The 124,827-nt window shown below is 36.4% G+C and overlaps 1 protein-coding gene and 1 pseudogene across 1 annotated transcript; both read left to right on the top strand.

The window, feature by feature from the left end:
* The first annotated feature begins 26,325 nt into the window (after positions 1-26,325).
* On the top strand, positions 26,326-26,486 carry LOC123838105 (U2 spliceosomal RNA; annotated as a pseudogene).
* Positions 26,487-53,342: 26,856 nt separating this feature from the next.
* OPRM1 (opioid receptor mu 1) lies at positions 53,343-121,677 on the top strand. The gene is given in 6 exon segments (XM_045865783.1): positions 53,343-53,375; positions 53,377-53,481; positions 53,577-54,019; positions 102,290-102,642; positions 103,358-103,878; positions 121,639-121,677. Coding segments are annotated over 6 exon segments (1,494 nt in total).
* The last annotated feature ends 3,150 nt before the right edge of the window (positions 121,678-124,827 follow it).

Below are 124,827 nucleotides of genomic sequence, written 5' to 3' on the forward strand. Positions count from 1 at the left end.
TTCTGATACTCTATATAAGTAACTAGATAAGCTTCTTTTTATAATTATGTCATTCAGAGTTCTATAATTCCCCAATTTTATTTACCTTCTAAGAAGTTTTACTGTATAAATATTACCCTAAATATAGAGATGATTTATATTTATACCAGATAATTTCACATGGATTGCTTTTTTCCTAAGCAAGTGATACTTCTCCTCAAATAAAGGTTGGCAAATGGTTCAAAAGAATCTTATGTCACAGATTCACATAAAAATATGAGTTTGTCAGTCTTTAGGAATTGTCATATTAGGAGTTCTTCAGAAGAATTGGAGAGGGCCTTAAAAATAATTCACAACTGAACAATGAATAGCAGGGAGTTTGTGATGTCCTTAGCTTCGACTAGGACTGCACTCCAAACTGTCCATCACTGATGGATGAATGGATAGATAGATAGGTGATGATGATAGATAGATAGATGATAGATAGATAGATGATAGATAGATAGATGATAGATAATAGATAGATGATAGATGATGATAGATAGATGATAGATGATAGATAGATGATAGATATAGATAGATATAGATAGATAGATAGATTGATAGATAGATTGATAGATAGATAGAGCAAGCTATTTTAAGGCTCTAATTTAATCCATAAAATGGGTAAGAGCAATAATTTAAAGTTGGTAGAGATGTTTCTGCAGTCAGATTTTTATTCATTCTGAAGTGGGTAACACTGAAAGAAACAGTGAATTAGAATTTCATGTATTCTTGGGAACTGTGCCTCTTTTACCCATGAGACTTGGCTTTCCTTAAATGCTTTGTCAACTTAATTTCACTATAAATCCTGACATGGTATGAGTTTTCCTACAGCAGAAATTGGTTAATAAAATAAATCACTGACATTTCCTTGAAATTTAATTCTCTGTGTGTCAACTTTTATCATAACTGTACTGAAACCTCTGATGTTGCTCAGCATTGTGTAAAACAATTACATATCATTATCCCCGGCAACTGGAAATCTTGCTGTCCAAACTTTGGAGCTAAATAATTTTGGACAAATGCTTGATAAATGTTTTACTATTCAAAATTCTCCCATTTATTCTGAAATCCAGGATGCAAATGGGTTTGAATATCAACATATCCCCTTTATATCTGATGCTACTATTGAGAGAGTCTCATTAACGACACTCAGGAATTAGACTTGACTATTAAGATATATAGATATGGATATGGATATAGATAGATATCTACAAACAAATAAATGTAAATATCTCTGTGTTGATGGACATCACAAGGTACCCCAGTGATGCATTCAGAAAGACTAGAGAAAAAAGAAATTACGAAATCTCCATCATAGTGAAGGTCAAGCTCAACATATCCTGAAGGCAGTTAGGATATAGCAAGCACAATTCCAATAACTATCCGGTTCCCATAGCACATAAAAATTCATTGAAATGATCAGCAATTTCAGTAACTTAATAATCATTGGAATAATCCATTCTAATATTTTTAAAGTGATAGATGCCTTTTATTCTTAATTATTTTTGTAAAAAATATTTTGTAAAAATATGCATTCACGTTTGTCTCCCATCACAAACATTCCCTGGGCTAACTTTTCCTCCCCATTTTAACTGAGAAAATTGCTCTTTATATCTCACTGTTAATGTAATGTTTGGAAACTGGTCAAAGCAAATCATTAAAATTTCTTTCATAGACCTGAAGATGATATATATTATCTAATGCAAAAGATGTTTTACCAAGGTAAAGGGTAAATTTAATTAAATTAAATTAAATTAAATTAAATTTTAATTAAATTAAATTTAATTAAAAAGGCAACCTTTAAATAGTAACCAAGGAGGCTGCAATGTCGTATATAAAGCAACACTCACAGAAAGAAACAGAGGTTATTCAGAAGTAATTTATTAGGTTTCAGACAGTTGGGATTTCTTAAGCTAAACTAATGCTATTGATTCCTAAATTTATTGCATTGTAACAGAAAATGTTATGTATGCTATGAGTGCTCTAGAATATACTAAGGCTTTCTTTGAGACCTAGTACTTGATTGATTTTCTTGGGAATGTTCTGTGTGTGGTAAAAATGAATGTATATTATCTTTCTTGGATGCAGATTCTTTCTATATCTTTAAGATCTGTTCTATAAATCATTTTTAAATTCTCCATATCTCGTACTTTTTGATATTTACTTATTTCTCCTGTGATTGGAGCTTACAATCAATCTATAAACATAGAAACAAATTCAAAAATGTGAAATTAAGTGGAAGACAAAGTTTCAAATGTAAAACCGACTTCCAGCTCCAGCCATGATGGAGTAATTTACCCAATACCCTCTAAAAACAAAATACATAAGTCACCCATTTTCAGGCATTGAACAGCAGGCACTGAAGACCTGTGATGCTTGAAAGAAAGGAAATACAGAAATGATCTCAACATTCATCTTTGCTGCCCACCTGATGGCAATTGTCAAGCTGTGGCCCAGGCAAGTAGAGTCCAAAGAGGGAGGATCAGCCTCACAGAGGGGAAGAAACAGAAATCAGGTTCCAAGGAGGCTGGGGTGACTGGAATTAAAGTAGGAACTCCCCAGAAGAGCTGATTAAGAAATACCCATATTTGCAATTTTGGCCACAGACTAAGCTGTTCATACCAAAGGCAAGACTGCAAGGCAGGCAAAGAACAGATCCTGGGGGTTGTTAGCCGAATGAGATTCAGGAGATCACAGAGGCTGTAGCCCTGACCATCCAAAGTGAAGAGAAAGCACTGAATACCTGGCTTTTCTATGAGACTTCAAAAAGTCCTCTCCTTAAAAGTAGGGCTAATTTGGAGAGCAAAAAACAACGTTGGGTAAAAATTGATGCAGATCACTTAATACTGAAATCTCAAGGCTGAAAAAATGAATTCTTTGGGTATCTGTGCAAAAATATCAAGTGACTGTTATAATGATATCATAAGAATCAGGCTGGCTTTATATTTCTGCCCAGGTGCATTCAGTCCTGGAAATGAGGCAAAGATTGCTCAACCTCAGCACTGCTGATATTGTGGGTCAGGTATTTGTTATGGAAGAGCCGCCCCATGCCTCTACCTACAAGATTCCATAGTACACTGACCTATACCCAAAAATGACTCCAGATGCCTTATGTCTTTGCCATGGTCTGAATGTATGTGTCCTTCCAAAATTCATGTGTTTAAATCCTAACCTCCAATGTGACAGTATTAGGAGGTGATCAGGTCATGAGGTTGGAGCCCTCATGATGGGGATTAATGCCTTCATAAAAGAAACCCCAAAATATTCCCTTGCCCCCTTCCATATGTGAAGGCACAGTGAGAAAGTGCCCTCTATGAACCAGAAAACAGGTCCTCCTCAGACACCAAATTTGTCAGTGTCTTGATCTTATACTCCCCAGCTTCCAGAACTGGGGTTGAGAACTGTAGCCGTGAAGCTACCCAATTTAAGATATTTTGTTATAGCAGCCTGAATGGACTAAGACAATCCCTGTGGTAGAGGCTGGGGTCAAAATTGTCCTCTAGCTCAGAACTACTAAGCTAGAGTAACAAAGTACAGAAGGAAAGTATGACTAAGAGTCCTCTACTAGGATGACATACAATCCAAAAAAATGAAAGAAACCTAGGGAGTCATTCTTGAGTAACTTGAGTCATTCTTAAAAACAGAACTCAACAATAGAATGCAGGTAACCAAGGGATAGGAGGACATATCATAGTCAAGTCTGATGGCTTATGATTATTGACTGTATTCTAATAATAAGGAATGAATCTAAGCAACCACAGGATATATGATCACAGAAGATAAAAGCTATAAATTGGGAGAAACTAAAATAACATTTTAATAAGTAAAAATTGTGAGATAGTAACAGAAAAAAAACTGACAAATGTATGTAATTTCCTCATATTTCTTGAAGGAAATTCAACAGTCACTTCCTCTAATGGATAAATCAAGGATGAATGGTGTAAGCCAATGAGATAAACTTATTAAAAGAGAAGAAATAAAATCTGTTAAAGGAAGAGGGCAGAAGTACAATTGTGTTGATTTTCTCATCTTTCAAAATAGGACATTAATAAAGATGCACCTACAGTGGTTATACAAAAAGATCAGGTTAGGTGTTATAGATACAAAGATATCCAATAGAAGAGTAAAAACAGACAATGAACCTTAAAAACATAGTCACATACCAACTCACACATTCCACAGAAAACAAAATAGAAAAAAAAAGGAAATCCAACTAGCAAAAAAAAAAAAAAAAGAAAAAATAGTGTAGGAAACACTCTAAACAGAAAATAAGGTGAGATTTAAAACCTAATACTAATTATCCCAGTTTTATCAGGAATTTGAAATGGAGGATAAACTCACCTATTGAAACAAAGATCCATACCTGATAGCATAAACTAAAACAAGCTATGCATTTTTTACAAGTGACACAATTAAAACCAAGTGTCTCAGATTACAGTTAAAGGGTAAAACGTTAAGTCAAGCAAGTAATAACCAAAAGAATATGAAATTTTAACAATAATAATAAGGTTGAATTTTTGGTAGTTAGGTAATAAGTAGATATATATATATATATATATATATATATATAAGAAATAAAAATGGGTTTGTTCTCTGAAATAAAAAGTTTCAAACATTAAAATAAATAATAATAATAGCAATAATAATGTTGAATTCACAGCAGGTAATGTTACATAAATCAAAGAGGGACACTGCATTTATAAATTAATAAAGATAGGGAGATTTGACATATCTACAATACCGAGTCTTTCTTTTTTTTATTATGTTAATCACCATACATTACATTAGTTTTTGATGTAGTGTTCCATGATTCATTGTTTTCATATAACACCCAGTGCTCCATGCAGAATGTGCCCTCTTTAATACCCATCACCAGGCTAACCCATTGCCCCCACCCCGTTCCCCTCTAGAACCCTCAGTTTGTGTTTCTCAGAGTCCATAGTCTCTCACTGAGACTGAGTCTTTCTTAAAACACAAGATGTCATAAAAATATTTAAACTTCTTTTAGCATTCTTAGAAGAGTGTTTATCTTTTTTGTATTAGTAATAAGAAAACTGGATTTTTTAATTACATAAACCTTTTGGTACAGCAATCCAACCTTGGATTCTGTCTTATAGAAATCAATCTCTGTTATGTAAGGATTTGTATGTAACTTTGTCTACCACGGATGGGTTAAATACTGCAAGTCAAATGCACGTGTGTCCACAAGTGGATGGCTGCATAAATTATGATATATCCAACTAGAAGCTACAAGGAACTACTAAAAACAATGAGTTGTGGAAAATCTATCAGGGGCTGCCCTTTAAGCTGCAGATTTACATATAGTAGATAGCTCTTAAACGCACACACAACCCAATACCCATATTCTATACATGTTTGTTTCTGTTTGATTAATCATAGAGCAACTTGTGGAATATATAGACCAACTGTTAATAGCGCCTATTTCGGAGCGCCTGGGTGGCTCAGTCATTAAGCGTCTGCCTTCGGCTCAGGTCATGATCCCAGGGTCCTGGGATCGAGCCCCACATCGGGCTCCCTGCTCGGCAGAAAGCCTGTTTCTCCCTCTCCCACTCCCCCTGCTTGTGTTCCCTCTCTCGCTGTCTCTCTCTCTGTCAAATAAATAAATAAAATCTTTAAAAAAAAAAAATAGTGCCTATTTCTGGTAGAGAGATTTTACAGGTTTGGTAAAAATATTTCAATTTTTTTTGAAAGAATCTCTTAATTCTTTGGGGTTTTTTTGTATAAACAGAGTATTACTTTGGTAATTTAAAATATAAAGTCTTAAAGATCTCAAAAAGCAAATGAAGAAAAAACTGTTCCCTATTAGTGCGAACATAGAGACACATAGTGTTATTCGAGATCAGGAAGTGGTAACTTGCTGCTGCAGTTCTGTGTGGGTGTTTCTCTGTCTTCCAGGTTAGGTTGGGCAAATCTTGTATGTGAAGACCCAGATTGTAAACACCTTATGCTTGGCAAGCCATATGGAGTGTGTCATAACTACTCAACTCTGTGGTCTGAAAGCAACCAGAGGTTCCAAGTAAACAAATGACAGTGGCCATGTTCTAGTCCACTTTTTGGTGGACACCAAAAGCTAAATTTCATATTTTTTATGCACCACAAAATATTCTTCTTTTGATATTTTTTCTACTATTTAAAAATGTAAAGATCATCCTTAACTCATGGGCTGCCCCCCAGATGAGCTCTAGATCATAGTTCCAACCCTTGTAGGGAGTGTAAGTGGAAGCGGAAATCTACCTACGGGAATTGGGCCTGGTTGCCCAAGCCAACGCCTCTGGGACCCAGGGGAGCTGGTACAGAACTTACCAAGATTGGAGGTTATCCCTTCTACATGATATCTCCCCGTGTTCTTTCTGGATGAAATGCACTTGATTACTTTATCAGCTCTAATTCTATACTTAGTCTCATTGTTTGCCAGAAAAAAAAAAACAAAAAGCTCCCATCTTAAGAGAGAGAAATGCATTAGGCTATGCTATCTCTCACTGTGTGGAATTGTGAAAATGACTTTCTCCAAGCAACTACACCCAGAAAATGGAAGTTGTAATGGGTTAGAAGAGAGGAGGGAAGCCCCCTTTTAGATAATAGACCACCCCTGAGAAAGGCTGTGTGGGCTGTAGGGTGAGCGCTGCCTGCAAGGAGAGACAGTGGTACAGGGCGAGAGAGGTGGTGTGATCACCTGGCTGTAGAAGCAAATGAGATAAAACAACATGTCCAATTGTTTGCCTCAGACCGCATCCTAATTTTACCAGTAAGAGTGAAACTGAAGAAAACAAAGGTATTTGAGTGAAGGAAAGGTAAAAGGCAAAAATCATTTCCATTTTATTCAAATTTATGCCAAGGAATTACACATATGTCTCTCAGTCAGAGAACAAAACAGTGCATCATGCATTAAGAATGTGGGGCAGTCAGTTATGACTTAGAGGTGAACCAGGATTTCATAGAGTGGGAATGTTGGAGAATTTCAAATAAATTTAAGGAAGAATGTGTTAATGTTAACGAAGAATGCTTGTTTTTTGCAAAACTACTTAAAGCCCGAAACATTTTCATATGCCTTGTTAACTTCCTAAGGGAGCTAGAGTGTACCTTACTTCAAGATATATTTGAAAACAAGATGTGTGTGTGTGTGTGTGTGTGTGTGTATAAAACCTCTCAGGATTAATCCTCACAAAACACATTTTAGAAACTATTACTTTAGTTATAACCTTCTATGACAAAATTTGCCCTAAGACAATAAAAAATCACCATGTACACACTAAGTAACGTAGAAAGAGAAACAAAATGTAAAACATATACGGCGGTGCTGGTTGGCTCAGTAGGTAGAGTGTGCAACTCCTGATTTCAGTGTCATGAGTTCAAGCTCCACGTGGGGCAGAGAGATTAATTTAAAAAAATAACAATAAAATATGCATTTATGTGCACTTGTATGCATTTAACCAAACTGCCTTCTTGTGGCACAAACTGTGGGAGATATTCACATAAACATGTTCTTAAAAGCAAAGGCTTCAAGTTATCAGAGATTTCACATTTTAAAAGTTTGTTTACTCTTAATAGTTCAGAATGTACTTTCTAATAGAAACTAACAAAAACAGTGGCTTAGTTTCCCAGCCAACTTTACTATTTTTTTAAATAAAGGTGAAATAAAATTACTGATGATACAGTAAAACAGTTTTTAAAAAAATTGTTAACCAGTCATTAAATAAAACAGAAATGTAGAGATTTTTAAAACAGTATTATAAACATAGTATATTAAATTTAATGCTTCTGAAAAAAGTGAAAAGAGATATAATAGTTTAAGAAAATTATAAATGAAATTTTTGAAATATATACTCTCAGGTTATTTTGTTTGCCTACACACATATTTATCAGAGATTTTGCCTTAATAATAGTCCCTTTAACTCTTTTTATTTAAATATTACAAACACACAGGAAACATATACAGAACAAATATTAATCTCAGTGAATTATCACAAGGTGAACATCCTGGCAACCACCACTCCAGAGAAGATGTAATATCATACCCCAAGCCCCCTGAGTTACCTCACAGTCACTACCTGTATCTTCTCCCCACATATAACATGATCCTGACTTTTAACAAAATGGCTACTTTTGCAAGCTTTTGAAATTTATGCAAAGGAAAAATACAGTACCTCTTCTTCTAGATATGGCTTCTTTGAGTCAATATTATGTTTATGATATTTATCTGTGTAATTATGTCTTGCTGTCACTTGTTTTCCTTTATGGATGAATGGTTACCACGATATTAATATGCCATCATTTAACTATCTATTCTACTTTTGTGTTCAGGTTTTGGCTCTTTTACGTGGATTTCTGGTTGTAGAAATCAGAGCAGTGAAATAGCTGAGTCGTTGGGACAAAGTACACTCAAATTTAGTGGATAATGCCTCAGTTTTGCAAAGTGGTTATTCCCATTCACATTTCTGTCAGCATTTCCATTGCTTCGTATCCTCATCGACACTTGGTACTGTCAGTGTGTTGAATTTAGCCATTCTGATATATGTGTCATTATGTTTTAATTTACATTTCTGTAATCACCTTTTTCTATATTTATTGAACACTGTGTATCCTCTTTTCTGTCCAAGACGCTTGCCTGTAATCTTACTAGGTCACCTATCTCTTTTTATGTTCTTTGAATAATTCTTAATATGGTTTGGAAATAAGCCCCATTCATTTTTCAATCTATTTTTTATTTAATATTTTGGTGAGTTTGGCAGGGTAAGCTAGGCTTATGCTAAGGGATAAGGAATAACCTTCATGATCAGTGGACTCACACATAAATGTTAAGATTTGCTTCAGGTCATTGGATTTGGGGACAGCTACTTTACTCCACATAGTTCTACCATTTTAAATGTTGCTAGTTGCCACGGCAGGAAAAAAGAAAGAAAAAAGTTCACATCAAAAGTGATATATGTCATTTTTGTTCACATGACAACATGTAGTTCTAGTCAATTGTTTATACCTAACCTTGAGAAAGATGGGAAGTGCATTCTACCAAATGCCCAGGAATATTGGTGAGAACTAGTAATGTCTACCATGCCTGGACATTTTCCCTTATCAATAATATAAGTTTAATTTTTCTTTTCATTCCAGTTTGAGTTTATACCATACTTTAGTTAAGTACTCCCCCAGATTATTCACACCATGACACACAAGAAAAATCATATTTCTGTGGTAAGACGGGGTGAATACCAGAGATTTGGTCATACTGGTGACATCTATATGGTTTTTGGTGAAAAAAAATTGTTACTTTTTTATATTAGTTAATAATTAGAAAAACAATGTGTTCAGTCATGTATCACATGATGAATTTCTATAAAACATTCAAATTACAGCTTTTCAAAAATGTAACTGAGAAATTTGAACTGTTTCTGTAAACATGTCTTTTTAATATCAGATCTTGTTCTTGAGATGCTAAGATGAAGCTCCTGGTCAAGGCTTTTACATGAGGATATAGTCAAGTTTTTTATGTGATTATCAATAAAATTTTATTCACAGTAAGTTTGCAGAAAAAATAAAATTACCATAGTGGAAATTATATGTGAAGATTCCAATAGCTCTTCTTTTTCTTTCACTGTCAAATTAATTTTGAAATTGATTATGGAAATGGGGATGAATTTTGAAACCCAATTCAACATTGTCAACTCAACTATTTCAAATTACTGATGTAGGTTTTTTATAGAATATCCATGCATTGTTAGAACAATATTCTTAGCTAGCATAAACATCATAAAAGGGATATATCAACCACAAAAGGATAAAAGTATCTGATAATATGTAAAAACAGAAATTCAGAGATTGGGGCAAGTGCACCCACCAAGAGCCCCTGCCTACCTCCATACATCAACCTAGGGCTGCATGCATGAATCCCTGGGTGCTGGAGACACCACCCCTCCTCACAGCATACAAACCCCTTGTTCCTGATGGGCAACAGCATACTCTACAGCTGACAGCTAAAGAAGTTGTCAAGGTGGTTGACACTGACCAGTGTGTGGCAATGAAGTCCTTCGTGCCCATCAGCTGCAGAAAACTTGGGTGTATCACAGTCCTGTTCCGAAGAGCTCTGGGGGAGCTCCTCGCTAAGGCAGAGGCACCTAGCAGGGAGATGTGTTTGGCTAAGCTCCATATTGCTGGGCTCTCTGCCTCTTTTCACAATATTCTGGGCACTAATTAACTAGACGCAAACAGGAGGTCATAATGACATTCGCTCAATTTAACACAAGAGAAAACTGGGGCACAGAAAGATCAAATGTCTTATGCACAGTGACACAGACTGCTAAGTGGGGAATTAGGATTTGAAACCAGGGAATTTGCTCCATAGTTGCCACTCCCAGCATTAGAGATAGACGTTGATTTTCCCAAGGCGAAACAAAAATGGCACAATTGCAAAGTATGGATATGTTGTGTTGATATTAGCCATCTCCAGTGTGTGACCTATTGATCTGCAGATCAGAAACACCTGCAGATTTGCAGTAAAATAATGGCTTTTTGCAATTCATCATGACTCTGGCTTTTCCTTACTTAACAAAATGAGCCTAGAACTAGTTTGCCTGCAAGTTTAACATGTTAGAATGCAGGATGAAAACTGATGATTATAGTTGAAATTTGTACAGTACTTTGAAAATTTTCAGTGTTTTAATATGGTATTAATAATATCAATAAAATTGTGGGTTTTTTCAGGTGAAACAAGTAGAATTGCCAGAATTGATCATACATTAAATTAGAGCTTAAGTAGGTACATTATTTAGGATCACAATTTCCCTATTCTCTTGTAACAATACAAAAAGTTGTACACTGAGGAAATCACAAATTACTTAAAGTAACACCAATCTGAAGATTATTATTCAAGCATACTCTCAGTTTATTGTCTTATACAAAATTTGACTAGCTAATAGGACTATTACTGTAGAATTCTATAAAGAATATAATTGCCAAAAAAAAGAATGTAATTACATTATCATAGCTAGACGGACAGATTTAAATTAGTAAAAATAAATCTGGTTAACTTTTCTGACACCTCGATCTTTAGAAATCAGAAAATTCACATGGCATTACCTTTCAAACTGCAACATATTTAATGACATTTTAATTTTAATTGAAAACCCCAAAACTGGAGTGCCAGGGTGTCTCAGTCGGTTGAGCATCCGACTCTTGGTTTCGGCTCAGATCATGATCTCAGGGTCTTGATATCAAGCCTCAAGTTGGGCTCCCATGCTCAGCAGGGAGTCTACTTGATATTCTCTCTCTCCTCTCCCTCCTCCCCTCCTCCCCCCCCATTCATTCTCTCTCTCTCTCTCTAAAATAAATAAATCTAAAAAAAAAAAAACAAAACTAAGAGAATATTACATAAGCTAAGCATAGATTGAACTTCAACAAGTTCTAGCAACAAAGTATATTACAAATGATATTCTTGCCTTGTCCAATTTGTTCATTTTTGATATGATTTAGCTGGATGAATTGCAATGTGAAGGAAATAGAAAACAGTTTAGGTTATTTTGTTGTGTTTTCTGGGAGGTTATTTTATTCTTTTGGACTTCAGGTGCATAGAATTGGAGCCATTAGTCAGTTTGTGGCATGCCCTAGTGCTTGTTTCTTGTATTTTTCTTTTTAAATGTATTTCCAAGTGCTTTAATTTTCCTTCGTTTTATCCCTTGGTATATCATCCCTAATATCATCTCACCTTCCTCCAACCCATCATGTCACCGTAAATTATGTGAACACAATTTATAGAATGGTTTGGGGTTATTCACCTCTTTGTTTTGCTTCAAAATTTTCATTGAAAATACTTCTGACTCCTCCATCTTGCTTCCTGTAGATAGAGAAGTTTGGGTTTGTTTTTTTTTTTCACTGTGGCAAAGTATTCCATCAAAGTATTCGGACGCCTGGGCCCCGAAAGCTGGCAGCGGCAGTGGGTGTGCCCGGCCTTGGAAGAGTTGGGGGGGGGAGAGGGTGTGCAGGGCCCACAAAGGTCTTACCTTCCCAAAGTCTTACCTTCCCAGTCTCTGCTGATGGTCACTCTGATTTTACTAGCAATGTTGGACAATTGCTTCATTGATATATACAGTGTTTTTTCTCAGAAGTACATCTCAAGAAACAGAGTTAATGGGTGGTGACATATGTATATACACAAATCCACTACAGATTGTTCTGCAGAATAGTTAAACCTATTTAAATTTCAGAAGCAGGAAGAGATTTAGTTTTCCACACTGATATCTGACTTTAGTTTTGATGGCAAAAGATTTGCATGTCATTATTGCTTTTTAATTTGATAATTTTCCTCGCTACTGAGATTGAATAACTTTTACCTTTTAGGTATTCATGTTTCTTTCTGTGAATGTAATTGACCTATTACATCTTTTCTTGGCTAACTAGAGATTTTCCTATCTTATTCTGTCTAAACTGAAAGAATTTATTATATATTTAAGATTTCTTATAAATGTTAAGAATGCTTTTTAGTTGTATGTTGTATCAGAATCATCTCCAAACCTGTAACCTGTCTGTTAATTTCGTCCATGCTATTTGCATAACAGAAATCTTTCCTTCTGTTATATTCAAAACCCACAAATTTTGTCTCTATGTTTTATTTTTTATTTTATTTTTCAATGTTTTGTCGCAGTCAAGGATCTATAAAGGGCCCAGATTTTGAGTGTACAGCTTGACAAATATTTATGAACTTCTATATATGTATAAACCCTTGTAAATGCCACTTAAATCAAGATATAAAAATTTCTAGCATCCCAGAAGCTTCCCTTGTGTCTTTTCCCAGCCAAAACCCACTCTTTACCCCATCCCCCACACCCAGACAGCAACCTCTCTACAACCAGACATTAGTTTTGTTTGTTCTTCAACTTCATATAAATGGAATCACAGGTTATGTACTCTTTTTTTTTTTTAAGATTTTATTTATTTATTTGAGAGAGAGCACATGAGGCGGGGAGGGTCAAAGGGAGAAGCAGACTCCCCGCCGAGCAGGGAGCCCGATGCGGGACTCGATCCCGGGACTCCAGGATCATGACCTGAGCCGAAGGCAGTCACCCAACCGACTGAGCCACCCAGGCGCCCCACAGGTTATGTACTCTTGTCTAGTTTTCTTCACTCAGTATTATGACAGTGAGATTTATGCCTGTGGTTGCAGGTAGCAATGGTTCTAGTTTGTAGCATGTGGTTCTTCATTGAATAAATATAGCATATCGTATCTTTCCATTCTACTATTGATAGGCATTTGGGTTGTTTCCAGTTTGGGACTGTTACGAATAAGCTGTTACATTTTGTACAAAGAATTTCACAAACATATTTTATACATATGTCTTTGAGTGCGTATATGTACTCATCTCTCTTGAATGAATTTATATAACACACATGTAAGTATATATAAAATGTCTGGGTCCAGGGTTGTGTGTATATTTATTAGGAATAGTTATTTAGTTTATCAAGTGATTGCGCCAATTTACACTCCAAATTGCTCTACAGTTCTAATTGCACCAAAATCTTTGCCAAGATTTTGTATTGTTGGTCTGCTTAATTATAGGCATTCTCATGAGTGTGTAGCAGAATCACATTTGGGCTTGTTCTCTTTTTTCTCAATATTTAACTTCATTTCTCTGGCTTTTTTATCAATTGTTTAGAGGAGAACATGGCCTGGAGTACCACAATACTAAAGTTATTGCCTATAGACTATCAGTGTGGATGAATGTTCTGCTCCAGAACATTATTTAAGAACATTTTCTAACCACATATAATAATCTTTGTCAACTTTATTTTTAGCATTTCTGTGTATGTAAAATTGCTTCATTTTAATGTATTAGATGGTGAATTATATTACCAGATTTCCCAGTGCTGAAACTTCATTATATAACTAGAATAAAAATGCAGTTTATTATGCTGTTAATGTGTTGTTCCATTCTGTTTGCTTAGAGTTCTGTTTGCTTAGAATGTTTGTATACTTATCCATATGTGATCTTGGCTTCCTGATCTACTTTAATGCACTGTATTTTGGGGGCATTAATATGAACGCTATGCTTGCCACATAGCATAAATTGGAAATTGTTTCTGTTTCTATCCTCTGGGACTGGTCAAATAATACTGATGAGATCTCATTCCAAGCAAGGTAGAATTGCCTCTCTGTAGCTTGGGGCTTTTTTTCAGGAAGTAACACTGTGACAAGCAATCCCCATTTTCTTCTGTGGCATTTGGCTTATGTTTTCTTAAAGGCATGAAGTAAATTGGCCGAAAGCATGGACTCTGGTGCCAAAGCCCATGGTTTAGAATCTTGGTTTCTATCCCTTACAAGCTGTGTGACCTTAGGCAAATCTCTTGTCTTTCTGTGCCTCCATGGCTTCATTGCAGAATAGGAATGATAAAAGTTCTGATAGTGCCTACCTCATAAGGTTGTTGTAAAGATTAAAATAACTAGGTATGTAAAACTCTTAGAACAGTGTGTGGCACAAAATAAATAACATTTTGTTCTATTATTTCAACACTTCTAGGGGCAATTTGAGCAATTTACATGCTTGTAGAAAATGTATTTCATCAAATTAAAATGCATAGTATGGATAGAAACATTTCTTTTCCATCCTTAATTTTTTTTATCTTTTATTATTTCCTCATTATCATTTTTATTCTCTTTTCTTTGATTGGTTTTGCTAACAGGTTTGTGGTCTTGTTTTTTTTCCCCAAAGAACCAGCACAAGATTTATTCATTATCTCTAATGATTTTTTTTTATTTATTATATCCTGCTTTTATTTTTATTTGCTTCTTCCTTTGGTTTCTTTAGGTTAATTTTATTTTTTCTAAGTTCTTATGTTGACTGCTTAATCTTTCCCTTTCATTTTTCTTGATTATTTAGTTATAGTTATTTTATTCCATTTATATGTCAAAGATTCAGATATATTATTATATCTGAATATTTTCTTTATTTTTCATTTTCAGATATTTTGCAATTTTGGTGTAAATATTTTTATTTGGTTTTTATCTGAAGTTTTTATCTGTTGATTTTATTTTTCTACTCTTTCAATTTCCTTTTAAAAAGTATTGCCTTATTCTCCAGGTCTCTTGTGAATAAATTAATTTTTACTGAATTTGATCAGAAAGTGTTCAAACGTCATCTCCCACTCTGTAACTTACTTTTTACTTTTTCTAGTGATGTCTTTTCATGAACAGAGTTCTTAAATTTAATTTAGGGAAATTTGTCAAATGATTTACTTATTATTATCACTTTATAAATTTTTTTTTATTTTTACTACTCAAAGTTCATACAGGTTCAGCTTACATTTTCTCCAAAGTTTTCATTTTGCTTTTTACATTTAATACCTTAATCTACTGAAATCCATTTTTGTATATGATTTGAGATCTAATTTCAGTTTTCCTCATTTCCAGTCTATTTTCACAACACTGTCTATTCAATTTTCCCTCTTCTACAATCCTACACTTCATACCTATTGTGTTCATATGATTTGTCAGCTTATCTCTCATTAAGTCAAATGCCACACATACCTAACTACTGTATCTTTATAAAGGTTTTGTGGTCAGTAGGGCAATTTCCTATAACTATCTTTAGAAATAGCTTGTCAAATTTCATTCACATATTCTATTGAAATTTTAACCCCATTAAATTTTTTTTATTAACACATCATGTATTATTTGTTTCAGGGGTACAGGTCTGTGATTCATCGGTCTTACACAATTCACAGCGCTCACCATAGTACATACCCTCACCAATGTCCATCACTCAGCCATCCCATCCCTCCTACCCCCCTTCACTTCAGCAAACCTCAGTTTGTCTCCTGAGATTAAGAGTCCCTTATGGTTTGTCTCCGTCTCTTGTTTCATTTTTCCCTCCCTTCCCCTATGATCCTCTACCTTGTTTCTCAAATTCTACATATCAGTGATACCATATAATAATTGTCTTTCTCCGATTGACTTATCTCGCTTAGCATAATACCCATTGAATTGAAATTTTGATGTGAATTGTATCCAACTGATAGATCAACTTGGGAAAAATCAATATTGTTTTAACCTAAGCCACAATACATTTCTCCATTTATTTTCTTGACAACATTACAGAAACGGTTACATTTTTTTTCCATACAGGACTCATATATCCTTTGCTAGACTTAAATCTAAGTGATTTATATATAAGTTTCAAATGGCATTTTATTTTACCAACTTAATTTCTGGTGTATAGAAATGCAATGAATTTTTATACATTGACATTATATTCAGCTATGTTAATGAAATCTCTTATTTCTTCTAACAATTTGAAAGTGTAACTTTTGAGTTTTATATATAATAAAACATCTGTGAATAATTACATTTTTGTTTATTCCTTTTTAATCTTCATGTTTTTTATTTTATTTTCTTGTCTTACAGTAGTAATAGTAATCTTGTATTATTCTTGTATTATTCCTAAAACAATTTTTAAAGTACTTTACCGTTCAAAATGTTTGCTTTCGGTTTATGTCAGAAGTCTTTTGTCAGATAAAGGAAGCCTTACTTTCTATTTTGATAAGAATTTTTATCATGAGTGGATGTTGAATTTCATCAAAGGTTTTTCATACATGTATTAATATGGTCACATGTCTTTTTCCTTTTAATATGTTAATATGGTAGAAGATATTTCTGGACACTTATGCCTTCTTGGGATAAATTCAGCTTGTCATGATATGTTCTTTTTTTATATATTTAAATTTTTATAAATCTTTTAAAAGATTTTTTTAAAGAGTGAACAAGCAGGAGGAGCAGCAGAAGGAGAGGGAGAAGGAGGCTCCCCGCTGAGCAGGGAGCCCGATGCGGGGCTCAATCCCAGGACCATGGGATCATGACCTGAGCCCAAGGCAGATGCTTAACTGACTGAGCCACCCAGGTGCCCCTCTGTTACAGATTTTATTCACAAAAATTTGTTTAGGAATTTTGCATCTTTATTGAGTGAGATAGGCTTAAAATTTTGTCTGATGTGGACATCAAGTTTCTATTGAATTTATTGTATAAATTAGGAGTTCTCTCTTTTTCTGTTCTTTTAGAGTCATTTGTATAAGATTGCAATACTCTATTCCTTAAGAACTTATTAGAATCATTTTGGCTTTCGGCTCCGGGAGGCAAAGGTGCAACTTTCTTCGGTCATCCCGAATCCGGGTTCATCCGACACCAGCCACCTCCGCCATGCCACCTAAGTTCGACCCCAACGAGATCAGTCATGTACCTGAGGTGCACCGGTGGCCAAGTAGGTGCCACGTCTGCCCCGGCCCCGAAGATCGGCCCGCTGGGTCTGTCTCCAAAAAGGGTTGGTGATGACATCGCCAAGGTAACCGGTGATTGGAAGGGTCTAAGAATTACAGTGAAAGTGATCATTCAGAACAAACAGGCCCAGATTGAAGTGGTATCTCTGCCTCTGCCCTGATTATCAAAGCCCTCAAGGAACCACCAAGAGACAGAAAGAAGCAGAAAAACATTAAGCACAGTGGAAATACCACTTTTGATGAGATTGTCAATATTGCCCCACAGATGCGACAGCGATCTTTTAGCCAGAGAACTCTCTGGAACCATTAAAGAAATCCTGGGGACTGCCCAGTCTGTGGGCTGTAATGTTGATGGCCGCCACCCTCATGACATCATAGATGACATCAACAGTGGTGCAGTGGAATGCCCAGCTAGTGAACTACAAAGGAAAATGTTTCAATAAAGGATCATTTGACAACCAAAAAAAAAAAAGAATTTATTAGAATCAGCTTGGAAATCTATCTAGCTTAAGTGTTACCCTTGGGGAAAACAAAATTTTAACTAGAGTTAATTTCATGTATTCAGGATTTTTATTTATTTTTAATAAATTACAGTAAAGTATATTTCTGCCCATTTTACCCACCTAATCTTATTTTATTTGCCCAATATTTCTCTTGCTAAAATTTTACAAATATTTGTTAATTTTTTTTTCCAAAGAACTAACTTTAGGTTGAGATTCCTTATGTCTTTGGTTTCTATTTTATTTTCTACTCTAACGTTTTTATATCGTTCTTCCACCTTTTAAAAATTTTGCTCTGATATATAGATATGAAAATTATATATATATAATATATATACACATTTAAGTTCTACTCTGAGCAAATTTTAATTATACAGTACAATATTATCAACTATTCTCACTATGTTACACATTCAATCCTCAGACCTTATTCATCTTATAGTGGAAAGTTGTTCTGTTCTTTTTCTAACTTCTTAGGTTGGCTGCTTAACTTAAAATTTTTAACCTCTGTGTGACTTGTTTTTTCACCGATGGTTTTTAAAATTTTTTCTCTTCACCTTTTGTTTTCTGCAGTTTCACCACAAATTATGTAAGCATAAATTTCTTAGTGTTTATCCAGATTGGGGGATGTTTCACTTTCTTAAAAATCTATGGATTTGTTACTTTATTTTATAAAATTCTCAGACATTATCTCTTCAAGTAGTTTCTTTGCTCCATTTTTTTCTGTCCTCTTTTTCCTGGAAGTCCACTTAAAATAGTTTAAACCTTTTCATTCTTTCCTCCCTATATCCTAAACTTTCTCACATTTTTTCATCTCTTTTTCTTTCTGGGATGCATTCTACTTAATTACTTCAAGCAATACCTTCCAGTGCATTCATTCTGTGCTATGTTTAATCTGCATCCTTTGAGTTACATCAATCAACACTTTCTATTTCTAAAAGTTTTATTTGCTTCTCTTTCAGATTGGTCAGTTTTTTTCTAGTGTTTTGTTTGTTTGTTTGTTTTCATGCCACAGTTCATTTTTTTAAACATTTCATCTATAGCTATGTTGTCTTTTCTGTTTTGGGGCTACTTACTCCAGGAGAGCCTATCTGAATTCTCCTGTTGTGACAGTTCAATAATTTCTGGAGTCACAGTTTTTTCTGTCAGTGGTCAGGAGATGGTTTACAGCTGACTCAGAGCATCGAGTGTTGCAAATGAATAGTCAATTGCCAGACTACAACTTTTTCTCTCCCTATTGACTTTTGTAAGATTTTTGTATCTTTAGAGTCAATAAATGTTATCAGAATATGTTTAGACACTTTCATTTTTTCATCATTTCTACGAGGAATTTGATTAGTCCTTTCAATCTATAGATTCAACTCTATGCTTAACTCAGAGATCTTTTTTCTCTTTTTAAGCAGTACATATCCTTTATCTGTTCTTTTCTTTCCTTTTTAAATTATTCACGTGTTAGATTCCTGGACCTATCAACCAAATCTTTCATCTTTTCCTCATAATTGTTATCTCCTTGTCGTTACTCTGAATTTTGAGATAATTTATGCCCTTTAACTTTAAAGGCTTTTAATTCAGGCTTTGACAGTGACAATATGTTCCTTCAACTCCTCTTTAAATGGATTTATTTGGGTTAGTTTCTTACTCCAAAAACATTCTTCTGTGTAATACATTTATATCTCCTTAAAAGCTCGTTCGGGGGAGTCCCCCAAATTTTTCATCTGCCTATAAAATCAAGTCTACTATATCAAATGTCCTATTTGTCTTCACTGATAATCATTTTTACAGCTATTGGATCCCCTCAGATGAGATGAATTATTCTTTCCCCAGGCATCACAGATGGTGAAAAGCAAATGGCTGTACTATAGAACTTGGTGTGCTTCCTGCCAGTGTACCTGGAAGAACCTCCCTTCTCCTCAGAATCTTGAACTCTCCTGGCCTCAAGGACAGAACTGACTGATTCCTCCCTCAGCTCCTTCTGACTCTCTGGGTGATCGGGAAACTAAGCGCCCTGATGGTAAGTGCTGCTCAGTCTGCTACTTTCCAAAGATCTGCCAGAACTCCAGGCAAAGGGTCAAAAACTCTGCAGATCTGCCTGCATGAGAGCTCAAGAGCAGTTGCCTACAGGCCTATCGCTGCCGAATTTTTGCATTCTTTTCAACCACTTTGTTCCTCATTTAGCTTTTATGGGAAAGAGAGGAATATTTTGAGAACTGAACTTATTCAACCACCTAAATGGTATTTTTCCCCCCAGAAACAGGTTAGTTGTTATTGTTATTGTTGTTCTTTCTCTATCAAAGATTTCCCATGGCCCTCAGAATTAGAATCATTTTAATGTCTCTGTCCTCTGCATACTGCTTCTCTGAGCACCTCAAGCGAGGGTTATTACAATTGCCACCATTTAGTAGTTGTGGCCCTTATGGTTTTCTTTAAATTAAATCAGTTTGGTTCTCCAAATCTCTTAGATTTCTATTTATTTCCTGTGGCAGAGAGAATAGAATTAGAACCACACTCCCCATGTCTTCTGAAAAGAAGACACATATAAGAAAGAAAAAATATTTTCCCTTGCTACAAACATCATCTTGGATCTAAACTAGCAGTTGTTTGTTCTGAGAGGCTTTGTCCTATGTCTCTGAACTCTAAGCACCCTGGAATACGTCTCCCTGCCAATGAAAGCTTTTTTATTGCTGTCACATCATGCCTGAGTTCCTCACCCATGTCCAACATCAATAGATCAGAAAAATACCCAAAAGTACATCAATTTTATATATCAGTTAGGGAAAAGGTGAAACAGTCCATGACAATTAAATGCAAGTCAATATCATGTGGCTTTTTTTCATAGATAAGGAACTGCAAACCAGGGGTCTTTAACACTTCTTAATTCAGCAATAGTTATAATTCTAACAGTTATCATTCTGATTCCCAGTATTTATGTTGAGAGCCCAGAATATCCTATTCTATTATATCTTTGCAAAGACAAGCATCCTCGGGCACCCCCTAGGCTTTTCCCTCTAGTGCATGGGAAGCGTACACACTCTCAGCTATCTCACCCTGGAGCCTTTACAATAACTGATGTATGGCCATACCTTGCTACCCCAATTTATTATATGCCCAAATAACTTCTTGCCATGCTTTGGTCTGAGTTTAACCTCAGCCTGTGAATGCTCACCAGTCTCATTTCCAAAAGTTCAATTATTTGGACTAGGTAGTTTCTCTAGAAACATAGAGCTGGGAAAATTCTGGGTGCTATCACTCTTACTTCAAAAGCTAATTCTCATTCCACAGAATGAAACATTTATCCCCTAGGGGAGCTAAGGAAGCTAAAGAGCGTGTTTAAATCATCTGCCTATTATCACTTCCAAATGCTTCCACTGCTTATTCCATTAGATAATTCAGTGACTCAAAGCCAGATGTTTTTATCCCCAAGTGAAAAGTCCTACATTTGGTCTAAAATTACAAATATACTGCAATGCAGAAAATGACATTCTGAAATTGGCTGAAGGGTTTTATTTAACATCAGAACACTTAGAGCATTTCTGAACAAGCACCAAAAATTTATCTTTTATAAATGTATTCTCTGTATTATTATGTGTTTCATGACATATCAATATTTACCCTCTGGTCAGTAAGACTTTGTTTTCATACAGGTCTGGTTTTACCTAAGTTATGGCTTAAAAATAGATTGCCATGATTTTTCTTTTTTGGTGCTGAGGAAGACAAATCACATTTCCCTCTTACTTTTCCATGGGTTCCATCACTAATACCCCCTCCTTGTTCCCTCTACAATGTTGGAAAGTTCTTTTTTTTTTTAATACAGTGATTGCTCTCTTTTTAAAATTTAGACAGGCTCTGATACCGTTTGTTTTTTTTTTTTACTTACCACTTGAATAATTGAATGATTATTTTCTAAAAATCAATGAGATATATATATATAAACATATATAAAATATACATATATATATTTCACCAGTCCCTGCCTCCCTCCTTCCTTCCCTCTCTCTCTCTCTCTCTATATATATATATATACACACATATATAATCTCCAGGCTTTTCTGGACACCACTAATCTATGGAATTCAGGAGTTTAAGATATTCCTGTAGTTCTGTGGTTCCTTGTTGATAAATATTATGTAGAAAGTATAAATAAGTATATGCCAGAAAAAAAAAGAACACCTTTGTTGATGGATGATGAAAATCTTAGCAGAGAATGCTGGAGCAGCAAAACAGAATGACATCACACTGACAGTAATTCATAGTTAGCCAAAAAACAAGGAACCACCCTGAGGCCAGCTGAATGGCTTCAAAAGCTCAGAAGATGCAGAACAAATACATTTTCTACCTCCAGAATGGAATTACATCCTTTGAAATAACTCTGCCATGCGGTGTTGCTAAAACTTTCACAATGACAAGCAAAGGCACATCAGCAGCCTGCCTGTACAGAGTCCAATAAAGTGTCCTGACCAATAACACACCTATCCTGAATTTGTGGTGATTTGCTCAGCCTGCATGCATAAGCTCTATATGACAAGCTAAATTCAGAACAATTTCAGCAATCACTTTTGGACAAAACAGCAGAATATATAACAACAGGGCAGAGGGTCAGGATCAGATCATTCTTCTGTGGAGAAACAGAAACTCAGCATTTCTAATATGCTTCCAGATATCTACAGCATTTACTCTACTGAGATGACTATTTCACAATATTTTATTTCTCCCCAAAACACCAACTTTTCCCTAAAACATCATTCTAGCAGGAAAATCAGAAGTGCTCAACAGACAACTTCCTCATCCTGTTTCACCAAGTCCACCAAAATCAAACATCTGTTCTTTTACACACGCTCCTGGTATCTATCCAACTACTTAATGACAGTTCTACTTATGTCTAGTAGTTATACTAATAGTGATATTTAAAAGCTAAACTTCTATTTGCCCTTCTTAAATAGAGTTTTCTCTAAATTTTTCTCACCCCAGTTGCTCCAGTCAGTAAACATAAAATATCTTGATTCTTCTCTTTATCTCACACCCACCAGCAGCCCATCAACAAATCCTGTTATCTCTGACTTCAATTTCTTCTTATCTCCTGAAATGTTAGTTCAAAGCCACATCATTTCTCACCTGGACAACTGATTAACCCTCTAACTATTTTGGCTGCTTCTTTTTTGCCTTTCCACATCCACGTTGATTATCTATTGTGTAACAAACTTTCTCAAAGCATAGTGACTTGAAAACAATAGGGTTATTGCTTTTCATGATTCTATTTGTTGACTGGACTCAGCTGAGCAATTATTTGGTGGATCTCAGTTGATGTCATTAACACAGTAGTAGTTGCATAGTGGTTAGGATACTGAAAAACCTGGGTCGGTCTCTCTCTCTCTCTCTCTCTCTCTCTCTCTCTCTCCCCCTCCCCACGTTGTAGTCTCAGGGCTTGTCCTCTCCATGTGATCTCTCCAGTACTGTAACCAGGCTTCTTCCATGGTAGCCAAAGGCTCCTAACATAAGGGAAAGCCCTCTTAAAACCTAGACCTGGAATTGGTATAGCATCACTTCTGTAACATTTTATTGGTTAACATAAGTCAAAGGCCAACCCAGATACATTGTGCTGGAAAGGACTATACACACACACACATCCACACACACACACGCACACACACATTTTATAAATAAACTATTTGTTCTGCTTCTCTAGAGAACCCTGACTAATACAATGATGCATATTTTGCATATAGGGCATCCTTTTAGCTTTAATATGCTTTCCTATTATTAATGTCTCTTTTATTGATTTCTTTTAGCTAGTTTCATTTCAATATAACTTGGTAAGGAGAAAAGCAGTTCTTGACAACCACAAGCCAGTCTGGCACTCATAGTCAGGCCATGGTGTTCTCCTATGGAACATAATTTAAGAGAACATCAATACCAGAGAAGTCCAATCTGTGATTCTATGGATCAAAACAAAGACAAGACCATAATCATGTCTGAATACAGACAAAATATTAACATTGTCCAAATCACAAAAATGTCTGCACATCCCCATATCCTGGCTGATAGGAATGACTACAATTTTAACCTTCGTCTACTCTTCTCTCTCTGTTGATAAGATGTACTAAGACAGAATTACCTCCACTCTCTGACCGCATCCAATCCAGAACAAAGTCTGCTTCCTCAAACCTCTTCAAAATTGATAAACCAAGCTCAAATCTTATTTTACAAAGTTGTTTCTAAAACTCTCTTACTGAAATGACTCACAGTTCTTGATGGCACAGATTTACCCTTGCTGAAACAAGCAATAAATCCAAGTTGCTCAACTACAGTTATATTTCTGATGGTCTTTGACTCAAAAGCAGTGGCAATCTTAACTTACTGTATGTGTCATCAGGGGCCTTAAATGATTTCTTGGTCAAATCAAGGTGGCATGGAATACTTAAACAACAGGAACATAAAATGTGAAATTTTACAAGACCAATAATAGTTTTGTATTCTAAATAATTCTTAGTGCCACACTGAGTGATTTCAATGTTTATTTTAGTATCTTATGGTTGCAAACCAATACTGAATATCAAAAGCACTCGGCAAATTGCTGTCTGGAAGTTATTAAATTAATCCCAAGTAGCTATATTGTTTCCTTTTCCTGAAGAAAACTGTAGGCTTGTAATCATTATAATTCTAGGTCCTGTGAGTATTGTGTAGCAATCAAACACTTATTAACTGCCACTGTTAATGCAGCCATCAAAAAAAATGTAGAATGTATAAATTTCAATTCAATTTAGGAGATAATGGAATGACATAGTTAAAAACTCAAATCACGAACAAAAAACAAAAGAGAGAGAGAGAGAGAAGAAAAAGGCCAAACATATTGAGGCACAGAAAAGAAACATAAAAAGAAAACAGAAAACAGAACATTTTTAAATTCAAATGTATTTATTTTTTGTTATGTTAATCACCATACATTACATCATTAGTTTTTGATGTAGTGTTCCATGATTCATTGTTTGCATATAACACCCAGTGCTCCATTTAGTACGTGCCCTTTTTAATACCCATCACCAGTATTTAAAAAAAAAAGTAAAGTTCTCCTGCTGGCCAAAAGGAGTCATAGAGACTTAACTAACTCTCCCATTGAAACGATCAAAAACAGAATGAGATATATAAAGCAAAAACCTTCAAGATATTGGGCAATGGCAACAAAGGACAGTGATCCCTGAGAAAGATAAATGATGTAAACCCCACAATTGCTCCAACTTACTGTCTTGAAAGAGGTCCCAGTCCACTGCCGTAGGAAGGGGAAACACTGACAGAGAATGTGAGTTGTGAGATAGAGATAATAGTCCAAACAGCTAGATGTCATCAAGCAGGATCCTGGAAAGAAAAGGGCTGCACAGAAAAAGGACCCTGACATCTGCAGAAGATCCCTCTTGAGTATTCAACATAGCACTGAATAGTGCAGGTATGTGAAGAAGGTATGCAAGGCTGAGGAAGATCCACCCACAAGGATTAGAGGGCCCATTTCTACCAGCCAAATGGAAAAACATCCTATTTTATGAGGCATTGGGTAGAATATTCAGAAGGTCCTCTAATCTACTAGTCAAAAAACCCACAAAGGTACATGGGTCGGGACAGGAAATGATCTTAGCGCAATTTTAGTTATCTTCTCAAAAATCAGCCTTTGTTTTTACTAATTTTCTCTATTGTTTTTCCGTTTTCTGTTTCATTGATCTCTTTTCTGACCTGTATTATTTCCTTTCTTTGGCTTGCTTTGGGATTAATTTATTCTTCTTTTTCTAATATTCTGAAGTGCAAGCTGAGGTCATTGATTTGAGACCCTATTTTTTCCTCGTATGAGATGTTAGCACTATCAATGTCCCTTAAGTATTGCTGTATCTGCATCACACAAATTCTAACAAGTTGTGTTTTCATTTTTATTCACTTCAAAATACATTTTAATTTCCCTTTGAATTCTTTGTCCTATGGGTTACTTAGAAGATCTCTAAGAATCCAAAAATATTTCTCTTTATTATTGCTTTCTAATTTAATTCCACCATGCTCAGAGAACATATGTTCTATGACTTGAATCTTTGAAAATTTATTGAGACTCATTTTATGTTCTAGAACATGGTCTACCTTGTTAAATGTTCTATGTGTAATTAGAAGATAATGCATTCCCCCCCTTTTGTGGGGGCGGATGTTCTATAAATGTCAGTTAGTTCAAATTGGTCACAAGTATTATTCAAGTTCTCTATATCCTTACTGATTTTCTGTCTACTTGTTTTATTAATATTAAGAGTAAATGATGACAGGATGCCTGGGTGGCTCACTCAGTTAAGCATCTGCCTTCGGCTCAGGTCATGATCCCAGGGTCCTGGGATGGAGCCCCACATCTGGCTCCCTGCTCCAGGTTGAGCCTGCTTCTCCCTCTGCCCCTCCCCCTGCACGTGCATGCTCTTGCATTCTCTCTCTCAAATAAATGAATAAAATCTTTTCTTAAAAAAAAGTAGATGATAAACTAACTATAATTGTGGGCTTGTCTATTTTTCTTTGCAATTCCAACACTTCTTGGCCTTTTGGGTAAGATCAAGTGTAGTATCTGTTCTTATTAGTTTATTTTTCTTTGCAGTTCCTTCATGTTTGTCAGTTTTGGCTTGAGACTCCACTATTAAATGCATAAATAATTAGGATTATTAAGACTTCTTCATGAATTGACCCCTTTATCATCATGAAATGGCTCCCTTTATTGCTGGTAATATTTATTCTGAAATCTACTTTTTGTGATATTAATGTAGCAACCCCAGATTTCTTTTGATTACTGTTATCATGGTATATTTTCCCATCATTTTCTTTTAAATTTATTTACCACTTTTTTACATATTTCTTTATACTTTTCCTTATTCTCCTTATTTGGAGATTCCATTGTTCAAACTTTTTCTACAGCTCTCTGATATTATCTTCATTTTTGTTCATTCTTTACCTCTCTCTATTTCAATATGAATATTCTTTATTGCTATATCTGCCAGTCCACTGATTTCTTTCCTCTGCAATATCTAACCTACTGTTAAACTCATCCAGTGTATTTATCATCTTAGACATTATTTTTTTCACCTTGAGTAGTTTAATAAGGGGATATATACATTTTTCCCCAGCTTCTTGAAGAGGTGTATTATGATTACAAACACTGTTTTAACATCCTTATCTACTAATCCTGTCATGTGCATCATTTGGTTGTTTCAGTTTTAATTTTTAGTTTTACTGCTCATTAAGGATTATATTTTCCTGCTTCTTTGCCACACCTGGTAATAATTTCTATTATTTGCCAATATTATGACTTTTACCTTGTATGTCGGATGCTATTGTATTTCTATAAATATTCTTTACCTTTATTCTGGGACAGAGGTAAGTTTTTTTAGTATGATCCTTTCAGGTCTTGCTTTTAAACTTTGCTAGGCAAGACCAAAGCAGTATTTAGTCTATGATGAATTTTTCCCACTACTGCAATAAAAGTCTTTTGAGGACTTTTTTTGATATCCCATCAATTAAGAGGTTTTTTACTCTGGCTGGTGGAACTATTCTCAGCCCTAGTTCAAGTACTGTTTTCTCTAATCCTTTTAGGTGGTTCTTTCTTTGGTCTCAGTTCCCTCACATACATGTACTTATCAGTATACACTTATGATAAGAAGACTTGAGAAAGAACTCTACAGGTCTCTCTAAATGCAGCTGTATCTTCTCTAGTACTGTCCCCTGTCAACTCAAACCATGTTGGCCTCCATGGACTCAAGCCCTCTCTTCTCCTGCTGAAGGAGACCAGCAGGTTCTATCTGGGTTTTTATCTCCCTGTATTATAGCCATAAAACTTTCTTCAGGCAAGAATTTGGGACAATGTTCAAGTTCACCTTGTTTGTTTCCTATTTCCCAGGCATCACTGCCCTTTGTTGTCTGATGTCCAATATCTTAAAGACCACTTTCATAGATATTTCATATATTTTTACTTATTTAAGAGGTTAAGTCTAGTTCCTTTCATTGCATTTCCACTGGAAAGAAAAGTCCCAGAATTGAAGATTTAAATTTACAAAGTACTGATCCAAATAAAAGTAGACACCAAGTTTAATATAGTATACCCTCATTCTTCCCAAGGATATAATTATTGGTAAAAGAAAATGGATGATTACTAAGAATGGTAAGAACTGAAATTACCTTAATATTTTTCATTTCATACACAATAAAGGGAAGAAGAAAGATTTTTTCCATAAAGACATCTGATGCTGCCTCAACTTTTATTTTCTCAACTGCTATGATCTATTAATTTTCCCATCAGCTACTTCCAAGGAAGAACATTTCACCAAATTCAGCGACTGGCTAGCTGTCATTCAGTGTGGACACTGTTTTTTTTGTTTTGTTTTGTTGTTTTTTTGTTTTGTTTTTGCTTTGTTGCATTGAGAACAATGCAGAGAATCACTCTGGGAATAATCTGGAAAGACTATGAATAGTGCTCAGTTGTGTTTCCCTTTTACTGCTGCTTTTATGGACTTTATATTGTAGTTGGGTTGAAGTTCATAGAAGTTTTAATAAATGTAAACCCAGGGAACTCATAAACCAGGTCCCAAACTCTACAACTATAATTGTTCTTTATTTTGCTCTGCTCTAAGGAATGCTGACACACACCCATTTCTCAAAGAAATTTTCCTCTCTATCTAACTTATGTGTTTATTTAGGAAATTTTTTTATTATGTTATGTTAATCACCATACATTACATCATTAGCTTTTGATGTAGTGTTCCATGATTCATTGTTTGCGTGTAACACCCAGTGCTCCATTCAGTATGTGCCCTCTTTAATACCCATCACCAGGCTAACCCATCCCCCCACCCCCCTCCCCTCTAGAACCCTCAGTTTGTTTCTCAGAGCCATAGTCTCTCATGGTCATCTCCCCCACCGATTTCCCCCCCCTTCATTTCTCCCAAAATGTTTATTGAATGGCTACTACATCAAAACACTGTGAGATACTAAGGTTATAATATCTGAAACAAAAAAAAAAACAGTATTTTTACTAGCAAAGTATATAATCTAGTGAAGAAATGGATAACACAAGTAAACAAGTAAGTATTTAAACAAAAGTTGAATTAGGTGAGGTGAAGGAAATTAACAAGCAACTATGCGGCAGAAGTTAAAAAATGATCTATTTTTATGATATAGAAAATTCCTAAGAGAGTAAGTTATAAAACAACCCACCGAATGAAAACAATCAATCACAGGAACAGCACAAAAGAGAGTGGGCATAGAGATATGCTTGTGCTGAAATATTAAGAAAGGAAAGAAGAACTTAATGTGTTCAAAGATATGAAATAAAGCCACTGTGGTTGAAGTATAGCAAAGGAGAGAGTGGAACCAAATGAGGTTGAAAGAGAAGCAGAAGCCGTACCATACAGGGTCCTACATGCAATAGTCACTGAAGAATTTAAAGCACGGGGACAGCAGAATCATCCTTATGTTTCTGAAAGACCACTCTAACTTCCATATGTATAATCGATCAGAGGAAGGTAAGACTGGAAAAGAAAATAGCAAGTAGGAGACTAATGCAGGAGTCCAGATAAGAATGATAGTGAAATACACTGAGGTGGTGGAGATGCAGTGAGTGAGCGACTATATACTTGAACAGGGAGTTTGTGTATGGATAGGCACAGAGGTGGGGGACAAGTTTCTGGTTTGAGCAACTAAGTTAACAACAATGTCCTTCGCTGAGATGGTAAAAGACTAAATGAGGAAAAGGTTTGGAGGTGAAAGCAATTCAACTTGGGGCACATGAAGTTTGGAATGCTCAGGAGTCATCAAAACAAAGATGTTAAGTAACCAGCTGAATAAATAATTTATGGGAGGAATTTGAAATGGAAATATTATTTTGGTAGTTGTTAAAATTTAGATTATATATATATATATATATATATATATATATATATATTTATATATTTAGATTATATTTAAAGGCATGGAACTGGATAAACTCACCTAAGGAAAGAACGTAATTAGGGGAACCTAGGACTGACCTTAAGTGTGATAGTTAATATTATATGTCAACTTGACTGGATCACATTGAGAAAGATATTGTGAGTAGGTTGTGGAGATACATGTGTCAATTAGTTCTAAAACTCAATAGCAGGGGCGCCTGGGTGGCTCAGTCGTTAAGCGTCTGCCTTCAGCTTAGATCAAAAAACTCAATAACACTCTTGTGAAGAACAGTTTTGGTGAAGCATTAGAAGTGAGAGCCAGATTTAAAAGGTTAAAAAGAGGTAGGAAGTCAAGAAGTAGAGACTGCATGTATGACTAATAACTTGGAAAAATGATTTTGAAAGAAGTCAGTGATAAATAGAGGGAAACATGGAGTCAAGAGATTTGTATATATATACATATATATGTTTCCTCACTTTCCTCACTAAAATAGACCCTGAATATTTGCCATGGTACCAATTTGAAGCATATATAAATAAATTAGGGAAAGAAATCAAAGTTACCTAGCATCATCAAGGAAGAAAACTGCATAGTCATTCACAGTCCTGTAAGATATGTGGAAATCCATTCTATCAATATTTGTGCAAACCAACCTATTGCAAAAACCCATTAGTATCAACACAATTTTACGAAACAACTGTCTAATCAAAAATAATCATTTTTCTATCTAACAAAAAGAAATGGTTTCTGATGCAAATTCTTGTAAAATTGCAGTAAGTCATGTGACATGTTACTATGAAAGTTCTTTCTCTGACTATGCAAAACTAAGCATTACCATTAAAAAAAAAAGCACTAAGCACAACCAGAACAAAGACAGAGGGTTTGACCTCAGATTTAACTTCCAGGTGTGATTTTCCTGTAATTTTACTGCAAAAGAGCCAAACTCACAGGATATTTTCAGCAAATAAGAGAATTCTTTAGTTCTTCTCCCGGCAAGATATGGAGGGAAGAAAAGTAAATATAAACATAGGTGAAGGAATGAGAACATCTAGTTGCAAGGAAACAGTCAAGAAACTAGTCTTATTATTTACTATGAAAAATACAAAGTTTAAGTGAAGGGACTATTTTTTAATTTAACAGTTTCCACCCAAGTAAGGACTCCAAGCATATTCGATTTGTTCTTACTGAACACAATGAGGTTGACCTTATTATTTTAATTTTACAGATAAGGAAACTAAGGTTTATGGAAGTTAAATATCTTATCCAAGGACACACAACTGATAACTACCAGAGCCACGGTGTAAACGCAGCTTGTCCAACTCCAGAGCCAATGGTTCCAAAGACGTAGCATGGTGATCAGCAGTAGAGGAAAATAGGACCGTAGGCTGGGAACCTGGCTGCCTCCGTTTGACACCTAACTAACCCCATATTAACTCTGTGAACTTGGGCAGTTTGTTTCTTCTACTCCATCTCAGTTTTCTCATTTATAAAAGGGAGACAATATTTACTTCATAGGATTATTATGAGACTTAAATGAATTAAATAGGACTTGGACCATGGATTTTAATAAATGATAGGCATTAATATAGCGGCAGTTCTTTGGTAAAGTTACCCTTTTAATGGAGATCCTAGTGACTCCAGTGAGCAAAGATGCTTCCCAATCAAATCACCCTAAACCACCTTTAATCTTATATCAGAACACAGACCAACTAGAATTTTAATTTCAAAATACAGATAATATTGTCTTTGTCTCATCATTGCTTATGTATTTGCTTGTTGTTCAAGCTCTCCCCACCCTAGCGCCCTAATAAGTTTGTTTGTCTGAGAAGTACAGCAACTAAATCTATCAGCACCAAAGCTGGGAAGTCTTCCAGGATCATTTGGAGAGTACTCCACAGAGCTTAGGGAAGTGTGATCTGTCACAATATTGTAAGCTTGTACTAAGTCTGCATTCTAAAAACTCAATGGGAAAAGTGAAAGCAAACAAGATGGAGCAGCTGGGTCGGAAGTGCTTCTCCATTCAGTGTGCAGTAATGATTTTGCCTGCATTAATTGCCTCTTTCTTTTATGAACAGGAGAATTCAGTCAAGTAGATGTGGCAGAACAGAGTTGCTCTAAGATAACAGAAAAGGACTCCTATCTTTTATATAATTGCGGCCCCTTGTTCTTGTGTTTGTTAGATGCAATAAATGTTATTCTATGAGAAGGACCAGCTCTTGCATCCCATCAAAATCTTTCCCGGAAACCTAGAGCATAGAACTCTGATATCCTCTCATATTGTGGCAGAAAAGCAGCAGTACAAGGCACATTACCGAAATAACATGGTACAAGGGAGACAGGGCTGATTTGTTTTGTTGTAGAACCTTTTCTACTGAATTTGCTGGAAAAGCAGAGTAAGGGCTACTTAAGAGTCATCTTTTGAATATTATGCTTTCTGCCTTGTCCCTGTGATGGAAGAGCAGACAAATGAGGGACAACAAACACAAAAAGAGTAATTAACAATTTTGAGAGTTAAATGAAAAGGCATGTATGTGTGTATATCTGTGTTTTTCCAGAATGGCTATGGAATAAGTAATATTTATGCCGAAGTATGGTTTTATACAAGTCATTTTAGAGTTCCTGTGATTACTTCCTAGTTTTATTATACATCTAGAAGCTTGGAAAACAGAGGGAAATCTAGGGCTCCTAACTATGTAATTAAATATTTTTAAAAATCAGCTAGAAGCAGAAGAGAAGAGATGAAAACTTCAACAGATGAAAAGTTTCACAGAAGTGTTGTTTTTCAATGTAAATATAAACTACCTCATGACTGTAGGCTTATCTGTGTGCATATCTTTGTGCATTCACACATGGTCACACACAAAAAGGATTTAAGGGCAAGCAATTTGAATTGAAATAATACGTATGTCTCAATTATCTGGATGCTACAAGAAAAAGTAAAAAATTTTCTGACCACAATAAATTTTCCATTTCAATCATGTGTAGACTATTTTAGAACATTTAAGACATTTTTCTTTAAAAAAAAATCTTTGGCAGCTGTTGGAATGGAGAACAAAATAGGTCCCATTTATTTCTTTCACAGATTGACTCCTAATACAGATGGTGCTATTAAAATTATGTTACAGCAGGGACGCCTGGGTGGCTCAGTCATTAAGCATCTGCCTTCCGCTCGGGTCATGATCCCAGGGTCCTGGGATCGAGCCCCGCATCGGGCTCCCTGCCCCACAGGAAGCGTGCTTCTCCCTCTCCCACTCCCCCTGCTTGTGTTCCCTCTCTCGCTGTGTCTCTCTCTGTCAAATAAATAAATAAATAAAATCTTTAAAAAAAATTATGTTACAGCAATGTTTGAAGAGAAGTGGGATTTAAATTCAAATATGAGAATAAAAGTCCATTCAGAACCAAAAAGAGTTACACTTCGAGAGTCAAGATGAGATGACTTTCCGAGTAACTTAAGCAATACTTTATCCACAAAATAATTTATTGCATTTCCATTTCCAAATGTAAAAACTTAAATATCACCTTGAATTTTTTTCCTTGTGTCATGAAATCTCTGTCTTAAAGACTCAGATGAAAGAGAGAAATAATTACATCTTTAGCACTTAATGTGATGGGATCAATTCAATAATACCAATGCAACTGAGTATTTATAATCATTGCTTCAGCAAATGACAATAAGCTAAATAATAAAAATATAACAAGATAAAATTTTCATAAGGATGGTTTTGAATATTTCACAAATTTCTGAAATAATCACAAGTAAAACTCAACAGAAATAAACATTTATCTTCTAAGTGCTATCATGATGGGAACGTTCCATAACACATATTACTGAATTTTACTACTCAGAGAGGAGAAGCAGTAGGTAGATCGTCAGGCTTTGGTCTAGATTATCAATGGCTACATCTCTTTTCTTCCTCTAAGAGGAGCTGGGTAAACTTAAGATGAAAATACAAATTTGTGGAGTTCCCACTATTGGCAGAACAGTGGCATTTATGATGACAGTTGATTTCCAGAGCTGTTCTTGAGTCTCATACCTCCAAAGGGTTAAAGTGACAAGTAATGTCACATTCTAACACCTGAGAGCCTAGCTTAGAGTGTACATTAAAATCAGAATTTGGGTCAAGATTGGTCTATGTTTTCAATTACATTTCAATCAATTAAAAACATTTTTTCTAACTTTAAACTTATTAATTCTCAACAATGTTCAAAAATTTAAAAGGCTGAGGGCACCTGAGTGACTCAGTCAGTTAAGTGTCTGCCTTTGGCTCAAGTCATGATCCCAGGGGCTCCTTGCTCAGCAGGGGGTCTGCTTCTCCCTCTCCCTCTCTGCCTGCCGCTCCCCCCTGCTTATGCTCTCCCTCTCTCTCTCTGTCAAATAAATAAATAAAACCTTTTAAAAATATTTAAAAGTCTCAATGAAATATTTTCCAAAAATAAATGAAATATGAGAGAATTTGCTTAGTAATATTTATTGCTCACTATCCTTAATCAGTTAGGCTTGCAAAAGAGAGGAGGAGAATTTCAAGTGGGTGTTAAACTTGAGCCCCAAACATTTTGATTTCCTGCCTTTTTAAGTCAGCCAATAATCCAGAGAATTCAAGAACAATGAAAATGGTTATGTGTAAAGGACCAACCAGTTGCAGACAGGACATTTTCAAAGAATAATGTAATCGGAGGGGGAGACGAACCATGAGAGACTATGGACTCTGAGAAACAAACTGAGGGTTCTAGAGGGGAGGGGGGTGGAGGGATGAGTTAGCCTGGTGATGGGTATTAAAGAGGGCACGTATTGAATGGAACACTGGGTGTTACACGCAAACAATGAATCATGGAACACTACATCAAAAACTAATGATGTAATGTACGGTGATTAACATAACAATAAAAAATAAATTGATTTAAAAAAACAAAGAATAATGTACAAAATTCTAAGAGCTAAAGGCAGCTTTATGCATTTAATTTAAATCACCAGTATAAGCATTTGTGAGAAAATAATCAGTTTAGGAAACTCTATTAGCAATGCATTCAAGTGCCTGAAATAATCAATGCATGTTAGCAAAACTTATGGAAATAATTTGTGAACTTATTCGTCTAACAAATGTTTATGGAGAATCTACTCATGCCAGAAAAAATCCCTATCTTCATGGAAGTAATATTGAATGGTAGAAAACAATAAACACAAAAATAACATATAATCAGTTGATCCTTGAAAAAATGGGTTTGAACTGCATGAATCCACTTATGCACAGATTTTTTCAATAAATACAGTAAATTAAAATTGTAATAAAATTATAAATGTATTTTCTCTTCCTTGAGATTTTCTTAATAACATTTTCTTTTCTCTAGTTTACTTTATTGTAAGAATATTATACTTTATTGTAACAATGTATAATACATACACCATACAAAATATGTGTTAATAAACTGTTTATGTTATCAGGAAGGCTTCCAACCCAAGAGTAGGCTGTTGGTAATTAAGTTTTGGTGGTATCAAAGCTATATGTAGAATTTCAACTGTGTGGGTGTGAGCACCTCTAACCTTGTCATTGTTTAAGGGTCCACTGTAATTGGTTGGATAAGTGGTAAGTGCTAAATAAAAGTCAGTGCTATGAAGTAAAATAAAGTGGCAATGATGTGTCTACTAGATAACGATTACTAAAAAGTTGTGACATTCAGCAGTAAGTTTTTATTGCACATGTGTCAACTATGTTGATCTCAGCTGTGATTGGCAGACTCTAGGATGGTCAAGGTCAATCTTGACCAAGGTGATTGGGGCAACTCAGCTCTAATTCATGTTTCTCAACCTCCAGCAGGCTAATCTGAGCAGGTTCTCAGGGCCCTATAAAAGGTGAGGGAGAACATATGGAAACAGCCAAGGCTTCCTAAGACTTAGTGAAACTGGCACTCTGTCACTTCTAATTCATTCTACTGGCCACAGAAAGTCATACTGCTGAACCTAGACTCAAAGAACAGTGTATATCACCCCACCCACTGGGAAAAAGAACTGGAGAGTTAATAGTAAAGGCTATAGACACAGGGAGGGGAAAAAATGGAGTCAATACATCAACCACAGTGTATAGCCTACTCGAAAAGAGTAATCAGGAAAGGGGTTGTTAATCTACTTGATCCAATTGATTAGATAGCTTAAAGAGGCAAAAGGGTGAGCCACTGGGATATGCAGGAGAAATAAGTGCAAAGAGCATGAGGCAATACAGAGGAAATGAGGGGACAGAAGTAGAAGATGAGGTTACACAGGTGGTGGAAGGACGTGAATTGAGGCGCGGATCTTATAAGGCCTTGTAAGCCCTTGAAAGTATGTTTATTTTATTTTAAGTAAGAGGAAAAGCCATTTGAAGATTATGAGATGAGGCGAAACAAACTCTATGTTTAAGGGAACTACAAATGGCAAAATGCTGGGCAAGTTAAAAATTGCCATGAAAACTGAAAAATTGAGAGCCATAGAGAAATATGTACCTACAGACAATAAATGGAATGGGTAAAGTCTACATATGGAAAAATATACAAACTATATACAGTAGTCCCCCATTACCCACAGGGCTTATGTTCTAAGATCCTCAGTGGATGCCTGAAACCACAGATAGTACTGAATCTTATATATACTATATTTTTTCCTATACATACATACATACCTATGGTAAAGTTTATTGCATAAATTAGGCACAGTACAAGATTAACAACAGCTAATAATAAAATAGAACAATTATATTAATATACTGCAATAAAAGTTATGTGAATGTGATTTCTCTCTCTCAAAATATCTTACTGTACTGTACTCACCCTCTTCTTCTTGTGATGATAGGAGAGGACAATATGCCCACATGATGAGATGAAGTGAAGGGGATGACATAGGTGTTGTGAGGTAGCATTAGGTTACTACTGACCTTCTGACAATATCTCAGAAGGAGAATCACCTGCTTCCAGACCTTGGTTGACCACAGTAATAAGAGAAACTGCGAATAAGGGGGGACGACTGTATATAATACCTTAAAGGAAATCTAATGGCTATTCAAAGTAAGGTGATTTACAACTTGCTTATGCTAAATTTGGAATATAGCCCAACTATAGTCTTCAGTATGGGCTATGGCCTTGGATTTATTACCTAGCGGCTCACTGAGCACAGATAGTCTTTATGTAGTATATGTATTTCTGAAAAGTTTTCTGGGGCTTTGAATTTTAAACTGAAGTAATTTCCCAATGGTTATTATTTAAAATATGCAACCCCATGCAAAAATTAATTGAAATCCCCTAAAATAAAACATTTACCATAAATAATAAAGTAGCAGGTATAAAAAGTTAACATACAAAAAGCGATACATATATATATATGTAACCAAATAGAATATATAATGGAAAAAAACACACTTGCATCAGCTAAAAATAATAACAATAATATAAGATACCTAAGCCAAATTTTAACAAAAAATATCTGCACCTCTATGATGAAGTCTTTAAAACACTCTTACATGACACAAAAGTAAAAGTAAACAAATGAAAAAATAGACCATGTACTTAAGAAGAATCAACATTATAAATAGGTCAGTTTTCCCTAAGGTAATTTAGAAATTTAATACAATACCACTTGAAAATCATCAGGCTTTTTTTCTTTTCCAGAACCGGACAAGTTAACTATAAATTTCATTTGAAAAAACGAACAAGCAAAAATATTGAAACAGAAGTGGGGAAGTGGCTAGTCCTATCATAATTAAAATACACTGTAAAGCTTCATAACAGTGTGGAAACTGTTGCATTAAAAAGACAGAGAGACTAATGGAATGGAATAAACATTCAGAATAAACCCAGTTACATATACACGCATAAAATATAGAATACAATAAAGAGGTGGCATCTCAGGTCTGAGGAGAAACACGAATTGTTTAGTAAATGGAATTATGATAACCAGATAGTCATATAAAAAAAGATAAAAATTAAATCCATTCCTTACATCATAAATGACAATAAATTCCAAAACCACCAAAAAGGAGACATAAAAATAAAACATCATAGTTCTAGAAGTCAGCATGATTAAATTAATCTATAATCTGGGAAACTTTGCCTACCTATTGCTCAAATTCCAGAATACAGGGAAACATGGATAAATTTGAATACATAAAATAAAAAGATATATTTTGTATGGCAAAAGACACTCTAAGCAAATAACAAAGACAAATGAAAAACTGGGAAAAAATACTAACTGAAGTGTTAATATCCCTGATATATAATATATAAAGCTACCACTTCCAGGGTGTTTTGACAATCAAATCAGACAATTAAAATGGAATTGCTATGCTGTGTCCTTTGCCATCTACCCATTCAAACCATTTAGTCAAATAAGTCAGCTGCTCAATCAATCACTGAAACAGTACATATTTATGATCACACACATGTGAAAAGCACTGAACTATGTGGAATGATTTAGCTGTTCATGGCACTGCCCAAGGAAATCACACAAAGATTTAATAGTGTCTTCTGACTTTTGTTTAACATTTGCCTGCTAACACCCACATGTAAACTTGGATGAGATTTTTTCATAAATAACACATCCCTGGGTTCAGAGTTCTTTCTCATTTTCCATTTTCCCCCAGCAATTCCCTTTCTTGTCTCTTCTATTTGTGCTCATCAAAAATATGGGAGTCTAAAACTTATTATCATTCTGGGAAATAATAAAAGTAGACTAAGGTCACTTATTGCCCCAGGAGAAAACATTAGATTTCTCTTTGAGGCTCACTATCATTCTCTTACCCACACCTCAAGCCCAGGAATGAGTACTCAAGTCCTGAAAATACTACTATGCTTAGACCTATGATAATCTTTCTTTTTGTGTTTCATACATCCTTGGAAGAAGAGACCATTTTCTATTTGGGTGTAAAATCCCCCCTCCTGGGATTCATCATTAAGCTGTTTTCCCCGGCACTCTATTCCCACCCTGTTAATATCTCTTTCCTCTTTCTGAACACAGAATTTCTCCCCCACAAAATTTTTTCATTCTATTACCACTTTTCTTTTCTTTTCTTTTCTTTTATTATGTTATGTTAATCACCATACATTACATCATTAGTTTTTGATGTAGCGTTGCCATTTTTCTAACAATATGACCATCTCATTTGGTCCAGCTTATAGATTTCCCTCCTCTTTGTACAGGTCTCTATATCCCTTCCATGGGCCTCCACTGAGCTCAAATATAAATTCGTACATTAAAAAGTTCCCCTTTTATGCTTTGATCTTTCCTTAAAATATTTAGTATACATAAGACTGACACTGTCTAAGGTAATATACATGCAACATGACAGCAAATTAAATATTTTTTAAAAAACTAAGCACTTTAGGGTGCCTGGGTGGCTCAGTTGGTTAAGCGACTGCCTTCGGCTCAGGTCATGATCCTGGAGTCCCTGGATCGAGTCCCGCATAAGGCTCCCTGCTCAGCAGGGAGTCTGCTTCTCTCTCTGACCCTCCCCCCTCTCATGTGCTCTCTCTCATTCTCTCTCTCTCAAATAAATAAATAAAATCTTTAAAAAATAAAAATAAAAAATAAAAAAATAAAAACTAAGCACTTTAGAACATAAATGAAAGTACTTTTTCATATGGTCATTTTATAAGATTATATTTCTAGAAAGCTTCCTATTTCAAGAACTAATCTTGAAATAGCCTTCAAAAAATGTATAAACCAAATGTTTTAAAAATCCATCTCCATACTCTAAGGCTGACTATCTTATCATTTTAAACCAAAAATAAAATGATAGAAGCAGAAAACATAAACTTAAAAAAAAACTTAAAAAAAAAAAAAGAAAACATAAACTTGGCTCTAAATGAATTTTTTATTATGTTACAAAATCAATCTTAACCTCAAAGAAAGAAGATTATAACATTTGCGGCTATTTTAAAGGATACATTAGTAATTATAAAGAAGCACAGTTCCAGGTAAGATTTTCTATCCAAATGAGATGGACTATCATTGATAATTCTTAAGGCTCCTATCAGGGAAAGTTTGAAAAGACAAATTCCCATTTATATTTATATTCAGGAATATTCCCTTAAACATTCAGAGTATACCTGACATATTGTACGCTTCTCAGAGTTTCTTCATGCTATCCAGGCGTGCATTTACACTTAAGAAGGTATATTAGGGAGTGTAAATCTTGGTTTTTGCTCTTGAGGTTCTTTAAACTTGTTTAAGGAAATAAATTGATATAGGTACTTTGGAGACACTAGGATTTTAGAAATTTTCACTATACGGAGGAAAATTATAAAAATTCAAAATAGGATTATGTCTGGTTCCTTTAAGAATTAAAAATTTTAATAGGAGTGTACTATCAAGTATGAGCTTGGAAGTGTTAGTTTGCCTGAATCAAAAATCTTACTGTCTGCCTGGACTCTTTCAAGAGAAATGTGGTGAAATTATAAGCTAAAAATAAAAGGAAAATAGTGTGAATCAAAGAGATGTACTCAGCTTTCCCCTCACAAATTTGTTTTTAGTAAAGAAAATTCTGGGATATTTTCCTCACAGGACTTGGGAAGTACAGGGAGATTGGACAAGAGGTTTGGGTGATAGACATTGCCGTACCTCAAATTCTGTGCAATCTATTCATGGAAAGGGAGGAAAATTATATGAAGATCAGAAGAATCCAGAGTTAAAAATAACTTTTAAAATGTATGTATTGCTTTCATTGTTCCTGTAGAAAAGGGATCACAGAAAAGACAAAAAAAGGGGGGGGGATTATATTAACATATCTCTCTGTACCTGCAAATGGACACAGGTGAAGGCTAGAACATGTAATCCAAGGTAATGGTCAGAAATTACAGCTGCAAAGAATCCAAGTGTTACCTAATGGTGAGTTATCATAGAAGTTTATCTTAACTTTATATTAAAAACAATAAGAAAAAAAAGAAATTAAGAAAAATCTATGATAGTTTAATCCCATCAAAAGCTCTGTGACAATTTATGTCTCTTTAAATCCTATTTCAAAAACACAGTCCCTTAATGTTAATGTAAAAATATTGGCATTTAGTCAATTTTACATTGTTGTTTTACTAAAGGTCCTTAAGAGGGAAATGACCAATCAGTTGTCGGGCACAAATGCATTAAGTTCTGAGATACTCTACTCCGTATGTCTAGAATTCATCTAACCATTGGGTCTTCACCACTTTCCTGCCAATCAGTTGTTACAAGATGTTTACTGAAGATTTGTTGTATTCCATCACTGTGCCAGTCTACATGGTCAAATGGGGCCAAAATAGTGCCTTACAGTCGGTCAACAAATACTTATTAAACACCTCCTGTGTGCCAGAGAAGAAAACGATGAAAATACAGAGACAAGAAAGAGTATGGCAAGTACAAGGAACTATAAGTTGTTCAGTATTCACAGGGAGCAAAGTACAGTGAGTACCCCAGAGATGAAGCTAAAAGAGTTTATCCTGAGGGATCGTATACAACAGGAAATTCAACTTCATCCTGTCAGTAATGGGATGCCAGCAAACAAGATCAGTAGCAGCAGAGTCAGATTTCCATTTTTAACATCTTCTTTTTGCAACATTGCATAAAGTGAATGCATAGAGACAAAGAGAGAACATTTAAGAATTTACTATTTAACTCTACGGGAATAATAAAAGCCTGAATTAGAAGACTGATAGCAAGAATGAGAGGAAATTTAACAGGTAGAATCAGAAATCACGGTAACTGAATAAGGGGATAAAAAGAGAGTGGGAGCAGTCTATGAGTTTATTTAACAAATATTTATATCATCTTTACATGTGCCAAAGACTCTTGTAAGTGCTTTTATTAACAACAACTCAAGTAATACCCATAAAAGCCATATTGGGAACTCAATTTTATAGATGGAAACACTGGCTATTAGCAGTTTAAGTACATTATCCACAGTTGCATGGCTTGTTCGTGGTTAAAATGGGATTTTACCAATGAATGGGACACCAGAGTTCACACTCCTAACCACTACATGCTGCCCATCTAGAAATGCTAGGATGGCTGCCAGGTTCCTCAGCTGGGAGACTCAGGGGATGGTGACATGATTAAGAGAAGGATGTTTGGATTGGATTGTGAAAATACTTTGGGCATATGGCATTTCCAGTATCCATGAGTTGTTCAAGTGGAAATGTCTACCAAACATTAGAATCTGAAACCTTAGATAAAGGTCAGAGCTGGAGATGTAAATTGACTGGGTCCATCAGCATAGAGGTTAAAATCAAGAGTGATTTGATATTACTTTAGAAAAACATGTTGAGAAGGTTAGTAGAGGAAATGCTGAAAAACATCAACATTGAAGGAGCAAGTAAAGGAGGAAGGAACAATTAAAATAAATGAAAAGGATGTGATGTGATGAGCATTGGGTGCTGCACACAACTGATGACTTGTTGAACACTACATGTGAAACTAGTGCTGTACTATGTGTTGGCTAATTGAATTAATAAAATTAAAATAAATTAAATTAATGAAAAGGTATGATCAGAGTGATAGGATAATCAAGAAACAGAGTTGAGGAGAGACACTAAAGAGTATCAGGAAGAAAAATCCTATAAGACTGAAAATGCCAGTAGGTTAGCATTAAAGTTAAATGAAGACCAGATTTTTAAGTGTGGAGGAGTAAATGAGGCTGCGAGAAAAGAGAGGAAAGACTAAGGGCAGAGCTTGGGTTAGAGATAAAAACATGAATAAAGTCCCATTTTAATGAGAATGGAATGGCCTGATTTTATTAACACAAAAGTAAAAGAGTCTTTTGTACAAAGGCAGATGTGTAATGATTTGAATGCAGATTTAACACGCTAGGAAAAAGCTGCCACCATCACTTTCTATGTGATCTGTGGACCATGGAAGTGCAAGGAGGGGAAAAATGGGGAAATGAATTAATAAAAAGGAAACATAAGAGTAGTGTGTAGATAAGAATACAGATTAATGAAGTTGGTTTAGGTGAATCATTAAAGGCTGTGGTACAAAAGAATGATTTGCTCAAGGAATGATTTTAGGAAGATTTATATAGCACTGACACATATGTCCCGTAGATTGATAGGAAACAAAAGCAGAAAACAGGAAATATTTATAAAAGTCTAAACCAGGCCAGAGGAGCAAGATGGTGGAAGAGTAGGAGAACTGGATTTCGTCTGGTCCCAGGAATTCAGCTAGATAGGGATCAAACCATTCTGAACACCTACGAACTCAACAGGAGATCGAAGAAAAGAATAGCAGCAACTCTCTGAACAGAAAAGCGACCACTTTCTGGAAGGTAGGACATGCGGAGAAGTGAATCCAAGGTGATATTTGGGAAGATAGACCCCAGTGGGGAGAGAGCCTCCATCAGCCACTAGTGGCAAGTGATAGAGCAGTGGAGCACAAAATCAGAACTTTTAGAAGTCGGCTCCGCTGAGGGATGGCGCTCCAGTGGCCAAGAAGGGGGTGGAACCCTCACTGACACAGTGTGGTCTCAGGACCCTCAGGGTCACAGAAAGAACTGGGGTGACTGAGTGCAGCAGAACTCCCAGGTATTGGAGCGGGGAAGCCGGCTGCAGAGACAGAGCCCAAGAGCGGGCTCTCAGGTCAGGGTTGCCATAAACCGTGATCCCCAGCACAGTCGGGCCACTGCTCCTCCAGCAGGGACCCAACAAGCAGCAGATCCGGTGAGACTCCCCTTTCTCCCCAGGGAGGAGTGGCATGGGAATGCACTGCAGGGATCTGCTAGGTTTGGAGACTCCACATGGGGTCATGTGCCAGAGATAGAAACGCTTGGTCACAGGCTGGGTGAGCACAGAGTGTGGTCAGAGACCGGGGAGAGGGGAGTGATTGACTGCTTTTCTCTGGGGCCCCGAGTTCTTGGCTCCTCTGGGGCGGAGATTGGGAGGCTGCCATTTTCACTCTCATCCTCCAAAGATGTATGGAAAGCTTGCAGGCAACAAAACTCCCAAGAGCAAACCCCAGCAGATTGCTTAGCCCTGACCGGGCAAGGGCTGGGCAATTCCGCCCATGGCAAAGACATTTGGGAACCACAGCAACAGGCCCCTCCCCCAGATGATCAGCAAGAACAGCCAGCCAAGACCAAGTTTACCGATCAATGAGAATGGCAGAACTCCAGGGCTAGGGGAATACAGCACATAGAATTCATGGCTTTTTTCCCCCTGATTCTTTAGTCTTTCAAAGTTAATTTTTTTAAATTTCTTTTTTTCTTCTTCTTTCTTTATTTTGAATTTTTCTTTTTCCCTTTTTCAATCAATATCTTATCAAGCCCTTTTTTAAAAATATTTTTTATTTTTCATTTTTAGAGTCATATTCTACCCCTTCATAGTAGTTAATCTTATTTTTGGTATATATATAAGTTGTCCTCTCTTTAAAATTTTGGGATATAGTTTCTTCTAACAGACCAAAATATACCCTAAATCTCTAGCGTATGGCTTTGTTCTAGTCTCCTGCCTGATCACATTTTCTCCCCCACCATTTTTTTAATTCCTCTTCTTTCTTTTTTCAAACAACTTCTTATTTTATCAATTCTTTCTATAAAATCTTTTATAATTTTCATCTTTAGAGTCGTATTTACCCTTATTTTTGTACATATATAAGTTTTTCTTTCTTGAAAATTTTGGGATGCACTTTCTTCTAACAGACCAAATTACACCCAAATCTAGTGTGTGGACTGATCTATGCACCAGCCTGATCGTATTTGATCATATTCTTTTTTTTTTTCTTTTTCTTTTTCTTTTTCTTTTTTTTTTTCTTTTGTCTTTCTTTCCCTTTCTTTTCCCCCAGTTTCAGGTCTCTTCTGATTTGTTTAGTGTGTAGTTTTCTGGGGCCATTGTTACCATGTTAGCATTTTGTTCTCTCATTCATCTATTCTCCTCTGGACAAAATGACAAGACGGAAAAAATCACCTCAAAAAAAAGAACAAGAGGCAGTACCAACTGCCAAGGACCTAATCAATACCAACATTAGTAAGATGTTGGAACTAGAGTTCAGAATGACGATTTTAAGGATACTAGCTGGGCTTGAAAGAAGCACAGAAGATATTAGAGAAACCCTCTCTGGAGAAATAAAAGAACTAAAATCTAACCAAGTCAAAATCAAAAAGGTTATTAATGAGGTGCAATCAAAAATGGAGGCTCTAGCTGCTAGGATAAATGAGGCAGAAGAGAGAATTAGTGACATAGAAGATCAAATGATGGAAAATAAAGAAGCTGAGAAAAAGAGAGATAAACAACTACTGGATCACGAGGGCAGAATTCGAGAGATAAGTGATACCATAAGATAAAACAATATTAGAATAATTGGGATTCCAGAAGAAGAAGAAAGAGAGAGAGGGGCAGAAGCTATTGGAGCAAATTATAGCAGAGAACTTCCCTAATTTGGGGAAGGAAACAGACATCAAATTCCAGGAGGCACAGAGAACCCCCGTCAAAATCAATAAAAACAGGTCAACACCCCGACATCTAATAGTAAAACTTATGAGTCTCAGAGGCAAAGAGAAAATCCAGAAAGCAGCTCGGGAGAAGGGATCTGTAACCTACAATGGTAGAAACATTAGATTGGCAGCAGACCTATCCACAGAGACCTGGCAGGCCAGAAAGGACTGGCAGGATATACTCAGAGCACTAAATGAGAAAAATAGGCAGCCAAGAATACTATATCCAGCTAGGCAGTCACTGAAAATAGAAGGAGAGATAAAAAGCTTCCAGCACAAACAAAAACTAAAGGAATTTGCAAACACGAAACCAGCCCTACAAGAAATATTGAAGGGGGTCCTCTAAGCAAAGAGAGCCTAAAAGCAACATAGACCAGAAAGGGACACAGACAATATACATAACAGTCACCGTACAGGCAAAACAATGGCACTAAATTCATATCTTTCAATAGTTACCCTGAATGTAAATGGCCTAAATTTCCAAATCAAAAGACACAGGCTATCAGACTGGATTAAAAAACAAGACCCATCGATATGCTGTCTGCAAGAGACTCATTTTAGACCCAAAGACACGCCCAGATTGAAAGTGAGGGGGTGGAAAACCATTTACTGTGCTAACAGACACCAAAAGAAAGCTGGGGTGCCAATCCTTATATCAGACAAATTAGATTTTAAACCAAGACTATGATAAGAGATAAGGAAGGACACTATATCATACTTAAAGGGTCTATCCAACAAGAAGATCTAACAATTGTAAATATCTATGCCCCTAACATGGGAGCAGCCAATTATATAAGCCAATTAATAACAAAAGCAAAGAAAAACATCAACAATACAATAATAGTAGAGGACTTTAACACCCCCTCACTGAAATGGACAGATCATCTAAGCAAAAGATCAACAAGGAAATAAAGACTTGAAATGGACCAAATGAACTTCACAGATATGTTCAGAACATTCCATCCAAAAGCAACAGAATACACATTCTTCTCTAGTGCCCATGGAACATTCACCAGAATAGATCACATCCTAGGTCACAAATCAGGTCTCAACCAGTACCAAAAGATTGGGATCATTCCCTGCCTATTTTCAGACCACAATGCCTTGAAACTAGAACTCAATCACAAAAGGAAAGTTGGAAATAACTCAAATACATGGAGGCTAAAGAGCATCCTACTGAAGAATGAATGGGTCAACCAGGAAATTAAAGAAGAATTTTAAAAAATTCATGGAAACCAATGCAAATGAAAACACAACTGTTCAAAATCTTTGGGATGTAGCAAAGGCAGTCCTAAGACGAAAGTATATAACAATACAAGCCTTTCTCAAGAAACAAGAAAGGTCTCAAATACACAACTTAACCCTACACCTAAAGGAGCTGGAGAAAGAAGAGCAAATAAAGCCTAAACCAAGCAGGAGAAGAGAAATAATAAAAATCAGAGCAGAAATCAATGAAATAGAAACCAAAAGAACAGTAGAACAGATCAACGAAACTAGGAGCTGGTTCTTTGAAAGAATTAATAAGATTGGTAAACCCCTGGCCAGACTTATCAAAAAGAAAAGAGAAATAACCCAAATAGATAAAATCATGAATGAAAGCGGAGAGATCACAACCAACACCAAAGAAATACAAACAATCATAAGAACATATTATGAGCAACTCTATGCCAGCAAATTAGATAATCTGGAAGAAATGGATTCATTCCTAGAGATGTATCAACTACCAAAACTGCACCAGGAAGAAATAGAAAAGCTAAACAGACCTATAACCGCTAAGGAAATTGAAGCAGTCATCAAAAATCTCCCAAAAACAAGGCCCAGGGCCAGATGGCTTCCCAGGGGAATTCTACCAAACATTTCAAGAAGAATTAATACCTATTCTTCTGAAACTGTTCCAAAAAATAGAAATGGAAGGAAAACTTCCAAACTCGTTTTATGAGGCCACCATTACCTTGATCCCCAAACCTGACAAAGACACCATCGAAAAGGAGAATTACAGACCAATATCCCTGATGAACATGGATGCAAAAATTCTTACGAAGATACTAGCTAATAGGATCCAAAAGTACATTAAAAGGATTATTCACCACGACCAAGTGGGATTTATGCCTGGGCTGCAAGGTTGGTTCAATCCACAAATCAATCAATGTGATACAATACATTAATAAAAGAAAGAACAAGAACCATATGATCCTCTCAATAAATGCAGAAAAAGCATTTGACAAAGTACAGCATCCTTTCTTGATCAAAACTCTTCAGAGTATAGGGATAGAGGATTAATACCTCAATATCATAAAAGCCATCTATGAGAAACCCACAGTGAATATCATTCTCAATGGGGAAAAACTGAGAGCTTTCCCCCTAAGGTCAGAACACAGCAGGGATGTCCACGATCACCACTGCTATTCAACATAATATTAGAAGTCCTAGCCACAGCACTCAGACAACAAAAAGAAATAAAAGACATCTGAATCAGCAAAGAAGTCAAACTCTCCCTCTCTGCAGATGATATGATACTTAATGTGGAATACCCAAAAGATTGCACCCCGAAACTGCTAGAACTCATACAGGAATTCAGTCAAGCGGCAGGATATAAAATCAATCCACAGAAATCAGTGGCATTCCTATACACCAACAACAAGACAGAAGAAAGAGAAATTAAGGAGTCAATTCCATTTATAATTGCACCCAAAACTATAAGATACCTAGGAATAAATCTAACCAAAGAGGCAAAGAATCTGTACTCAGAAAACTATAAAATACTCATGAAAGAAATTGAGGAAGACACAAAGAAATGGAAAAACATTCCATGCTCATGGATTGGAAAAACAAATATTGTGAAGATGTCAATGCTACCTAGACAAATCTACACATTTAATGCAATCCGTATCAAAATACCATCAAATTTTTTCAAAGAAATGGAACAAATATTCCTAAAATTTGTATGGAACTAGAAAAGACCCCGAATAGCCAGAGGAATGTTGAAAAAGAAAAGCAAAGCTGGTGGCATCACAATTCCAGACTTCAAGCTCTATTATAAAGCTGTCATTATCAAGACAGTATGGTACTGGCACAAAAACAGACACATAGATCAGTGGAACAGAATAGAGAGCCCAGAAATGGACCCTCAACTCTATGGTCAACTCATCTTCGACAAAGCAGGAAAGAATGTCCAATGGAAAAAAGACAGTCTCTTCAACAAATGGTGTTGGGGAAAATGGACAGCCACATGCAGAAGAATGAAACTGGACCATTTCCTTACACCACACACAAAAATAGACTCCAAATGGTTGAAAGACCTTAATGTGAGACAGGAGTCCATCAAAATCCTAAAGGAGAACACAGGTAACAATCTCTTCGACCTCAGCCTCAGCAACTTCTTCCTAGAAACATCACCAAAGGAAGGGAAATAAGGGCAAAAATGAACTATTGGGACTTCATCAAGATAGAAAGCTTTTGCACAGCAAAAGAAACAGTCAACAAAACCAAAACACAACCGACAGAATGGGAGAAGATATTTGCAAATGACATATCAGATAAAGGGCTAGTATCCAAAATCTATAAAGAACTTATCAAACTCAACACCCAAAGAACAAATGATCCAATCAAGAAATGGTCTAAAGACATGAACAGCCATTTTTCCAAAGACATCCAAATGGCCAACAGACACATGAAAAAGTGCTCAACATCACTCGGCATCAGGGAAATCCAAATCAAAACCTAATGAGATACCACCTCACACCAGTCAGAATGGCTAAAATTAACAAGTCAGGAAACGACAGATGTTGGCGGGGATGCAGAGAAAGGGGAACCCTCCTACACTGTTGGTGGGAATGCAAGCTGGTACAGCCACTCTGGAAAACAGTATGGAGGTTCTTCAAAAAGTTGAAAATAGATCTGCCCTATGACCCAGCAATTGCACTACTGGATATTTACCCCAAAGATACAAATGTAATGATCTGAAGGGGTATGTGCACCCCGATGTTTATAGCAGCAATGTTCACAATAGCCAAACTGTGGAAAGAGCCAAGATGTCCATCGACAGATGAATGGATAAAGAAGAGGTGGTATATATATACAATGGAATATTATGCAGCCATCAAAAGGAATGAAATCTTGCCATTTGCAATTTCGTGGATGGAGCTGGAGGGTATTATGCTGAGTGAAATAATTCAATCAGAGGAAGACATGTATCATATGATCTCACTATTATGAGGAATTCTTAATCTCAGGAAACAAACTGAGGGTTGCTGGAGTGGTGGGGGGTGGGAGGGATGGGGTGGCTGGGTGATAGACATTGGGGAGGGTATGTGCTATGGTGAGTGCTGTGAATTTTGTAAGACTGTTGAATCACAGACCTGTACCTCTGAAACAAATAATACATTATATGTTAAAAAAAAAAGAAAGAAGATAGTAGGAAGGGAGAAATGAATGGGGGAAATTGGTGAGGGAGACGAACCATGAGAGACTATGGATCTGAGAAACAAACTGAGGGTTCTAGAGGGGAACTGGGTGGGGGCAATGGGTTAGCCTCGTGATGGGTATTAAAGAGGGCACGTACTGAATGGAGCACTGGGTGTTATACACAAACAATGAATCATGGAACACTACATCAAAAACTAATGATGTAATGTATGGTGATTAACATAACATAATAAAATAAATAAATAAAACATTAAAAAAAAGTCTAAACCAGTGGTTCTGAAAGTGTCTAGGTATTCCTGGGGTCTCTAAGACTCTTTCAAGGGAGCCATGAGGTCAAACTGTTTTTATAATTTAAAAAAAAAAGAAAGTTTCATAGCTTTTTCACAGTGTTGAAATTTGCATTAATAGTACAAAAAATGATGGGTTGAAACTCCTAGGACCTTGTCACTGTATTTTTCACAAACACTTTCACAGAAAAGAAGAAAAAATTTTCACTTTTAAAACATCATTAAAGGATCAGTGAAAATAGTTAACTTTATTAAATCTTGACCCTTTAGGGCACCTGGGTGGCTCCATTGGTTAAGCATCTACCTTCGGCTCAGGTCATGATCCCAGGGTCCTGGGGTGGAGCCCCACTTCCGGCTCCCTGCTCGTTCTCTCTCAAATAAATAAATAGACTCTTTTAAAAATAAAAATAAAAAATAAATCTTGACCACTGAATATATGTCTTTTTGATATTTTGAATAATAAAATGGAAAGTACACATAAAGCACTTCTGCTGCATACCAGAGTAGGATGGTTGTCTCCAGGAAAAGCATTTCTGTGATGTGGGGGTGAACCAAACTTTTCCATGGACTACTATTATACTTAAAATATGACTGAAAGATAAACTACGTGTATTCAGAATTGTATGTTTGGCAAATATTTTCCTAAAAATGAAGGAAATGAGCCTGTCACTTTAAGGAAAACTGAAGATATTTCTTACCAATGATAAAATCCAGTCTTCCAAGAAAAATTGGAAAAACAGAAAAATTTGTCTTCCATTGCAGCTTGAAACATCCCAGTATCTGAGGAAATTTCCTATAATACCAGTGGTGACATTAACAAATGTGATTTTTATTTATATTATATAGTGGACTGTTTCAGCTTTTGGAAAATTGACATAATCCAGTAAACCAACATTTTCCAAATGATCAATCCATGATTTACAAAATCATGCATGAGTAGCAGATTCATTCAAAATGGAAGATAAACCAATGGATTTTAATGTAACAGAACTCATGAAAAAAAATCACTACCTCAATTTCCACAATGCAACTAACCTTTAAGTAACTAGCATTTGTTAAGTTTGGGTTTAGTATCAAAGAAAAACATCACAATTATCTGCAAAGGCCACTGAAATACTCTTCCCCTTTCTAACCACGTATTTGTGTAAGGCTATATTTTCTTCATATCTTTCAACCAAACAACATATTGCAACTGACTGAATGAAGAAGCAGATATGAGAATCCAAATATCTTCTTCTCAAACAGACATTAAAAATAAACCCATAACATAAAACAATGCCACTCTTCTCACTAAATATTTTCTTACTTTGGAAAATACAGTGTTTTTTTCACTAAAAAAAATGTTTACCTATAATAAGTTTACTTTTGTTATTTTAAATGAATTGATAAATGCTTTTAAACTTTTTGTTTTCATTTTTAATGTTATAAATTGTGATAAAGTATAACCTACATAAACCAAAGTTTCTATGAATCATCAATAATTTTTAAATATGTAGTCTTGAGACCAAAAAATCTGACAACTTTTTGTCTAAATATAAAGTGATACAAGACTATAATAGAGTAATGGCAATCCTCTATAACTGGAAATTGAAGAGAAAGACTATAAGAAACAGCCAAAAGAAACTAATATTTAACTTGTAGAAGAGACTACTTAGTTATTTTCAAATATATGTAATGGAGGAATAATAAGCTATCATTTATTAAATAACTACTATTGTATACCTCATTTAATCCTGCTAACACAACTATGAGGTATTATTAACATTTTTTTGCTGATAAGAAAACTGTCACTCAGTGAGATAAAGTAACATATTCAAACTCACACAGCTAAAAAGTTATAAATCCAAAATTCACAAAATGATTTGAGCCCAAGACCAGGGCTTATTACATTGTGCTTATTTGTCTTTCACACGAAGTAAGCTTAAACTGGTTCTATTTGTCCTCAAGAGACTAAATAATGCCAGACAGATTTCAGCTCAGTGTGTGTGAATTGATATATTAGTTCATGGCAAGGTATTTTTACTAGTCCTTAGGAGATCTCTATGAACTTTTATTGCTAAAACTATACCCTTTAGTGTAAAAGGATAAAAATAATACTCAAAATTGGCAAAGTAACCTATGATTAATGGAGTTTACCTATGAGTAATCTGTTTTCAAGAAAATGGTAAAAATCATATTGGAATTAAGTGTTCTTTTTTTTTTTTAAAGATTTTATTTATTTATTTGAGACAGAGAGAATGAGAGACAGAGAGCATGAGAGGGAGGAGGGTCAGAGGGAGAAGCAGACTCCCTGCCGAGCAGGGAGCCCGATGCGGGACCCGATGCGGGACCCGATGCGGGACCCGATGCGGGACCCGATGCGGGACCCGATGCGGGACCCGATCCCAGGACTCCAGGATCATGACCTGAGCCAAAGGCAGTCGCTTAACCAACTGAGCCACCCAGGCGCCCAGAAATTAAGTGTTCTTTCCAAGCTCCCTAACCTACTCCTCTCCCTGTTCCCCAAGAGTATTGCTTTCTACAACCAATTGGGGATATCTAATACCAATGCATATTGTTAAAAGATATATACATACACAAATAGACTTACAGTTATGAGATTTACTTCAGAATTAGTGTTAACTTACCGAGAAAACAAACAAATAAACAACAACAGAAACATCTTATCCCTGGTTGATTTACAAATTTATTTCTAAAATAGAAGTATTTGGGGTCTTAGAAATTATGTATTAAATTTTAAAATGTATCAATATTTCTCAACCTTGTGTGGGCCACTCCAGTTCCAGATGTTTATGAAATTCCTCCTGGAATCTCTACACTAGAAAACAGACTACAATAATGCAAATGTTTGATTTTGACCACCTTCTACTGAGAAGCACATGTCCATGTAGGAAGTCCGGCAATAAAAGGGATAATAAATAATTCTAAACTGATCTTTGAGATTTAGATGTGGAGGATCACCATTATCCTTCGTTGGCTGTCCTGGATGCCACAACCACCTGATTTCTGTAAACCAGTTCTTATGCCTCCTCCCCACCAAGATAGAAATCAGATGTAACTAGAACTTCTACTTTAAGACAAATTAGGGGAATATGGAGTGAAATGAATAGGTTTCCTACACAAAAGTTTGTTTCTCACTTCTTTTTCAGAGAAAGGACCACTTTTGTTTCAGACAGGTTTAAAGGGTTGAAAATTCTCATTTAGCGATGTAAAAAACACGGTTACTTTTGTGTGGACGTGCAGGCAAGGCGGACTAAAGAAAAGGAGTTTGTGTACCCTGTCCTGAATGATTTCAGCAGACTTGAGGGCTGGAAGAACGTTGGGGTGTAAGGATTGTCCGGGTTGCACCAGGCCAATGTCTTTCCTTTCATATTATACAGAGAAAACGGCGCTGGGAATATAGATTGATGTCAGCCCCCTTTCTTATGCTTTACTGCTGCCGAGAACTAACTCTGTCTCCCCCGCCCCTTCCCTCCAACTCCTTTCCCCAATCTGCCCCTCCTTAGATGTGTTTGCACGGACGAGTGCCGAATGGGGAGACAGACCAACTCGTTGGATCGCTTTGCGCAAAATCCACCCCTTCTCTCTCCTCCCTCCCCTCCAGCCTCCGGATCCCGCACAGCCCTCCCTCCCCTTCCCACAGCAGTGTGGGTTTGAGGATGTGTCTCTACTACTAAGGCGGAAGGGGGCTACAAGCAGTGGATAATGTCAGATGCCCAGCTCTCCCCTTCTACCTAAAGCTCCTCTCTGGCTGCACCAGGGTTAGTCTGTGTAAGAAATAGCAGGAACTGTGGCAGCAGCGAGAAGAAGCGGCTGAGACGCGTGGAACCTGAAAAAGTCTGGGTGCTCGGGTTTACCTCATAGCGAGGTCCCAGCCAGCCGTCAGCACCATGGACAGCAGCACCGTCCCCACCAACGCCAGCAATTGCACTGATCCCTATACGCACTCTTCAAGTTGCTCCCCAGCACCTAGCCCCGGTTCCTGGGTCAACTTCTCCCACCTAGATGGCAACCTGTCCGACCCATGCGGTCCGAACCGCACCGAGCTGGGCGGGAGCGACAGCTCGTGCCCTCCGACCGGCAGTCCTTCCATGATCACGGCCATCACCATCATGGCCCTCTACTCCATCGTGTGTGTGGTGGGTCTCTTCGGAAACTTCCTGGTCATGTATGTGATTGTCAGGTAAGGAAGGCGTCAGGGCTCCCACCAGAAACTTCAGCAGCTAATAGGGGCATAAAGGGACAACTGACCCCCCAGGAAGTGTTTGGCGGGAGGATGAGAGAAGGGAAGTAAACAAGGGAGAATAAGGGGGCGACGGTGATAGAGTGGTTATTGTGAGTGCAAAAATCCACTTTTCTCTTTTTCCCTCCGCTGTTAAAAAAAGAATCAAAAATTTCAGAAACAGAGAAGTTGCATTGGTAGAAGATGTAAAGCTCTGGGAGGGGAAAAAAAATGCTCTTAGAGTTCACTTACACTGAGCCAAGAGGGCTCTTGGGCACAGAATCCCACAGTCCCTTTCACAGGAGCTGTGGAAACAGTAATTTGTGAATAAGGAAGAGGAATTTTAGTTAGATTTCCTGGTGAGGGGGTCAATCCCCTTCTCAATTCTTTTCAGACATGAACCTTGGCAACTTTCCTACCCCTGCTGGTTTCCATGTACTTTACTGTACCATGCCACCCCCCCCCCATTTGCTTGTCACACTTGTCCTTACCCCACCGTTCTTCCATCCTGAGGCCACACTCAGTGAGAAAGTTTTTCTGGGGTCTCTCTACAGTAAATAGTGTTGTTTTGTAGTAACAAATGTGACAGTTGTGTTGCTTGGACCATTTTGCAGTTGGCAGCTGCCAGATCTGCTAGGAGAGTCACAAACTGAATTGGGAATAGATGATGTGGTTTAGGAGAAATACAGGGCATGACTGTTTTCGAAATCCTCTGAAAGTGGAAGCCAATTAGAAGTGACCAAAAGCAGCATAATTCTGGAGTATAAACCATTATATAGGAAGTTACAGTGGTTGTTCTGGGAGGAAAAACTGCCTTTATCAGTGATATTATTTCAAAAGAGTTTGTGGCCCATTTTCTGTTTACCTAGATGTTCCAGGTTTATTTGGCAGAGTGTGCAAGCTTTCAATATTAACTATGTTAGTGTTGGTGTGCATATTCAAATCCTACATGCTAATAATGGGATTCTGTATATTCATTTTTGCTAAAGTAGATAAATATTTTAACACTTTAAAATAGTTTCTAATTTGGGATTTTCTTCCTACTCAGGGTTTATGTACGTAGTGAACATGGCATTTTCATACTTAGTTATAATATTTACTTCATCTACTCAGCAAGTACTGCAGGTTTTAATGGAGTTCCTTAATCATTTAACGATCATTTTTCCTATTATGCTTTCATGATCAAGGTCTGCGAGTTGCTTGTAACTGATTACTTCTTGTATGTCTGATCTCCTTAATTAATGATTGTTAAAGAATAAAACTAATTTCTCTAATCTTTTGATGAGGAATAAGATAAGTAGTGTCTCTGAGAAAAGAGCACCATCTATTGAGAAGAAGGCTAACAACAGAAGGGAAAGTACAGGAAGGAAATCAATGGAAGAATTTATTTTTGAAAACATTTACCGTGTATAATCTAATACAAAGACTCATATCAAAGATAAAAGCCGAGTCTCACTTACAGTTATAATAAAAATCATTATTAAAGTTCTGCCTTATGAAGAGAAAATATGTTTCTCATTCGTCCTAAGAAAATTCATAGAATCAAAGCTGATAGGGCTAGAAGGGAACCTAGAGTTTACCTATGCCAGATGAGTAAACTGAGGCACAGAAAATAGTGATTTCTTCAAGGAGAGATAGTTCTTTAGTTCAATAATACTGTATTAGTTCAATATAATATCTATTTTAGCCAATACATTTTTCTTATTAGAGTAGCAAATCATGATTTAATTCAACTAAAATATTGACAGAGTAGATTCAATTAGCTGTAATAATGTGGAAATAATAAAGTACCCCAAATTTATGTCTGGAATCCTGGAGAATAAAGGATTCTACCTTTACCTCTACAATACCAAAGTGTCTGGAAATCCTGCTGTCTGAAACATAATCCTTTATTCCCTTTTATTGCTTCTCTTGGTATTGTCCTTCCTTATTTTTCTCCCCTCTAGCTTATGCTTTTCTATAAAGAGAGAGCCAATAAAGCAGCAACTGGCTGTGAAATAAGAAGATTGGTCTTATTTCAGTGTTTAAGAGATTGCTGGTTGATTGAGTTTGTTTTAAAGGCATTACTTCTGACCTCTTGATGACTTGGAGAAGGATAGTGACATTGCATCTTAGTGAGAACATGATATTATGCTTTATTTCTCTGTACTGAAATTTCGAACAAAATGCAGTATGATTTGAAAGGTTACCCCAAACATCCATCTATGACAAGTTGGGTGTTTAATTCCATAGTCAGGTAACCCTCTGAGAATATGACTGCAAAACAGAAAAATGGACAGTTCAGTGACCAATGAAGTAATGAAGAAAGCATTTGGGGATTGAAGAAAATATGTTTATTTAGCTTAGAATATTTAACTGGACTGTCCAGGCTATGGTGTTTTCACTACAAAATGATAGTTCAGAGATATTATTGCCCCTGTTAAAAAGATGACTATAATGCTACATCTATTAAATTATTGAGGTGAAGTGCTCACTTCCTGCTATTATTTAAAATTCAACAAATACTTTTGAATGGTAAAGTGCAGTTAATGGTCAAGTTACACTCTTCTATCCAGATTAAGGTGATATTTATTAGAACGTTTTAATACATCAAATGAATTATGAGTCTCAGATGACTATAGCAACCAAACCAACAACAAAGGTAAGTGGTAATACAGATGCCATGATTAATACTTTTTCTGCTCTGTGTCTCAACTCCATCATCATTATACCTTCAACAACAACATTATTAAATAGTATAACTTAAGAAGGATTCTTACACAGTGCTGTTCTAAGGAACATAAGGGAGGAAAAGAGATACCATCATATGATCCAAAGATTTAAAATCCAGATGTTAAATGATAAAAATGTTATAACTATTCACCAAATGAAAACTTTTTCAGTTTTAAAGAATATAATATTTGCAAGATAATAATATTATAAAAATTACCACAGAGTCTAAAGAATATGGAGATAAAACATTATAAAATGTGGCAATTATTTAAAATGGGATGATACTTTACTATTGTCAAGAATGTTTTCTAGGGGCACTTGACTGTCTTAATCAATAGAGCACACAACTCTTAATCTTGGGGTTGTGAGTGCAAGCCCCACGTTAAGTGTGGAGATTACTTAAAAATCAAACCTTTAAGAGAAAAAGAATGTGTTTTTTTTTAATTAACCAAAATAGTACACAAAGTTATAGCCACCAGGAATGTTTCACTTTCTGAGAACACTTGACCCAAATATAGAATTAACCATAAATATAAAAACTGATATTGCCCCACATATATTTATCTTGTGAGATTTTCTTCCAAAGATTTGTCCTTATAGTCATGAATATGGCCTTTGCACACACTGTTTAAAAAAGTAGAGGGTTGGAAACCGTTAGATCTTTATGAGCTGTGTAAACCATCCTTCCAATAAATTACCAATGAAGAGTGTCAAATGATATTGCCTTCATTTTTCAGATTATTTCTTAATTTGACTAGATGAATTCTCAATGTGTCTAGTTATCAGAGCAGAGCACTTAAATATATGCAAGATTTTATTGTCATTTTTCTTTCACTAAAAGGTATTTCTCATTTTAAAACACTTGTTCTATATACTAAATATTTGATTTAGGTTTAAGCTGCAAAGTGATCAGTCATGCCTGCTTGGAACAGAACTACAAGCTTTTTTACTTCATATATAAGTTGCTGGGAAAATAAGGAATAACAATATTTTATCTAAGGTTATATATATTTATGTATATATATATATATACACAAATACATATATACATATGAATTAATTTCAATGCATATGTCCCTGAATATGATCACTAGTAATTTTTATAAAATAAAAAAGAAAGTTGTTTATTTAGAAAGCTCATATACAAACAAAGCTCATTTTCTTGTTTTTTTAAACTATAAAATATCCTAGCTAGAAGACGGATTTAAAGGGAAAAAAAATCCTGCTAAATAAAATCTGTCCTTTACATAATGGTTTATATGAAAACCTAAGAATTTAATTGTATTCCTTTCACTTCACAATGGAGAGCTTCTAGTATCATCTATTACAATTTCAACTTTAACTGCTATGTCCCATACAGATGCTAATTCTGTCAGAACAGTCTTCTTCAGTGTGCCCCAGAAAATAAAAGTTGCTTTTCATTTCCTCAATTGTAAGCTGTGTCTGTCATTCACATAGTGTTATCACTCCTTTCTCTCCTTTCTTTCTTGAAACAATGAGCTATCTTATATTTTATGAAATATTTCCAACATAAAGGAATGTATAGAGAGTAATAGAAGATTCTTCACCTTTAAAAATTATATATAATTATACAGCACCTGGGTGGCTCAGCCTTTAAGCATCTGCATTCCGCTCAGGTCATGATCCCAGGGTCCTGGGATCAAGCCCTGCATCGGGCTCCCTGCTCCATGGGAAGCCTGCTTCTCCCTCTTCCACTCCCCCTGCTTGTGTACTCTCTTGCTGTGTCTCTGTCAAATAAATAAATAAAATCTTTAAAAAAATTTTAAAAATAAAATTATATATAATTATAATTATATATACTTCTAGTAATATATGTTATATATTATACATAATAATATCCATTATTTATATAATTATATAATATATAATACATAATTATATATAATTATATGTTATGTAATACATAATTATATATATACAAAATAATGTGTAATTTATAAATTATATTATATATATAATATATATATAAGAAGTTTCCTCTCATCTCCTATTATACTGTCTCCCCAGAGACTATTACTATTATAAATTTGGTGGTTATTATTCATGCATATTTTTAAACTTTTATTTCTGATGCCTGTTTCCACAAACAAAATATAATCTTTTAAACATGTTCTTTGAACTTTACATATTAAACATTTATATTTTACATTAATGTTAATTTAGACATAATTTCACTATTTTCCCAGAGTTGTTCTAGTTCCAGCAGATCAATGATAGAAACAAGATGTCAAAGAACTAGCCCTCCTTAATACTTTTAACTTATCTCTAAATCTGTGTTAAAAATTATTGTAAAGATTTCGGGAAAATTTTCTGGCAACTACTACAGTAAGTAAATCTGTTCATAAATAAAACCTAGGTATAATTTCTCTACTTCTAAGAAGGAAATAAAAATAATTGGTTTCTGACTACTTCAAAATGTCATTCAAGTGATAAATGTTAACAATACTTACTTCAGGATTTTGAATATCTTAGAGAACTTTTTACACATAAAAGTTGAAAATGTTACTTCTTCTAGTATTCTACTTTAGGTATTAATTGAAATAAAATTATTTTGGTCAGCAGGAACAGATAAACTGGTTTCCATAAATAATGTAAAACAATGTGACATTTTAAAATATATTAATGATAAATACCAAGAATAAATGTGTGAAATTTTAAAATATGAGAATTTCATATCTTTAACCTTCATAAAATTTAATGTATATGAACTAAAATAATGATTTATGACAGTAGTCTCCAAACTTGTTTATAGACATAGACACTTACTTCAAGAACTCTTAAGCCAATATATGAGAGATCAAATGAGCTATTCAGGATTAATCACATGCTGGGGCCAGAGAGTACTGCTCAACTGCCATCCCCATCCTACTCTCCATTGCTATCCCCAAGGCACTTTCATGGAATTTCTAGAGCTCCCTCAGGCAATATTGTAAAACAATGGTTTTCATATTGTTTCAGACCTTTGTTGTACCTCACCTCTCATCCTGCAGCTCATCTTTTACTTCAGTGATTGGTATGACAGTCAGTTTTGCCCGTATATAACTTGTTAACTCTCCACCCTAGCTATATCTACATCCCTTGCCTATGGCCCTGGAAGTTCTCTGATTCCACCACACTCTACAGAAACCATCCTGGTACTAACAGATCAGAAAGTATGAGGAAGTTGCGACCCCATGAAACAACCGTTGACTGGGGAAATGAGAGACTGTGCACAAATGGTCCCCTAAGCTTCCTTCTACACTTAGGTACACGGTTCTAAGGAGCAGACCACAAGGCACATTAGAAGTTGTGGTCCACATTGTGTCTATTTCAAGAACATTCTTTTCCTTCTTTCTTTCCTTCATTCTTTTCACTCTTTCCTTCTTTTCCTTCCTTCCTACTCCCCCACCTCTGTTCCCACTTCTATTCCCTACAATTGCTTTCCAAAATGATTCACCTTCACATCAATTCTTGTTATTTTATAATTGGCTACAACGTGTTGGCACAGTAAAATCTGACTAATAAACAGGGCTTTACATATTCACAGAGCATAGGTTTTTCTTAATAATTAAAAGTTCTTAAGAAAAATTTGAATAAGTAAACCAAATTAGAACAATGAAGAGAGTTCATGAGTGAAGCTTTTCCTTTTATTTGTTTTCCTGCCTCAAGATTCAGGAAAGTCTTTTTCAGTACATTTTTGCTTTGTGGACATGACGTAGACAACAGTCATGTGTAGTGTTCAGTTATTTCTTGAGTTCAAGGTGATGGTGGCGGTAGGCTCTCTGATATGTAAAAGAAATAAAGCCTCCTGTGCCTTCTAACAAATTATCAGAAGACAAAAACTACCACCCCCTTCTCCACTGATTCCAAGTTGTATAATAACTATAAGAGTTCTTATAATAACTAAGCTCAAGAAAATTTCAGGATCCTCAAAGTGAGCTGAAACAACAGATACAAGAAATGTCATGTACAAGAAACATCATATAATGAGTTTGTTCTAGCACTTCCTTTCCCTTAGCCATCTGTTCTTGCTTCAGGCCACTTTATTTCTTTCCCAACAAATGCTTCAGGCTGAGGGTCCTTGAACCAAGATAGACATTTAGAATGGAAAGGTCACATGGAAAAAAAAAAGTTTTGCTTTAGCTCAGAATCCCAAGTGTCAATTGTGGCTCAACTTCAAATCGTTCTGTGCCTCATTCTCCTCATTTGTAAAATGTGAGAATTAAACTAAAAATCTTGGAGTCCCTTCTAGTACTAAGAATTCCTATGGCAACTTCAAGGACTTGTTTCTCCATAATTTTTGTATCTATACTATCTAGAGAAAAAAGTAATGATCTGCTAATTTAAATAATTTCGGTTTCAATTCCATCTCACCCCCTTGGATTCTAAATAAGCTCAAATGGGTTCTGTCAGAGAGAGAAAATGCCAAGCTGCCAGTTTTGTGGTGGTCAATTAATACAATGAACCAAACCGAAAGCAACAGTCAAGGCTTTATTCACTTACTGTGAGAGTATAGGCAAGACATGAAAAAGGAAAACGATGTCAGCTCCCCAGTGTTCCATTTTTCCCCACAGAAGAGCACCAGGTTACATGTATGAGTATAGATGTGGCAGAGGGGAAAAGAAAGTCATCATCTTGCTGTACAGGGAGCCCCAAACAAACATGTTTTATGCACCTGGGGGCCAGGGGGAGGGAGAGGTGAAGGATAGGAATGGGAAAGTATGGAGTCGGAGAGGAGAGGAGTTTCTTTAAGAACTCCTGATATGGAGGTCTCAGCAGAGACACCTGGAAATCGCCTTGTCGAGGGCTCCCCAACAAGGAGGCTTCAAATGGAGGCTGTTGGACTAGCAATGCATATATATCTAAGAGCATGGTTGTTGAGGTGAAGGAGGGGCATGAATCTTTGATCACAACAGATTGAACTCTTATGATCGAAATACAGAAAGTAAAATTTAAAGAGTAAAAAGAATAAAAAGTTAATACAGTCAATTCTCATTATTCGTGGTGGTAATGTTCTATGAAGTCATTGTGATTAGTAAATTAGAGAATATGGAAGCTTTGCTTCTAGGGGTGTTGCAGGGTTAAGTTCCTATGAGCCTCCAGTTTCATTTGCATCAACTAATCAAAACACAACTTTCTGTTACTTGTGGTTCTGTTTAAAGGCATCTATTTACTGTATATTGTTGAGTCATTAACATTGAATGTATGGTCAACACTAATGCCTTCATGAAGCTCATCTAAGATACCTACATTCTCCATTAGACACATCACTACCATCTTATACTTAGAAACCCCTGACAGCACTTCAGCACTCTGTTTGAGGTCCATTTTAAATACTGAGATCACCAACAAAAAATACAAAAAATGCTATAAATGATTGACTTATTTCACTTAGCATAATACCCTCTAGTTCCATCCACGTCGTTGAGGGTATGTGCTGTGGTGAGTGCTGGGTGTTGTGTAAGATTGATGAATCACAGACCTGTACCTCTGAAACAAATAATACATTATATGTTTAAAAAAAAGAAGAAGAAGAAGATAGTAGGAAGGGAAAAATGAAGGCGGAAATCAGAGGGGGAGACGAACCATGAGAGACTATGGACTCTGAGAAACAAACTGAGGGTTCTAGAGGGGAGGGGGGAGGGGGATGGGTTAGCCCGGTGATGCGTATTAAAGAGGGCACATATTGAATGAAGCACTGGATGTTATACGCAAACAATGAATCATGGAACGCTACATCAAAAACTGATGATGTAATGTATGGTGATTAACATAACATAACAAAATAAAATTTAAAAAAATAAAATTAATTAATTAATTAAAATTTAAAATTTAAAAAAATGCTATAAATGTGTCACTAAATAAGAGAGTTCCCCTTTCTTCACATCCTTGCCAATATCTGTCATTTCCTGACTTGTTAATTTTAGCCATTCTGACTGGTGTGAGGTGGTATCTCATTGTGGTTTCGATTTGTATTTCCCTGATGCCTAGTGATGTTGAGCATTTTTTCGTGTGTCTGTTGGCCATTTGTATGTCTTTTTTGGAGAAATGTCTGTTTATGTCTTCTGCCCATTTCTTGACTGGATTATTTGTTCTTTGGGTGTTGAGTTTGATAAGGTCTTTATAGATTGTGGATACTAGACCTTTATCTGATAAGACATTTGCAAATATCTTCTCCCATTCAGTAGGTTGTCTTTTGGTTTTGTGAACTGTTTCCTTTTCTGTGCAAAAGTTTTTTAACTTAATTAAGTCCAAATAGTTCATTTCTGTCTTTGCTTCCCTTGCTTTTGAAGACATGTCACACTGCTAGTGGGAATGCATGCTGGTAGAGCCACTCTGGAAAATGGTATGGAGGTTCCTCAAAAAATTAAAGATAGAGCTACCCTACAACTCAGCAATTGCACTACTAGGTATTTACCCAAAGGATACAAACATAATGATCTGAAGGGGCACCTGCACCCCAGTGTTTATAGCAGCAATGTCCACAATAGTCAAACTATGGAAAGAGCCCAAATGTGCATCAACAGATGAATAGATAAAGAAGATGTGGTATATATACAATGGAATATTACTCAGCCATCAAAAAGGATGAAATCTTACCATTTGCAATGACATGGATGGAACTGGAGGGTATTATGTTAAGTGAAATAAGTCAATCAGAGAAAGACAATTATCATATGATTTCACTCATATGTTGAATTTAAGAAACAAAACAGGATCATAGGGAAGGGAGGGAAAAATAAAATAAGAAAATCAGAGAGGGAGACAAACCATGAGACTCTTAATTATAGGAAACAAACTGAGGGTTTCTGGAGGGGAGGTGGGAGGGGGAGGGGGTAACTGGGTGATGGGCATTAAGGAGGGTACATGATGTAATGAGCACTGGGTGTTATATGCAACTGATGAATCACTAAACTCTATCTCTGAAACTAATAATATACTATATGTTAATTAATTCAATTTAAATTTTAAAAAATAATTTAAAAAATAAATGTGTCACTGAGAGCTAAAATGGGAAGGCAGAGTGTTGCTTTGATCTCTGCTGAGAACTTGCACATCAGAGCAATTCAAATTTTTCATCACTCTATACATATCTGCAAATGACCACAAAAGCCCATAAGTAAATATTTTTAGGTTAAAATAGATTTTAGCATGTAAGGTTTTTGTAAATACAAAATCCATTAATAATGAGGATTGACTGCATATGCAAATGTTTTCCAATGAAATATTTTAAAAACACAGCTGAAGAAAAAAATCAGTATGTTCCATATTAAATATAATGACAATTTCATGACATGAAGACAAGTTTTATGTTTTTATTATCATTGATCATAATCAAAGGGAATAGCTTGAAAACAAAATGGATTCCCATATGAATCAATCATCAGTCTGTCACTAGATACTAGGTTGGCACACAAATTTAAAAACATACATGATGCACAACGGTCCCCTTTTCTCCATAACCATGCCAGCATTTGTTATTTCTTTACTTTTTGATAATGGTCATTCTAACAGGTATGAAGTGGTATTTCACTGTGGTTTTAATTTGCATCTCCCTAATGACTAATAATGTTGAACATTTTCCCATGTACCTGTTGGCCCTTTTGTATATCTTCTTTGGATAAATGTCTATTCGGGTCCTTTGCCCATATTTTAATCAGGTTATTTGTTTTCTTGTTATTGAGTTATATGAGTTCTCTCTATACTTGGCTATTAAACTTTTATCAGATATATGGCTTGCAAATACTTTTTCCCATTCCATAGGTCATCTTTTCACTTTGTTTATGGTTTATTTTTTTGTTCAGAAGCTTCTTATTTTGATGTAGTCCCATTTGTTTATTTTTTATTTTGTTGCCTGTGCTTTTTGTGTCATATCCAAAAAATCATTACCAAGACCCATGTCAAAGAAACTTGTTCCTATGTTGTCTTCTAGGAGTTTCATGGTTTCAGGTCTTACATACAAGTCTTGAATCTATTTTGAGTTAATTTTTGTGAGTGGTGTAAGATATGGGTCCAGTTTCATTCTTTCACTTGTGAATATCCAATTTTCCAGCAACATTTATTGAAGACACTGTCTTTTCTTCTTTGAGTATTCCTGGCTCCTCTGTCAAACGTTAGTTGACCATATACACTTGGGTTTGTTTCTGGGCTCTTGATTCTGTTTCATTGGTCTATTTGTCTGTTTTTATGCCAGTCCCATACTGTTTTGAAGATGACAGCTTTATAATATAGCTTGAAATCAGGAAATGTGATATCTCCTATTTTATTCTTCTTTCTCAAGATTTCTTTAGCTATTCAGGGTCTTTTGTGGTTTCATACAAATTTTAGAAGTGTTTTTTCTACTTCTGTAAAAATGCCATTGGGATCTTGATAGGGATTGCATTGAATTATAGATGGCTTTTGGTAGTATTGACATTTTAACAATATTAATTCTTCCAGTACATGAACATGGGATACCTTTCCATTTATTTGTGTCCTCTATGATTTCTTTCATCAATATCTTATAGTTTTCAGAGTAGAGAGATCTTTTTTTTCGTCCTTATCTTTATAATTTTTTTATTTTATTATGTTATGTTAATCACCATACATTACACCATTAGTTTTTGATGTAGTGTTCCATGATTCATTGTTTGCATATAACACCCAGTGCTCCATTCAATACATGCCCTCTTTAATATCCATCACCAGGCTAACCCATCCCCCCACCCCTCTCCCCTCTAGAACCCTCAGTTTGTTTCTCAGAGTCCATAGTCTTAGAGTAAAGAGATCTTTTATCTCCTTAGTTAAATTTATTCCTATTTTATTGTTTTGATGCAATTGTATATAATTGTTTTCTTAATTTCTCTTTCTGGTAGTTTGTTATTAATGTATAGAAGTGCAGCAGATTTCTGTATATTGATTTTGTATCATGCAACTTTACTGAATTCATTTATTAATTCTAACAGTTTTTTTGGTAGAACTTTTAGGATTTTATATATATATATATATATATATACAGTACGTCATCTGCAAAGAGTGACAGTTTTACTTCTTCCTTTCCAATTCGGTTTTTTTTTTCTTTTTTATTGCCTAATTGCTGTGGCTAGGACTTCTAATACTATGTTGAATAAAATGGCAAGAATGGGCACCCTTTTCTTAATCTTTATCTTAGAGGAAACCTTTCATTTTTTCACTGTTGTGTATTACATTAGCTTTGGGTTTCTCATATATGGCCTTTATTATATATATTGAGGCACAGTCCCTCTATATCCACTTTGTTGAGGGTTTTTATCATAAATGGGTGTTGAATTTTGTCAAATGTTTTTTCTGCATCTATTGAAATGATCACATGATATTTATCCTTCATTTTGTTAATGTGATGTATCACATTGATTATTTGCAGATGTTGAACCATTTCTGCATTCCAAAAATAAATCCCACTTGATCATGGTACATGATCCTTTTAACATGCTGTTGAATTTGGCTTGCTAATATTTTGTTGAGGGTTTTTGCATATGTTCATCAGGAATATTGGCCTGTAATTTTCTTTTTCTATGATTTCTTTGTCTGGTTTTGGTATCAGGGTAATGCTGGCCTCATAAAATAAGTTTGGAAGCATTCTCTTCAGTTTTTTTGGAAAAGAAGGATAAGTATTAAATATTCTTTGAATGTTTGGTAGAATTCACCAGTGAAGACTTTTGGTCCCGGACTTTTGTTTGTTGGGAGGTTTTGATTAATGATTTGATATCCTTCCTAGTAATCATCCTGCTCAAATTTTCTATTTCATAATTAGTCAGTTTTGGTAAGTTGTATGTTTATAGGAATTTAAAAATTTCTTCTAGGTTGTCCGATTTGTTGGCTAAAATTGTTCAAAGTCATCTTTTATGATCTTTTGTGTTTCTGTGGTATGAGTTGTAACTTCTCTTTTTCTTTTCTGATTCTATCCATCTAACTACTGTCTATCTTTTCTTAGTGAATCCAGCTAAATGTTTGTAAATTTTGTTTATTTTTTCAAAGAACCAGCTCTTACCTTCATTGACCTTTTCTATTGTCTTTTTAGTCTCAATTTCATTTATTTCCATGTTATCTCTGCTATTTCCTTCCTTCCACTACCTTTGGGCTTTGTTTATTCTTTTTCTTTCTAGTTCCTTTAGGTGTGAGTTTAAATTGTTTATTTGAGTTTTTCTTGTTTCTTGAGATAGGACCATACCACTATAAACTTCCTTTTTAAAATTGCTTTGGCTTCATCCCATAGATTTTGGACTGTTATATTTCCATTTTCATTTGTCTCCAGGTATTTTTTTTCTCCTTTGATTTCTTTGCTGGCCCATTGGTTGTTCAGTAGCATGTTATTTAATATCCACATATTTTATTTTTCCAGTTTTCTTCCTATAAATGATTTCTAGTTTTATACCATTATGGTCAGAAAAGATACTTGATAATGATTTCAATCATTTTAAATTTATTGAGACTTGTCTTGTTGCTTAACATATGATCTATCTTTAAGAATGTTTCATTTGCACTAGAATTCTGCTGCTTTTGAATGGAATGTTCTGTATGTATTTATTAAGTCCATCTTGTCTAATGCGTCTTTTAAAGCTAATGTTTTCTTACTGATTTCTGTCTGAATGATCTATTCATTGATGTAAGTGGAGTAAGGTCACTTAGTATTATTGTATTGCTGCCATGTTCTCCCTTTCGTCTGTTAGTATTTGCTTTATATATTTAGGTGCTCCTATGTTGAGTGCATAAATATTTACAACTGTTGTATCCTCTTGGTGGATTGACCTCTTTATCATTATGTAATGCCCTTCTTTGTCTTTTCTACAGTCTTTCTTAAAAGTCTATTTTGCCTGGTATAAGTATAGCTACACCAACTTTCTTTTTGCTCCCATTTGCATGGGTCATCTTTTTCCATCCCTTCACTTTCAGTCTCAGTGTGTCCTTTGATCTGAAGTGAGTTTCTTATAGGCAACATAAAGAAGAGTCTTGTTTTCCTTATCCATTCAGCCACTCTATGTCTTTTGATTGGAAAATTTACTCTACTTACTTTTAAAATAATTATTGACAGACATGTGCTTTTGCCATTTAATTGATTGTTTTCTGGTTGTTTTGTAGTTCCTCTCTGTTTCTTCTTCACTTGTTTGCTTCCTTTGTGATTTGGTGAGTTTCTGTAATGTTATGTTTATATTTCTTTATCACTTTTTTGTGTGTATCTACTGTAGATTTTTGCTTTGTAGTTCACATATTCCATCCTATATATTTAACAGTCTATTTCATGTTAACAGCATCTTAAGTCTGAGCGTAGTTTAAAAATTCTATATTTTACTCTCCCCCACCCACAATGTGTTCTGTTTTTGATACCATATTTTTCATCTTTTATTTTGTGTATCCCTTAACTAATTATTATAGTAATAGTTAATTTTACTACTTTTTTTTCTATTAACCTTCATGTTAGCTTTGTAAGTGGATAATCTACTACCTTTACTATATATTTGCATTTACCAGTGAGATTTTTACTTTCATATGTTTTCTTGTTACTAATTAGTGCATTTTCTTTTCAGCTAAAGAAATATCTTTGACATTTCTTGTAAGGTCAGTTTAGTGTTGATAAACTCCTTTAGTTTTTGTTTGTCTGGAAAACTCTTTATATCTCCTTCAGTTCTGAATGATAACCTTGCTGGGTAGAATATTCTTGGTTGGAAGCTTTTTCTTGTCAGTACTTTGAATATATCATGCCACGCTCTCCTGGCCTGCAAGGTTTCTACTGAAAAATTAACTGATAGTCTTATGGGGGTTCCCTTGTATGTAACAAGTTGTTTTTCTCTTGATGCTATTATATCTCTTTATTTTTAATGTTTGACCTTCTAATTATAATGTGTCTTAGTGTGATTTCTTTAGGTTCATCCTATTTGGAACTCTTTTGCTTCCTGGATCTTGATGTCTATTTCCTTCACCAGGGAACTTTTCAGCCATTATTTCTTTAAAAATATTTTCTACCTCTTTCTCTCTCTTCTCTATCTGGGACCTCTGTTTGCAGATATTATTTCTCTTGATATTGTCCCATGGGTCCTTTAAACTATATTCACTTTGTTTAATTCTGTTTTCCTTTTTTTAAAATTTTTATTTATTTATTTATTTATTTATTTATTTATTTATTTGACACCGAGTGAGAGTGAGACAGCAAGAGAGGGAACACAAGCAGGGAGAGTAGGAGAGGGAGAAGCAGGCTTCCCACTGAGCAGGGAGCCCCACGCGGGGTTTGATCCCAGGACCCTGGGATCACGATCCGAGCTGAAGGCAGATGCTTAATGACTGAGCCACCCAGGTGCCCCTAATTCGGTTTTCTTTTGTTCCTCTAATTGGATGATTTCCACTATCTCATCTTCCAGATTGCTGATCCATTCTTCTTTTTCATCTAGTCTTCTGTTGCACTGCTCCAGTTTATTTTTCAGTTCATCTATTGTATTCTTCAGCTCTATGACTTTTGTTTGGTACCTTGTTATGTTTTCTATCTCTTTGTTGAAGTTCTCATTGTGTTCATCCATTCTTCTCCTGAGTTCAGTGAACATTTTTATAACCATTACTTTGAACTCTTTATCAGGTAGATAACCGATCTCTATTTCATTAAAGTATTTTTCTGAGGTTTTGTCTTATTGTTTCATTTGGAACATATTCTTCTGTGTCCTCATTTTGCTTAATTCTCTGTTTCTATTTATTAGATGAATAAATGCTGCCTTCCAGTCTTAAAAGAGTGGCCTTGTATAGAAGATGAACCTTATCATTCAACCTTGCCCTAGGTTTTTGGTTGTTTCTCAGACCTCTTTGATTATCTAAGTAGCCTGATTTGTTTTTGATGGGTCCCAATTGTGACAGTGTACCAAGATCTGTCAGTGTTCCAAAAGGATGGATCTCAGACAGTGACTAGTTTTAGGCTAATTGCAAGCCAGGTCATCAGACAGCAGCTTTTAAGATATAGATAGAGGATAGATGATAGATAGATAGATGATAGATAGATAGATAGATAGATAGATAGATAGATAGATAGATAGAGTCATATATATATATGAATATATAGTCATATATATATATTCAGAGAGAGGGAGAGAATGATAGAGATGGAGATATAGGTATATATACAGTCTTTTGAGTCTGTGATCATAAATCTGTTGACTTCTAGACCAGGAGATCTGGAGCTGTCCCCTCAGCAACATTTGCAAAAAAAAAAAAAAATGTGGCTTTAGTCATGTGTATAAGCTCCTTTCTGGGATGCATCCGTGAGCTGTGGCAAGGCCAAGGGAGCGCTCTAATATGGTATCTCCCTGCCCACACTCCCTGGAAACACCTCTGTAGCATCCAGATGTGTGGCAAATCTGAAGCCTACTCCTCAGGACAAAAAAAAAAAAAAAATAGACATTTTTCTCATGAATACCAGGGATATGTGTCAGTCTGCTGTTTATGCATTACTCTAGAGATGGTTACCTGCTAAGGACTGTCTCTCTGATTATTTTAGACCCATAAGGCACAGAGACACAATCCTCACTGGCTACCAGAGCCAGGCACTCAAGGGGCATGCACTGTGTGGGCTGTGCATACCCATCATCTATGGTGAGGCAGGCTGTGGTTGTGACACATGGGGACTGGGGCAAGGCAGCCCATGGCCGAGGTGCAATGTGAGGTACTTGACTGTGGTGCATGAGGGCAAGGCACTCAACAACTATGGCTGTGGTGTGAGGGGATGGGGCACTCCCACTGGAGCTAACAGGCCAGAAGGTGGGTGTGATAAATGGTACCCACCAGCCCCAGCACAAATAAGGCAGAAGGTGAATGTAAAAATGGCACCTGCCAGCACCTCATCCCCAGAGAAATCTCAGCAGGTTCTTGCCTGTTTGAAAGATGCTTTAAGGTTAACAGATGAGTCTTTCAAATTGCTTTTGTACTGGGTCCCTATGTGAGTGAGTCTGTGCTGAGCCCTTTTAGTGTGCATTTTCTACCCTTTACCCTATGGTTCTCCTGGAAGCAAATCCTGTTTGTGTTTTTTTTTTTTTATTCTTATGTTAATCCCCATACATTACATCATTAGTTTTAGATGAAGTGTTCCATGATTCATTGTTTGTGCATAACACCCAGTGCTCCATGCAGAATGTGCCCTCCTCAATACCCACCACCAGGCTAACCCATCCTCCCACCCCCCTCCCCTCTAGAACCCTGTTTGTTTTTCAGAGTCCATCGTCTCTCATGGTTCGTCTACCCCTCCGATTTTCCCTGCTTCATTCTTCCCCTCCCGCTACCTTCTTCTTCTTTTTTTTTTCTTAACATATATTGCATTATTTGTTTCAGAGGTACAGATCTGAGATTCAACAGTCTTGCACAATTCACAGCGCTTACCAGAGCACATACCCTCCCCAGTGTCTATCACCCAGTCACCCCATCCCTCCCACCCCACCCCCCACTCCAACAACACTCAGTTTGTTTCCTGTGATTAAGAATTCCTCATATCAGTGAGATCATATGATACATGTCTTTCTCTGTTTGACTTATTTCACTCAACATAATACCCTCCAGTTCTATCCACGTCGTTGCAAATGGCAAGATCTCATTCCTTTTGATGGCTGCATAATATTCCATTGTATATATATACCACCTCTTCTTTATCCATTCATCTGTCGATGGACATCTTGGCTCTTTCCACAGTTTGGCTATTGTGGACATTGCTGCTATAAACATTGGGGTGCACGTACCCCTTCGGGCCCCTACTTTTGTATCTTTGGGGTAAATACCCAGTAGTGCAATTGCTGGATCATATGGTAGCTCTATTTTCCAAAGAAGACATCCAAATGGCCAACAGACACATGAAAAAGTGCTCAATATCGCTCGGCATCAGGGAAATCCAAATCAAAACCTCAATGAGATACCATCTCACACCAGTCAGAATGGCTAAAATTAACAAGTCAGGAAACAACAGATGTTGGCGGGGATGTGGAGAAAGGGGAACCCTCCTACACTGTTGGTGGGAATGCAAGCTGGTGCAGCCACTCTGGAAAACTGTATGGAGGTTCCTCAAAAAGTTGAAAATAAAGCCCTGTTTGTTTTTAAGGCCAAACTCTTTGGGAGCTAATCAGTCTGGTGCAGTTCCCAAGGGTAAAGGGGCCTGATATGGGACACAAACCCCTCACTCCTGAGGGACAAGCTCTGTAATTATGAAATCCCTCCTTAGGACACCTGAGAGGCTCAGTCACTTAAATGTGTCTGCCTTCAGCTCAGGTCATGATCCCAGAGTCCTGGGATCGAGTCCCACATGGAGTTTCCTGCTCAGCAGGGAGCCGGCTTCTCCCTCTGCCTGCCACTCCCTCTGCTTGTGTGCTCACACTCTCTCATTCAGTCAAAATAAATAAAATCTTTAAAAAAAAAAAAAGAAATCCCTCCTGACTATGGGTCACCACACGTGGTGTGGGGTTTCTTGCAAGACCATGTCTCTCCTTCTCCTACCCACCTTGATGTGGCCTTCTTATCTTTTGTTGTGGAGGCACTGTTCAGCTAGCTTATAGGTCCTTTTCAAAAGGAATTGCTCCATATATAGCTGTGGGTTTGTTGTGTTTGTGGGAGGAGGTGAGTTCAAGATCCTCTTATGTCACTACCTTGAGCCTTTCTCCCCCCAGATAATTGGCAATATTCATTACCACCCTTCACCAGTGATTAGGGAGTGAGTGCTTAGAAAAGAGCATTGCTGAAAATTTTCCCTCAATTGGATATGTTTTATGGTTACCTTAAATCAGTGCAATTTTCTAGGCTTTCTCACAGTATTTTCACCTACAACTATTTGAAGCTTTCAGGAAAAATTGAAACTGTCATCTGCAAATTCATATTAACTTCTTAGCAAATACAAAATCTGCCCTCCAAGACACCTCTACCTGCATACCAGACACTTTGCACCCACCTCCAGGCACCCAGATCATGACTGGCAGCTTCATTTCTCTCAGCCTCTCATTATGCCCTTCCAAGCACAAAAGCTCATTACTTGGATTTCTTTTTTCTTTTCTTTCTAATTTATGTAACTTGCTCATTTTAAAAAAATTGTTTTCTGCAGTTCTCAAAGTTTGCTTTGAAAAATGTTATCCCTTGTGTTTTCATATTCAGAATGGCTAGCTGGATAAAAAGGAGCATCAGTTAGGCCAAAGCATTCTGTGGTGTTTGTAATCCTGTGGTTTCTTATCCATGGTTTTTCTCATTGATTTTCTACAAATTCACTGAAATCTCTTTTCTGCCTGGCTCCACATCTTTAATTCAGTCCCAATCTGTCTCCAAATGACTGCTACTTTGAAGAGTTGTGCTCAGAGAAAATTTTCTGACATGTACAGGAATTCTTTGGATTAACCAGATAGCCCCTGGGTACAAGTTTGCAAGGGGAGCAAAGTTGAGGAGAGATTTAACTGGGTGATAGACAGTCCAGCTAAAACATTCTATAGTTCCTAGAATCACTTACATGAGAATTAGATCTATATTCTATCAAGGAACCCAGACAGGTTAAAATAAATAATAAAATTTGAGTTTCCTTCCAATTAACTCTTGGAACATTGGAACTATTGAATAAATCCTTGCAGTATGCTTAGACACATAGAAGACCTTCCAGATCTTCCATTCCAGTGGTGCTCAATCTTGGTTTGCACATCAGAATCACCTGGGAAGCCTTAAAAAAATGGAAGCCCACCTCCAGCTAAGGTTAAGGTTAATTAAATCAAAATCTTTAGGGGCAGTTTTTGGAAATATGCAGGAAGGCCTTTTAATGTTCAGCTAAGATTAAGAGGCACAGATCTGGTCCAACCTATTCATTTTATGGATGAGAAAATGCAATCTTATTTGTCACAGAGGTTTAAGAGGTTTATACATATGTCTTACTTCTCTGAACTTTAAGAAGCTGTTTATAGAGTAAGTAGTAAATTAAATTACTTCTCAGAAAAGCTAAAGCTTAGGGTGTTTCCAAAATTTACCTAAAATAATAGGCACTGTGGAGTGGACAGAGTGCGGAACCTGAAATGAGAAGAACCGTGTTTGAATCTCTACCCCTTGCTAGTTAACATTGTCACTCAACCTCTCTAAATCTCATTAGTTAACCTTTACTAAAAAAAAAATAACCATATTCAATCTCACATGGATTTTAGGTCCAAATTAGACAAGATAATATGGAAGTGTGTGGTGAACACTAAAAGTGCTATATAAAAATAGAGAGTTTTATTATTTGCTCCCCTCCTACTGGGAATTCATCTTCCTTCCCACTAGGTTCACACCATGAGCATGTGGATCTGAACACTCACCCACTGCTTTGCTTTCTTGTAGGTCAAATATATTACCCACTATAATATTTTGAAATACAGTTTATCTTTTTGGGATCACAATTTCTGCAGAGGCAAAGCAAGGCATTGCATGGGTGTCACTTTGTCATTCCTCTCTTCATTCCAGTCAACTCCTTCCCACCACTGGATTATTCCAAGATCATCTTGTTGACTGCCATGATGATGCTAAGAGAATTCTAAAGACAGAGAAGTGCAATTTACTTGGTTCCTTACTAATAAGTCTTTTTATACTGTCCACTGAAAAAATTCAGTGGTAAAAATATGCAAACCAATTATTTGGGGGAGAAAAGAGCTATTTTGTTACTTAAATGTTTCACATTTAAATTGGTATTACAGTCAAAGCATCTAAAGCAGAATTTAAATTTAAATGCTGATTGCATGTGATGAAACTCCTTTTTAGCCAGCAGTGTTGTTTATTTGAACTAGAAGAAATAACTTATAATAAAGGTGTTCTCAAACACTAGCTTTGGAAATTTAGGCATTTAGAATTCCATCTCTGGGAAGAGAGTCCTAGCTTCTTTTATGAGTCTGACTCACTAATCACAGTAAAACTGGTCAAAAAGTGGAGCTCTTCATGATGGATGCAGTAATGATGATACAGTGAGTCTGTGTGTCTATCTATTCCTAACACCTTCATAATGGATTTTTTTAGAACTTGCAAAGCAATGTATGTAAATGTCCTAAGAATAATGAATTGTATAAATAAGCAACCACAGCGTAGAAAAATAATATCCATGGGGCTTAGTGTCCCTGAGAATTAAGACTATTTCAGCTATAAAAGTTGTGGGAAACAAGGAGATCAATGAAAGGGAAGGCCTTCTTTCTATCTGAGCATTTTTCCACTAAAACAGTGGGTTCAGTGCCAATGAAAGATTGAGCATTTTGTGGGGGAGTATTAAATGTTAATTGAAAAAATGCTGCCAGCAGTATAACCTGAACATCAGAACCTGATTGTACTTGCCAAGAACAAGGGAAATTATTATAGACATTATAATTTCATACTTATCCAGCCCCCATGGCCTATGAAAAGGCAACCATATGAGTTGAATGAAGTTAAGTGTGCTTCTGATGATGCTGGTGGTCCAAGGCCACCAAAATAAGAGGTCCTGTTAAAATTAGACAGCGTAAATTGAGATCCCGAAGTCTTTCTGAAACAAAAGTCCTTCTGAAAACAAAAGAAAGTTTATTTAACTTCTTTGTAAAATAAATAAAACATATATCTAAATAATAATGATTATACCTTACAATTTTAAAGGACCTTAATTTTTTCATTACATTGACTAATTTAAATTTCATAAAATTTTTATGACCATAGACAGGGAAAGAAATTGTTAATTAGACTAATACTAAAGAGGATGAAACGAAGCTCATGGATTTATTTGCTATGCTTGTTGGATACTAACCATGTACAAAGCACTCTCCCAGGGACTCCAGATATACCAGTAAGAAAATTAATATAGTCTTCCCTGTCCCCAAAAGTACAGTGTAGTGGAGAAGAAAATCAAACCATTTCACCAGTTGATAAATGCCAACAACAGGATTATAACAACTAACCTATGTTTTTCAACCACACTATCAGGCAAACACTATTCCCAAGCTTTTTAACAATCAATTAGTATAGTTCTTCTTTCTCTATCACCAAGCCCAGCAATGGGGTGACTCCTGACTTAAGTGTTTATTCACTTTTCCAAATTTTTTAAAAGTATGATTTATGTCTCAGAGACAAGATAGAGAAAAATGAGCGGAAAGGGCCCTGGTTAATTTAAGAAAACAGTGAAAGAGAATCCTATCAACCCTAATTTACAAGTATTTCTCAAAGCAGGTATTATAAACATTTTACAAATAATAAGGATATTGCAGTGGAATAGTAGAGTCCTGAATGAATAGGACACAGAGGAAGAAAAATCTCAAGAATCATTGCTTTAGGAGATTCTTTAGTGCCACTGTACTATGACCATGGTCAGACTTCTGAATACCTTATAACATGAACACAGGCAACAGAAAGCTCAACCTGGAAGTCAGATATGAAACTTCTGTTTTCTAAAATTACTATCCTTTTTATGGAAGTTAAGATATAAGTTTCAAAGGAAAAACTGATGCCATCCTTTGAAAAGAATTACTTTTCTGAACAAAGAAGATATTTTCTGCCTAAAAATAAATGTCACATTTCCACAAAAGACATTATTACATGAATCAGTGCCACAATGCATATATTAAAGCACATGAACCACACCAATGATCATTTCTACAAGAGTATTATTTTCTCAACAATTTAGAAACTCAAAATAATAATACATGAACAAATGAATTAACATGTCATCTACACACACTTGCTTTAATTGTCTTCTAAAATATATTTTATATAAAGTTATATTGCTTCTGCTCTACAAAAAAAGTTTAATTCTAGTACATTCTTTGGTTTAACTGAGATGTTTTGTTCACACAGTTGTTTGAAGTTGAGCTGACACACAAAACATAATATACCAGTTAGCGTTCTAGCTAACATAGATGATGTCATGAACTCAATAAACTAAAAGCATTGTGGGGAGAGATAATTGGCCAAAGAATATAGTTGTGTTTTTTATAATAATCATAGGTCAGGATTCAACTTTAGCACACATGAGAAACATGCTACAAACAATGTTAGTACAAGCAGAACAAAAGTAACACTTTTATGAACATTTACCAGTGTCTTGTCAGAGAATAATATCAGCCTCATTAAATTTGAAACCCACAAGAAGTATACCCATCCTTGTAGCTAACATTTGTTGAAAGTTACTACCCTTTAGACTCCATATTAACAATCCTTAAATGCACCATTTTTAAAATTTTTCATCATTACATTAACCATCTAAAGAAGGTACTAACTATATTCTAAGTTTTACAGAAGAGAAAAATAGAACTCAGAAAATGTAAGTAAGAAGCCCAAGTTCGTCCAGTTAATAAATGATAGAACTAAGATTTGAATCAAGATATATGTGACCCTGAAATTTAAGTTTCAAAACTTTTATGTTTAATTCCATCAAGGCAAGATTTTCAAGCCAGTTATCAAGGCTTCATCAGGATGGCTAATTAGACTTTCATCTTATCTTCTACATCATACTTCCAAGAACATTCCCTAATTGACAACCTGTTCATGATTTTCCCTTTGTTGATAGGCTGTGCCCCCATTGAAATGGAAATGAAGCTAAGAGAAAACTTGTGTCCTTACAGGGTCTAAATCTGGAGTTTCTTCTTAATATTGGACTGTGACACTTTGAAGTGGATGTATGCCTTTGGACTAACTGGATCTAGGGCTCTAATTGATTAGTTCTGATTAATAGAATCCATTATTTGTGAAAGTTTCAATTACAAAAACTCAGTTGTGATCCAAAGCTGCTGTCTAATTTGGATAGATCCCTAATAGCATGATTTTATGCTTTGACAAATGGATGCTAATAATTCATATTGACACACTGATCAGGGAACAGTTTGTATGCCAGACTCCATGCTGACAGTTATAGATCAAGCTTGGCTTTTGACTCTGTTATCTACCCAAACACCATGTCATTTTTATATTTCTATTTACATCAGTGATCCTGTCCTACATTTTTGGAAAAAAGGAAATTCCCCATTTGGAAAATGTAAACTCCTTGAGGATTAGACTGTATATTTTTTTCACTCTTTTATCCTCGAGCCAAAAGAGTAAGAAATGGTCATAGGACATAGAGTTGCTGAAATGTTTCAGTACATTGAGTTGATTACACTGTTATATTATGCCAGATTAATTTCAACCTCTGAATTTAAGTGTCCCCTTTTTGGATTGTGAAAATAATTTTTTCCTCTGAGGGTTAATGGTTGAAATAAACTTAGAATTCCTAAAAGTAAAATTGTATTCTAAAATTCTGTTGTTTAATTTAGAAGCAAAGATATTTTCCTGGGTTGTTTTCCACATTCAAGTAGAGAACCTAAGTCCATAGTCTGTTTTTCCTTCTTCCAACTCACTGTCCCAAAGAACCCAAATAGATAAGGGCTGTAAGGACATAATAGTGAATGAGAAAAATTGAATCTGGAAGAATTAATTCTAAAGGAATCCGAGAAGAATTTCTGCAAGGAAAGATAGGCCTTTATTCGGGACTTTGCCAAAGATTCACCTAATTAAATATTCAAAGAAAAGGATCCAATTCCATGCCCTTATTTTCCTGGTGAGCAAAACACCAGATGGACAGGCTGGAGGCAAGTTAGCTGGAATTACTCCAGATAAAAGCAGCAAGGCATGTTGGTGTTACTCCATAGAGTCTAAATAGAATAAATAGAAATCTTCCTTTCTCACTTGTGGCTCTTACCTGTGACATTTTTTTTTTCTTCTCAAATGGCTTATGGGGCTACTTATGAAAAGTATGGAAACCTAGCCTATTCAGCTCCTATGCCAAATTCTTTCATACACTCCACTCTAGTTCATTCCACATCCCAGGCCTTGAAAACAGATTGGGTAATATGAAGTATCCCAAGAGATTATGAGTAAATGGAATTCTGTTTCTTGAATAAACATGATAGACCAAAAACTGACAAACATTAGGAGAATTCTTAGTGGTGAGATTTTTTTCCCCCTGAAAAGCCAATGGACTACTTCTCTCCAGGAGAAGAAAGATGAGGTGACAATATCAATAATAACAAGGGAAAATAGGAGTGGGATTCTTCCCCAGGAAATGGAAAGAAATAAATTATAAGATAATGTGTGACTAAGAAATCCAGATTCATCTTACTGATGTATCCACATGATGGACTAACCATCTCACAGACATTTAAAAATACAAAGCTTAGGTCAAGAAAAAGAAGTCCTAGTTCACATAGCAGAAAATAAACTGGCTATACAATTTTGATAATTACTATCAGTAAAGTGAGTAGTAAAATTTACCAATTTAAATGTATTTAGTAGTATTTCTGGAAAACAGATACATGATAGACTAATTGGAAAAGCAAGATTTACTTTTATTTCTAGAAAACAGATAATAGATTGGCTTACTGGGGGCTAACCCTCTACTAATCCCTTCCTACCACCATCAGAGACACAAGACTCTGAGAAGCAAATTTGATATTTTCATGGATACTCCCCAGGTAATGAAACAAATTTTATATAATTGCAACTTCCCTGACACTAAATGAAGGTTAGGTTGTCCTCTCAACATTGCTACATCACCCCCACCTTTCCATAATATCTAACATGCTATTTTGAAATCACTCAACTCTCATCGCTCAGCAGACTATAGGTCCCTTCAAGGCAGGAGGGTCATGTCTCCATTGATAACCATTGCCTACCACAAAACTTGGTGAAAATAAAAATTAAAAGGTGTTAAATAAATGTATGTTTGACTTAATATTGACACTTAGAGGATTTTATGGTGAAAAAAGTAATTATAAAAATATAATAAGAACCATACGATCCTCTCAATAGCTGCAGAAAAAGCATTTGATGAAGTACAGCATCCATTCTTGATAAAAACTCTCAACAAAGTAGGGATAGAGGGAACATACCTCAACATCATAAAAGCCATATATGAAAGACCCACAGCTAATATCATCTTCAATGGGGAAAAACTGAGAGCTTTTCCTCTATGGTCAAGAAAAAGACAAGGATGCCCACTCTCACCATTGTTATTTAACAGTACTGGAAGTCCTAGCCTCAGCAATCAGACAACACAAAGAAATAAAAGGCATCCAAATCAACAAGGAAGAAGTCAAACTTTATTCACAGATTATTGATACTCTATATAGAAAACTCAGAGAACTCCACCAAAAAAATTGCTAGAACTGATACATGAATTCAGTAAAGTTGCCCGATACAAAAACAACATACAAAAATCTGTGGCATTTCTATACAGCAATAATGAAGCAGCAGAAAGAGAAATCAAGAAATCAGTCCCATTTAAAATTGCACCAAAAACCATAAGATACCTAGTAATAAACCTAACCAAAGAAGTAAAAGATCTGAACTCTGAAAACTATAGAACACTTATGAAAGAAGTTGAAGAGGACACAAAGAAATGGAAAGACATTCTATGCTCATGGATTGGAAGAACAAATATTGTTAAAATGTCTATACTACCCAAAGCAATCTGCACATTTAATGCAACCCTTATCAAAATACCAATAGCATTTTTCACAAAGCTAAAACAATTCTAAAATTTGTATAGAACCACAAAAGACCCCAAATAGCCAAAGAAATCTTGAAAAAAAAAAAAAAAAGCAAAGCTGGAGGCATCACAGTTCCAGTATTCAAGTTATATTACAAAGCTGTAGTGATCAAAACCGTATGGTACTGGCACAGAAGCAGACACATAGATCAATGGAACAGAATAGAAATGGACCCACAACTACACGGTCAACTACTCTTTGACAAAGTAGGAAAGAATATCTAATGGAAAAAAGACAGTTTCTTCAACAAATCGTGTTGAGAAAACTGGACAACATACAAAAGAATGAAATGGGCCCACTTTCTTATACCATACACAACAATAAATTCAAAATGGATGAAAGACCTAAGTGTGGGACGGGAAACTATAAAAATCCTAGAGAAGAACACAGGCAGTAACCTCTTCGACATTGGCTGCAGTGACTTCTTACTAGATATGTCTCTGGAGGCAAGGAAAACAAAAGCAAAAATAAACTATTGGGACTTCATCAAGATAAAAAGCTTCTGAACAGTGAAGGAAACAATCAACAAAACTAAAAGGCAACCTTCAGAATGGGAGAAGATATTTTCAAATGATATATCTGATAAAGGATTAGTATACAAAATCCATAAAGAACTGATCAAACTCAACACCCAAAAAACAAATAATCCAGTTAAGAAATGGGCAGAAGACATGAATGGACATTTTTCCAAAGAAGGCATACAGATGGCTAACAGACACATGAAAAGATGCTCAACATCACTCATCCTCAGGGACACACAAATCAAAACTACAATGAGATATCACCTCACCTCTGTCAGAATGGCTAAAATGAACAACACAGAAAACAACAGATGTTGGCTAGGATGCAGGGAAAAGGGAACCCTCTTACACTGTTGATGGGAACGCAAACTGACGCAGCCACTGTAGAAAACAGTATGGAGGATCCTCAAAAAGTTAAAATAGAACTACCCTAAAACCCAGCAATTGTGCTACTAAGTATTTACCCAAAGGATACAAGAACACTGATTCGAAGAGACACATGCACCCCAGTGTTTATAGCAGCATTATCAACAATAACCAATTATGGAAAGAGCCCAAATGTCCATCGACTGATGAATGGATAAAGAAGATGCAGGATTTATTTATTTATTTATTCATTCATTCATTCATTCATTCATTCACACACACAATGGAGCATCATTCGGCTATCAAAAAGAATGAAATCTTGCCATTTGCAATGACATGGATGGAACTAAAGTGTACTATGCTAAGCAAAATAAGTCAGTCAGAGAAAGACAAATACCATATGATTTCACTCATATGTGGAATTTAAGAAATGAAACTGATGAGCATAGAGGAAGGGGGGGAAAAAGAGAGGCAAACCATGAAACAGACTCTTTTTTTAAAAAAAGATTTTGTTTATTTATTTGAGAGAGAGAGAGCATGAGAGGAGGAGGGTCAGAGGGAGAAGCAGACTCCCTGCCGAGCAGGGAGCCCGATGCGGGACTCGATCCAGGGACTCCAGGATCATGACCTGAGCCGAAGGCAGTTGCTTAACCAACTAAGCTACCCAGGCGCCCCCATAAAATAGACTCTTAACACTAGAGAGCAAACTGAGGGCTGCTGGAGAGGAGGTGGATGGAGGATGGGTTAAATGGGTGATGGGTATTAAAGACGTCAGTTGTGATGAGCACTGGGTGTTCTATGTAAGTGATGAATCAAAATTCTACTTCTGAAACTAATATTATACTATATGTTAACAAACTGGAATTTAAAAAGCTTGAATAAAAAATACATATACAAAAATAAATACATAAATAAATATTATTTTTGTAAAAGAAAATGTAAATGTTTTATATGAAAATTAAAGACATGTCTATAATTCTTCTGATGTTCTATTTCATAACATAAAGTCCCATATAATTTTTATATTAAGCTAAAGGAAATGTGAAGTGTATACCTTTGATCACAAAATTAGACTATTAAATATAATAAAATGTTACAAGAGTTTGTCTCTACATGTTAGGCTTATGATGTTTTGTATTTCACTTTTTATATTCTTCATATTTTTTACAATGGTATGCAATCTTATAATGAAGAAAAACACAGTAATATGAAAATAAAAGGGGAGAAATTTTTTTAAAGTAATAGATGATCTTGAAAAGCAATAAAATATTTATCAGAGGGCTTTTTCACCAAAATATAAGTTGAGATCATGTTTGAAGTTTTCCTATTAAAAGTACAGTTACATACATTAATTGTGAATAAAAATGTTGATGGTGTCAAATGAGTCCATTCCAAGTTGGAAGACAACTCCACGTTGATTTAATAACTCTTATCACACCATAAGACTAAATGTTCAAATTTTAAAAACTAATGGGACTTACTTGCTTTCCCAAGTTACTGGTTTATTTATGAATCTTTTTTTTTTTTTTTTCTCCTAACAAGTGCTGTTGAATTCTCCACAGGGGAAGGGAAATACTTTTGGAAAGATTCCAAAAAATCTCTCTGCCTGAAAATACTTAGAAAAAAAACTCAATAAACTGACTTCTGTTTCCTAGAAAAATCCCAGGTCAGCATGATCATTAAGTTATAAAGAATTTATAATTCTTGGGTGGAAAACAGTCGTCGTAAATAGACTACATAAGTTTCTCTACTACATAGAGAAACTAAATGTATTACCTTTATTTCTCCTTCAGTTGGTCCTGAAAGATTTTGGACAGCTATTTTTGCAGGAATTAATTGAATGCCAAAATATTTAGATAACAACAGCTTCTATGACACATTAGAAGAGGTAGACAGGGAATGCTCAACAGTTTTGACAAATGGAATTTGAAATTGAGTCTTCATGTATCTTAATTAAATCTCTCTGTTGCAAAACTCAGGAGCAATGAGAACATCCCTATTTCAACTCCCTACACAGTATCTTGATATATGATTCTCTCCAACATGCTGTGCTGTTGTTAAACACTAGTAATTTTTATTTCCACAGGACACACACACACACACAAAACCGCATGCAAAACATCTAAATCATACAGGTATTTTGCATAGCAATCAAACGCCCAGGTATTTCAAATGTATAATGCTACACGTGTTTGTTCTGGACACTGATCCAAACCTCTGTTCTATTTAAAATGGGGAAAATAACCGTAGTTGCTTCAGCTACCAATAAGACTTTTGTGAACATTAGTTTACACAATGTATGTAGAAGCGTTTGTAAACCTTACTGCAATTTTTAAAAGTTAGTATTTATTATACAGACAGCTTAAATTGCATGGTGTGTATTGTAACAGAGCTATGTGATAGTGAAGAGTGTAAACTATAACAGATATGGCTTTAAATTCTGCCTCTGCCACTGTTATTCCTGAGCAATCTATTTAACCTCCATGAACCTCCGTTTATTAATCTACAAAAAGAAGTGATAATATGCAATCCGTGAGTAGTTAGGGAGACTGAGCAAGAAAATCCAAGTAGACTGCTTGCAGCCATGCCCCCTTATCTGTGGTTTCACTTTCCAGACTTCCAGTTACCAGTCCCCTCAAGGAAAATGATGCTTCTTCTAAAAATATCACCTGAAGGTCAATAGATAAATGCTGTGTCACAATGTCTATCATCTTTCACCCAACATCATCTCATCACGTGGGCATTTTATCATCTCACATCACAAGAAGGTTAAGCACAGTACAATAAAACATTTTGGTGGAAATAGAGACCACACTCACATAACTTTTATTACAGTATATTGATATAATTTCTCTATTTTATTATTAGTTATTGTGGTTAATCTCTTATTGTACCTAATTTAGAAACAGCTTTATCATAGATATGGATGTATAAGAAAGAACATAGTATACACAGGGTTTGGTACTATCCACAATTTCAGGCATCCTTGGGAATGCAGTCCCTGCAGATAAGGGGAACTACTGTATAGCAGTGCCTGGCAAAAAACATTCAATAAATGTTGGCTGTGGTTATAATAATTAAAAATGACACCTATTACCATCATCATTTAATTTGTTCTAATGGTAATTTTTAGAGGTAATATAATCATCTCTTTACAGTTGTGAAATTCACAGTTGTGAAATTCAACCACTCGGCCAAGATCACAAGACACAGCACTCAGACCTATGTATCCTAATTCTAAACTGAGTGTTCTTCCTTCTAGACTGTGTGCGACTGTTTTACTCCCAACTTGATGAAGACGCTAAACTGGGGGAAATTTAACAAAATCAAGGTAGTTTTAGTTATTCACTGTTTTGTGGTTTCATAACATTTTAATGGGACTGGCCTTGTTCTTCAGAGTCAGTAAACAGTTTGTATGACTCGAGAATGGCCAGGAATGTTCCTACTCTAAAAGGTAAGATTTTTGTTGCTTAATCTCCTAACACTTAAGATTTTAATTAAGGAAATATCAGATAGTCATTTTAAAATGTGAAATATCTCAGAGCACCTGGGTGGTTCAGTCAGTTAAGGGTCTGCCTTTGGCTCAGGTCATGATTCTGGAGTCTCAAGATCAAGCCCTACATCAGGCTCCCTGCTCAGCAGGGAATCTGCTTCTCCCTCTGCCCCTCACCCCACTCATGCTCTCTCTTCCTCTCGCTCTCCCTCTCTAATAAATAAATAAAATCTTTAAAAATAAATAAATAAAATCTGAAATATCTCTAGAAGATATTGAAAAGAAACACCATAAATAGAAAACATATGACTATAATTGAGCAAGCAGATTTTTTGCTTCCATGACTCTTAGACCTAAAAACCACATTCAACTAGTACTTGAAGGAATGCAATGCATAATAGGTAAAGAGAGTTACCTAGGGCATGGGGAGGATCCAGCCAATGGCGCAGTGTGCATGGTCATGGGCTCAGAAAGAGGGGAGCAGCCCTGAAAAAAGATGAGATGGTAACCAATATGAACCACCACCACCACCACTCCCCCCCCACCCAGGACCATCTGGAAAGGATTCTGACTGCTACATACAGACATTGAGTGAATACATTTGCCAGGATTCCATGGGAAACGGCAGCTGTTGTAGCTACAATGCCCTCTAAGTGGCCTGTAGCCATCTGTGGACATCACTGGAAAATTCCTAATGCTCCCTCTAATTGTTGATTGCTGTTGGTCCTCTGGTGCTGGTACAATGTCCTTCGCCAAGTACACTCTACTATCAATGCTCACCAGCTGAAAGCCACCAGGAATACACCTGGAGCCAAACAAAACTAGGCTTATTAAGCTTGCTGCAGTGAAAGAGACAGTACACCACAGGAATTTTAGTTCCTGTTTAGTGATTTAAGATAGGAGTCAAGGAAGCAGAGGTCTATCTAGACAGGGTGCTGCTCAAAACAAGAGTAATCTGATGTATGAGGAGCAGTGGGTTTTTTTTTATCTAGGACACAGAATAACAAAGTAGGGTGGGAGTCATCATTGAATAAGAAGCAGCAGTCACTTAATGTTAACCAGGAGAGGGGAGATGTTTGGCACTTTTATGGCTGTGGGTGATTTGGGTTTTATCTCTCTTCAGACACAGTTACAGAGTCAACTTGTTTTCGTCTTGTGGCATCACGGACATGAAGAATTCTCCTATGATGTTAATATTCTATAGAATTATGTTCCACAGAAAAATACCATAGCCTGGCTGTTAGCAACTAGGCTAGCTCTGTGAAAGCTGGCAGGGGCTTTTTCCCTCATATTCCTCAACCTCACTACCATTACATATCATCCCCTGCTCTCTTCTGGCAATAGGGGAGGGATAAAAATGGGGATCGATGTGGGAGTAATAAAATGACATAGGATGAAAAGGTATGATTTATTTCTATTAGGGTAGAGAGAATTCCTTAAGAACATGAGATGAACAGGAATGTCATATGTAAAGAGATATATATGGATGCAGGCATTTGAGTCAGGAGAATTCATCATGTTTCATCATGCAGACAGTAGAGTAGAGATTGAGCACGGTCCCTGTACTCCAGAAGTTTATAGACCAAAAGACAAAACAGCTAATTCTAATATAATCACTACATATGTTGCACAGCACTAAGATTTATTGTGCAAGTATGCAAAAAATTTATTCTCAAATTCATTAATAGTACAAGATTTGCCTTTATTGAATACTCAAGTACTTGTTGAGAGTAAATACCATACAATGTTTCATTTTCAGATTGATTGAAAATAAGCACAGCACTCCACTCACAGCCTCCAAACTCTAAAACAACTTTTAGAAATTATTGTTTTTAAGTAAATTTCTACCCCCAACATGGGGCTCGAACTCATGACCTGGAGATCAAGAGTCACATGCTCTTCCGACTGAGCCAACCAAACACCCCATAAATTATTTTTTTCATAAATTATTTTTTAAATAGCATAAAATAGACACATGTAAATTTATGAGAACTACAGAGAAATTCTTGGTAGGCAATGTGGATGTTTAAAGGAGCCTATTAAAGCCACGCCTACTCTCCTTGCCAATGTTTAAACCAACAGAGAGATAAGATGAAAGAATCAGTGAATGGAGAAAAAAAATCAGCTTTATTAGGATAAGTACTTTGCTGGTAGGTATGCCTTAGATATGCAATATTAATGATTTCTTAATTATAAATCCAGAATGAAATACACTCACCCATCTACTCATAGTCCTGGACCACTAGTGACCTCCCCATATGGAAATCAGCCCCTTTAAAATATAGAATGTGAAGTAGTTGGATATAACATGTGTTTCCTTTGAGCATCTAAGTCTCAAAAAGAGATAGGAGAAGGGATGGAGCTATACATATCCAATTCTTTACCCTAAACATATAAAATAAATATGTCACTCTTCCTCCTTTTGAAAGAAGTGAATGATGCAACAGATAAAGATTGAATGCTAGAGTCATTGATGACTCTACTCATGAAATATGAATTCAGAACAAAAAAGATTCTCTCACATCAGATAAACTAAAACCCTGAAAAAATATCTGCGACAGAGAATAGACAATCCAAGCCTCTGGTTGTGGAGGACACCCCAGAGGGAATTTTGTAACAGAGTAGGTTTCCACAGTGCTGGCAGCCATGTGTATTTTCCATTCTACAGACTAGACAGAAGCAACAATGTCCATTTTTAAATTGATGCAGTGCTTGGAGCAGAGATATTAAGCTATACCTGGGAGACCAGCAATGCTCTAAAAATTAGAAGGGAGCCACCAATGGACTATGTCTAACCAAGCCCATCCCACTGTCAGTTCTTATGAAAAACTATGGTGGACGAGGCTCAGGAGCAGATTCTAACCTCTGCACCCAGTCAGGCTGCACAGCAGAGATGTGAACAGTCTACCAAGGAATATTAATTTCAAGGATCATCTCAAAATCAGTAGTCATCATATTGTTAATGAGTGACTACACCATAAAAGAGATGGCATCTGGGGGAGAATACAATAAGCAAAAGAATTTACACTTAAGGAAACAACTGAAAAGCAATCACACAAAGACTTAAAGATGTTATATTTAATATCTTCAGGGGAAGAAAAAGAGTATTGTGCCCATGAAACAAGAAGAAACAATTAGGAAGTAAGAAATGGTTATTAATAAAAAAAGGATGGCAGGTAAGGTCCCAAACAACATGGACTCAATCCTGGCCCTAGCAATTGCTAGTCAGGAGCCCCTAAGGCAATTTATTTAGCCACTGTTTGTCTTAGTTTTTGCATCTGTATAATGTAGATAATCATAATACCTACCTACTCATTTAATGTTTGTAAAGCACTCAGAGCAATAGCTGACATTTAAGTGTCTGTGAAATATAGAAACAAATTTGAAATCCTGAGAATAATGGCCACAATGTTTAGCATTCAAGATTCTATGGGTGACCTGAAAAACAGAATGAAGGGAGGTGAAGAGTGTATCAGTGAACTGGAAGAATATAATAAGTGGGGTAGGAGTAGAGAGTGAAAAAGGAAATAAGGTACCAGAAGGGAAGACAGAATAGCTAAGATGACTCTATTAGAAGCAGAGAACAGAGGGAATAGAAGAGAGGCAATATTTGAAGAGGTAATAGCCCCAAATTTCTCATGACTAAAGAAGGTGATGAGACTTTAAACTGGAAGGGTTCTCTGAATGCCAAGCACAGTAAATCTTTAAAAAGAAATTTTCACATTTTAATGAGGTTCAAGAACATAAAAGATAAAGGTAAAATTGCAAAGAAAGAGAGGAGAAAATAATGTGATGTAAGGGAATAAAATCAGTCCTCATCAACACCATTGGAGTAAAGAAAAAGATGGATGGAGTAGTATTTTCAAGGTGAGCAAAAACTACTTTGAATGACAAACCAAACTAGCTATTTCAGAGGTTACATCCTCTACATCTCTAGAAGCATGTTATTTACAGATGTTGAAGTAAATGCTAAAATAATCCATTTCAAGTACTAAAATTGATCCCATGAGCAATATGAATGAGACAGAATAAGAGAAACAGGCATCTTTCATCAGAGGGTGAAATTATGTGCATGGATTTCTTTGAAAAAGGTTAAGTGTATTTTTTAAGTAACCAAATAAAATAAGCACTTTTGAGTGCCTACTGGTGGAAGAGTACTAAGACTCAGACTCTGACTCTGAGGAACTTTTTGTTTGTTAGGGGAAGGGAACACAGAACAGTGAACAGACCAGGGGTCATCCCACTTCTGTCACTCACTGGCTTTACAACCTTGGGTAAGACTGCTGATCCCTGAGCCTTAGTTTGCTCATCTGTAAAATGGGGATGATAAAGTGCCTGTCCCATCAATTTTGTAAATTGTCTGATGCAATAACAGGCATGTAGCCAGCATTAATAAATGTTATTCTTCTTTTGTATGAGACATGTAGAAGGATATTGGCCAAAATGGCCAAATCCCCTCTCTCCAGGGGCTAGAGTTTCAGTCTATTTTTTTTATTTTATTCTTTGTACCTTCCTGTGTTATTTGATTTATTTTTACACTAAGCATGCATCATTTTTTAATTTAAAAATGCATTCAAAAAGTTTCTTAAATTATCAAAAGGACATTTTAGAGACAATTTTTAACAGTCTCTGAAATAGAATAAAAGAGGCCTTTGTGAAAAATGTGCACATGCACACACACAAACACACACACCCCATAAGTTAAATTAAAATTTGATACATCTAAGGGACCAAAACACCACAAATAACATAAAAAGCAGTAGTCTGCGAGGAAATATTTGCCACATATACTTTTAACCTCTTACAAATCAATAAGAAAAAGATAACCCAACAAAAATGGGCAAAAAATGAAAACATATTAATGAAATAGGCAATACAACACACCAAGAAATATATGAAATTATTTTCAACCTCTAGAGTAATCAGTAAAGTGATAACTAAAGTGATAATGATATAGTATATATCACTTATAAGACTGATACATATTCTGAAGTTTTTTAACACCAAATACGGGAAGAGTGTAGGAACCAGAAACTGTCTCATGTTATAGGTGGGAGTACAGCCCCTTCGCCACATGATTAGGGAGACCCTCTCTAAACAGAAAACATGCATTGTCCATGACCCAGCAGTGCTGGTCCAGAGAAACACTTGCACACAAGCATAAGGGGTAGGCACGAAATCCATGCAGTCTTGTTAATATTGAAGAAGTCAACAACACAAATGCCAATCAGCTAAAAGGATATGTAAAATGAGGCATATTCATATAAAATACTACTAGAGAGCAGTTAAAAAGAATGAATTACATCTCAGGTATTAAAATGGAGAGTCTTCAAAATCATATTGTTGACTGAAAAGCTAAAGAAGCTCAAAAATGCTGCAGACTGCATGGTACTTCTTGAGTTAAGAAAATAATGCAACATTGCACATTTTCTAAGGGTACCTGTTTATGCATATAATTATTGTAAAAGCTGTGTAATAGACCAAAACCCTAAGAGTGTGTGTATCTGTGCTTGGGAAAGAGACAACCATTTGATATTGGAGTTGGGACTTCAAAAGGTCTTTAGTATTATCGGGAACTTGTGTATAACTTGTGTTACCATAAAGGGATTGGAATGAATTTAAAGACTGAAGAGAAAAAAAGACAAGTTTGACACAATACCTATTTTGAAAGAATGACGTGCTACAGAAGAGAGCACAAATGTACAACTGCATGCAAACCAGATTAACTGGAGGAGGAGAAGCAGGAGAAAGAAGAAAGGAGAAGAGGAAGAGGAAGAGAAGGAAGCAGAAAAACAAGAGAAAGAGTGTGGACAAGAAGAGTACACAGTAGTAGTAGAAGCAACATCACAACAGTAGTCATTATGGGAAGAGTTTAGATCACACCATGGGAAGGGCAAGAGGCATCATGAAGGGTGGTGTTTGAATTGGGCTACTGATGATATTTTATTCTAGCTTCATTTTAGTCCCATCTTCCATAGTCACATCCTAACACTATTCATCAACAACTCCAAAATCTCCCTTTTAAGGATCCGTACTCCTTTCAGACTAATATCTCCTAATTCAGACCCTGAATCTGGTACTCCCTCAAAACTGAGTATTCCCATCCCTCATTTTAACCACTTGTTTTTCAAACTACAAATCTCAAGTGAGCACCCACCACTGCCAAGCAAATGTTTCTTTGATGGACTTACTTTCCTGCTCTCCTCTCTGCCAGATCTCCTGCCTCTCTTGCTCCATCACCTTTGTTCATTGATGCCCCAGACTTTTACTTCATTCATTCATTTAACAAATATTTATTGTGTGCCTACACAGTAGAACTGAAGACAGTGAATGTGGATTTTTTTTTCCTAGAAGCCTGGTGAAACAAAAAACAGAAATGGAAACCACAAAATGGAAAATGAGGTCAAGAGAAGGATTTCACTGGAAAAGTATAAGCATGCAAAAAAAGTATTCAACGAGTCTGCAGACCTGTCCTGTATCTGTCTCCCTATTTTTAGTCTTGCTGCTAGTAATAATCAAGAAGGGACCAGACATTCACATGTGCTGTGAATGCTATCTTTCAGTTTCTCAAGGACATTGCTCCCATGAGTATCCTCTGTTTCCCCAATTCATCAAATTTTCACTGCTACATGATTCCATAACACACACACGTTTCTCTGGTCTATCAGATCAAGTTTTTAAAAAATCCTTTCTTGAACTCACACTCCCTCTGTTCTGCATAACACAATATTGCAAAAGCATTCTACATCCTCCTCCCACCTTGCTTTTTAACTCTTATCTACATATCTTCCAGCCCCACCACTCTACGGCCCTTGTCAAGACCATTAATAATGTGTATTTTGCAAAAGCAGCAAACGTATCTCTGTCCTCATTTTACTTAATCTCCGCAGCATTTAGTGAAATTGACCACTACAGATTTCATGACACTTTTTCCTTTCTAGGTTTCTTTAACCCCAGCTCTGGGTTTTTTGTTTGTTTTTTTTTTTTAATCTTGGCTATTTCTTACTTCTCCATCTTTATCAGGGCTTTAACCTGAGCCCTTTTCTCCTTCTTATAGAGACTTTCTTCTCAAGTAGTCTTCCATGGCCCCAGGCTTATATATTACAAAAATGTTAACCTCTCCCAAATCCACACTTCAGTGTGTCTTCTCTTCTAGACTCCATACTCCAATTACTACTTCATTTCTTCACCAGGTATCTAATAGGCATTTGGCAAAACAATAAACTAAAATACTATGTAATGCATGTATTCCCTTTCAATAATTCCTTGTTAATCCTGCAGCTCTTTTATATTTAAGACCAAACTATGGGGCTGAGCTTTATTTTCCCAAAGAAGAGGAGCCTATGAAAGAACTCAGGGAGGATGGTAAAAGTTAAGTTCTTGACTGTAAGGTTTGAAAGCCTTAGTTTTAAAGTGCAAGACTAGGTAGACAAAAAAGGAAAAATGTTTTGAATGAATTCTAAAAGCTTGGGCTTGATTATGGAAAGCTCAGCCTAAAGTACTGGGAGAATAGAGTTTAGGACAGAAAAGCTAGCAAAAATTGTGATTTTCCTGCAAAACAGAGAGGAGAGAGAACTTTCTGGGCTGGATCAAGTCCATTTGAAGGATAGGATAAAGAGAACAGAGAAGTCAACTCTTTATTTGGGGCCCTGCCCTTATCACTTACCCACCTCACTACCTTACTCCAGGGGCCAACTCTTTATGGGGATATAAATCACAAATCTGTGAACCCAAAACAGTAAGAGATTTGACCTCATACCTGGCTGGAATTCTGGAACGAGATGCCTCACAGAACATCCCATAGTACCATTGGATAGTGATGGTGGAGTAAAATGGTGGCAAGGCATAACAAGGCAGAGAAGAACTGAGATGGTGTTGCATTATATGGAAGAGATCCAAAAATGGGATGTAGGAGATTATTGGAATTGAGAACTATTGTGCCATTCAGAGGCACCACTGTCACATGCAGTAAATGAGCCCTCTAGTCAATTTGTGTGGTGGAAAGCTCAGGGCAGAAACCAGAGAGGTCATGGGATTGAATCTCAGGAAGCTCCCTGTGAGTGGGAACTGAGAAGTAGGCAGAGATGGGCTCAGAATATATGAGGTAGAGCTCAAAGCTCATACACTTTAGATCTTTTAGAAATTGATTTTTCTAAATTAAATTAAAAATTAATTTAGAAAGTAAATTTAAATTAATTGAATTGAAATTAATTAGAAATTAAAGCAAATAATTAGGTTGAGAAAGCATTAAAAATACAAATTTTTAAAAGCTGATAAATACCACAAACATCACAAAATCCATAATAATAATATTTTTATTAGTTAACTCCCCACCATACTTGGGTACTATTTTCCTAAATTTTAGGCTGTATAGTTTTTGAATGCCTCATCATTTGATACGACCTTGCATTATCATTTTCTATGGAAAAGAAGAAAACTAATTTAATTTTCCTCTAACATAGTAGATCAAAATTTATTTTTATTGATTCTTTAGAAAAATTTCTTTCCTTTACAGATTAATAGTGGAATTGTACAATATTACAAATGGTCAAATTTAGGGAAATATCTATCAAATTTCTTATATGAGCTATAAGATTTATCAGAAAAGCATTTATCAAATAAGTAATATGTGATCCAATATGTTAGGATGCATGAAATATGCAATTTCACATATAGACATGCTAACGGCTGTAGGACTGCTACAAATTCATGCTTTCAAAATCAAGAATTCTGATAAATTCTATTTCAAACAATTGTCATGAGGAGTCTTATTACCCTTGAATAATTGCATTTTATACTATATAATGAAATACAGTCATGATAGGAAAGAACTATTTTGATTGGATATTTATAAAAGCCCACTTACAAAAAAAGTATGTCTGGTGATTAAAAGACTTGTGCCTACATTCTGGCTCTGACATTTCAAACCTCATTTCCTTCCCACTCACGCTCTGATGCATCCTGTGTAACACATTCATATCCTATCTCTGCCTCTCTCCTTTTCCTTTACCCCCTTCCTTCTCTGTCCTTTTCTGAAACATTGTCCTTCTCTGCCTTAACATCGTTCACATTTTGCATCTTACCACAAGGTGATCTCATCCTCTTGCATGATTAGAATTACCATCCAGAGGCTGATGACTTACAAATGAATTGCTCCAGCTGAAATTCAAACATGATCATATTTCCTTTGTCCCACAACATAATAATCTCAAAATCAAACTATCAATACGGAATCTGCTTTCCCTGTCTTCTTCCCTGTTAGATAACGGTATTACCACCCTCTCCATTCTTCCATACTAGAATTTATGATTCATATTATACCCTTCCTCCTTTATTCCTTCTTTCTTTTTTTTTAAAATTTTATTTATTTATTTGACAGAGAGAAAGACAGCGAGGGAGGGAACACAAGCAGGGGGAGCAGGAGAGGGAGAAGCAGGCTCCCGGCCAAGCAGGGAGGCTGATGTGGGGCTCGATCCCAGGACCCGGGGACCACGACCTGAGCCAAAGGCAGACGTTTAACGACTGAGCCACCCAGGCGTCCCTCCTTATTTCTTAAAAGTAATTAAATCTTGTTGATCCTTCTTCCTAGTTATCTCAATTCACCATATGTTACATCTTTTTAAAATGATGTTACTCATCAGATGTTCAAAAGAGAGTTGGAAAGGTAGTCATAGAACTTGAAAGAGAGGTTGTGGATCAACTACATAGAACTGATAAAGGATTGTGAGAAAGTAAAGCAAAAGATATGAACTCAGCTCTTCTTTAAAAACTATGATTCTGTTACAATATTCAATATAATGAGAAAATGTCTCAAGATTTCCAAGATGTTCCCAGCATGGCCATTTTTGAGAAGATTAAAAAGCTTTGCATACCTACCATGTTTTAGCTAGATAGTGGGCTGAATGTTGCCGAGGCAAACTATTTGCAATGTTATCAACAACGCACTCCCGGAAAGGTACATGGCCCACATTACAGTACAGAAGGCACGTTGTAATTTTAGGTGAAGCCTAAAGAGATGGAGGAAAAAAATCTCAAACATTTGTACATTTCTCCATGCTTCGGGCCCTTTTACCATAAAACAAGGTGATCAGACAATGTGGTTTGGAAAGCCCCTTTCAGTACCTACTTATCATTACATGGCCTTTTTGACCAAAGTTCTTTTTAATTTGACAATGAACTGACAGGAAAAAGGGAATATTCCCTCTTTGCTTTCACTTTAAAAACTGCTGGTTCCCCTAAAAAAAAAGTTTGGCTTATCTTATTACAATAAAATAACCCAAATCCTTCATTCTATATTTAATTCCATTCAACAAGCATTTACTGGTGCCCATCTTGTGCTGAATTCTGTGCTGAATGGATAAATTTTCCCTATTTTTATTTCTTTTAACTTTTCCATTTGTGCTATCTTTCATATTTTACGTATAGTGAGTGATTATATGCACATCATCACCGAAAGTATAAATGAAGCCTTGTATTTGTTGTATGAACTATAATAGGTAATAATTTTACAGGCAGACTATGCCTTCTAAAAATTTATAATCTATAGCATATGCTTGAGCTTCTTCAGAAAGCAATTTTCTAATATTGATGTTGGTAGAATTGTTTCTCTTTTTTGTTCCTTCATTATTTAACAAGTACCTAGGGATATAACATTATTTGAAGTTAGTGGTAATGTACACTTGATTATTTTTTATGTACAAAACTTTAAGATTCTAAAATAGAAGACATTTCTTTTTCTCCTAAAACTTCCAAATTTGAAATCTAAGATATTTCTAAGTTCTAAAAACTAGTTCTTGAAAATAAAAGCAAAACCTTCTTATCTCTGAACCAAAAAGTTCTAGCTCTGAGATAAATGTTCTCATGCTGTCTTGGAAGTCAGTTCATCTAAGGAGATGAGATTTTCCTGCAAACAAAAATCTAAAGCTATAGACAAGAATATTTCAACCAGTTATAATGGTTAAATACATCAGAGGATTTAGCATAGTAATATTTTTCTATGACACATAAATATTATTTATCACAGAATTTGGCATCAAGTTCATAAGACATATTTTTATATAAACTTCTGATGAAATAAATGTTATTCAGGTCTTGAAGTAAAATTTCCAGAAATGAAATAAAGCAGGAAATAAGCACTTCTAAAAAGCATAATCAAAAAAAAAAAAGGGTTAAGCAAAGTCCTTGGCAATAATAGAAGTATCTCACTTTTTCCTCTGACCAGAGGAGTGGTGCATTGGCATGTGGCCATGTTCTCACTCCATCCTCCACCTCAGTTCCATTTCCAAAAGGAGAACTTGAAGAACCTTACAAAAATGCATACAATAAAATGAGAGAAATATAGATGAAAGTAGGCAAAAAATAAGCAACAGAGAATGAAATGATGAAATTAGCAGTAAAATTGATACAATAGAAAAGTATTTGATTTTAATGTCATTAGGATTCTATACGATTATTAAGAGGAAACAGATTTTACTCTGATTTTTCAGAGCCACAAATGCAAAAATACAATCACTTATATATTTCACATTTTCTATTTTAAAGTTTCATCCATTCAATCTACTTCAAGAAAGCAGATTTTTCCCTTGCTCTGTGTGAAAGATATTTTTCTCATGAATTGTCACTAATGGGAGATGGACTAGAATGAAAGTAAGAATAAAAAGAGAGAACAAAAAATGAAGCAGGTGTGGATAAAGAGAGAGTAACACTCAACCAAAAAGTCCCTGATGGTCATCACATTCTGGTGACACAGAGACAGAGCCAATTAACCTCTGGAAGGAGATGCTTCTTTGTTTAATTTTCTATAAGCCTCTCTCTGTCTTCTTTTTTGAGCCAAACTAGCAGGCAATAGTCACTTTCTTTTTTTTTTTTTATTATGTTATGTTAATCACCATACATTACATCATTAGTTTTTGATGCAGTGTTCCATGATTCATTATTTGCATATAACACCCAGTGTTCCCCATGCAGAACGTGACCTCTTTAATACCCATCACCAGACTAACCCATCCTCCGACCCCCCTCCCCTCTAGAACCCTCAGTTTATTTTTCAGAGTCCATCATCCGTCTCTCATGGTTCATCTCCCCCTCCGATTTCCTCCCCTTCATTCTTCCCCTCCTGCTATCTTCTTCTTTGGCAATAGTCACTTTCTTGTCCACAGGACCCAGAGGTCTGAGGTTACTACTTTTTCCTTTTTTTACTATAAGCTTATTAGAAATGTGGTCATTGACCAAATGACTTTGAAATAAATATAAGTGAAATATTTTAAAACATTCTATCGCAAAATGAGAAATCTCCTGTTCCTTCTTTCCCTGAGTTAGTGGAGAACATAACAGAAAATAACAAATTAGTATATGGTCTCTTTCTATGTTAATGAGAGTATCATCACTGGCTTTGGCTTTGGTTCTTAATTTAGATCTCAGTCTCTCTCTCTCTCTCTCTCTCTCTCTCACGCACACACACATACACACAAATACATACACATGCTTGCCTGAAATATCAGAATGAAATGGACAATAAATGAGAAATTTAAGTAGGTAGTCATGTAACCACTTTGCTCATCTAATTAGTAATTTATTTTCTCTATTAAAGTTGTGAATTTCTTTATGTGAGGATGGATAGATATAAAAGTCAGGGCAGTTGGAAGAAAAGTATCTTTCCAAGCACAGTGCTGGAAAGGACTCATTGAATCTTTACTGGATTAGATAGCTTTCTACTTCACTGGGATTAACAAACAGGAAAAAAGAGAGAAAAATTCCATTTGGTAAAAACATGAAAGAGCAGAAAATTAGACCAAAAAGAGGTGAAAGTCTTCTGCACATCCCAGTTGGCTCTGTTATGAATTTCTAGAGAAGGTAGCAGAGCAATGTGAAGGGCTTGACATGGTACAAAACTGACAAGCTGGATTATAGAATATGTTCTTCCTCTTTTCAAGTTTCTTTGGTCATTTTTTTCTGGCCAGAGACAAGGCCATCACATTTCAAAAATTAACTCAAAATAAAACAAAGGTTTGCAAAGCCCATTGGGTATACACGAGTAATTTATTCAGTGTGGCTTCATTTAACATATGTTGGTCAAAATCAATGTTTTGGCAAGTAGTAATAATTGCAAAAATGACACCAAGAGTAGGTCTGAAAATAAATAGGAGTTCTTTTATAATCACAAAGAAAAGAAGGGCATTAACAAACAAAAAGTGTTTATGAAACCTGGGAGATTATTTGAGCTGCCAATGAAATGGGATTCATAATGCCTCCCCCAACAGAGCATCTGGAAGCTCCATAAAACGGGTCAAACACTGAAGGTCCAGAGACTGTAATTTTTCAAAAATAATAATTGCATGGTAATATATTTGAATTTATATAGAAAATAAGCTACTCAATCACCTGGAACAGGTTTTTAAAAATACATATTGGAAAGAAAAAAAAAATAGCTTCAGCCTCTGCCTTGAGGAAAAGCCCCAATTCAGTGCACACAGTAAAACAGCCAAGGTGAGAAAGGCCCTGTGAGTCCAGGAGAGACACTCCAAGGACATGCCCTGTATCCCTCCCATGTCATTTTGTCCATTTTGTCACCAAACTCATTCATGGCACAGTAAGAAGGAATAGGTACAAAGGATGGCAAGAGGCTTGTGTGTTAATATCAGGGGCTCTACTCAGGTCCATTCAGGTCAACTGAGCACAAGGACGGTCCTTCCTTTAGCTCACTCTTTGTCGTGTTTGCTAACGCTGGTTTGTATATTCCTATAACTCATAATGTGACTCCGACTGTTCACGTAACTTTTCTGAGGCAACGTTCATACCACTGCATCAGACCCGAATAGAATGAAAGAAACGCTCGTGTTTGCTGGACTGCATGACCCCTTTTCTGATCAGACTGTCACATTAGATTTAAAGCCTTTAGAGACATGTTGGAGGCAACTGGAATTCTCAAATCTTTGGTCTTGTATAATTCTCTTACGTGTATTTAGGAAATTGCTAAGCCCTCTTTTATATGTTGCTGTGACTCAAAGTGTGAGTAATTGGGGTAAGAACACTGGCTATCTTTAGAGAAAGGCTCTTTGGATAAATTGAGAAAATTCAAACAGCTTTGTTCCTGTAAAATGCCAATTGAAACAGTTTTTGTAGATACTCACTTTTCCTCTTGTGATGTAGGACCCTAACCTAATTTTATTTCACAAACACCTCATTCCGGGGGAGAAAAATTTTTTTGACTGAAATAAACATACATCAATAAATATCTAGTGCTAAGATGAGCCTGAAGAGAAGGTTAGAGGTATTCTGAGTCATAAAACTGACAGTAAAGAACCTGGTTATTTAACATAATACACTCCTAAAGATAAGATGTGAAATGTAAGGTCGGCTGAGTAGGAAAGTGACTAAGGCAGTCAAGCACACTTTTGTATCATGCAGGTCTTTTATCAGTGGTGTAACTAATAAGGTTTTTTTTTCCTTCTTTGTGGGAGAAATTTATTTTTATAAATATCGAAATTTTTTAACTTCTTGAGCATCCAGGTCAGTTATTCTAAAATCCCTAAAGTCATAGTTTTAATTTTGTTTTAATTTGTTTGTTGTTGGACTTGGGCGGATCTTGTCTGAATTACCTTTTTATGTTTGCCACATTTAGAGTCCTCACTAACATCAAATTGGTTTACCTCCTCAAGTTAAATGGCTTTCTCTACCTTTTCCTTTTCAAATCTTTTAAAGGAGTAAAATTTCTAAAGCAATTCAAAAGGCCCCACACCTGGGGTGCCTGAGTGGCTCAGTCCGTTCAGCGTCTGCCTTTGGCTCAGGTCATGATCCCAGGGTCCTGGGATCAAGTCCCACATCAGGCTCCCTGCTCAGGGGGGAGTCTGCTTCACCCTCTCCCTCTGTCCCTCCCCCTCTGCTCATGCTCTGTGTCACACTTTCTCTCTCTAATAAATAAATAAAATCTTAAAAAAAAAAAAGAGGCCCCAGATCTGACTTTTGGGCATTAACGCAACTTCTGCGACTTTGACAGACAAGTTGGGGTATCAGAATTTTAGAGCTCAAATAAATAATTTGAGCCTGTTGACTCTGAGAGGGTTCATATAACTTCAGCTTCTTGGTGCTTATTGAAACCAAACAAACTTTCCTGAACACTGAATTAAGGCCCTAAAAAAATGAGTCCATAATATTATTTCCTCCAACCAACAGCCATCTTGGGCTAAATGAGTTAGCTCCTTAATTTCATGGGACTGAAAAATATACACAGGCTAAAGTTTAAAGAGAATGATTGAACCGGGGCGCCTGGGTGGCTCAGTCATTAAGCGTCTGCCTTTGGCTCAGGTCATGATCCCAGGGTCCTGGGATCGAGCCCCACATTGGGCTCCCTGCTCGGCGGGAAGCCTGCTTCTCCCTCTCCCACTCCCCCTGCTTGTGTTCCTGCTCTCGCTATCTCTCTCTCTGTCAAATAAATAAATAAAATCTTCAAAAAAAAAAGAGAGAATGATTGTACCATGTAAACAAAAAAGTCCAAGGCTTCAGGTAGATATTCCTCTCTTGCTCTCTCAAATCCACATCCTCTGTATGGGATCCACTTTCAGACAGGCTCTTCCAACAACCTTACATTCTCTCAGGTTTAATTATCTAAAAATAGTATACTCTTTCTTCAGAAGTCTCCCGAAAATTTTATTGGCTCTGGTTGAAACACGAGACCAGCTCTGAACATTCACCATGGCCCCAATCACTTTACATCTTGATGCATTGAACTAGTAACAGAGCCCACTACAAAGCCTACAGACTAAACATGGAAAAGGCGTTGTTTCCCAAGTGAAATTGAGTACTGTTCCTAACATTAAGGTAAACAGATGTGCAATGTCAGATACATCTGACAATTGGACAACACATTAGCAAGGTACTCCTCTACAATCATATATAATTTATTAGTGCTGTCATTGTACCTGCTCATCTCTTCTAAGTTCTAATTTCTGTGGCTTTGAGAACATTTAACACTCCTAGATACTTAGACAGGGGAAAGAAAAACATATTTCCAGGCAAAGACTTAATTAATGTTCATAACAGCTAACTTTCAGTATCCAAAAAGGAGATGCAACTCAATTCCCATTAATAGGTGAATGGATAAACAAGTCTGGCTTGTTTATCTATAACCACACAATCATATCTATACTCAGTAATAATAATAATATGCATACTTAGTAATAAAAAAGAATGCATTATTGATACATGCAACAAGATGTGGATGAATCTCAAAATATTATGCAGAGTGAAAGAAGCTAGACAAAAAAAAAGACTACATACTGAATGATTCTATTTACATAAAATTTTAGAAATGAAAACTAACCTATTGTGACAGAAAGCAGATCAAGATCAGTGATTGCCTATGAGTGGGGGGTCAAGTCAGGGAAGGGAAGATGGAAAGATTTAGGAGCTTCACAAGGAAATTTCTGAGGGTGATGGATATGTTCATTATCTTGATCAAGAATTGGCATTTCTTGCTGTAAAGGGCAAGATAGTAAATATTTTAGGCGTTGCAGGCCATATGGTCTCTGTCACAACTACTCAACTCTGCCACTGCATCATCAAAACAGCTATAGATAAGAAGTAATTAAATGAATGTGAGTGTGTTCCAACCAAACAGGGAGCAGCCCAACCCAGTCTGCAGGCTGCAGTTTGCCAATTCCTGATCTTGATTAAGATAATTGTTTTGCAAGTGTGTACATATGTCAAGACTTATCAGATTGTACACTTTAATTACATGCCATTTATTGGATGTCAATTAGGCCTCAATAAAGCTATTAAAAAATAAAAACAAAACAAACAGCATTAGCTTCCTCATCATGGATTGGATAAAGTTCATGCTTCTTGCCATGGCATACAAATCCCTCCATGAACTGGCCTCTGTATTCCTACCCAATCAGATTTATTGCCATTTTCTGGTGGGATTTTACCTTTTGGAGTGCCAAAACACACACATCATGCTATTTCAACTCTATGCCTTTATTTAGGTGTTCTATCTAGAATAACCTACCCTCACCAGTGTAAGATTAAACTTGCACATTTACAATTCCAAGATACCTTTCTTCTTCCCTTATCTTACTCCTTCATTTCTTCTTGTGCCACCATTATAATCTGTGTGTGTGTGTGTGTATACACAGATATATATTTATATGTACATATAAACACACTTGCACTATTACATTGATATATATACATACACATTCTTGCATGATTACACTTTTCCATACTTTTAACTATATATATCTGAAATTTTTCTTTTACATATGTAGAGTTAAAATGAATTATCATTCATTCTATATTCATTTCATGAATATCAGTAGACTTGGATATATGACTGAGCACTCCCTGTGTCTATTACATCTATCACAGTGCCTGGCACCTTAAAGAAACTTAGTAAATCAGTATGGCAGCTGATATTAAGGCCATCTTACAGATTATAAAACTGATAAGTAGAGAAACCGCATTTAGTTCATAGACACATGGTTATGAATAGCCAATCTAGTATCAGAAAAAAGTTCTTCCATATCTAATCTCAAGTGCTTTCCACTAACCCTTGCAATATTTTTTATTATCAGAAGCTTATCTACATTTCATATTGGTCTTTTTCTGACTTTGCCACCACTCCTCTTTCACCCCCTAGATACACCAAAATGAAGACTGCCACCAACATCTACATTTTCAACCTTGCTCTAGCAGATGCCTTAGCAACCAGTACCCTGCCCTTCCAGAGTGTCAATTACCTAATGGGCACATGGCCATTTGGAACCATCCTCTGCAAGATCGTGATCTCCATAGATTACTATAATATGTTCACCAGCATCTTTACCCTCTGTACCATGAGTGTCGATCGTTACATCGCAGTCTGCCATCCCGTCAAGGCCCTGGATTTCCGTACTCCCCGCAATGCCAAAATTGTCAATGTCTGCAACTGGATCCTCTCTTCAGCCATTGGTTTGCCTGTAATGTTCATGGCAACAACAAAGTACAGGCATGGTAAGTTGCAGACCTGAGGGATGAAGGGTTTATAGACTGACATGCTGGTGAAGTCATGAGTGGTCCAACTTCTTAGTCAAATTGTAATATCAGTGATTTTTTTCTAACAGAATGCCTTTGAATCTTTTGTAATATGAATTCTCCCCTAAATTTTAAGCACACTAAACATCTTAAAGAGACTATAATCTATTGTTTCCTGATTTCTCTGCATTGACTTCATCAAAATGAGGGCAAACTAAGACTATAGCTCTTACAAGAATGATTAGACTTAAACCCCAAAAAACATTAAGTTGTTTTAAAATTTCAAATGGCTGCTAACATGACAAATTTATTTTTCTAGTCCTCATATCAGAATGATGAACCACCCATCAAAAATGGAATGAAAATATCCATTAGCTGGAACCTCCTACAGATTTTGGACAGTGATTGTATTTTTTATGTCAACATAGACCCCATAGAGGATCTAGCTTACAAAAGGTTCCACAATTGTTGACTGAATGAAAGCTTAATGTGATCAAAATGGACCAAAAAATGAGATATTTAGAAAAAAAAATCTAAAAATAACTCTCCCTGAAAATCAACAGAGAGCTGAGTTTCTCCCTCAATTTCTTTAAATCTTCCCCTATTGGCTTCCCTTAATGGATTTATGTTAGCTCTGGTCAAAGCTATAATTAGATGTTGCTGCTAATTCTTCCTTATAATTATTGTTTTCCAGGTTCCATAGATTGTACACTCACATTCTCTCACCCAACCTGGTACTGGGAAAACCTGCTGAAAATTTGTGTTTTCATCTTTGCCTTCATCATGCCTGTCCTCATCATTACAGTGTGTTATGGACTGATGATCTTACGCCTCAAGAGTGTCCGTATGCTCTCTGGCTCCAAAGAAAAGGACAGGAATCTGCGAAGAATCACCAGGATGGTGTTGGTGGTTGTGGCTGTGTTCATTGTTTGCTGGACTCCCATTCACATTTATGTCATCATTAAAGCCTTGATTACAATCCCAGAAACTACATTCCAGACCGTTTCCTGGCACTTCTGCATTGCTCTAGGTTACACAAACAGCTGCCTAAATCCTGTCCTTTACGCATTTCTGGATGAAAACTTCAAACGATGCTTCAGAGAGTTCTGTATCCCAACTTCCTCCACCATCGAGCAACAAAACTCCACTCGAGTCCGTCAGAACACTAGAGACCACCCCTCCACGGCCAATACAGTGGATAGGACTAACCATCAGGTATGCAGCTTCTAGAATTGGGTACACCTACTGGGGATGACATAAAAATTATAGAGTTTGTACCAATCCAAGTTTTAATCCATTAGAAGTGAATCAGTAACTAAGGGATGAAGGTTCTCCCCCTGTGAGGACAGAGGGAGGAGAACAGCAAATTATGTTCATTGTGACAGAGAGGTACTTTACATTTTATAAACAGCTTTATGTATTTGTATGTATTTATTTAGAGATACACCAACTAGAAATTCATAAAGCTGCTAAAAAGCAGTATCTTCACAGCTGTTGCTTCTATGCAAAATTAATGATGTTAGCACATTGTGGAAGTGATGCTGTTCTAGAATTCTTCTCATTTTCCCCAATGTTTATGTTTCATGCATATCATTGCAAGTCAGTCCTGTTCTGGTTCTGTGGTTAAACAGAAAAGGTCATCACTTCACTCACTGTAGTGATGGGTGCCAGATGTTCCCAGCAAATCAGTGTCACAGCAAAGGAGAAAAGACCAAAAAAAACCAAAACCAAACAAACAAACAAACAAAACAGCTAGTCCTAACTTGTTCAGCCATTGATTTGTCAATCTTTATACCTGAACTCTAGAGGAAACATCAAACATATTACTTAATTATTAGAACTAACTTACTTTTTAATAGTCATTATACCAGTTAATAGGGTGAGGAGTGACTATTTTTTGGAAGATATATTCCTATGTGCAGAGTACAAAGGGCAGCCTGCATGGGAGAGGTAAGATTTATACACAGTATTATAGTCACAGGAGAATCAGAAAAGAGAAAAATTTGTCTCTAAGTTAATATGATCTTGATAAGCCAATGATGTGCAAAATTTGGTGTCTGATAGAAGGTAAACCAAACATATCACTTAACTCTTAATATTAATTTAAATAAATAAACTTTCAAATAATAGTGTCAGCATCCAAAAATCCAAAAAAGCCTCCGTAATTTTATAACACAGAACTCAAATTTGAGCTTCCAGTGAAGTAAATCCTTGAGTCAGAACCTGGTCAGAGGCCAGGACTCTGAGAACAGATGCCTCCATAAAAACGACTGGAAGTCTAATTGAGGAGGCAGACGAAGATCCTTACAGTACAGAGCGGCTGCCTCCTCTCCATTTTCTTTTCCCCAGGCCCCACTCTGTCTCCCCCACGCCCACTACCAGCCCCCAGCGCAGCCCCACCCAGGTTTACCCTTTCCTACTGACAACAGGCCTAGCTTAAGGAGGCCCACATGGTCTGCCATAGGAGGCGCTAATCCTCACACCTCTGCTATTAAATAATGCTAAAAGGAACACTGGAATTTGGGCCCTTTAGGCAGTATAAGCTAATGATGGCCAACCGACTGCCAACCGAAGGGAAATTACTACTTTATTTTGTGTCACTTCTAATCCCATTTCAGACTGAGTAATAGACAGAAGAAATGTTTTTCCACTCTGCTTCTTTTCTCTATATTTTTTCCACATCAAGACTTCTCTAAACCTGCTTCTTCTACTAAGCAGCTCTCCCTCTCAGCAGCTATTAAAAGCTTGTGAGTAACTTAAAGAGGGTAGGGATTCAGAAGATTTTCTCTGACCTGAGGATAATATATTGCAGAATGCAATTTAAAACTCTCAATCCTAAACCAAGGTTAACACATTTTGCCTTGGAACAAAGTACTTCCATTGGAGCATAGGGATGGAACACTCTATAAAGTATTGATTCTTGCTCAGTTGGGGCCTGCCCCACCTTCCCTCTCTTGCAGGCACGCTGGGATGCAGCTGTGGGTAGCTTTACCCTGGACCACTGCGGGGGCCTCTTGTCACGTCTGATTCTCTCAGTGTCCTTCCCCCACCTGCTCTCCTGGAGACACAGCTCCCAGCCTGTCTGGTGCAGCCTTTCTCCTGAGTTCAGTATGATTGTCCTTCAGTTGCCCCGACCCCGCTCTTGACTCCCGTCCAGATCCAGCATTTTCACATTAGTGTGGTTCCTGCACAGCCAGAGAGAAGAGAAAGGAAGCTAATTGAGGAAGCTCTGTTCTAAGTAACTAAAAGGTTTGCTTTAAAAATACATCCACTTAGGGCTTATCTTCATTGCTGTCTCTATGAAGCAGCATCAGGATCAGATAACAGCAGAAACACATTAGCCCTGGAATTGGCTGCTTTCCCAAAATGCCTAGCTGGGAGGGCTGGACAGAGAAGAGCGGCTGACAGGAAAAGAGGAAAAGACACTCTGACATATTTGAAAATTAAGATAAATCAAAGATCTCTTTCACTCATCTCCACTGATGTGTCATCGTTAGAATCAAGGCGGTTACACACAGACATCTGGAACGATACATAAGCCTTTGGTGAGAGTTTCAATGAGATATCAAAATCATGAAATTATTTGAAGGAAAGATCAAACACTTTATGGCCGTGTCTATAGGACATAGTTGGTTAGTCAGACAAATTCAGAATCTGACTGGCAGGTTTTTGGGTTTTTTGTTTGTTCATTCATGTTTTTGTTTTGACACCATGAGCCATTATGTTGCAAAGCAAAGCTAATTGGATTTGCATGAACTTTTTGACTGCTTGTTCGGAGTTGGTACTGTTGTAGATGTTTATGTCCCTCCTATATATTTGTATTTTCTCCAAGAAATAGATTATCCTCTATATGTCATGTTTCAAGCGCATTAGTCAACTTCATATTCTGCAGATCAGAGATCCAATATCAAACCTTCCCAGGGTGTCTGTATTCTGACAACTGTACACTGAGACCATGTCCCTACAGCGCAAAATGAAGAGTTGGCAGTTATCAAGGTAATTTGATAAGCCGTATGAGAAAATTCTGTGCCCCAAATAAACTTTGCCTCATATTTACATAGTTAAGGGCTATTTGGTCAGCTTTTGCTACATAACAAATCATTCCAAGACATAGTGGCTTAACGCAACCATTTACGTAGTTTGAGCTTCAGTAGATCGGTAGTTTGAGCTGGGCTGGGCTAGAATGTTCTTCCGGCCTTAGCCAGGCTCACCCGAGGGGCAGCTGCCACTGGCAGAACTGCCATCAGCTAGCTGAGCTGGGATGAGCCCTGCAAGAGTGGCAAGCTCCGCATGGATCCTCATCCTCCAGCACGTTAGCCCTGCTGTCCTCATGGTGGTCCCAGGCCCTAGGTTCAAGGGGTGGCAAAACAGACCTTACCTCTTGATGGTAGGAGCTGCAGTTACATTGCAAAGGGGTGTGGATATAGGGATGGAAATCACTGTGGCCTCTTTGGCCAACTATCTACAGTAGGTGCATGCTGCACTGGGGGACAGGCATAGCTTCCTGAGGGCATGAACCATATCTGCCTTGCTCCTTCTTCTTTCTCCAGCAGCTATCTAAAACAGTGTCTGACACATTAAAAAAGTACTCCAAAAATATCTGTTGAATGAATGAATGATCAGAGGGCTTATGATATTTCAGGAGATTATGGAGGGCGGTAAGAATGACCCCTTTCTTATGCAACTGATGGACAACCTCAATGCTTGCATAACACTCTGACGTTATTCCAGGCTCACTCTTCAGTAACTGGAAAATATTCACGAGAGGGGTTCTTTGTTTTCTTTTCTCTAGTCCTCTGATCAAAAGTTCTACTTTCCAAAAATTGTTACATTTGTGCTTGTCTTCTAATTTTATTTTTAACAAGTACTATTGATGAGCCGGCCAAGAACTGGATTCGGTGCCCTAAAGAGGTCTTGCCCTAAGTATAAAAAAATAAAATAAAAGATGTCCTCATGTCCTTTTGTGCATTCCAGGGCTCAGCCTCCTGCTCCAGCTGTAGGACTCCATGCCTGATTTATGTTCCGCTCATTGTCTTTATGGCTTCTAGATTTTTATTGGGTAGACTTAGACATAAGTTTTCCATCTGCTTTCCGTGCAATTTAATCTCTCTGTAGGTGTACCACCCAACAGTTGTTACTGGACCCCACCTTGCTTCAGAGCACTTCCCCCATTTGCTCAGATAAATTCAGATCAGTTCAGACCTGAGATGCTGGCCATGCCCACGTGCCTTCACTGCTTGGTTTCCCACCCTGGTTGTATTCCATAATGCATTTTCTGTTGTGATACCTAGATTATGTCCTTTAATGGTTAACATTATATGGGAAAAGAAACAACTCTATTAGGCCAGTTGGATTATTATTTAAAGAGTTTGTATTAACCATAACCATCATAATAATGCTATCTTACATTTTTATCACTGCCTACAGATTAAAAAGGTTTTTTGTGTGCACTGTTGCCTTGGCTTCCTACCACAACCCTGATGGGTAAACATGAAAAACTAAATGCTCAGGGAGGCTCAATGACTATAAAAATCAAACCACCAGTAAGAGGCAGAACCCAGACAAACATCTGGGCTTCCAACATTAATCCAAAACTTTCCTCTGCTTTCCTACACAATGCCGATTTGTGCTCAAATATTATTACAGGGTCTCAGCCAGAGGTTCTCAAACATTATTATGCGTATAAGTTCTGAGAAACTCCTTTAAGAAATTCTGGTTCACTGGGTCAAGGTCGAGGTAGGGTCCAAGTATCTGCATTTTGAATAAAACATGAAATTGAAAACGATTTAAATTGTAACTTTATAAAATACTATTAAAGTTACTGTTTTGTCTAACCTGGCTACCATTTTAGTCAAGCTGATTGGTAAGAATTTTTTCACCAAATGAGTCTTGTGTTTAACGAAATAATGTAGCTACAGTGGGAACAAAGCCTTAACTTTCTATCAGTGAGTCTTACAGGATATAGAGATATAACATTGATAAAGTTAATATTATGGTACCTCCTGCCAACTTCTTCTCATTAATATGGCCAGTCCAGCCCTAAGCCCTCTGGTTACCATTTTTAAAGCATTTTCTTGACATTTTAATCCAAGTAGCATGTCAAGAAATTAGGAGATGCTTTGCAATTGTATTAACTACAAACCTATATTATCCCCAGCTAAACTAAAAGCAGAAGCCTAATTTTTTAAATCAACCACATCACTCTCAAAAACTAGATCTTAATTTTTTTTTATAAAACATCTGTGGAGAGATAATTTGAGGAGGAAAAGCATTTCAGTTCCACCACAAAAGCCCCAAATGAGAATAGCTTACAGAATTACAGAGCTTGACCACATTAATGCACATTTTGTGAATAAAACCAAAATGGCTATTCTTTCAATTCTAAGGTTTAAAAAGAAAATGGATCCAGTTACAAGCATGTGTGTATGCGCATGTGTATGCTCATGTGCATGATATTGGTGTGCCTCTTTATGTATGTGTAGCTCTAGAGTATATTTAGATTTAAAATGAATAATATCTTTAACAAATAACAATAAGAACGTCTTATTTCTATAACTTGGCCATAATCTGGGAGGAGAAAATATTGTTTAATTGAAAATATGTTTATTCGCAGAAAATATTTGGCTTTAAGGCTATTAGAAATAACACTTACTGACCAGTTTGTGCCCAGTGTATCTTATTTAGTCATATGAGGTATGGATCATTATCTCTACAGTTGAGGAAACCAATGTTTACAGAATTCACCTGCCCAAGATCATAGTTACAAAAGGAACTGAGGAATGAACCCAGTTGAATTTTATTTTAAACTGTGTGCCCTACTGCCCCACCAGTCTGGTTGTCATTCTTCTCAATGGTAGCTCTTAGAACTAAATTTTAATATTTACATACTAACAATTCAAATGCCATAAGTTCTTTATGTAGGCTTGTTTAGATGTATTCATAGCTATCTGTGTATCTGTGTATAAAGATAAACATCCAAATAGATTGATGAATAGCTTGGGGAATTAAAAATTTGATAATGAGGATTTGGGTTATCATTATATGAGTCCAAATTATTCGAACTAAAATTTTTTGCCATCATTAAGGTCATATTGATTCTCACTGAATGATACTATTTGCTTTTCCACAAGTTAGAATTTTTCATTCATGTCAGAGAGGCTCAATTAGTATTTTCATAAATTATGTTTATCCTACTAGAGAAGGCAGCTTGGTGGGTGGTGGTGCCAGAGGAGACCAGGACAGGGAGTCAGGTGAATGTTCCAGTAGTCATGCTGTGCCTGTCCAACATGTGATAGAACAAAGCCCTTCATCTTATAAGAGCTCAGTTTTCTCAACTCACGCATAAGAGGGTTGAACCAGAAGATTATTCTGCATATCAGAACCATGCAGTGAAACTTGATGCATGAATTAGCTAGTGTTCTTCCTGAATGAATACTCTCATCTTTCAGGAAGGTTAAATTTTAAAGATTAAGTTAACTAATATAATTACTGCAACATTTTCCTGTGCTTGTTGTTTCAATTGATGTAACTGATAAAATACAGCAACATATTTATCTTTAAAAAACTAACTTTAAATGAGATGTTACTTATTTGGCTGACCTTAAGTGGTGAATTGCTATTTCATAATCATTTATCATGGAAAATTTAGTGTTTTGAAACATGCCAATCTTTAGTTGCTATCTATATTTATAGCTTGGGAGCTAAATATGAAAGGTGGATATTTTGCTCTTTTAACTTTCTACAACACGTTTATTCTTCCTTCTACCTTTATGAATTTGAAATGTAGTTACATAGCATTTTTTTGTTTTTGCATTTTTTTCCTCATACCAAACAAACTAAATGAAGTTGATCTATCACAAACCAGTCATTAACTTTTGATTGTCATTCTGATTGCTGTATCTTTTGGTAGGTTGCAATAAATATTTGCAAATTGCTACAATTTTGCAAATGACAAAATTATTTGGGGGATTACCTTATGAGAACTATAAGTTTCTAAAATAAAACATGTCTTAATTTTTCTTTTCTAATTATCATTTCCATGGAAATCAAAAACCTAAGGTCACAGCTTTTGTTGCCCTTCTCCCTTTACACTAAGGAATTTTTTTTTAAAGATTTTATTTATTTATTTGAGAGAAAGAGAGAGAGACAGAGAAACAGCATGAGAGGGGAGAGGGTCAGAGGGAGAAGCAGGCTCCCCACTGAGCCGGGAGCCCGATGTGGGACTCGATCCCAGGACTCCGGGATCATGACCTGAGCAGAAGGCAGTTGCTTAACCAACTGAGCCACCCAGGCGCCCTACACTAAGGAATTTCTTATATAATGGAGTTCCTGGCATTGAAGTGAGTAGAAAGTGGATAAGAGGAGGCTACTAACAAGATTTATTTTGAATGCTAAATAATTGTGATAGTACTTTTTCAAAACATGAATGGTTTTCATGATACATATCCAAAAGATTATAATGCCAGCTCTGAAGACATCATATGAGTTTGATCTTCTGCATTACCAGGGATGTATGCTGAAGGAATGAATACACATAAATATTATTTTACTTACCATACCTGGGTGGGAGGTAAGTTTAAATATAATTTAATGTTTATTGTTTTATTGCTCATGAATCAAAGAAAATTAATTACTTTTTCTTTCCATAACAACTGAACTTACTAGGAACACATGTAAATAAATAATTAGCCTGATAAATTAGCTCCCTATAATTATCAAATATTAAATAAATATAAGCTGAAAGTTTTACTGTGATTTAAAATAATGGCTCTGTCAGTCCAAGAATGAAGATGGAGAAAAATAACTCAGGTCCTTTGTCTATAAAGCATAGTATTTATAAGGAAAGAATAAAGGAAGGGAGGGCAGGATGGAGGGAGAAAAAGAGTACATTTTATGTTTGAAATCAGCCACATTCTTCCTACTCTTTTGTTTTCCATACAGATACCAGGAATCCTAGGGATATCAGAAATCTAGGAAATCTATCAAGCCCAACCTAGTTGTTTCCCTTTCCCCCCCCACATTATCAAATCTTCATAAAGGTCAAAAGAGATAGTGATAAAGATGATCCAAAATCCCAAAACGGTATGCCTAAGACCCTTAAAGCATAACAAATGTATAACTTTTTCTTATTGTGATGAGATATTTACTTCTAAGACATCTGATAGAAAAGCAAAAAAGTAAAGGTTATGGAAAATGACATTAAGAAATGAGAATATTTTCTCAAGAAAAGCCAAATTATTTAAAAAAAAAAAAGCCTTAAGAAAATGCAGTGAATAGGGAATGTAGAAGGGAATGCGGTCATTACATATTTGACAATACAATCACTTATTTAATCCATCCTATAATTTACCAATTTAGCAAGAATATTACACTCTTACTATTCTTTATTTCTTCTCTATCATGTTACCAAATTGTCTTTATATTCAAAAATCCCCAAATATAATTACATATAAATTCATTCAAATTCAAAACATCAACTTAAAAAAAAATGCTTTATTTGAGTTACCCTTGGGAGACAGAAGAGATACACGTTACTCCCAGAACCTTACCATGCTGCAGATAGATGGAGGCTTGCAGTATGGCTACCATATACATTAACAACTGAACATTTTTCTGGTTATTTCAGAAATTCAGTGGGACAGTTAGACTCTCAAATGACTACACTATAAGTAAATATCAACAACTAAATCCCATTAATGTAATTGGATTTATCAAGCATATGCAAAATATTCACAGTTCGTAGGTAATTGGAACTGGAAAAAAATACTAGAGAGCATCCAATCCAAACTGCCTTATCCTACAAATGAGGAGTGTGTAGGCCAGATATGTACTTTTTTAATTCTGTGCTTTTTTTCTGAATATAAAAGATGATAGAATCTTTTCAAGTATCTGATTTTCAAGTAGAGTTTAGGAAAACTTTTATGACTAAAGAAAAAGTCAGGTAATTATATATTACATACACCCTGGTATATGTAAATTTATTTAAAAATTTCAGCAAGTAAGGGAACACTTTATAATTAGATAAGAATAGCAGATATAATATAAAATCCTAAAAGTTTAGGTGGCGCATTTATTTATCCAGATTGTACCACTGACCAGCTGAATGCTCCTAAGTTTCTGAAACTCTCCAGTTTCAACTGCTACATCTGTGAGAATGGTGATAATTGTAGTAGCTAGCACTTAGTTTTGACTTGAATGTGATGTATCATAGTCCACAAACTTTGCCAGACAACTGACTAGCATTACTGTTCTAAGCCACTCAATGAGGCTTTACACTTTTCATCTTTCTTCTCTTTTCCCCAAGAAACTGAATTACAGCTCTTGTAAAGAAAATTTAAAAGGAATAAAATCATGGTGCCAGAAGAAATCAATCATAAGATTGGTCCTAGCCAAGACTTCTCAACCTTGGCACTGGTGACAATTTGAGCCAACTAATTCTTGTTGCAGGGGAACGTGCATTGCTATATTTAGTAGCACTCCTGGCCTCTATCCAATAGATGGAAGCAGTACCCACCCACCCCTAGTTGTGACAACCAAAATGTCTCCAGACACTGCCAAATGTCCCCTGGGTCCAGGGGCGGGGGGCAGGGAGGAAGGGGTGAACAGTGGCAGGAAGAGGGGAGGGATGAGTTAAGAACCATTGATCTAACCTGACAACCACATTTAATTGATGAAGAAATTAGTTGTGATGTCTTTAAGGTAGTGCCTGAAAGTAGGAGCTAAAGCCCAGGTGTCCTGAGAGACACCACACTGATTTCTCAAAAGAAAGCTTCCTTCTGCACTGCTAACATTGCAAAGATTAAGACTCAGTATTAATGGAAGACAAGAGGAAAGCACAATTCTTCAATCTTTATTTTATGTGGAGCTTCTCTCTCAGAGAAAAGATCTTCAGCCTAAAACATTATTAAGAAAAAACTCCACTAATTAAAGCCAACAGGTGGAAGCTACAGGGAAAGGGATTGTAATACAACGAAAGAAAAACTTTTCTAAGTCTTGAAATTCAAGGACTTCCTTGTCACTGGAGGCTTTGAATGTTCAAGCATCAGCATTTTGCCTCCATGAAAGGGAATGCGGCCAGAATTTGGGTGTTAAGATTTGATGTCTCAGGAGTCAAACAAATAACTTCCTATAAGGATCTTACAACACACTACTACAATAAAATGTTAATATGCAGTCCATGCGAAAATAGCTCTTTAGACAAATTTTCAGAAATGTTGCATATCTTATTTTGGTCATGGGGACTGATACTGTGTATTAGCATTGTAAAGGCTTTGAGAAATCCTACTCTGTGTGTGTGTGTGTGTGTTGCAATTAGTTTATATATATATTTGCCTTTTGTTCTTTAAGCTGAAGTTCTCAAACTTATCTGAACACAGGTCCGGTGTTTCAAAGGATGTCTCCTAACATCTCACAGAATGGAGTTTTCACAAAACAGTTTCAAAGCCCACTATAGACCATAAGTGCCAGCTAGGCACAAATATTTTCAAACTTCAGTGTTTTACTAGAATAAATGGCAACATCATTTTATCCCAGGTATTAACCAGGATTCTAAAATTGATCACTGATCTCTTAGTCTCACTCATTTAAAATATATGGCCTAAATACAAGCAAGATACTGAAACTTGTTTCAGTTTGAAATAGAACAGGTTGTGTTTTGTTTTGGTTTTCACTTTTGTTTTGCTTTGTTTTGAGATTTGCCACTTTCTGGTTATACTCCTAAAGGGGGAAAATGTCTATGTAGCTTTGGGATGTGTTTTCACTGATTTAAACTACACATTGCTAAGAATAAGTCTCATAATTGGCACATTCTTCCGTTTTGAATAAAACATCTTTGAGGAAAATAGGTTTCTTTTAAAAATCATCTATACTCAACAGTGAGATGCATTCCAAAAAAGTTGAATAATTACAATCTTTCTTGTGAAAGAACACAAGACTAGAAACCAAGAAGCCTGGGTTCTGGTGCCAGGTTGCCGATAACCAGCTGTGTGCGCTTGGCATCCCATGCCAGTCGCTGCATAGGAGATCTTCCCAAGCAGGACATCCCTGATCTCTTTTAACTGCCAACAAATTAGGGCTCCTTTCTGGGTTTGACTGATCACCCCATTCAGACTCTGGGAACTAGCTTCTCCTACTGAACCACAAAGGTAACCACCAAAGCTTCCTTTCGTGAGACAAAAGATTTATTATATTGAACAAAATAAACACACACTAAGAGCAGGAGGAAGCATATGGCTCAGCGAGTCGGGATCCTTTGAACTACCAGATTTCACCTCTCTTTGAATTCTCCTTTACCGAAGTTTGACCCCTTATCATACTGTAGATTCCAATATGTCTATATAGGCAAAGGAGCTTAGAAAAAATGGATGAGTTCTATATCATTGAAGTAAATGGAGAGTTTTGCCTATTAGGCATCAACTCTCAGTTTTTTGTGTGGCTTTGTTTTTATGATTCTATAATAATGAAATTTTGAAGCCTTTTGTTGGCTGAAACTCTGATCAGCTTCTAAAGTACCCAACTCTGGGGCGCCTGGGTGGCTCAGTTGGTTAAGCAACTGCCTTCGGCTCAGGTCATGATCCTGGAGTCCCTGGATCGAGTCCCGCATCGGGCTCCCTGCTTGGCAGGGAGTCCGCTTCTCCCTCTCCCACTCCCCGTTTGTGTTCCCTCTCTCGCTGTGTCTTTCTCTGTCAAATAAATAAATAAAATCTTTAAAATAAATAAATAAATAAATAATAAAGTACCCAACTCTGTTACTGGCTTCAGTTGCAACTTTGGATGGCATCACAAACAGGAAAGAGAAAACAGAAAAGGAAAAAAGTAGCTGCAAAAAGCAAAAATAAGAATATAACTACATTTCCTCAACCAATACTCAGGCATGTCACTTCACCTCTCAAGACCTCTGTTTCCTTCCATAGAATGATGACACTGGTTTAAAAAAAAAAAAATCTTTTAAATTCCCTTCAGGGGTAGGAAACACACTCCAATCATTGTGTGGCTAGAGAATAAAAGTGCCTCAAATAAGCTTCAGTTTGAACCTATAAAATTTTTAAAATTTTATTGTTCAAAATAGGCTAAAAAAATAGTCCAAGGGGATTTGCTAGTTGACTTCCTGAAAAAAATAACAGTTCAAAAAGCTGTTGACAAAATTGGAAAACTGATGGTAGATTAAAATAGTGTATCGATGTCAAATGTCAAATTTACTGAAATGTATAACAGTACTGTGATAATGTCAGGAAAGAAGCCCATACTTAGGAAATGGAAGGGAGTCACAGGTTTCCAAAGGAGGTATCTCAGCAAGCAAGCAGGTTTGGCACCACTCCATGGGTACCAAAAATACACAATGTGACTCAATGGACCACAGAAAACAATTTACTATTCATGGCACTGCAGGAGCATCAGCATGTCCCATGGTGCAACACAATGGGCCCAGATTGTCACTATGCACACAATGGATTGCACCCAACAGAAGAGCCCAGAGCTAGGGGTACACCACCTTTTATAGCAAGCAGTAAGCAAACCAATCCTCTCCTAGGAGAAAGCAATCACAAAATGGTCATGCTGTGGTCCTCATGCAGTTAGGCAGCAAAGGTTCTTAATTGACTATGTGACCATAGGAAGAACTCAGAGTCAGAAGATAGGCCTTGTAACACAGCTCAGTCAGCAAGAATGTGTAGAGATGCTGGGAAGACTATCTTTCCCAATAATTCACCTGTCAGCTCAACATATTTTTAGCCGAACTCAATTTTCATATGCCACCCCATAGCAATTTGGATTAGACATACTGACAGGAGCTAAAACCAAATCTGTTCTATTTATTTCAATCAATAATTGATTAGACTTATTATCCACAGAATCCCATCCCAGGATGAGGTTAATCTATAGCAGTAACCTCAGCCATGCGCTCCGGGATCTGCATTCAACTGAATAAGTCCCAGAGAGGACTAATAAATCTTATTTCTGATAACCATTTAGCTTTCTTTCTTATAGTATGCATGAACTGTTGATATGAATTCAAATACAACAAATTAATTCAATCATATCAACAACAATGTAGTCTAAGGCCAATCAATGATCCATTTACAACCAGAGAGTTTAACCTGATCTGTTGATCTCCTATGGCTTGTTCCATCTCATTGGCTATGGTAGCTAAAGTAAAGGATATGTTCCTAACTGTCTCTACAATGTGGAATCTGATGGCGGGGGACAATTTTCACACTGCTACATGAAAACAGGAATCCACATATCCCTCAGGTCAGACAGCATCAGACAGCCCTCTTTATCTGGGGTCCTAAAAAATAGAATGTGATCCAAGGAATGGTGTCATTGCCAATAATTGCAAGGGACAAAGAAGAGTTAACCAGCAGCCCCCAACCATGCCCAGTAGAGAGATATCCTGTGGCCCATTCTCTCCACATACAAACATATAACTGACAGGACAGGTTACTTTAGTTCAGACTTTGTCCATAAATTTGATTTGGATCACCATTACATTAATTTGGATAGTCCATAGGAGCAGGGTTATCAAGTAGTTATAGCCTTGATAGTCATACATGGCATAACCCAAGAGCACTCAGGTGTTGGGAAAAACATATGAATTGGTATGAGCCTGACTAAAACAAGATCACATCTATCTGTGCATTTGTACATGGGCAAGGGGATTCACATTTAGGAGTTTTCTCTGATAACATAAGACACAATAGAGTAACTCAGGGCCAGCCAAGCCCTTATGAGTTTTCCTGATCCCACAGCACATAGACCTACCCAGCAGTTGGTCAGGTTGGCAGTCAGAGATGCTTCTTGTCTCAGTGAACCACGTGATTGTCTTGCCAGGTTGTAGAGCTAGAATTTGGAGACAAAGAGAGGGTTCATTATTTTCCTCTCCCAGCACCTCCAACATTTAAGGAGTTCCTTCCCCAACTGAAGTGGGTAATTGTACCAAGGAGGCATTAAAGGGTTCTCCTTGTGAAGGCTACCTCCTCCTATGGAGCTCAAAAGGGCCCTGGGGCTGGGGTGTTGGAACAACCTCCAGGGTCATAGGCTGCTTAGGTCCTCAGTCAAATTCAGCAGATTTTCTGATTAACTTTCAGACTCAACAAATGTATACACTGATAAGATACATATTATCTCCAATACCTGAATGGTGCAATTGTGAGACTGCCTTTCTGATGGTAGAGAGCCATAGTCCTCTTCTCTTTACTGTCTTTAGGATCAACTTTTGAGTTGTAGCCCACATCACTCCCAGAATTTTGACTTGGGTGGCTGGTCCCTGTATCTTATCAGAATTAACAAGCTTTCCTGGGCTTCATATGAGTTAGCATCTGCTAACTTAATTAGGGCTTATCAAGATAATATCATCAATGTAGTAGGATCATGTCACCAACAAAAAGAGAGAGATTTGTTCTGTGTGCCAACCTACCTACTGGGGGCAAATATCAGGAGAGTTCAAGTATTACTACTACAGCACAGTATGTTCTGGAGGCTCATCTAGGTGAAGGATCTGGATCCTCCAGAGGCTAAAGCAGTTGAGAAAAAGATGTGACCAAAGTCCAGGATCACATACCAGGTGCCATCATGGGCAATTGCTTCAGTCATAGTCACAATGGCTGGAGTAGCCAGGTTGTAGGAACAGCAACTGAATTCAGTTGGCAATTATCCTGCATAAGCCTCCAGATCACCTTAGCTTTTTTCACTAGCCACACAGATCTACTATATTAAGATACTGTGTTTTTCATAAGTACTATTACATTTAAACTATGATTTCCTTTTCTTCTCCTGGAATTCTAAATTGTTTCTTTTATAGACCATGGAAGAGAAACTGAAGTGGAGGTGTGATCTGTTGTGCATGCATCTCCCACGTCACCCACCTACAAGAAGCTCTTCCATATCTTCCATATCTTCCATAAGAAGATCTCCTTTGGACATTATGAGCCTCACAGAACAAACATGTAAATTATCAATACCAATTACACATTCAGTCTTGGGAGCAACAAAAATGGTGCATAACAGGGGTCCAAACAGCCACTTCCTTTTCCCATTTGATTCTGTTTCAAATCTGGCTAATTGAATGTGTAGTCCTCGCCTCTCAAGAGAACTTAGCATGTTAGTCCTTTGGGCACAAGCACCCAAAAAAAAAAAAAACCATACAACTTTATATTCACCCCCCACCCCTTACCTTTCTCCCCTACCCCATTCTGCCATTCTAAGGGTATGAAGCCTCTGATTCCTGCTGGAAATGAAAATACCTTACCATGTCCCTTATCCTTAAAGGTTTTCAAGGCATGATACAGAAATGCGGGTCAGGCAGTAGAGGTTCTGAGGGAGAAATTTGCTCTAAGGCAGCCACATGGCTTCCTAGTTCCTCATTAGAGGGAAATTGGTCTCCGCAAAGGAATCTGGTTCTACAGAGGCACACAGAGTTTTATTTGTATGAACTACTAACCACCCCCTTGGGACCCATCATAGCCTTATATGTGGACTGCATTTCTTTGGTGATTATCCCATCAGCCTTTACTTTGGGATCCCCCATGTTAAGAGGCTTATCCCATTGCCTTACAGTTTGGAGGACATTGGATGTTCCCATCCTGGCCCTTGTCCTAGATTGCAGAGACTGCCTGGTCTAGAGAGTGCTATCTTTATCCTGGCCATCTAATGGCCCCAAGCACAACTTCCAGCACGGGGTCTCTCACCAAAAAAAAATAAAGTAGAATGCTACACCTTGCAGGGATGGGGGTAATCTTAAAAAGGAACCGGTCATTCTCTGGATGTGGGATCATAATCAGGCTGTCATTCTGTTCAGGAAGGAACAAGTCTAGAGTCACCTCAGCCTTTGAGTAGCTTTCTCCTAAGGTTTCATGGGATTTTATTGGCCTCAAGGAAGTCTCCTTGGTTTGGTCATAATGTGATAATTGAAACAGAAATACACAATAGCATACCTCATTGTGAGGCATGATTCTGTCCCTGTTAAATGATCTGCACACTGGCTTAAAACATGGGGTCTCCTGTAAGAGGGCATAAGTGCTTTGTTCACTAAGAGCATAAACTCCCTAACTCCTTCATCAGCCACATGTCTAACAATTCCTCAGCCAGTTGATCAAAGTACTCCTGGATATCCCTCTTTTCCCTCTCACTATGGGTCTATATCTTAGTATTCATTATAGAGGCATTTGCCCTCTAGTTGTTTCTAGTCTTGACTTAAAACTGGTGAATCTGTGCTCTCCTCCCTGGTGGGGCTCAGAGTGCTCTCTTAGCCTCCTAGTCCACAGGACAGCAAACAACAACCATGGCACCATTTGGGCAATTGGTTAGACTTTATCCCTCACCACTCAGCCCCCATCCATTGACCTGAGTCATGTTCATCAACAGGGAGGACCAGAGTGGACAACCTACTCCACCTTTCTGTACCACTTTGGTCAGAACATTTGCTACCAGGTCCCAAAGAGTTTCTTCATATTCTCAGACCCAGTCCATGAGCCCTTGCCTTTTCTCTCCCAAAAAGTCATTGTCTATCTTGACATCCTGCTTGTGGTGCCAGTTTGGGAAGGACCTCTCAGAAGATGGCGAGAAGTAACCAGATTCTTGACTGAGCAAGCAAGCAGGTTGTCTTGCCACAACTCTTTAGGTGCCAAAAGTAGAGGAAAGTCAGACAGTTTAGTACTCACAGCACAGCAACAGCAGAAACTTTAGCATAGCAGTGCATCTTCTGCCCCCAAATCCCACAGGGCAGCGTGATGGGACCAGATGGCAACTGCACACTTAATGGGTTGTGTCACAGTTAAGGAACCTAGAGCTAAAGTCTCAGCCCCTTTTGGGGCAAGCAATAAACAAACAGACACTTCCCACGGTGATCAATGCTGTGGTCACCTTGGCAGAAACTGTTCCAGGCCAGAGGACAGTTGAGCCTTGTAGTTTGGCACAGTCAGCAAGAATGTGCAGGAAACCCAGGGCCCATGGTAGACCGCCTTTCCAATGGCGATTCTGATCTTTCTATTTCTTATTCTTAGGAAATATATGTTGAAATGTGTAGTGACAAAAATTCAACTGAGTATCAAATAATTCAGAGAGATAATGTGTGTGTGTGTGTGTGTGTGTGTAGAAGAAGACAGAAAAAAGGAATAGAAAGCGAACAATAAAACACATGGGATAAAATGTTAATAGCAGGTGAGTCTGGGTAAAATGTACACAAGTGTTCTTTATGCTATTCTCATTCTTGCACTTTTACTGAAGTGTGAAATTTACCAAAATAAAGTTAAAGGAAAAACCCTCTCATCCCTTTACACTGACTCTATAAACACTTCCTTTCCATCTCACCAAAAACTATAGTAACAATGACAGCAGTGATTACTTGTTAATTACAAAACATATTTCTTTCCCACAATTCTCCTCCCATATTTGAAAATATCAAGCCATATTTTTATGTGTGTGAACAAACATCATGTTATTGCTCCATGTGTATGCCAGCTTTACAATGGAAGTGGGGATGACGAAATCCCTGTACTTCAAATTAGTTGCTTCAGAAAAAAAAATCCATTAATTTTAGAACTGAGTGAAAAATAAAAATGCCTTCATCTAGAAATGAAGAACATGAAAGGTATTGCAAAGAGAGACACTGCTTTTTCTTCTGAAATTTTTGTCAAGTCATGAATAATTTGAGGAGAAAGAAGGAGAAAGAGGGTCAAGAACAGAGGGAGATAAGGGTTTTGGATTGAAAATGTATTTTTTCAAGGAAGCCAGTATCAATTATATCTCTTTGATGACCAGTGTATAATTCTTATGTATTAGTGTGTACAAATGCAATAGCAGATTATTCATAATGACCCAAGAGATTAATTAATGTCTTGACATTTAGGAAAAGCTCTGAAGGTTGCAGGTGAAAGTATACTGAGGGCCCTCAGGACAGTTCTGACACACAGAAGATGCCCGATAAATGTGCACTGCAATCCAATTTGAAATGCTCACTGTCTTTGCTCTTTCTTTTTTCAGCTAGAAAATCTGGAAGCAGAAACCGCTCCATTGCCCTAAGTGGGTCTCATGCCATTCAGACCCTCACTGAGCTTAGAAGCCACCATCTATGTGGAAGCAGGTTGCTGCAAGAACCTGTGGGAGGCTCTAGTTTCCTAGGAAAATGCCTGCTTCTGAGTCATCAAAACTCGATCCTCTGTGGCCCCTCCACTCTGCACATGTGAAGGATATGTCCACTAAGTCAAGTGCTGGGAAGGAAAGGTCTCTACCACACAAAAGAGTCCAGCTTGTGTACATAATCATGAGAAAGATGCCCAATGGGACCAAAACACACCATGGTATGTGAATTGGGGTCATCATAGGAGATGGCCCTTCTGTGTGTAATATTTTGTGTTCAAGCAAATATTTATGACCTCATCAAAAAGAATCAATTGTTAAATTCAGCATGGTGACATGTAAAGTAAGTGCTACCTCTGATCAAAGGACCTTGTGTGGAAAGCCCAAGACTTTATGTAGTCTTCTGTAAGGAATACTTTTTTCTATTTTCTATCTTTGACATTAACCTTAAAATTATATTCTGGTTAAGACATCATTTCCACCTTCATTTCTTGGTTTTGTATTCTTTTCAAGAATAACATCTCTTACCTAGCTCCATAATTGCAAGGGAAGAAATTAACATGAAACGTAATCTGAAACACAGCAATGTGTCAGCAGCAGAAAGGTCAATTCTTGGGCATTGCAGGTTCTTCCCAAGAGTCTTCATGGGAGATTATCCATTCCCTTCTTTTATCTAAGTATTCATAAAAGGTAATAGTGGATCGATGAGCTCATCCCTTCATCTGTGGAGGAAGGCAAACATTAAAATGTACTTACTTTTCATTTCTCAATAGTTTCTCCATACTGCATGCCCCCTTTGCATATTATTTTACCTTTTTTTTAACTCTGCTCAGCGCACTATGCCTTTCGAATCAGTGTGATAAAATGACAGATTTTTTGTTGTTGTTGATTTTCAGAATGGCTTAAACCTTTTAAAAATATGGATCCAATAAGCTTAATCTCAAAACAGAAAGACTCAAATGACCATAGATAAAAATGGTTAATCTTCTTTTCAATCCTGTGGAGTTACTTGGACATGAAATATTAACAATGACCCAAAAATATTTTCCTGAAGATTGTGTTTACATAATGTCATTACCAATATGTTGGTCTTTTCGATCTTTGCTAAATGTCAAGATTTCCTTTGTAAAATACCAGTCTTCTAAGCAATTTCTGTAGGACAACCCTCCCCTTTGACTGGTTTTCCTTGGTATAAAATACAGTATAGATTTGGCAATCACCCATTTTATTTGATCCATGTAGACAGTCAAGTCAGTTGGCCCATGCAAAAAAGCTCTCCACTTTGAACTTTTGTCTGGTTTGATTAAATGAGTCATGTACATTGTAGTTATCTATGAAGACATAGTAGACAACAGGGTGCCAGCTTCCCTTATAAAAGTATTTCTAAGTCTAAAAGCTGCCAATAGACTCAATATTAAAATTTGTATCCGTTCCTCAATATAATAAGACACAAATATGCACCGGACCTCCAAAGGCAATGTTTCAGGAAGACAGCTGTCTTGGATCAGAATAACTATTTTTACTGTCTCAGATCCAGTTGGCTGTAATTATGTGGGCCCAACACATGTATCCATTGGATGAGAAGAAAACAAAAGCCAAGATAATATTTTATCTTGAATCTTGAATATTAAAGTCTTACGTTGCCTCTGATAATCTCTGTTTCTCAAATATTATGTCCCAGAATAGATATGCATTATTTTTAATTTTTTTCTGATCAAAGTAATTTAAACCAGAGCCTTAAAAAGTTTTAGAATGTTAAATAAATGCATTCGTGTATAAATACATATATGCATATATACACTATTAGAGCTTCCACAAGTAAAAGGATAATTCAAATGAAATACAATAAAGGAGAATGAAATATCTGTATGTAAGTCTCTGGGGAGGAAAATTCTTGCCTTTAATGAGTTGTAATAACATGAGTTCTCTCAAGAGATGACATAGTACTGCTTTCCGCTCATAAGGATGTTTCTCAACAATCATTTCTGCCTAATGACCAGCTCTTAGTTAAAACATTCTAAAGTAAATAATAAATATGCTTTTCAATATTTTTCATTCAAAACCATTGTCACGAATTTGCTAGAACTGCCTTGCTATTCCATGGCAAATGGGGAATGTCAGCTCTGACTCAGTGGGATGAGCTAAAGTTCCCTTATGAAATCTGCCTATAAAGAAAATGTAATGTTCTGCTTGGTTCTTCCTTCTCATTTCACCTTCCCGTCCTTACAGATAGGATTTCTTCTGGTTTGACATTCCAGTGAAGCAGACTATAGATGTAAACTAAGGGTAAGATGTATTAGCCTTAGCTTCTCAGCTTCTCTACTAGCCACACATGCCCCAGCTAGGACTGTGCATTTACAGCCACAAATACTATCCTTTTCATAGAAATATCCACAAATAGGAAATGGGTGTCTTCAGGAATCCTCAATGCCATTGTAAAAACACCAAGATTTTTGCCTAGATTTTTAACATAATTCTTTTCTCATGAGCCATATTACTTCAGTGAGGGGAAAGGATGGGAACAAACACAAACCTTCATCAGTGCCTTGGCTAACCACTGTATTTTCCCTGGTAGGAGATGCTTCAGGATTATAGTGACGGAATACCGCATCCAGATTATATTTAAGACCACTGCCATTAGGACATTAGAGCCTAAAATGACAAGTCAGTTAAAGAATCTAGCTTTGTGACATCCAACCAGGAGGCAGTTGAATTTAATTTGAAATAATTTCAACCCAGTCATTGTTCACCACTGAGATCAAACTAAAATCACAAGGAGGTAGGTACATTGTTAGCTGTTCAAAAGTAAGCAAAACCAAATGGCAAAAGCTTAGTGTGCTATGGTGCATGGCAAATATTTAAGCTCTTGTCATGTAATGCCTTGGCATTTTTTAAAGGAGTCAGCAGGTATGTCAAGTTCAATTTAATTTACCTAATATTGTGTCCTAGACATCTGAGTTACAAACATAAGGACCATCAACACTGAGGTTTTAGGATTATGAAGAGTGGATTGAGGGTGGACTGAAAGTGCATCCTATAACAAGGTACTTTTCAAATAACACTGAATAGCTACATATACATTTTAAAGGAATT

Source organism: Mirounga angustirostris, unplaced genomic scaffold (genome assembly GCF_029215605.1).
Source record: "Mirounga angustirostris isolate CCGP_5_RB_7025 unplaced genomic scaffold, mMirAng1.0.hap1 SCAF_8, whole genome shotgun sequence".
Lineage (NCBI taxonomy): Eukaryota > Metazoa > Chordata > Mammalia > Carnivora > Phocidae > Mirounga > Mirounga angustirostris.